This window comes from Cyprinus carpio, chromosome B13, assembly GCF_018340385.1.
Source record: "Cyprinus carpio isolate SPL01 chromosome B13, ASM1834038v1, whole genome shotgun sequence".
Classification (NCBI taxonomy): domain Eukaryota; kingdom Metazoa; phylum Chordata; class Actinopteri; order Cypriniformes; family Cyprinidae; genus Cyprinus; species Cyprinus carpio.
In genome coordinates this window covers 16,546,955-16,691,133 of record NC_056609.1, presented here as the reverse complement: position 1 = coordinate 16,691,133, position 144,179 = coordinate 16,546,955, and the positions used below count along the sequence as shown (strand labels likewise).

Below are 144,179 nucleotides of genomic sequence, written 5' to 3'. Positions count from 1 at the left end.
GGTGATCACAACAGTGAGAGTCAAGTTTTGTAGAGTATCCATTTGCTTAAATGCTGAAGAGCACTTCGAAAAGTCAACCGAAGATGAAGTTGTTGCCACAAGGCACATTATGTCCGTTAACTGACCACTCGCATAAAAATCCAGCAAGTGGCATTAAGCTCCAACAGGATTACATCTGAGCATTGTTCCCAGGTTTTATAGAGACAATTGGAACCTTAAACCCTTGTCAGAGGCACAATGGGACACAGTTATAGCCCTCTGTGAAATGGTGGCCAAGATGAAGTGTTGATGTGACAGAAGTAGGCAGAGCGCAACGGCTGTATCCCACTGAGGGAAAATTAAAACTATCACTTACATATCACAATCATGACTTTGCCAAGTATGGGGAGAATTACATCTTGGATAATGATTATTGCTGTATCAGTGACAGCAAACAAGAGCAGCAATTGAAATCCCAGGCCTGCAAAAAGTGTTACGTAAATGTTAACAAAACCTATATTGCTCTAGACTGCTGTCTGTTATGGTTTCATTTTCGTTGTCTCTTTCCTATTATTATTTTTCTAGTTACTAAAGTATTTTTATTATTTGTTTAGTTTATCAAGTGACCTGAGAGTGTCACATTCAAATACTAATTAATAATATTGAGATATGTCATCTGTGGATAGTGGTAGTTTGTTTAAACAGAATAAAACTTGTTGTTGCTTAACATAAATGGTTTAGAAACAGGCCTGGGTCTAGTATTTCTTCACTTTCTGACTGGCGTTCTCTTGCCGGTTTTGAACTAGAACCCAACGGGTTATTGCGAGTGAAACCAGCGGAGGTCAGGCCTCATAAATGCTTAACTACCTCGAAAGGGAAACTGCTTTGGCAAGTTGGGCTTGTGTTTATGTCTATGCGCATAGGGTTTCCTTAAGATTTTTTACTCTGCCCAGAGGGGGCACTTAAAACAGAGGCCTCGGGTGACACGGATAAGTAAAAAGTATCTTGACCTTTTATTTGACTTAACAAGAGCTTGACCTGGCCCAATCAGTTTAGGCTAACATCATGGCCCCAATCCTAAAGCCATTTGACTTCCCCACAGAAGAATCTTGCCTGCTTTAGCTCAACTGTCGCACTCATGTTTTTGAACAATTATAAGGGTAAGCCGCCCATGAACTGTTGAGCATCCCAGCTGAGAGATTGAACCCACCACAGAGCCATAATGTGTCCATTTCTCATTTTTATACAAACTGATATACATTATTTTTTATGCATAGATTAAAAATGATGTGTGGTCATCTATGGTATTTTCACGAGTTTGCCTTGCAGATAATAAAGCAAGAAGAATAGTATGCATATTTGGCGTGCTGTCTGAGGAGAGGGCTCTAATAAGAGACAATATGGAATTGTATATATGAATATAATTTTTTTTTTAATCATAATTTTTTATGAAGTGAGGGATTCTGTCATCGTTTGCTCACCTTCATGTTGTTTATACCCCCGTATGACTTTCAGATTTTTTCTTTAAGAAATTTTGGGATATGTCCCAAAAAAGATATCTTCTTTTGTGTTCCACAGAAGAAAGTAAGTCATAGAGGTTTGGAACAACATGAGGGTGAGTAAATGATTTTTGGATGAACTATCTCTTTAATGAGAGGATATTGTTGTGCGCAAGTAGATTTAGAGAAAATGAGATGAGGTTTTGCAGTGTCATTTTCATGTCAGAATCATTTATAAAACATGCTGTGAGGGAATTGCCTAAATGTTCAAGTTTATCAAGTTTAATTGCATGCCCTGACAGACTAAGCATATTTTTTCATTTACTGGCATTTACAGTCACTTTTTTTCCTTTTCTCTTCTACTTCAGTGGAAATGTTATATCCATTACACTAAAAAGCAAATAACACTTAAGGTGCACCACAAAGATGACGGCGGACAATTGAGGCAATTTTTCTGGACTTTAGCTGTAGATTCAAGCCAAGATTTTTGAGGGAAAGCAAAGGACAATGAGCGTGGTCACATGGTTTTGACTGTTGGGATGAGAAACTAATTGTGGCCATTTTGTGGTTTAGTGAGGAACCAAAGAATGTGACCACACGTTCGAATGCGCCATCCACTCGCACTCTGTCCACAAAATCTCTCTGTATGAATCAATGAGTTAGGTTTCCACAGAAGTGTGAATTATCCCTTTTGGTTCTTCAGCCCAACTTTGATTGAAGCCTGACAGAAAACCAGCACTTAATGTTCCTCAGAGCACGTTCCCCTCAGCAAAAAATGTAGTATTGTATCAAAAGGGGCAGTTCTTGTGCAGACCCTACTTGTCAACCACTCAGAAAGCATTTGTCTGTACGTCATTGTTACTTCTGTGGATTCAAAGACCATGTTTGTCCTTTGAATCATAGCAGATGCAATTCCTGATTTCTTTGTGGCAGATATGCTGGTTCTTGTTTATAATTAGAAGCTCAGAGTTCACAGTCAAAAACAGACAAGAAAAGAAGTCAGAGTCAGCATATTCTAGCATCCTACTTGTAAAGAAACCCAGAAACCAAACCATTTTCAAGTCCTACAAACAAAGATCAAAACTAAACAAGATCCATCTATCAAGAGCACTTTTTAACATGAGATTAATTTAACTGCTAACACTTATTAAGCACTTGAGAATGAGAGAGTGTTTCAAGGAGGGAGATTTCAGAGGCCGGGGAATGCAGGCACCTCACAGTGAGGCTCTTTAACAGGTACTCACATGATTTAAAGGGTTTACTGCGATTACGAGTGAGACAGGGCCTGAACAAATAAGTCAGGCTGATTGTCCTGAGATTACAATTTCCAAGTCCTCCCATGAAACCCAGAACAAAGGGGAGGCAGGAGAGCAAAGAGGCCCTCTGAATAAACAAGCCTTAAATTCTCACTGAATCTAAGCTGCGCCACATTTATGAACACTTCAAGCCCCAGTGCTCTCATCCGTGCCGTACGCACAGAGAGATTCCTGGTGGTGACCATAAAAACAGAGAAATGAGAGCAAAATGTTTATTTTACACTTAGCGGAGGCTTGTGTTTTCATGTTGCCTCTTTTGAAATGCAGACTGTGGGTTGGAGGGGTGGAAAGAGAGGGAGGGGGCTGCGGGAGGATGAAAGCTTTGTTGTGCTTGGGTTTAATGAGCTGGAAAATACAATTGCACTTTTCTGACTGTGAAAATTGCTTTGAGGGCATCATAAATTAGCTGCTGGGAGATACTTCAATTGACAATGCTTTGTGTGATTCCTGCACATGGCTCTCTATGTGTCAGGCGGCGCCTTCAGAGGGATTCAGCCGAAAGAACGCGAGGGGATCCGGGACCTCAGTGCTCGGACAGTCAACTGCTTTTGATCCCTTGAAGTCTTTCAGATGAGATTTTCCAAAGTGGTATACAGTGGAAGTCTTGTTAAACCTCATGTTGTGTTTATACGGAGGCCATGTTTGTTAAAATTATGTTCCAGCTGCATTCAACAAGTTGTATTTTTAGAGACAATTCAGCCAAAAATGGAAAATCTGTCATTGTTTACTCACCCTCATGTCGTTGTTTTTTCACAAGATATTTTGAACTGTTTTCTGTCCATATAGTGAAAACAGCATTTCTCAATATACCTTTTTTCAAAAGTCACACAAGTTTGGAATGATATAAGTGAGAGTAGATGATGACACATTTTTGTTGTTTGGGGTGCGCTGTCCCTTTAAGAGCAATTCTGCATTATACAAGCCTCCGAAAGATAGCGTTCCGAACAATGAAAGATGGAACCTCGCATAAAACCGAGGCTTGTGGTCGAATGTTCTCAGTCATGATCCATATACTTCCACACAGTACATTTCTGGGGCCTGGACCACAGCACAGTAGAGCCGTCCATCGCCTGCAGGCCTGCATATCTCTGCATTCTAATGCGTTGGTCCTGCTGGGTTTTTAACTTTTGCTCTGTGTAATTGATGGCTTCCACACTCCGGCTGAGTTCCTCGCCCCTCTCCCTGGCGATTGTTGGTATATTTCTGCGGTTTGAGCTCTCAGGTCTGTTATTGTTCTCCAAAATAGAAGTGCAAGAGGGGGCTGGGGGAGTTTGGAAGAAGTGCCCCCCTGATATTTAGTCAACTCCGAAGGGCACTTTTTATTCTGCCTTTGCAAGCTTGGCACATGCCTTCTGTTACTAAGTGGCTTTGCATTGAAAGACTCCACAGCTCCTATTCTTCAGCCCACTAGGTGCCCAGACTTACAGCTCTGGCAGCTGCTGGGCCCTCCAAAAGGCTCTATAGAGCACTCTCTGCAGGTGTGCTCTCCTGCCAGAGCAATTTCCAATCAAAGGCCCTTTTCAGCCCACTCAATGGGAAGCTGACTTCGTATGTGCCACTGCTCGAGAGTAGCATTCACAATGGACGCCTTCTCTAAACAACATTGCTCATATGGAGCACTGCCACTCTGCCTTTTTCTCTCCGGTTTTTCTGTCTGCGATCAGAGCCAGCGGCTGGCGCGGGTTGCTTTTTTCGGGATAGAAGACGGGCAGCTTTTCCCCCCTGCAATTATCAAACGAGTTGTTACACATTACTCATAAGGTGTGGCTCTCCCCTCCTCTCCCTCTCAAAGGCCTCCTCTGTTTTTCTGAAGAAACTGCTGGCAAGCTGAGACATCTATTCATTTGGCTACTTGAGTGTAATTGCCCAGCTCTTTGAAGCCTGTGAGAGGCGAGTGATTTCGCCCCTGCCCTTGGGCGACGGTGGCGACATCTCCGGCGACCTCTGCGAGCCCCTGCGGTCGGCGGAACACCTCCGCCAGGGCAGCCACCATACAGAGCAGGAATAATGCTGCCCAGGCTGCTCAATTTCTCCTCCTTTTCATCTCTCCCTTTGAAACTTTTATTAACAACAGCTTTCACACTCATATCAAGAGGCTTAAGTAGACAAGGGAGCTGGACTCCCCGATGCTGACGGCCGAAAGTCACCACTGCATGACTTTTCTTCACATCAGCGAGGTTTGGAGCGGGGGCCACATTGAGAAAACACAGACTTCTCAGTTCACACCAGTGTGCCTGCTCCCCCCTCTGCTTTCGTGTTTTGCGTGTCATCTGCGATGTCAACGAAAAGCAGTGTTAGTTGTTTTTGACATAAAGTATATCTCAATCATGTGTCTTCTCTCTGAACTTGTTTCATAAATTCTCTGTGTTTTCTTTTTCCTTTTTAGATCAAAGACAGCTGAGTTTGCGACTGCTTTATAATATCATCCATTGTATTAGACTGGTGCATGTCTTGGTATGACAAATAGCAGTGATAAAAAAGCAGTTGAGAAGCATCGCATGTGCCAAGAAAAAAAGGCTAGGATGGGACAGCCTTACCATAGACAGCCTGGAATGCTTTGAAACATCTGAGTGCCTGAACTAATTAAGTTTGGTAAGTAGATGTTATCAGTTCTGGTCTAATTTCACTAAGTACTTTCGGAGGGTTTTCTTGAATCAACTCCACTTCATGTTATTGCCTGCCTAGGGCTGTTTACTTTTCTCTTAATTACATTCAAAATTCGATAGGGTGAATTACTACTCTATTTACTAGTTACCTTAGAATTTTAGACACAGTTTATGGTGATGGAACGCAAATGGAATTGCATGCGCTTTAACTTGCGTTACAACATAACACAACTAACTGGAACAACAGAAATGGACAAAAAAAAAATGCAATAAAAGTTTTATCCATTCAACCAGTATGCATCTAATAGTCTATTCTGCTCAACATCCTAAATGACACAATTGTTTTTATTTTTTATTATTTAATTATTTTTGTTATTTTTTTGTAATAATCTATATTATTCAGTCTGAGTTACGGAAATGTATTTATTTTCTATTCACAATTATCTGTATTAAATATGATGTGGTGCCACGTTTCAGATTCCTTTCAAAGTCCTGCCAAAGTTATCACATTTTCCATTGCGCATGTTACATGTAGGATATTTTTTGTCTAATGTATTCTGTCTTTTAGGGGGGAAATATTAACTTCTGTGGGTACTTTTATATCACTCCAAGTTCTGTACTGTGAACCTTCAGAGCTTGTTATTCTCCACTCCATAGAAGTGATGACAAAGTTGGAGACCAGACCAGGTAGATACCAGACCAGATATGCAGACCAGACTTTCTCCACTGGGCCCTTTGAATGCTTCAGCATGTATGATGTCACCATCCAAACATACTTTGTCTTTCTATGCCTGTCTGAAAAAGGAAACAAATGAAATCTCTCCCACAGCCCAAAGCCAGGCATAATGTCATGCAAAAAATGTATCTATCATGTGGCGAACAGATCTGACCGTTTGACTAATTCAGCGTGGTTGTAAACAAGTTCTAAAAAAAAAGTTCTGCTTGTTTAAGCTGAGAAGGTGAAATACCTTCTTAGTGTGATATTTAAGATCTAAGTTTGCTGGCAGGGTGTACTTTACACCACTGCCTGAAGACATTGTGTCCTGTCTCATGCAGAGAAAGAGAGAAAAAAGAACACAGGGCTATTATGGGTTTGATCTGGCTCCACAAGTCTCTGATGATAGTCTCAGGAGGGTTAGAAGGTCAAGAGATGCTTTCATAGTAGCGTGGATAAAACTAAGCCCTGGGAGATGACAGATTGATGAGACTAAATGATATCGCTGACTTTGTGCAAAGTATTAAACAAAAATACTTGTAATGAAATACCAAGAGGCAAGATGTCTACATGTCGCCATGGGATGGACAGCAATAAAACCAAACAGGGTTATGAATATTGCATGCTACTTGTATTATTTGCTTTGATGTTTTTAAGAGAGACGCATTTCCTGTAGCCAAGTCAGCTGGTAACAATTTCAAGACATATTAAAGCAAGTCTTTGCCAAAGAACTTCCCTTTGGGATACTTCAGGAGGCTACGTAAACCAATAATGCAATTATAATCCAGTTTAGTAAGAATCACCAAGTTCTGCATTATTTATATGAGGCACAGTTTAAAAAGAGCCCAAGCTTCCCTGTTGACTTTTAGTAGCTTGTTTTATTTTAATACAGAACAGTAAACTACACATCTTCTCATTGCCAACTATGGGGTGCTAGACCGTCTTTTAGAAGAAACTTGATCTTTCATAATATTGTAGTTTGAATACAGAAAGAGAAGCACTAAAATGGATAAAGTAAACATCATTAAAGTAACTTTCTTTAATATTTAGCACATAACATGCATTATATTTATATATTTTTATAGCTTGGACCACTGGCGTCTGTTTAGTCAGAGAATGTGGGTCTTTGCCATGTAGAATGCAAAGGAATGTTTGCGGACAGTGAAAACTTGGGCAATATTCAGCATAAAATACAGTTTAGTGCAAACGTCTGTTATTTGGCTTCAGTTTCATCTGAGTGGGTATGTGAGAGCTGTAAAGCATAGTGTTCACATGGGGCATTCGTTATCTTAACAAGCACCATATTTGACCCTGGTTGTATGTTTTTCTCTGTATGTCATGTCCTATTACTGACTCAAATGGCCTTAATGTTTTTTGGTGCAGCCTTTGAAGAAACACCAGATAAGCAGAAGCAAGTTTTTGATTGTATGTGGGCCTACCGTTTCATCTTTTATCAGTTATTTCTTTCATTAGGCAGTGTCCTTTAATAACATTTTCATTAATCATCACAAATGTTATAAACACCCAGACATACACATTTGTTGTTGTTGTTGAAAAAAAGTCTTCTTCCCATTACACATTGAACTTTATCTACAGCTTGACCACTGAAAACCATGGCCAGTACTCTGTGCACCCTGTTAAATCATAGGAGCCTTCTTTGGCTATGTGCATTTCATTGTTTGCTTGCTTTATTTGTTACAGTATATAAGCACTCAATAAGTTTCCTTTTACTTCTGACACAAAACATAGAGACGAGCAAAACAATGGGGATGAAAATTGCACATGGAGAGTCTCAAGTGATAAGCTGCCTTGTTGGTCTGGTATTGTATGCGGTTTTTGCAGACATGTAATTAGGGTTTCTGAGGTCTGGAGCCAGACAATCCTGGAGACAATAGCTCTGAACAATGTGCACGCTGTACATGTGAACCCTGCCTCTCCCTGCCTTATAACACACAAGGATGTCCAGTTTAGTGTAATGACATACAATTAGAAATATATATTCTAGGTTAACCACTTGTTGTGACCACTGGCTGTTTAACCTAGCATATCTGTATCTAAAACCTATATTAATCTGCTCTAGGGACCCTTTGAAACCCTTATTGTTTTGTCTCTTAGCTTCTAATGTTATAGGGAGTAACTAGTAATTCAAAGTAGTGACGACACAAACCTACCTACATTTTGCAGTACCTTGACAATAGCTTTCCAAAACAGTGTAGCTTTACTGGTAACAAGTTACTTTTCCTAGCGTGACAAATGCAACATCTCTAACATTGTGTGAACTGAGGTAATATAGAAACACGGATGCTGAAAAAATAGTCAATCAGTATGGTTCAATAAAATTACCCAGTTCAGACAATAAATAAATGATTTATTGATTCATTTTAACCCCTGCTCAGATGAATCAGCAGCACGTTTTTTTTTCTAGCGATCTATAAAATAATATAATAATATTTATTACCATGATATAATATTATAGTCAAATGTTGATGTTTCGTAACTATGTATTAAACAATTTTAGTTTCATGAATGTGGAGTTTTATTTTTATTGGTGATGAGCTTTTTAGTATAAATTGATGGTCAACCTTTTTTGTAGTGTAGCTTACTACTTTTTTCTGAAGGATATCTTGACTGTAGTTTTAAGTGTTTTTTTTAAATTATGTAATAAAAATGAGAATTTATGAGACCGACGCACTATGAAAGCTGCTTCTCTGACACTATGAGTGCGCTTTTCATCGCAGTCAGATGATAACACTTAAGATGATCAGATGTACATGCCTTGGAACGGTCTTTTCAGCATGACTTTCTTCATAAGCACTGTGCAGAAATCTTGATATATTGGTGACCAATCAATTGATCTGCTAATATTAGTAATAATAAATTGTTTGTCAAAAAAAAGTATCTTAGCTTGCACTATACAGAACCTCATGATGCACATTTCCACCCATTCTCTTTTATGCCAAATCCTTTTAAAATGACCTTTATTTTGTTGTCATATCTCTGATCATGTTACATGCATTTTTAAAAACTTTCCATGCTGCACGTGAGGCGTCCTTTGTTCATCCTTGTCTCTGTCAACATCTTTTAGTGCTCCAAATGGATCTGACATAAGCGGCGAATCACTCAGATTATTGTAATATCATACTTGGGTTCCTGCACTGGAAAGAATGCCTTCATCACGTCTCTGTTTTTGAAGTGCAACTTTGTTTCTGAAACCCTGCAGCGTGCAAGGCCAAACTTCTCTCTAATCAGTAAAAGTAAAATACATATTCGGGAGACACCTACTCGGCCATAAACAACCCTGCTTCACATTAAGGGCTGTTGGTAAAAATGTCATTTTTTGAGTACTGTTTCTATTGCCTTTAAATCAATTGGTTTTGTCACATCCTTCAGGGCTCAGTTTTGGTGCAAAGCAGCCTGCTTCAATTAGTCTGATGGAACCCATGTGGCTGCTATCAGTGCTGCCATCTTCTCCCCACGGTCTCAGAGAAGACTGGCTCCTCTCCATAATAAGCAGAGAGCAAACACTCTCTCTAGCAGTCTGTAATATCACCCCACACCTCTGGACTACACCTCCAAGCTGACCCACATTAAAGCAAACCCAAAGGTTCAAAAGCAAAGGGCCTGGGTACTTCCTATGCAAAGCCCTGTAGATATGAATTACTATCTTTTCCTCAAATGGAATTAAATTTGGACCAGCATGCCTGAGAACTCTTCGAAGGTGATGAGCAGTGCAAGATAGGTCTGTGATCTTAAATATTAGCTTGTTTAGGGGTTAATCATAATATATAGAGGGGTAGGACTGATCCAATGTTTTAGGAGAAGCTGATTCTTATGAGAAGCTTGTGATGTTATCACAAATAATGTGATAGTGAAGAGGTTGGCTCAGTTTTGCTGAAATGAACGTACACTGTAAAAATGTTATTTTTTCTAAGTAAATAATATATTTTAATATATATAAATATATATATATATATATATATATATATATATATATATATATATAAAAATATAATTTAAGTTTTACAAGAAAATACTGTTTTATTCTTTCTATTTCAAAATATTATGATTAATTTAATGATATTTGCCATATCATTTAATTGTTAAATTTACCATCACTTTCTGAGTAAATATTGTTTCAACAAATTATGTGTAGTAATGAGTAAAAATCATATTTCATAGTAGATAAAAAGTAATATTCCCCACAATGATTTGGTCATATATGGTGTAGCATTAGGGAAAAAAACTCAACATTCTTTTCCTAAAAACCAGGTGTCCTTTGATGTTTTGCTGTCATTATTTTGCTAAATTAAAAATGTTAAAACTCTCGTAGTTACTTCTTAATGATCTCATAAATTTGTTTTAAGCCTAAATGTTTTTCTTTTCAATATGAAAATGCTTGTACATGCAGCTGTGGTCTCATTGTTTTCATGAAAACATGGTCTGATAGCAATTACCGTCTTATAAACTTGATTAAATTTTGTCACCCCACACCATAAACAAAACATAAAGTATTCCTTTAAGACACAGCTTTCCAAACATAATCATGCTACAATTAAGAGCATTTAAGTGAGGACCCACACTGACTCAGACTGTGATAAGGCTTGTTTGATTGGCATGCCTGGATACACAGAGACCATGTAGCCTGGGGCAGGAGAGTGAGACAGGCAGTGAGAGGCAGACGCTCAGTGAGAGCCTGACTGTATGGGTCACGGACGCTCCACTGGCCGTGCAATCCATTGATCTCCAGCCCCACTGCAGCCGTGGCACCAGTCCAATTAAAGTGTGAAACCTTGAGGGCGCAAACAGGAGTGCCGTTATGAGTGCCATCCATTGTAAATGGTAAATAAGAGCTCTTTTTTTTTTTTTTTTTTTGTATTTTGAATGGTTTTATGTGTCTGATATCTCTCAATTTAGATGCCATTAGATATTCGGATCTGAGGAACATTTAAAATGACGATATGGTCTTCATTTAGTATTCAGCAAATTGCCTCTTCAGTGAAATTTGCTTTTACAATTGAATGTTATTTTCTCAAAATTTTCAGAATACAGTGCGCTTTCTACGCAAACTTTAAAGGGTCTATCATAACGATTTGAGACGGCGCACACATTTCTTTCATAAGGATGAAAGACCAAAATTCATGAAATCTGATCTTTCTGTTGCAGGCACCATTTCATGCTGGAACAGCATGATCTCCACTATAATTCAGAGCCATTGGAATGGATGGGGCTTTGACACGCAAACAAAAAATCTCTCTAAAGTAAATGTTTCTGCTCAAAGCCAACTGTGATTTGGAATCCCATTATCAAAGCCAACTGTGCTCCGGAGCCTGGACAGCTTGGAGAATCATGTTGTGTTATGTACTCAGAGGAGTCCTCCTCTTCGCCGTCTTTACTCAACTGAGACAACTGCTGCTAATTCACAGTGGAAAAAAAAATGGACAATGATATATCCCACCTTATTCAGGCTTCGTTTCTAATCCAAATGCACTGGACAGAAAGTAATTTTCTGCTGGTGCTTTGGATCAAGTGTAAAGATTTTAGAATGCTGGACTGGCCAAGATCAAATTCAAACGTTCTTGACAGTTTATTTTTATATTAAGCTGTATCAGTAAATTTACTGCAAGTTTGATGTCAGTCTATCTCAATGATAAGCAGCCGTGCTGCCTACCTGGAGATTTCACATTGCAAAGACAACAGTGATTAGAATGTGTTAGAATTTGACAAAACAAAGACCAACATAACTTATTTGCTTTTTCTTATACTAAAGATAAGAAAACATTAAGATGGCCATATGTAAAACTACTCACTCATTTCATAATGTTCATATAACCAAGGGGGGAACATTTTAAACTGTCATACAACTTTCAGAAATAATGTTTTCAAAGCTTAATGTTAGGAAAACCTTTGCTAAAGTTAAATGTGTTAGATGTGGTTTCATTCACTAGGATCGAATAATTAGGGTGTCTTATGACTTCTAAGTACATTTTAAAGACATTTCTGTCCTTATCAAATTTTATTTACAGTTCATTATCATATTAATGTATTTACTCATAATAAGAATTGTCAAACTTCCCTGTAGTAAAATTTAAAGATCATTATACTAACAATTTATGAATAATGGTTTCATGCCAAGGTATTAAGAATGTTTATCCTGGTAAGGTTGAAAGAAAGTTCAGTTAATGTTACTGCTTGAACTTTTCCACAATGTTAGCCGAAGTTTGCCTTAGAGGACATTTGTTAGCTAGGACCACAAAAAATCTGTGAAACTATAGAAGATTTAATGATTGTTTGGTTAACATATTTGTTGTAAATCATTCAAGCACTTTGCAGAAGTCATTTAAGTAAAACGGCATGAATCTATGTCAAATATTGTTTGGGACATTAAAGGGTTAATTTATTCTGTCAGCTGTAGTAAGATTCTGTCATCCAACCTTTTATCTGTTGTTTAGCGTCTTACGCACCTATTTTAAAAACAAAGTTGTTGTTTTTTTCTGTAAAATGTTTGGACGAACCCACAAACACATGATTACGTTACGTTCTGCTCTTGCATTCTGTAAAAACTTGGTTTTGCATCAATGTGATGAATTAATCCAAACAATGTCCTAAACTCTGCAATGATTTTCTCCCATTTTTCCTCCCTGAAAAGTGCAGTTCCTCCCCTGCAACAAAAAGCTACTGTAATACTCAGTAGGGTTATCTGTCAGCCCCCTCTCTCCCCCATAAATGCAGTTCTGCGGCCTGACTGTCTTTAACCCAGCTGATAACACTTTAGCCTCCTCGTAAAGAATAGGTCTCTTTTAAGTGATCCATTAACGTCCTGTCCCCAAGAGTCTGCCTCAGTCTACTGAAACAAACCAGGAAACCTTGAAGGAAAACAGGATGACAGACAAGCTCCAAGATCAAAGACCCCCTTCGATTCCCTCCTCTCATTCCCCAGACATCTCCAGGCCTCCTCCCTAATGTTTTCAATTAGGGCCTCTGAGAATGTTTCAAATCGTAACGTTATCAATTAGTCAGCAATCCCTGTGTTTGGTTCTAATGGCTTCAAGTTAACAGTGAAGATTTAGTGCCTAAGAGAAAGATATCAGTACAGGAAAGAAAGGTTTTCATGTAGGGGAATTTACGACTGCTTTCCAGAGTTACATTCGCCACAGAGTTTTTTGGTCTGTAGTGTCCAATCCATTATGGCTCCTTTGGATAACCCATAATGATTTAAAATAGCGCTGTAATTTTGTCAGCGACAGGTCATAGACATTGTGTTTCTATAACTTCAGAAAACAATACATTAGCCTGTTGCTTTTTTGGAGAAATATATCAACTTGATTTATTTATTTATTTTGACTTCCACAAAAAGTACATTTGTCTGTTTGTCGTTTTAGCTTTTTGTATTCCAGAGTTAAAAGAATGGTTTGTCAAAAAATGAAAATTTGCTGAAATTGTACTCACTCTCACGCCATCCAAGATGTAGATGAGTTTGTTTCCCCGTCCGAACAGATTTGGAGAAATTCAGCATAAAATCACTTATTCACCAGTGGATCCTTTACAGTGAATGGGTGCATTCAAAATAAGTGTCCAAACAGCGGTTGATAACAATAATCCACATGACTCCAGTCATTCTATTCATATTTTGTGAAGTTAAAAGCTGTGTGTTTGTAATTAATAAATCCATCAAGACATTTTTAGCCTCCGTTGTTTCTGCCTAAAATATGCGAATTCTATCCATAATATTGATTTAAATTTTAAACATTTAGAAATGTCCAGCAATTTTTCATCTTTTAGTAAACTATTCCTTTAACCTAAAAATCTGCTTCATGTTGTAACTTCCAAATTATTATTTTGACTATTTTGCCTTGATTTTCATAAAGGCAAAAATATCATTTAATTTTAATAAATATTCACTGAATCAACTTAAATACATTAGGTTACACCAACAAAACTGAATTTAAGAGTTAGATGAGGTAGAAATGACTTTGTATGGTAACATTTGCAGTTTTGTCCTTGCAAATTCTGAGAAAATTTGGAAAATTTGAGAAAATTATCAAACAAAAAAAATGTGGGTTTTAATTATTTGTATATACAGTATCTAACTCAAGTAGACCCTTTAATTGAGAAAACTGGAGAAATTGAAATTTTTTTAATAATTTGAATTTACCATATTTGTGCAATAGTGCTAAAGTGTGATTTTTATCCAATTTTACATGTATCCTTGTCAGGTCGTATTAAATTTAAATTTCATCTTATATTAGATCAGTGTTTACATTGTATATTAACCCCAGTGGGCTTCAGGGGGTCCTGGTTTACCCGTTCATTCATTTCTGTATATTGCTCAGTGACGGCACTCTGGGCCTGGCTGCATTAGAGAGGTCAGGGGGCTCCAGCTGGCAGGCAGGGGCCACAGTGGGACCTGGAGACGGGTATTTCAGACGCCAGCATGGGGGAGACACTTTCACCTGACTGAGCGCTGGCCATGTGTTCAACCCCACGCTGACTCTGTCCTCACAGTTACGTTCTGTAAAAAGAACCGAGATGCACAGAGTGGCCATTCTGAATTATTGCTGTTGTTCACTGTAAAAGTGAAAAACTTTAACAGAAGCTATTTCTACCTGATCTGACCCATAAAAACAACTGGTGTAAGCCAGATTAAATAATAATTTTGTGATGAATGAAGCCAGTTAATTTAGATTTTACCACATGATGCTTTATTTGTTAGATGATAAATATTTTTATAGTTTTGTTTGAGTCGTTCTCCAACAAATTTAACGTGAGCCTTGTGTTTCAAAGTCATTTTAAGTTGCTCTGAACAATGTTATGTTAATTAGATGTGTTACAGGCCAAAGACTTGATAAAGTGCTCAATCACCATTTAGTTTAGACAAAGAGTAATTAATTAGATTTAGCAATTAATTAGACATCATTAATAGTACATTAATTCCTGACAACGTACCATTAAACAAATCACCTGTGTATCCTAACACACACTTTTTGTTTAACAAACATCCCACAGATTTCCTAGTGCACTTGAAAAGATCAGGAGTTTACATGTAAGCACAGGAGCAGCCAAAGGACAAAAAGGGATACACATAAAACTTGCTTTAATGTGTGTCATTTGATTCCTGGAAAACTCCAGTTAATCACCTATCAAGAAAATGATGAAAAATTGTGTTCTCAAATGTTGTGCATTTCTTCTAGCCAAAAAGACATAGTTTGAATATATCAGTAAGAGATTACAGCCACAGAGTACAATTCCCATTCCCCTATTTCAAGGACACGATGTGTGATAATTGTACCCACAGATCACTTCTTCTGCAGTGTCTGGGAATTATGGGTGGAGTATGACAGGAACTATCGCTTTTATTTCCTAAAAAGGTGGTGTTGTACAGTGTACTTACTGTCTTGAGAAAAGTAGGACACAATCAGTCATTTTTGCCATATATTATACTGCAATATTAATTCAAATGAATTATGAAACACCCTAACTTACTTATACTTTAATATACCGTGGGGCAAAGTATAATGAAAACATTTTCAGGTCCTTCAGATGTAAATGTGGTATGCAGCTTACTTTTATTATCTGATTTCATTAGATTGATTGCAATAGCAAAATGTATTTAACAAGCAGTTTCATATTCCATATCAATTAGGTACATGTCAGTTCTGAATTGAGTAATTACCTTAAAAAAACAAATTCTTCCCTCTTTAGCCGCCAAACGAGGAGTGCCCAGCCTGCCAGCTGTTATTCTCCTGCCAAAGTACAAAGAACCAAATGCTTAATGGGCCATTTTAGGCCTCCTGAAGTTGTATCTGTCATCCTCTTAAACAAAACATTATTTACGGAGTCTTTATGAGCTCATTTTAAAGTGATTTGTAGCATGCTTGTTTATGCATCCTATTCTGTACCTGAAAATATTACTTATTTAGTAAGAAAATATTACATATAAATTCGAGATAATACAGTTTGATGCAATATGCTACAATTTCATGTCAGAAAAAGTCCAACAGCTATAAAAATAACCAGTTTAATGGTTAGAGTGACTGTGAAGTGTCTGTGTTTCTGCTCCTCATTGCTTTTGCTCTTCCATGCGAGGTGTACTTTTATTTTAAGTTTTTAAAGATTCGCCGTCACTCTCCATGTGAAACAGCTGGTGGAGTGTTATGGCTCTGTGGCACAGGTTTGTGTCCCATTAGAGGTTATAGGGCTCTGTGACTGTGTAAAACCATAAAACAGGTCACAGCTGAATGTATGAGTGTCCATTTTCACATTAGAGTAAGAGTGAACACATGTCCCGTTGTGCTGCCGCGGAGTCGGGTTTCATTTTTGAGGGCCTCCAGTACGCAGCGATCGAGACTCGCTGTAGATGGCAGAACTACCGCTGACCTCAAAGGTTTAGCCTGGCCAGCTCTCATGACTGTTTATTAAAACTGCATGATTCACGCTCTGCCAAATAGCCTTTTTTCCTTGCTGAGAGAGTCTCGTTTATTATTATCAGGGCGGCCCAGTGTTGCTAAGGAGAGCAGGGGCTGATAGCCTGACATCAGCTTCTTCCAGCCTTACGGAGGTAATTGTTGTTTGACTTTTTCCAATACACAAGTGCATCACTTCACACGCAGATGTAACAGCTAATGTTCTAAGTGCTGGCACAATAATAATGTAATTCAAAACAGAAAAAAGTGGTTTTATGAAAAAATAGCATTTGCAGAGTGGAAAATGTGTTTAAATAAAAAAGTACAGATCACAGTAAATAGCTATTAAATGGATTTAAGCGTTACCATATGTTTATGCATGTGTTTGTGGCAGGGAAGGTGTGTTTGTGTGTGTGTGAGTGCGTCTGTGTGTTTGTGAACTACAATAAATGTATAATTAGGCATTTTAAAAGAGCCTAATTAAGGGGACGTTAAAATGCAGGGCACCCTGTAGGCATGGCTGTATTTTATTCATATACTGAGCTTTCAACAGTTACTGTCCAGCTTCACACCACCAGCCACATTATTGCCTTTATTTGGTCAGTTTACCCTCTTAAAAATTACTTAATGACTTTTTAATGCATTTATCACAAAGGTACATTGAAGTAGTGCTACCAGCTGTATGTTGAAGTGAGAAGTGTTCACCCCAAAATTTAGTCATTATTTATTCACCCTCGTGTCAATCCTCTTAAAAATAAAAGTTCTTTATTGGCATTGATGGTTCCATGAAGAAACTTGAAACTTTCCATTGCACAAAAGGTTTTTTATAATGAAAAAGGTTCTTCGGATGATTACAACATTCTTCATACTAAGATTTTTCTAAAAACTGGTTCTTTTTGGACCCCCAGATGGTTGTTCTATTGCATCATTACAAACCCCACTTTGGAACCTTTATTTTTAGGACTGTGCATTTCTTTCTTCTGCAGAACACAGAAGTGGTTCTGTAAGTAATGACAGAATGTTTCATTTTGGGTGAACTATCCCTTTAAGAGATACAGAGGTCCTGGATTTGATGACTGATGCAATGTCATCATTTACAGAAAAGGACCCAGAGAAGATGATGTGGAAAGCATATCATTAATCCATTGCTTTTGCAAAACATAAGTACTTTAATACAGCCATCACCGCCAATGCCAAAATGACTTCCATGAGTGGTTTGTGTCACGTTAACATTTGCAATAAAAATCTGCAAAGCAATCGTAAATCAAGTATCTGTCAGCAGATCAGCGGTCTCATGGTGAATATGAGGGTTGAAGTGTGGTTGAAAGTGCGCTGTCTGTGAGGGGGAAGCCACAGTCTGCCCATGACTGTGCCAAGCAGCTCCAGACACACACACTCATATGGCTTGTATCTGCTCTGGTGTAAAGCACTGGAGAAAGATAATAGCCACTGAAACTTTGTGGGGGCAGTGAGATGATGTTAAACCTCAAGTGTGATGAACTCTGGCCACTGTGATTAACCATGGATGCTGTTCAGAACAATTGGAATTACAGGCTCCATTCTCACTGAAGGAGGATAAAAGGCCTTCAGTCTGAATTATGTATATTGTTCTTTACTAACACCTAGTACATAAATTCATATATGATCTTAATGTAAATGTATATGTATTCCTGTAAATTGTAAATAGCATTAAAATAATGAATTTTCACTATCATTAATCCAGTCTTCAGTGTGACATGATCCCACAGAAAATATTGTAATATACTGTTTTCTTGTGCTTTTTTTTCTGATTATTTTCAGTTTTTTTTTTTTTTCAGAATTCTTTGATGAATAGGAAGTAAATCTTTTTGTGACATTTATAAATGTCTTTACTGTCACTTTTGATCAATTTAATTGAATAGAAATTTTAATAAATTTAAAAAAATAAAAAAACTTTTGCTCTAGCTTTACCAATCTAGCTTATAGTTGAAACTTGTCATTGTTTACTACAAATATGGTTGGATCTCATGATATATTGCTTATTTTTTTGTAAATTGATTTGAATAAAAGCACCTTCTAAATGAATAAATGCAAGTATATGTTAGATTAACAACAGGATCCACGAACACATGGACAGTACGACCAGTATGTCTCAGCAACTTCCCTCACTGCTTAAAGTCATATCGTATTTTGTTCTTAAGCAGCTTAATGTCCATTTAGTACACAAATGGGTACCAAGCTGTGTATTAGTGTTAGAGATGGCCTTTTCACTAAATAGGACTTTTGTGTTGTTTCTTTGACTGCAGTCTGAGCTGTTAAGTGACAAGAGAGATTATCTCAGTCCACAATAGAGCCAATCATTTTCCCCTAAGTATAGGGCCTAAACTCCCCAGAAAAGCATAAAGGCCCTCACATTTAAAGAGCCAGTAGAGGGAAGATCCCATTCATGACTTAATAGCCAAATGAAAGTTCCTAATTCAGCAGTTAGGACTGTGGCGAGAGCTCAGCCTCAACATGTCAGTGCTGGGCTCTGGGACTGAGCTGGCTTTGTTGGCCAGTAACAGTAATGGAGGGGGGTCCGAACGAGGACTCATAATAACTTCCCGTTGTACAACTCCAAGGCTTTTCCCACGTACGAGAAAGCCGGGGGACAATGCTCGCCACACTGTTCTCTCTGGTTCCTCTCTCTCCCCCGAGAAAAACAGGCTCCGAACGGCCCCCCTCACCCACCCGCCCCACTAAGTTTCGCTCCGAGCTCATCGCCGGGTCAAGGGAGCGTTTAGTTCCATGATGATGGAGCGTATAACAAGGCTCCATACAGTAGTCAGCTGATGGCTGTCATCACTGTTGGCTTGTGTGTGTCCCCGACTGTCCTCTCTTCCCTTAATTACCCATCCTCACTCTCACAGCGAGGTCCCCTCACAAATTACACCGTATTGTTGGAGGAAGATTGGCCTGTCATCACGGAGAAGGGGAGCATTTCAGCATTGCCATAATGGCCCCAATGCCCGGCAGCGGCTGTACATAGCAACGCTCAAAACCATCACCCCCCAACTGCCCTGCCTCGCCGGCCATTACCACTGGTGCCAGGTGACTCTGTGACCCAGACAGCTTTCTGCCATGTCAGCAATTCAAATGCATGGCGCCACAGTGTGGGGCTCGCTCCTCTTCTCAGACAATGGGCAGATTCGAGCTCCCCTAAAGATGAGTTAGGGCCTCTGATAATACAACTCCTCCACTTTCGCTTTTTTCCCACTGCTCCTGTGGAGCTCAAAGCAAATGAGATACAAAATAATATGTGGGCCTGTTGTCTTGCTTGAACTGATATCTGTCATTATAAACACAAATGGATGGAAATTACTTTGTTTTGAAAAGAAATGTCTCTAAAAGACATGTTGAGTTTTAGTTTACAACCATTAACACTGGTGTAAGATGTGTTGGGGAAGCTACTTTAAAACTTGTTTCAAAGATTCAAGCTAATCCTAGTCAATCTATAGTCAAGCTAAATTTGAAAAAAGTAGGTTTGTTAGCCACTATGAACTTTAAACAAACAAAAAGTTACCTACATTGAAGTAACTGAAAAAGGTTTTTTTTTTTTTTTTTTTAGAAATACTTCCAATAATTATAATTCTGTCCAATATTTTTTTATTTAATCAGAACCATATTCTGGCACAAAAGTCAAGAGTGGTTTTAAATGAATTAAGAATCTAAAAAAGGCAGTTATATTATAAAATACAACACCCTCACCGAGAAGAAAAACAAGCACAAGGATGCTGAATCATCATGTCCATTGCTTATATGAACCGCTTGAGCGAGTCGATTCACTAGAATGAATCGACTTCTTAATTTTATTTATGAGAGGACTGGTTAGGATGAACTGAATAAAGTCGTTGGAAAAAGTAGGTTGTTAGTGGGACTGTTTTGAAAACTGTCACTGTACTGAGAAATGTTGTTAAAGGGATAGTTCACCCAAAAAAGAAAATTCTGTCATTAATTACTCACCCTCATGTCGTTCAAAACCCGTAAGTCCTTCGCTTATCTTTAATACATTTTGGAGAGTACTAAGACGCATGTGTGCGCTTTCCCCCGAATGTTGACATCGCTGATTATGTTGATTACATTCAGGGGAAAGTGCACGTATGCATAACTCGGCGAGAAGAATTGTTGAATAAATTACATTATTTTTGTTTTCTTTGCTCACAAGACGTTTTCTCATAGCTTTGCAAAACTGAAGTTGAGCCACTGATGTCATATGTTTTACAAATGTCCTATGTTTCTGGTCCTGGGAACAGTTCAGTTGTGTTGTTGTCTATGCAGTGTCAGAGAGCTCTCAGATTTCATCAAAAATATCTTAATTTGTGTTCCGAAGATGAACGGAGGTCTTACAGGTTTGGAAAGACATGAGGGTGAGTAATTTATGACAGAATTTTCATAAATGGGGTAATTTTTCTGACCCCACAATCTGGTAGCGGACAGATCAAAAGATCAATCTGAATTACTTGAAAGGTAAATTGATGACATATATTGTTGGACATCGCAGGCAGGGATGTTTTAAGACTAAGGACATCTGCCATAAATCACGAGTGAAACTAACAGTAGACACAGTTAGAACAGACTCTAAGAGACTTTCTAAGAGAAAGTATTGCACAAGCTTCATTCATGACATGAGTGTCGTTTTCATGGGCAGATGTTATTCATTTATTTTATTCTGCTGCTTGGTCTTGGTCTGTGTCGTCAGTTAATCTTAGCTAGACACTCATCTTCTAGTAGCTGGGTGAAGGGCTGTCTTTTTTCGTAGTCAAGTTCATCCACTGCATGTTTTGGAATGAAAATCAAATGTGACTTTATTGCATAGATGCCATCACCCATTCATCATAATAACGTTTTATATTGTCGTCAGTCAGTCATGGAGGTCTGAGGGAATGGCTTGTAATTCTTGCACTTTTAAGATGCAGTTTAAACTATCTCATATGTATTTATTATATGCTGGAAAGGTTTCTAATTATGCTAATTACTGCTCATTGACTTAATTGAGAGGGTCTTTTCCTCTACCATAACCATTTTTTGGATGTGGAAGTTAATTTTGAAGATTGCAGTGAAAGAAACTAGAAGAATCACCAATTATAATGACTCTAGCACATGCATAATAAAGTTAACTGATGACAAGTCAAGACAACAAGCAATGAGCAGTCATCATTTTGAATCAAATAAAACCGAGAATATCTTTCATCTTTTAGCATGTTACCAACACCCCAGTTCGCAAATTGTCATTTGGTTAAAAAGCCATAGGCTACTACTAAGAGTTTCTACTTCTGCGTTCTGTTATTTTCTATTAATTTGTAATAATTTGGGAAGAGATAATATGCATAATATATTATATTGAAACCATGTTGAAACTGAATCATTGCACAACAAATTTTTCCACTGGCCCATAGCAAAAGCGATTAAAAGGTGTTGTTGCAATGAATTGAGATAGCCTTCCATCACATGAGGCGTATCTAGCAAATGGCAGTTGTGTATAAAAAACAAACACGTTGTAAATGATAATTGTATGGCCCCGAGGTCCGTGAGCCAAACATTACACCGATTTCCTCACTATTACCAGACAGTCTGCCAAATGAGTTATTTCTAATTACTCACATATGCCTAGCAAATGTGGAAATATACTGCGGCCTTGGCTGACACTGAAGACAGTACTTATCAATTTACCGCAGAACAAAGCATGCATATTTCCATTGCGTTCTTTAACTTGGTTGTAAAGAAAATATAACACCCAAATAGTTTGTGGATGACCATGACTGTAACCTCCCAGCATTTCTCTATGGAGTATATTTATAAGCACAATTGCTACCTCAAGCAACCAGCTCAAGGTTGGAAATACTTTTTGAGTTTCACGAGATCCTCTATAGTACTTATGACCAAACAAATATGACAAAACATTAAGTGTCAGCATTCCCTCAGCCCTGGCATTAAAAACAGTGTCTAAAATGGTGTGGCTACACGCTAGTCAGTGAAATAGTAGCTCCTCTACAGTACTAATGACCCAATAAAAATTACAAAATATTTTCAAAACAAAAGACTCTAGCAAGCATTTAGCTAAGCGGATCAGTGGATAAGTACAAGGTCTGTTCTAAGTAATGTAAACTGTCTGAAGAATAGGGGTCAACTCTATCACTAAATAAATAAATAATAAAAGAATCACATTTGGTATTTGTTACAATGGGAAACCTGGTGAAGACCACAGAGGCTAAACAACTCATCCAACATTGTGGCCGCATCCTTGAGAGAAGGCATATTTTGATCATTTCAGAGGTCTGAGAGCTGTTCACATGAATTTTGACAAACATGTGGGAAAAATGTAAAAGAATATCTCCCCCAGAAATGAAAATTGGTTGAAAATTTACTCACCCAAGATGTAGATGGATTTGGGGAAATTTAGCAACCGCATCACTTGTCCACAAATGGAAAAACGTCAGAATGAGAGTCCAAACAGCTGAAATAACATGAAATAACAATGATAAAAACATCACAATAATCCACAAGTACTCCACCCAACTCCAGTCCATCAATTAATGTCTTGTGTTTGTAATAAACAAATTAGTTTTAACTCTCATTCAGATGGCACCCATTTACTGCAGAGTGATGTAATGCTGAATTTCTCCAAATCTGATCTGATGAAAAACAAACTCCTCTACATCTTGGATGGTCTGAAGGTGAATACATTTTCATTTTTTGGGTAAACTGTTTCTTTAAGGGTTCGGAGTTTGGTTCTTTTAAGCAGGACTAACAGCTTTTCTGCATGTTTTTAAATCTCCTTTATGCTGTGAGAAAAAATTTAGTAATCACATAGGGTTAATTCAGGGAAATTGGGACACCATTGAGATGACCAGGAAAAATGGCCCAATTATCCTGAATGAACCTATTCAAGGACCCATTTGTTACTTTGTTGACAGTTTATCAGTCATCATATGCAGCATATCAACCTTCATTTCCATTAAATGTGTAACTAATCAGTTTAAGAAAAAGTGACCTTTATGTACAGGCCATGTGATTTAGACTACATCACATGGTATGTGTACTTTTTATGTGAAAATTACACATCAATTCAGTTGAAGAAACAGAAGGTTGTTCAAAAAGCATTAGCACAATCTGGCCCTTAGGATATATGTACACACATGCTGTATTTCATGCAACAGTCCACCATTTGCAGTGTTAATTAAAGAAGAATAAGCCTAATAATGCTGTTGAAACAAATCAAAGCATTTTGTTTTCAGTTTCAGTTATGCCATCCGTGGACCATGAACTCCACATGTGTAGAATTTGTGAAATGTTTACTGTGAAGGACCGTTGCAGTCCCTGAATAGATTCAAAAATGCATAACTGCTCCTTTGAGCCAAATTAATCCATATAAATATATCAATTTCAATATGGGACCACAGTCAAATAGTCGTTTTGGTGGTTTTCCCCCCATATAATTTAAATTGCTGCAAGCTGCAGCACTTGGAAAATGTTCGAGCCCACAATGCAGTTTTCTGTGCATAAATCACACCATAATACTGCCTTTAAATAGTTACAGACAGATAATTTATTCTTGGCACACACTGGACTCCATACCTATGCCAGTGTGAGTGTGTCACGCTTAGTTGCCAGCAGTCATTATTTGCTGACAGCTCACGAGTCACTTTACTCTTTATTGTTTCTTTTCATGATTTTAAAACACTAGTTTTACACCGCTCTCACGGTACGGTGATTATTCTCAAGCAAACACGGCAGGTGAAGATAGGATACTGTTAAATGTGGTTGGCTGTGACAAAATCACTACTGTTTTCTTTAACACTGAAATGTACTAACCAACCATGTTTCCACAGGACTGTGTGATGGCATTTCAGACCAGATGCAGATAGGGCAGAATCCAAACGAATTGCTCCATTCTCACCGGCAGCTCAACTTCATTTAATTCGTTTTTAGTAAGTATAAACATGCTACACCTAATTCGTCAGGTTTCCACTAATTGTGGCTATTTGTTTAAATGTTACCCTGTGTGATTTACGCAATGCTCAGGCTGGCTCAGAGTATTCTGATAATTACTTTAACATAACAAAAAATCAAAATCCAACTGCGATCTCCTGCCTGCGATTCACCAGAAATGGCCTTATCCAAACTGAGCTGGCACTCATTTTCTCCACAGTTTAAATGAAAGCACGCATGGTTTAGATTAAAGCATTGTGCCCCAGCTATTCACTAAGAGCCGAACGCTAATGAAAACCAACTCTGCTCTTTTATAATTCATTTGTACCATTAGCATATTAGCTTCAGCATAATGACAGGATGTCATTAAAGGATTTGGTCTATGACTAATGACAATATTTGTGCTCTGAAGTAGGTCAAACAAAGTAGCCAATTACTGTTCTTCCCATTACGATGATGAAAGCTAGAGATTAGCTATGCTTAGTTTTGGATAGATTGTTTACTAGTAAACGTAAGGGGTTTTCAAGTCCCTCTTCCAAACAGATTTAGCTAATTTAATGGTTTTTAAATCCATTTAATGATGATATTGTGACTTTGAAAAGGTACAGAACTCGATTTTCCACTTTAGAAAAAATAGTTTTGTAATTGTATGCACATAATTATTTCTTTCAGTGTATTTATAAGGCCATTATATGTACACACAATAAAATATATATAATAAAAAATGTAACATTTAAATCTGTCGTGACATTTGTTAAGATTTTCTAAAATTTTATGGATATTGTTTTTGGATACTGTTTTTCTTTATATCAGTTTCATCATGTGTCTCTTCAATCAGTCAATGCTTTGATCTGCCATATAAATGTTTAGTTCTTTTTCAAAATTAAAAAGTCCCCCCCCCCCCTTCAGGTTTCAGTATGAATATCTCATCATCAGTTGCAGTGCTTCACTTTTGAGCAAATTCTACCACCCGTTTTTGCAATAAATGTAGACGTACATGTCCTCTGGGTGGCAGCATGTTTAGAAAGTGGAGTCTCCCGAGCCTCCAAGCGAAAACTGACACACATGGATCCAATATAGGCAAACCTTCATACAGTAGAAGTAGACGACATGGAGCCATCCTTCGCTCAGAGGAGGAAGTTAGTGGTGTTCATGTCTGCTACTGGTTTTCATTTGCAGTCCCAAAACTTTTGAACGACTTCCAAACAACTTCCCCTTTCACAAACTCAAAGGTGTACCTCCAGCCAATGTGATTTGTAAAGATTTTCAGATTGCAACTGATGTCTGATTATTTAAAGATTATTTAAAGCTATTACTCTTTCATTTTGCCTTTCAGAATCGGCGACATTACTTGTTAGTCTGTCTTTCTTAAGTCTATGAGCATGTTCGACTCGTTAGCAGATTTTTACTTAACCTAAAACATTTAACACACTACAAAAATTACACATTTTTCTGAATATTTTCTATTGGATAATGTGCAATAAAAAATCTCTAAATTATACCAAACAATTAAATAGAATTATACAGCTATAATCCAACTTCACTGCAGCTATAAATTCATTAACATACATTTGCTGTAAACAGTAACATAAAGTGATTTGGTTAGGATTTATTTTTATAGAATTTATTTATAATTAAATTTATTTTAATAATACAACTGATTTTACAATCCTTTTTGAGAAGGCTTGGTGTGAGAATTGTAGCTTAAATACAACTTTAGCTACAAATTGTGTAGTCTAAAATCAGACCTGACCAGTAGGTAAAATAAAATCTTATTAATGAAGATATCAGTCAGAAAAGAATCAGAAAATATCTGTTGTAATTTGCTAAAAGATGAAAACACCATCAGCAGTAAATCAGTTAACGTGTTTAAATGCACCGTCATCCACTAGACTGAAAATGAGAGGTTTCTAAGTCATGAATTCTGAGTAATCAAACCCACTCAAATCTGGCATGAACTAAGTTCTTTAGAACTAGAGAGCATGAACCAGTAAATATCATTTTCTGCCACTTAGCCCTTAATGTACCCAAAGTATATTTAGCTTTGACAATTCAATACAACCTGTGGTTTCACAGATTTACAGTGACACGTCAAAATAGTCATCCGCATTAATTGGCGAGATGCTGAACAGAGGCAGATTTGGGTGACACATTGACTCCTAAAGTGAGGCGAGCAATTTTGCTAGGGTTACATCCATGAAGGAATGTAGGTAACATGCTTGTCTCAGTCCAATGCCACAGACTGCTCTTTGACCAACTAAAACAAATAGTGTTCAACTGCTAATGTGCAGCCAGAACAAATAAATCAATCAGCTTGTTTTCACTGTGCTTAGTCCACAGATTTAATGAAAATTAAAAATCGACTTTGCATATATTTGGTGCCGGCCAAGTTAAAAAAATTAGGGTTTACAGAATATGAAAAGGAATATTATCACTGTAAGTAATGTCAGTAATTTGAATATATCTCTGACACCTACAGCAACAAAAGGTGTATTATTGCCACACTGCATTTAATTCTGCTTTGTTTGAACATCTGCAATGATAGTAAAAACAATCACAGTGTTGTGTGCCGTATAAATGTATAGTTTAGGCATGTGCTGTAGTGCTCTATAGGCGACGGTGAACGCGGGCAGAGTTTCACACAGAACTCGTGTTTCTCAGTTAGCCGCAGTGACTGAGCAGCGCAGAGTTCTGGAACATTCCTGGAGAGACTCAAAGAAGAACATACACAGTGGGAGTTTGGACTGAGCCCAAGAAAAATAAATCCAGGTTTACATTTTATGAGTAAATGAGATCATATCTAGTCGGCCCTTGAAAGTTATGAGAAAAAAAATGCATGTCTGCTGCTGTTAAATCAAGATATTTCATTTAGATTTGATAACTCATCATGTCTACACAAGGCATATGGTTTGTGTGGGTGTTTGGGGTATAGAAATATGGCTTCAGTGATGTTGCTGACATCTGTGGTTGAGGGTTTCATGCAGTCGTGTTGATTAATAAATCAGCTCGTTCTTAGTAGTAAATTTGTTGCGTTAGGCACTTCTGAAGAGCTCTGTCTAAACACACACAAAGCATTTTCTAGAAGCATATTTAACTTTTGAATAAATACTGAATGTTTGTATGTTTTCAGCAAATGCTCTTCATTTATGGCAGAGGGGTCAAGAAAATACATTTGCATTGATTTTAATGGTTGGAAACCCAGTAGCTGTGACTTCTGCCCACAAACTGTTCAATACGGGTTTATGCGACAGTGAGTACATAAACATTTGAAACTTGGATTTACAGTGAGTCAAGTGTCTACATGTAAAGGTCAGCAATGGGTCTCATGTGTACTTTGCTATTTGACATTCGATGAAATGAAATTTCAGTGGGCATGATTAGCGGTTATCTTAATGAGGCACATTCATGTATTATTGATCATGAGATGCTGCCGATTTTTCAAGTTTTTGTTTACTAAGTCTCGTCTTTGATCTTTACACAACCACTCTAGCGCTTCTCTCTCCCGAAATGTTTCTATATACAAACCATGATTACCTTGGCAACAAGAGAAGGTGCTTGATCAAGCAGAGGTCCACATAACTGGCCCCAATAAATACTTTGTAGCACTTAATTTAGTTCCATGCCGTGGGCCATTAGCTCCTACAGTCCGTCATTCAGCAACTGTGCGGCTGATGGAGAGAAAAGGCGCAGCAGTGTCAATTTAATTAAATCCAGCTTGGCTGGGTGTGGCTGTTCATCAGCCGCATGTAGCACATTTCTGACAGGACCAGAAATTACTATTGATGCCCTTTTGCACAAAATGTTATTTTAAGTTATATGTGTATAAGTTACTGAGTTTATTCTGTTATTAAGATAAATTAGTGGACTGCCTGTGCTTAAGAACAGAAGACAAAACTTGGGAACCCTTGTATTAAATCAAAGTAAATAGACAATAATTAATTATTGTTTAAAATGCATTTATTTATGAACAATATTTTGAAATGCAAGATAATTTACACTCTTTGACAACAGAGGCATTTTAAGGGTCATTATATTAAGAAAACATTCTGCTTCACTCTTTCTTTTTAAAATAAAAAATAATTAAATCAAATGTAATACAGTGATCTGTAGAATAAGCAGAGTATGAATGACCTACAATATTAAAAAGTACATAACATTACATTGGGACTTGTGTTCTGGGTAAAGAAAATCAGTTTCAAAGATAAAGTAAACATTTAACCAGAATCAGCGTATTTGTGTAAAGAGATTATTTGCTCACTTCAGAAAGGTGATCACACACACAACAAAAATATTATTCTGATAAACAGATTTAGTGTAATAACGCTAAGGATTTATTGTTTTGACAATCATTAAGATAACGGATAACCCTCATGACCTTAAAATAACAACCCTCATAACCATAAAAACACTGCAGCAACTCATTTAAACTCTGCAAGAAAGTACCCCGCAAGAAATGACAGAAGCTAAAGACTTAGTAAAAAAGTAATCTGTTTAAAATACATTTATTTCAAACTAAGTATTAGTTCAAATCTATTAACATATTTACAGACATATCGCTTGAGACTTACTGATATAAAAGTTATAATTAAACTATTTGGGGTACTACTTGTGCACAATGCACATTTTTTAATATTAAGTAGAAAATGTGTTTTACTGTCATTGACAAGGATTTTATGATCTTTGAAAAATATCGGTCTTTAAATGCAAGATATTTAAAGTGTACCTGAAGCATACTTGTAATAGTTCTGATAGTTTAACACAATCAAATATAATTATGTCTTTAGTTTGACTTCGGCACTACTTCCGCACAATTAAAGTGCATTAAGTATAAAAATAGTTGTTCCAATTTAGCAGACATTAAGTATACCAGTTCAGTATACTAATATACAATTGCAATTTCAAATTAAAAGTCATATCCCATGAACTTGTCTAGTTCAATGTGATGTTTTGCAGCATGTTTCTTTACATGTGCCCTGAATATTTGGGATGGAAATTCTTTCTAAACAAATAATCCATTGTTTAAAATAGATTTGTTTAAAAAGGACATGACAGACATTCAGTCGATTTACACATTATCCTCTCAGATTCCTCCCAGGTACACTCATGTTTTGCTTCTATGCTATTTCCTGTGGTTTGTGCAGCATAAGTCTGTTTCATAAAGTTACCAAATAAGCAAACGTGTTCTCTTTAGTCATGGTTTGTGAGAGGAGCATATTGTCACAAAACAAATCTTCATTCATTTAGAACAACAATTAGACATCATAACACAGTCCACAAGACTATGTAATGAAGATAATGCTATAATTTGTATTCATTAACCATGCAGGTTTGATCGTTCTCTGTTTTAACCACTTGAGTATTATGGCTGTGAAACAAGCATCAAAGCACAGTATGGGGCCCCACAGGATTCGGCTGTATTAAAATCACAATCTGTCTAATTACAGGTATGCACAGTCACAGTGGTGAGAAAAGGAGAATGTTTTCTACAGAGATGCCTTGAAGGCTTTGTTTAATACACTGACTGGAATAAATTCCGCATGCGAGAAACTCAGGTGCCACATTTCCTGTGCTGAGAGCCTTTTGAAACAGCCTTCCAGGTGAGAGTGAGACCGTGACTCAAGATGTCTGCACTCGAGCTGTGAGTAAACATCATCTCGCTCTTGATCCTGCAATAAGCTCAATAATGAGGCCAAGCATTTGGCATTAAGATCACAGAGTGCTCGTCTGCCCTCAGTCTCATGCCGCACAGTCAGACGCTGTTTGCTGCAGCACAGATTTTTGACTCAGTTCTGTGGGAGATGAGAGCGTCTGCACGGGTGCTGTTAGTCACCGTGGGATAGCAATCGCTTTTACAAAGGGGCTTTCTGAACAAACATGATGCTGTGCGGCCTATCACGCAGCAATTTTTAGAATGTGAATCAACTCCAATTCAGGATTTCAGAGGCCTTTTAATGTGATTTATTGGCTGCAGTTGTTTGCCATGCCACTGAAGCATTACAAAAGTTTAATGTTACTATGCAAAAATAATCAATCAAATAATTTGTACAGTAAATGCATCACAAAATATATAATTTCCACTTTTAAAATGTTGAACCTGGTCATGAACTATTTTGCATTTCATCATAACATTCACACTGAGCTTCGTGTCTTGTTCCTGTTTTGTTATTCTTTAGACTAATTAGCAAATCAGCTAGCATACATTCACAGTCCATCTTCAGCAGCATGTGCTTTAAAAATAGTTACTTTTAGTCAGCTTTAACAGATAGTTTATAGTTTTTACATACACGTTATAGGCTACACAGATACGATGGATATCATTTGAAGAGCTCTTGTGGCGGTGCGCCGTGTAACCCCGTGACTGCAGGGTTGTGTTTTTATTTGATGCTTGGGAAAAGAGCACCACTTGGGTGGCTGGAGCCCTGGCAGAATCCTGAAGTCTAACTAACCTTTAATCCTTAATCCTCAACCCAAACCTGACCCGACTGCATTTATTCGCGTCTAGCTGTCGGATGTCCGTCTCAAACATCTTTAAAACCAAAACGTTAGGATTTTCGTGTTGAATAAAAATGCTACAGGTTTTACGTTATTCCTATTTCATTTTAATCGTGTCACTATTAAATCATTGTTACTTAATTAAATATTCGATACTGATCTTAATGTGTTTCCATATTTTTCATAAACGTTAAATATGAAACAAGGATAGCCTGCAATAGCCATAACTCTCGAACGGAGTCCAAATGCCGATTCAGTCATCTACACGCGCATCATTTATAATCTACGACAATATACTCTAGGTCCGATAACTGCGAATGATTATCTGTTTTCAATTGTACTGTACTTTCGACTTTATGTTGACAGGTAAGGAGTGTCTTGCTTCCTTTATCACGACAGAGATTACATAACATCAGTGTTCGGCATGAAGTGCAGAAAATACCAAATTATTTTAATCGGGTGATCTATAAACGCAGCGTTGCCCAATTTTGCATAGTGTTTATTTTAATGAAGGATTAATTGCCTATAGGCAAAAGCAAAGCAAAAGCAAATATATATATATATATATATATATATATATATATATATATATATATATATATATATATATATATATATATATATATATATATATATATATATATATGCGCACACACTAAAAAATCATACATCAGAATTCCTTGCACAAAGTTCAGCCCTAAAGTCAGTTTATTGCTGAACTTTGATCTTTACAGGTACAGTTATCATCAGCTTCATGTGAAACACCATTCATATTTCGTTGCGATTGTCACTGTATGAAGAACCACTATGATCAGGTGAGTTTTGTCCTTCACTGTTACATATGGATATTTAATTTTTTTTCCTCTAAGTTAAAAGCATGAGCTCCAACACTTATGTTTGTTTCCTATATTAAAGGTTTTCTGTTCTAGTCTGCCTGTCAGTGCTGCTGTTCAGCACTTCAGCCAAGCCATACAGGCCCAGGGTATGTTTTACTTTTAATATGGACACTCTTAATTTACAGCTAAATATTTTGACTATCTTAAGTTACAAAAGAAAAAAAAATAAACAATGGCTATAGTCGCTTTTAATTACAACTGTTTTTACAAGGTCTGCCCTGACCCTTCTTGCCATTTTGAGCAAGATGAAAAGGATGTAAAGAATTTAACATGAATTTTAATGAACTTTCTAATATAGAAATCTGTGATTTCTGAGTAAGCTGTACCCTTTCATCTTTTAATTGAATTATTTAAAAAGATTTTTCAAAAATAATCTAATGCTAATGTGTGACTTGTTGCTTTTACATATAAAAAAAAATTATCTACATTTAAAATGTTACTTTTAAATATGTCCTGCAGGACAAAGTGTTGGGCAAAGCAGTTCAGGACACTATAGAGTAAGTTTTGCCTTCTGCATGCTTTGAAAGATCTAAATAGGTCTGTATATAATAAATCTGTAAAAATATTTACAAATCATTGAAATGAGATGTTATCCTTTGTAGTTTTGATCACCCCAGTGGGAAGATGATCCTGGGAATGAAGGAGGTGGAGCCACCACAGGACATGGACATTACAGATTCTGACATCGATCCCAACATGTTGATCTGGAAAGCCGTAAAAGGAGAAATACAGCAGAAATATGACAGACCTGAAGAGGATAAAGATGCTCTCTACCACTCCTTTGACATAAAACATCCAGCTGATGCAAAACAGCCTGAAAACTACTTTCAGCCACTGGGACACGATCAGGTACGGATGCATGACAAACCAGAAGAAGATAGGGATGATCTATACCATGGCATGTTTGATGTAGCTGAAGAGCCAATGAGAGAAGAGAAGGATGTAATTGGAGGTAATGTCAGGCCCATCTACTCAAGCCCTGAAGAGGACAAAGACGACCTGTACCACGCAGATGTTAAAGGACATCAGTCTGACCAGCAGGCTCTGCCGATGAATATATTCCCCATTCGCCCAAAAAGGGTGCACACAGAGCCAGAGGTAGACCTGGATGGCCTTTATCATAAGCAATGATAAGATAAGTCATGTCACGTCATGTCTGAAAGGACTGTTATGCTGAATGTTTATTCATTATAGTTTTACTTAAATGCTCTCTTAAAATAAAATGTTTTAACATGATTTCTTTTTAATATAGCTAATACTGAACATAAGAATAAAACTCAAAATCAATATCCTGAGAAGACTGTGACCATAATTAAGCCATATTGATCACTTTTTCATTGAATCAGTTTGAAATAACCGAGTAAGTGAAATATATTTTAATAAAATTATTTAAAAGTAGAAAAGGTATTTATTAAGGCAAGGAGAAAAGAAAAACAAACATTTCACATTTCCATAGTCCTAACAAGAGAACATTCACAGAGCTCAATTAAGCTGCTGTTTATTCACAGAACAATGCACAACAAAATGAAAAGTGCAGGTGTGGATTGAGCTACACGTTGAACATGAAAAACAAAATTTGAACAGTTATATTTAAACTTTAAGATTAAATCTTTAAAGGTTAAACAGAGCTGACTTTCATTTCACAAAACTTTCATTAAAAAAATAAAAGAAAAGAAAAGTGTACTGTATTTTTCAAATTGTATTTTATTGTATGATTTTCTCTATTTATTAAAGAAATTTTCTTACTGCTTATTTTACAATATCACACTACAGAAAACATGAACAGAAAATTCTTTGAACTTTTTCAACAGTTATGAACAGTCATTTTGCAATCAAAATCTAAAAGGATGGCATTAAATTAATAACGTACATTTATTTATGCAATCTTTTTTTATATATAAAGCTTTTTTGTATGTGCTGTACCAAAAAGCCTTCTTTCAGCACTGTTCACCAGGCGGAATGACACCTTTCTTGATTATGAGATTTCCATACAGTGCAGTCTCCCTGTCAGACAGATTTACAGATCATCCTTAATTATTATATTTCTTAAATATAAATATAAAATAATTTAATTTAATAGTTAAACAGACCCATCATAGATCATAAATAGAAATGCTCACCCAGTTGCCACTACAGCAAATGACTTCTTGGCACGCTCATAAAATGCAAACCGTTCAACAAAACTGAAGTTACCCTGAAAGAAAAAAAGCATACTAAATTTTAAGACTGTTTGTTAATGTATAATATATCAATGTATATGAAATTTAAAGTACATTTTTATATTATTGAGGTAATATTTTATGTTCTGGACAAATGATTTGTATTCACTTTGAAAACCTAGTTTGGTCAAATATAACTTAAGCAGTGATGAATAGACCTCATCATATGAGTTATGACCCTTTATGTATATAATAGCTTACATCTGATCCTGCTTGTTTCAGGAGGTCAGAGTACTGCTCCCATACCAGCACTTTCAGACCCTTAAATTTGTCACTCTGCACAAGGTCCATGACAGCTGCCTGACAAATCAGACCTTATTTAGTGTCAGACACAATCTACAATTATGATAAGTTACATACATTAAAAAAACAGAGGTGAAATTTGTGGTTTAGCCATTTAAAAATAAAAGATGCCAGATATAAATGTTATTCCCACCGAATCATCATAGGTATCAAGAGGAAAAAGCTTCAGTATTGCCTTCAGAAGTTCTGGTATACCTACACCAAAAAGTAAAACCATATACCTGATTAAACAACTAAATGCACAGCAATCAGTGACAAAAATGTAAATTGCATATTAAGAATTATTTTGGGCTGAGTAGGCTAGATCTGGAACTATAATAACTTAGTTATCATTTCTTCTCTAAAACCATAAAGAAATTAACATGAGATTTCTTTTAAACAGTTTAAGAAATGTGCTTTTTTTTCTTCTTCTTTTAACTACGAAAGTGCATGTAATTATTTTTAACAGTTTTATTGTAGAAACAATACCTGCTATATTTTGTAAAAGTTTAGACGCTTGTAGGACACATACCATCCGCTCTTATCTCCACTGGACCACATTTACAAATAGATGAGGTTGGAAAATTTGCGTCTGCAAGAACTAAAAAAAAAGCGACACATGACAATCCATACATTAGAGTTCTTATAACTGTATTGCACTGATGTCTCGTCTGTGATCATACGACAAACAAGATCCACTCAAAGCTACAGACGGAACAAACATCAGCTTTCCAACATCAGCGGGAGTCGAATATGCGGATATGTGCTTTGGCTTAGCGATAATAAAAATTTGACATTTTTATGAGAGACAGCCTACAAAGTTTTTTGATTGACATTTTGATGATCGAAGTGAAAGCGCAAGTTGCGCGGTACTGAGTACGGACTTCCCGTTTTACTGCACGAACTGGGATTTATCCGTGGCGTTTTTACATCGTATCTAACCCTGTATAAACCAATCATATATATTTATCCTAATAGGTATATCGTCTTATATTCATCCAGATATCACATGCGTGACACAAGAACGCCAGGCGTGACGTTCGTAAGAAGGAACACTGTGATCTGATCTCATTAACGACTTACCTAGTTCATCTTCATGACCCATTTGCGCCAAAACATACAATAATTCAGGCGTAAGTATGGATGGGATTCCTTTTAGTACAACCATTTCAAACCAAGTGACAGAACACGAGTGAGTTTGTGGAGAATCATGTGACCCTATAATATATTTCAATTGGTAGAGCTACAGTACGTCTCTAACGCAACCTGCGTTTCGAATAGCCTACGTAATTTGCGTACCTCTTGGTTACTCATGACAGCAGCCTAGTTTTAACTATTTATTTAATATTTAAGCACGACTGGTTATTCATATAGGTCTAATGTTACTTTCCGTTTCAGAATGAGAAGGCATATTAATTTTCAGCATTGTCTTTTTGCATAAATTTACTTATTGTGTTATTTGAGTCATAACCTCTTACATTTTCAGAAACCCAGACTGCAAGTAGGCTATAGCCTAAATGTCAGATTATCAGAAAGCAAACAGAAATAGTTTAGAAATAGCGTGAGAGGTAACCGACATGCACTCGATATTTTTCTTTATAGTTATTTTTGCGTTTACATTTAAAATATAGGCCTAGGCTAAATAAATTATTAATTAGAAAACTATTACCAATTAAAAAAATACCAAATAACATCAGTGGCAGTGCTATAGAGTAGCATAATTGTAATATCCGTATAGATCTTAAAATAATGCAGATTAGCCTATATCAACAGGTGTTTTCAAAATCATTATTTCACATTATTACCATGCATGACTCGTCTCTGACGACCAAGCACTGGATTATAATTTTACGCACAATGTGAACCATTAGGCTAACTTGATATAAAACAAAAGGTAGTCTAAAATGTTGAGGAAAGATCCTTGTACTCAAGCCCATCGTTTGTGGTGTGACTGAAACACTTTAAACTGATTTTCAAAGATCCGCGCGCACAGGCCTTCTGCGCGTGAAATTGTACATTATTGCTCCTGACTATATATTCGACAAAGGTGTTAAATTCCCACAAGATCCAATGCTGCTAAATAAAGTATTCAGTGTCTAAGCAAACTGTAATGTCATTAAGAAAAATTAGAGATTTTTTCCCTCTATCTAGTTGGACATTTATTTGGAAAAAAAAGAAATTAGAAAGCTAATTGAAGTTAAACTCGATCGCGTCTAAATGAAGAACGACACCTAGACGTGCAGCTGCTACCGATGAAGAGGAACTGCTGGTGATGTGGTTGTAATTCAGGGAAATTTGCTCCAAAAGAGGTGTATGGAGGCTTTGCAGCTGCGAAATGTAGAGTGAAAGTGGAAAGATGGAAGACTGATGGAAGAAAAGACATTCGGAGGAGCCAAGACTGTCTGATCAGTTCAAAGCGCCTTTCTTTTACCGAGGAACCATGCTGCTCCCTCTTTGGTTCTGCTTTTTTAAATGAGTTTATCACGCTATGAGGAGCTGCCTCTGCCAAAATGTAACGTTTTGCCCCTTTTGTCTGCGCTGAGCGCCTCAATTCGGTCTACATTTATTATTTTGACCTTTCGTTAGCAGGGGATAGACTTCAAAGTGGAACCTCTCTTTTGCTGTCTTTAAGGAGACCTTTGTGTTGTTGCTATGTGTGGAGAGAAAGTTTTTTTCTCCTCTTTTAAAAGTTTTGTTCCGGGGGCTGAGAAGAAAGCTGGAGTTTGAGGGAATATTGAATGAAAATTAAAATCAATTAGGCTATGGACTTTTGAGTGCTTGGAAAGACGCCGTGCGAAAAAAAAGCAGAGATTTTCAAGTGAGAAAATGCTCTCAGTTGATGTGCAATTGAGATGAATAGCCTCTTCCTTTAATTACATTTGCTGTGGTCCTTCTGGACGCTGTACTACATAAAATAGTCAGCGTTTAATGCGTAAAAGTGGGTTGTAAGTTCTCTGGTGATCTTTAACCTGACAACTGATGAAAGTTATATGATTAAACGACATCACACTTATTCGTCTGTAACTAGAAAGTTTGTGCGGTTTAGTTTAAAAAAAACTGCGATAGATTTCATAACTTGCATTTAAGTTATTGAAAAACGGATACAAATAGCAAGTTATTAAAGTAACATTTAAAAAATAAATAAAAAAGAGCATATCAATAAACTGAAAATGCTAGTTATTCATAAATCATCGTTCCAATACATACACTGATATTTAAAAAAAAAAAAAAAGGATGTGATGACCTCGTTTCTAAGATCAAGGCTAGACTAGTTTAAAAAGTTTTTATGAATATGTTGATCCTGTCGCTGGTTATAAACAAACTTATTTAACTAAGACGCACGAAACCTGCATTGCGCTGTATTTATAAACACTAGCCTATAGTTCGCAGTGTCCTCCAAAACCCCATTTCGCACTATATCAGATGAAAACACTTAATGATATTACATTACACTGAAATCATTTTTGTCAAATAGGAAATATACCATTAAAAAGAATCACTACAAAAATACTACTACAGCGACTTTATTAAGGGGCTACCTTCACTGAAAAAGCCGCACGAGTGACTGAAAATACACCCACAGCGCCACCTAGAGTGTACAAAGTGGAATTGCGATGTCTTTCCCAATACATTTCAGTCAAATAATCGACATATCAACATACAAAGTCAAATCAGAGGGGTTTTTGCAAAACCTTCAACAGTGTTGTACAGTAATCACAAACAAATTAGAAAGGTTATGGCAATGCCATTTTCATTGTCTTAACTGCTAAAGTGTATGCTAGTACAAAGCATGACCGAGTGTTTAAATTACACACAGTTACTATACTGGATGCCTCTATTTATGGTGTATCAGCAAAGAAGGTTTCAAGGTGATAATACCAGACAATCAACAATATCCGGACATTAATTATAAATGGGTAATGTATAAACCAAGCTAAATATGAGCTCAATGAATTACATGTAGGTCTGTCAACACAAAAGTACAGATCCCAATGTTTATTTTTTCATGAACACTTGATAAGAAAATTAAGGCAAAGTATTTTAATAACAGCATTTGATCACAAACTAAACACCAGGGTTTCAAAATCACCATATTTTCCACTAGAATTTTACTTGTCCTGGAAAGCAGCCTTTCGCTTCTCGACAAAAGCAGTCATGCCCTCCTTTCTGTCCTCCTGAAAATTAGAACACAGCAAGTTCAAGAATGAAGTCATCTTTTTCTTCAACAAAAGGAAATGAATAAGTGGGGGAAAAAAGTGACGCACCGTTGCAAAGGTTGCATGGAACAATCTTTTCTCAAGTCGATTGCCCTCAGCTAAAGTCAGTTCAAATGCTGCAATTAAAGATCAAATAAAACTCAGTTTCTAAATGGCTGGACATGACTATATGTATTTTTAAATCCGATTTGGGTGCATGAACCTAATGTAAGTCATTCATGAAATATGAGCAGAATATATTTCAACAACAAAAGTATCAATGATATCTTTAATGAAAATCTTACCTGCGTTAACAGCTTCCTTTGCCATGGCTGAGACAAGTTTGGAATTGCCCGCTATTTTCTCTCCACATTTGATCGCTTCTGAAACCAGCTGATCCGCAGGAAACACTTTACTTACCAGACCTGCGAAAATGAATACATTAGTCCACTTCTTAAATTGAGAGAAGAGTAGTGCAAAAAAAAAAATTTTAAAGACGAACCAGACTGTTTTGCCTCCTGAGCTGAGATTCGGTCTCCTGTGAGAACCAACTCCATTGCAAGGGATTTTCCCACTGCCCTTGTAAGCCTCTGAGTGCCACCAGCACCTGAAGCCAAAGAAATCATGTCATTTTAGTTGCCTTTTTTATATTTTTTTATTGAGTATTCCCATTCATAATTATTCTTCATCAATTAATCAACATAACATAACAAAAAAAAAAAACTGAAGCATTATTGTACCAGGAATGGTCCCGAGCAGGATTTCTGGCTGTCCAAACTGTGCTTTCTCCCCAGCGTAGATTATGTCACACATCATGGCAAACTCACATCCTCCACCAAGCTGGACAGAAAAATACATTTATGTTTATGCTTGAAGCACTCAAAAGGGGGTCTTTCTAGTGAATGCATTTAAATATTTAACCCACCGCAAACCCATTGACAGCTGCAATAACAGGCTTTTTAACTGTTGATACCCTGTTCCAGTGTGCCAAGAAGTTTCCACCATAGCACTCTTGAAAAGTTCGATTCTGCATCTCTTTAATATCAGCTCCAGCTATGAAAGCAAGTGTCAATAAAACACAATCAATCCAAAACAGTTCTACATAACACACAACTCATTTCACAGACGGTTTCACACCTGCGAAGGCTTTTTCGCTTCCTGTGATGATAATTGCTCCCACTTCTCTGTCAGCCTCAAATGTATCAAGGGCTTTGCCCACCTCCATCATAAGCCCATCACAAAGAGCATTCAGAGCCTTGGGTCTGTTCAGTTGGATGAAGCCAACATTCTTCTTTTCACCCTTTTTGTCGACTAGTATGTACTGATACTGGCCACCTGCAACAGAGATGAAGGTGGGGGTCAAACTAACTCACAATGGATCCATGCAATTTTTAAATAACTTAAAACAGTATTGATTTAGCATATATATCACCTCATTAGAGTTCACAAGTTGTCATGGCTTTTAATTGTGGAAATATCTCTAGTATACGCACTATTGTTGTATCTATATTACTATTTTATTCTTAAATATGTTTCAACTGTAAACAATCGCACACAAATGTAACTGCGTCTACCATAAAGCTCAGTTTTTCCATTATGAAGTTGCAGATACTACTGTAGTACAACACATTCAGGAGTTACAGAACTAGCGCAGACAAATGACGCAAGCTTCCAGCCAAAACAAAACTCGAGAGCGACGCTGAAAAAGAAGCCGTTCATCTCACGGAGACATGATCTCTGTTACCTGAACTGCATTGCCTTGTTGCTGCTAACGCAGACGGCAGCAGTTTACTGTGTTTGAGAAGTAACCCTGTGGATCTGCAGAGCAGCGACATTGCTGTACGAGGTCAACGGTAACACTTGCGACGCTGGAGTCGCGCTGGTTGGCTGTCGATGGTTACGTCCCTGCGTAGTCGGGATGCCAGATACTGTACTAAAAATCCCTCTATATTTATTATTTGACCACTGGTTTTCTTCGTCTTTTGTTGGATTTTTTATTAATTAGCATTGAACCAAACACACCTGTACACGTCTTTTTAGAAATGTTTAAGGAGTTAATGGTTTTATATTTATTTTTTAATACTTTGATTAGACTTTTTTTAATTAAATGCTTAAACAAATTTACTAGTGCTGTCAAATGATTAATCGCGATTAATCGCATCCAAAAATAAAAGTTTTTGTTCTGTGTATATTTACTATGTATGTATACACACCCATGCATGTATATATTTAAGAAAAATATGGTACGTTTATATATTAAATATATTTATATATAATATAAGTTATATGAATATAAATATATACATCTAAATGCATGTAAATATTTTCAAATATATAAACTGTATGTGTGTGTATTTATATATACATAATAAATATACACAGTACACACAGATATATTATGTAAATAAAGACTTTTATTTTGGATGCGATTAATCATGTTTAATCATTTGACAGCCCTAAAATTTACATATAAATCAAGACATCCAAATCGACCATGTAAGACATTAGGGACGGGGTTACAAAACTTACATTAAGACACATCACAAAAAAAAAGAGAGACAGCAATTACAAATTATTTTAAAATAACTAACTTTTCAGCAAATATAATTGTATGCTTAGATTTTTTGTTTTCAGTGCATTTAAGAGAATCAATAAGCATTAGAAATTCAGCCATAAAAGCTTTAAAACATGGTTTCGAGTTACACATGTTACTTTTATGTATATGATATTTACCATATAAAATCAGAAGATACACCATAAAATGAACAGAAATAATTTTTGATTCATAATATATGAAGACATCTTTACACACTATATCTAAATTGTATCCAGATTTTTGTTGAAAATACCTAGATAGATCTGCCCAAAACATTTTTGAATAACAACAGTCAAAAAAACAAAAAACAAAAAAAAAACAAAGTGTAACAATTTTTCTGGTTGATCTGAACAAAATGAACTCTCATCAATATCCACACATTTTGCTAAAGTTTAATTACATAGATATACATTTTTAAATGTAATTCCCAAATCTTGTTAGAAATGCAAAAACGAAATGGGAGCAACCAAGCTTTTTTCCAAATAATATTTTCAAAGTAGGTTTTCACAAAAAAACTTCCCTCTAGGCTTGACAGACCTATTCTTACACACTTTGATTAGACAGCCTGCGTCTGCAACGCGGCGTGACGTCAGCTCCCATTCTCTATGTGCACACTATCCATCCTAAATTCTGTGATATTAATCATGTTCAATACTATTTAGGGCAGATAAAGTGGATAGTATGCACATTGGGACGCAGGGCTTGTTTTAACACTAGAATTATATAGAAAAGAATAGATGGCCGGATGTTTTGCGCGTATAGCTCCCTCTACTTTCGTGAATGAACTTCTCATTGTGACAAACGCACTGCCTTTTCTGTTTTTGTATTGCCAGTCAGGGACGGACTGGGAGTGAAAAACGGCCCTGGATTTTCTCCCAAACAGGCCCACCAAAACTACAAAGAGTCGCTACTATCTCACAATATTACAGCAATTCTGTCAAATAACATCACAAAGCCCATGGTGACCCTTCTGACAAAAACAATAGAAACCATCACATAAATTACAAACCATCAACTTTTAACCATTTAAACCATTAAATAATGGTATCATGTAGTGTTTTTTTTTTTTTTTTTGGGGGGGGGGGGGGCATATTACATTAGGATGTAATGGTTTAAACTAAAGCCACCAACAGAATGTGACCAATTAACAGTAGAGACCAACGGGCACCAATACGGTTTCCATTAAAACCAATACAATTTCATTATAACCAGTAAAACCATTACAAATTATGTGATGGTTTCTGGTCTTTTTTTTCAGTAGGAGATTGAAATAAATGTATTATTGTGTGAACTCAAATACTTGAAATCTATAGAAAAAGAACAGAATGCAAAATGTATAATATGAAAATAATAAGCATGAACCTAGAATCTAGAAACCTGAAACAACAGAATTCTTCTATTTGAGTGTTCACATGTCTCTCTCTCTCTCTGTGTGTGTGTGTATGTGTCATGTTAATCAGACTTATCACCTTACATTTTCTAACTCAACAAGCCTATCTCTCAAATGTAACCCATTGTAAAATCGCTGCTGTCTCTTTATGAATGAATGGCATATTCATGTCAGACTATGTGAAGTAATAAATAGCAGTGAATGTTCGGACTAGGGGTGTCCTGGGATTTTAATATAGTGCTCATAGGCTATATGCTCTATAGCAGGGATGGGCAACTTTGATAGTGACGAGGGCCAGCATTTTCACATCCACACACCTTTTACATCGTCTAACTCAATTTCCTTTTTATTGAAGGAAATTAAAGTATAATTATTGTAATTTGTTTTTAAAGATTTTAAAAATTATTATTGCCATATTATACAGACTTCAAAGACTGTAAGGATTGATTTATTGGCCAGCAAATCCTTTAGAGAAATACCGAGATTCATGGAGGTTACAAAATAACCAAATCTTGCCTTTATAAATGAAAACACAATGCATTCACATATTAACATGTTTATGTTTATCCAGATGACCAAACAGAATTAATCACCACAAGTGTACTTTTAGGTATTTTTAATGCACAATTTTATTCACACATACTTTTATTCACCCAAATTCTACTCTTTAGTTGTACCATACATATTGAAGTATTTTGGGATTCTGTATGACAAACATTTCATACCTTGGCAAATTATGAATTTATTGTATGTTTTTGATTCGTTTCTATGCTTCAATCACACATGAAGTGCATTACAGAAAAAATTACTTTGAAAAGTGCAACTCAAAATTAAAGTCTCTTGGTGTAAGTCATTAGTAAGAACACAATTTTAGATCCCAAACACCAATACCATATTTCAATAGGCACATTTCTGATCAATACCAAGTTTCAAAAGCACACTGAACCAACTCAGGTTTTAATTCATGAAAATAATTGTGCAACTACATCCAACATCACAAACTAACTCTAAGTAATGGGCCACTTTAGTAATATATAAACACATCTGAAATAGTCTCTTTAAATAAAAGAACTGACATATTAAGCTCTAAAAGCAAAGCTCTGAAAATCAAAAAAAAAAGGCAAAAGACACATACCATGCTACCTAGAGTCTAAAGAAATCAACTAAAATGTTGATGAACTGGAAACCAGTGAAAACTCAGACTAAATTTCACATACACCATACAAACACTCTCTTTAGTGTCAAGACATTATTGCAGTAGCAAAAAATAAAAATAAAAAAAATAAAAAAAAGAAGCATACAGAGGCCCTGTTTAGTATATTTACATCCAAAGTTCGAAGGCTTCAGAACAATGGTTTACAACCAGGACATTCATTTTTAACCCTCATAAATGTGAACCAGTTTGAAAGATTGTAAATTCTGAGTTACAAGACAAGAAAGAGGAATAAAGATGGAAGCATTAAACCTGGTATCAGTAATTGGGAATATTATCAGGATCATGGGGAGAAATGCATGTTTGTTAAAACTTCAATGAACTGTAGGTCACTTTGGATAACAGCGTCTGCCAAATACATTAACAAAATCTATTATTATACTAAGGTTTCTTAAAGCACAGCTTAGTCAACTTTAATCAATCAACTCTATTGACATTCTCTCCTTGTGTGTTCTTTCTTCACCTGTTATTTTTGTGAATACATATTCTCCCTCCCCATTTTTCAGTTATCCAGGTGTAATTTCACACACTCATTGTTCAGACACTAAATAAATAATGGTCAGTGTTTAAACGTTAAAACATCACCACACAGCATGAAGCTCACAACTCACAACAGATTTAGCAGTTAAATAGCAATACTGTTAAGTGGATCATATTGGTCCAGATGACCATGTTTCATTTGCTAAGCCTAAGCATGTAATATCAAAGTGCGTTTGCCACGACATGTCAGATGGGTGTGTGGTCAAGGACCATATTGCTTGTGCTGCCGTACCGATTCTGTCTCGATTAAACGATCTCTGCACGAGTTTGAGGCACAAACAACTGCAGAGAAAATCAGCCAAGTACAAAAAAAAAATGACCTACTTCACATTAAATGTTCAATACTTTATTTAGCTGGAGTTTTCTGTCAGGAGTACCTTCTCAACAGATTAAGGATCTTTAATATTGCACTCAATAAATATTCTGATTTCAATGTTGACCAGACGCTGATGTGGGCAAATGTCTTTGGCTGGTGTTAAGTACTCTCTGGCGTATAATAGCATTATTTCATTCAGTCAAATTCAGTCAAGTAGATCGACCAGTAAAGCAGACAAAACAGCAGTCCTTCAACTTCATTTTTTCACTGCCTCTGTTTCCATGTGTTCCAGGATACAGACTGACTACTAGAAGTATAGTTTTAGAAAAATATTACAATAGTGACCATAATCCTGAATATACAGTAATATTGACTAATGAGAAGCATTGCTGACTCTTTCACTACAGAACAGTGTACATTCATCCACACAATAGTTGATGTGACAGTAGTACTACATAAACACCATTCAAAATGTAAAGGTCAGTAAGTAAGTTTTTTTTTTGTTGTTGTTGTTGTTGTTGTTTTAAAGAAATTAATACCACTTAGTTTTCACAATAAAGTTATTTAATTTTGATAAAAATAAATGTTTCTTGAGCATCAAATCAGCATATCAGAATGATTTCTGAATGATCATGTGACACTGAAGACCAGAGTGAAAACTCAGCTTTGCCATCATAGGAATAAACTACATTTTAAAATAATTTTTTTTTTTTTTTTTTTTAAATAAATGCAGTCTTGATGAGAGACGCCTTTCGAAAACTTTTCTTTCAAAAATTCTTACCGACCTCAAACTTTTGAATGATAGTGAACACATTAATGCAAATCAAGAATTGTTTTTTGGATATTGTAATGTAATAAGTAGCAATAATAATCACTGCTATCATACTAATCCAATCCTACAAGTGGAAGTTGAGCAGAAGACAACCGAGTGGACAGCATTGTGGGTGTACAGGGCAGAGGATCTCAGCAAAATCACTGCTGAATACAGAAACATGCTGACCACTGACTATGTGTTTATATATTTAGAGGAGTGACATTAGGAGTATGAAGGAGGAGGAGAGAATAATAGATTTTTTTTTTTTAAAGATGCTCACTTTACACCCACAGCTAAGCTATTATGAAGCCTATCAGCGGAGGACAGTACATTCAAGAAACAATTCAGCCCTGTTATATCTGCTCCTTCAACTTTTACGAGGTGCTCATAATAAAGCGTAAACAGATAAGCAAATTTATTTTTTGCAAAATTGCTGCACTGAAGTCATTCCTCACAGAAAACAATGCAATTAAACATCTGTGTTGGTTTGGTTGCCAAGGATTTAACATTACGCTGTTGTAATTAAATACTGTGCTGGCTTGGAAGATAATGACTGGATGATCAAATTTCCAAAAATTAAAAACTTCCTCAACCTCAAATTAAATAACCCTCATGGTGACATTCTACAGAATTTCAGTGTAATATATTCTAGATCTACCAAAATGAGTAGCTGCAATGAACAGAGACAGGAAAGGTATGCTATTCAAATGTCTACCATACACCCCGCTACACAATTTGGAGATAAAATAACTTCTTCCTTCCAAAATATTTTAATTATTCAGATTAAATAACACAAATAAAACCCAGGTGGAACAGCAAATGTGGAATCTGAGCTCCTATATTCTAGCAGCCAAAGCATTTCAGAGTAACTCGTAATAATTTAAAGCAAATTTATCACCCGAGTGAAATGAAGTAAAATCAACTTTATCTGATATCCTGAGTTTTGGATCATTTCGAACCTACACTGCTAGACTACAAGCACAAGCACACTGGCAGTGTCTATGGAGAGCAGCTAAATCCCAGTGGCGTACTGTATGTTACTGCCACAGAGTGCATATCAAAGTGTGCGATCCCTGAAAAAGTATTGAAGTTAAACAAATAGGCTAAGCTACAATGTGAAGCAAAGATACTGGAAAACACACATCTGATATTGCAACCATTCACCAAACCTGTTATGATACAATACTCAGAAATCATTACAATGTGAGGTTAGAGGGCAAAAGAGAAGTGGAAATGCTGTTGGAAATGTTGTTGATGTCTTTGTGTGAGCTGCGGCAAACGCACAGGTGCAGATGTTCACCTGTGAGAAGTCCTTTCTGGCGCGTGCTCAGGTGTGCTTGGTTAGCCCAGCTTGGTGATCTGAAGACCCCCAACTATCCGGATCATATTAATGGCCGGCAAAGACTTTACTTTGTGATAAAAGTCAAACAGCTGGTGTCCATCCACAAAGATCCTAAAACGCTGGTGCTCACAATGGATCTCAATCTGTATAAATGGGGAAAGGACAGGAGAGAAAGAGCGAAATGAGATCAAATCAAAAGAATCTTTTGTCAGTCACTGAGACGCAGTGTGGACAGTGTGTTGAAAGGAAGTGCTTGTCTTACTTTGCATGACTGCTTATCTCAGCTCAACAGTGACCCATTTTTTGGTTCACCTTCAGCCCAGATTACAAACAATAAGCACTCATTATCTTCAAGCATCTTTACCCACTTTGGTCGTACAACTCTCCGCCATATGGAATAATTCAGTAACTGGCTATTATAAAAGGAATAAACAGTCATGCAAAAGCAGTCATACTTTCTGGATATATATATACAGTAGTCAACATCTGAAGTGGATCAAAACCTTTCATCAAAGACGTCCTAAAACCAAAATGCGTTCTTGTCTCAGGACAACTTTGATGAACTTTTTTGATCCAATTCAAATCTTGACTACTGTATATACATCTATCACCTTACGTGGATATTTCCTTCTGTCTGAAATGATACCTGCATATACACAACAGCGGTGTCAGTTAAATCTGACTGACTCAGTAATGAAGCGGCTGCCATCAGTTTTGCACACAACCCTGGAATCATGCTTCGTGCAGATTAGAGATCTCAGATTAGAGATGTCAGTGTTTCAGCTCATTACCCTAAAAGGCTGGTCTGGGATGAAGGGGAAGTAAGCTATGGGTGCCTCTTCCTCACTCCATTTACCGGAAACCCGTGCATTCCTCAGAAACTGCCTTTCAGTGAATCTTGCGCTGAGTTTAAGGGCCACATCAGTGAGCTCTTCATCATCGTTCTTCTCCTCATTGTGGCCACAGGTCAAACTGATGTCAAAGCTGTGCAGAAAACAAACTTTAAGCATGCAAACAGCCAATTTCTTGTGCAATGCACTGCCTAAAGTTCTTGGTCTTCTTTTTTTTAAAGATTTATTCATGTGTACTAATAGGTTTCGTATGTTATGTCATCATAACCATATGACTAAACATAAAAATATGACAAGTGTTGCATGAAGCATTACAAACTGTGTGCCGATATAGCAAACATTACAGAGAAATAGCATGCATCTACTTTACATAGTCATTTAGGCCTGCATTGAAATCCATTCTCGCACTGAGTGAGCATCACAGTGCATTCCTAATGGATCAGCAGTCTGTATAGAAAGGCTGAATTCCTGAGCTGAAATGACACATTAGTGCCACTTAACCATTGACATATCAGGACTGTAATGTGCATGCTTAATTAAAATGCTGCATAATTACAACTTAAAGACTAAGCCACCAATTTAACAAACTGCTCCATCCCCTTAGGCCAGGAATCAGTACTATACCCTCAAAAAAATGACCAGCACATTAATAAATTATTCTTGGAGAACAATACCGACAAAACACTTATCCTTAACACAATACAAGTCACTTTGGATAAAAGTGTCTCCTAAATGCATAAATATTAATTACGACAAAAAGCCTTTGGAGCTAGATTTAAAGAAACATTAAACAACTACACTACTGTTTAAAAGTTTGAGGTTAGAAAAAATATTTAAATAAATTAAATTATTATTCAGCAAGGATAAATTACATTAATCAAGTGATAGTAAAGCAGCTGTTTTGAACTTTCCATGCAGCACAACCGTTTTCAGCATAAGAAATTATTTCTGAAGGATCACGTGACGCTGAAGACTGGAGGTAATGGCTTTCGAAATTCAGCTCTTCCAACACAGGAATAAATTACACCTTAAAATAAATTCAAATAATAATAAAAAGAAGTTATTTTAAATTGAATATTTTTCTACAACATTTCTGCATACAACATTTTAGTGCATTTAGCTCAAATATATTCAGAATTGGTGAGCATACAAGACCTTACCTAACCCAAATTTTTGAACCGTAGTGTAATATCACATATTAGTGTTAAGTCTTTTCAGCCTTGCCCATTCTTAGACTCTAATATGGAACATGCCTGTTGGTGCTCCACTTCCTTACAATACCCAAATACTTAATTAATAAAACATACATAAATATTTCACCCTAGCCCAGCTCTGTGGAGAGTTGTGGAGAGAGCCCTGTTACTATTCTATATTTATAATAGAAATAAAGCAGCGACACGACTGCAACAACGTGAACGGTGACTGAGAATTATAGTAAATGTACCCCTAAAGTGTTCCTGGGTGTCTATATCTATACACATATGTATATATACAGTATACCCTGCCTATTCACTGGCTGGAACAACATAAGGTTAACGTGAACTAGTTGTGAATCAAAAGATTTACCACTGATTATTTAAATCAACATACTAAAATGTTACTTTTCCAAAGACACACCCAACACTCACAGTTTTTATATGCGTTTCCTTAACAGCTAATGCAAACACCCATCACCACTAAGCAGTGCACACACCCATGCAGTGCGTCTCAAGCAGATCTACAACCCAGTGCAATCTGAAACAAGAAGCTCTGTGTCTCAAAACATAGTGCTGCCTATCTAGGCAACATATAAGGTGCCCAAAAATGCTGTTTAAAGAAGCTTCAAGGTTTTGAGACAGAGCTTCTGGCTGATGTAACTCTTTGCAACTGCGAGAATGTGTACGGTCTTAAATTTATGCAATTTTAATATGAAAACATACCTGTCTGGCTCTGGATCAATGATGCCCATTATAATAATTTTCTTCCCAGGCTTCATCCCACCTCTGATCCGTCCACTGAAAGGAACTGTCTGGTATATCAGATGGGGAACAAAAACCATCAATGCAACAGAAACTATATCATAAGAGAACAACGATGCTTTTAAACATACTCTACCAGAACACGAGAGATGTCTTCTTTAACAGGGGAGATAAGCCCAGAATCTCCAAACGAGTTATTAAGGTGAAGATCATCTTCGGTATTCTTCAGACGAAAAAGAGAAGATTTACAATTTCAAGAAAGCCCTTAAATGTGAGAAATGCAATAAAACACGAGCGATGTAATGCAGATGCACATGCAAATACTAACAATAATACGACACGCCTTCTACATCTGCACTTCAGCTTCAAAGACAAGATTAAAAAAAAACAGGATGTGCACTAAATACATCAGAGATAAAAGAAAGCTTGAAGTATTTTCTATGTCCATTGCGGTCTTCCACGTCTGCGTTTCAACAAAATCATAATGATTTTGATTTTCAACTCTAGGTGTGAGAGATGAACGTGTCATCGCTCTGCATGTGATGCATACTGACTTCCACTGTGCTTCTTACTAAATAAATCTATTTCATTAACAATAATGGCTGATTGATGAAAAGCTAAAGCATTTAAGATTTCAAACGTTATTTGTGACTTACTATCGCGTCCTTTTCCATGCTCGCCACCGCCATCTTGAACAAAATACCATAGGATGCTTATCAAAGGCGGTCCAGGTCCAGCCCAGGGATCTGTCAGTGTCGTGTCAGACCGGACAGGGAGCTGCAAGGTGCCTGCGTTCAAGAAGAAAAGCGTAAACCAACTAGAAACCCTCGAAACGAATTAAGAAACAACTCTATTGTGTTGCTACGTGTTAAAGAAATATGCTGACGCGGATTATCGTACGGGTGGAGGTTAATCCAGCCTCCATATGAACCTAATCTGCTCACATCTCATTGGATCGGAACATATAATTAACAACAGAATAATACGTGGCTACAGTTCAACACTTTTTAGTATTAAAACAATGCAATTTTCTTTTCAGTACGGTCTAGGATATTGTGGCATTTTTTTTTTAAATGTTCTTTGTAATGACTCATATTTTGTTAATATTGCTTGAAAATTTGTTGTTAGGTAAATATATTCATTACTTTGCATTTTTTGCATTTATTTAATTCTGAGAGAAAGAATTTAACATTGCTTCAGTATGTTTCTTATCTTTAAAATGTGCGCGAGAGGGAGACCCCTGGTGGCGGTCGACGCGAATGGCACCCATAGACTGTACAGTGGCAGAAGTGATTTTGTGTTAAAGCAACACTATGTAACTTTTTCTGTGTTCAAAATTTGCAAAATGTATATAATGAGCGAGTACATAATAAATTCATCTACAAAACCGCCTTTTAGTCTTATCCCAAATCACTACATTTATAATAAGTGATTATTTTTGCACCATTGTAGCCTGTTCGAGTCGTCACCGCTGCGGAGTAACACATACCTGCGTGAATCGCCATAGACATAAACTTGGAGAAGTAGCTCCGGTTAGAATGTTCTTCCGCGGGATGCGTGCAGTTCTGTTTATTAACCGCTAGAGCGACAAAATTTACATAGTGTTGCTTTAAACTTTAAAGGCATTGTGAAAAGTACAAAGTGAACACTTCTTGAACATTTAATTTACCCTCGGTCCATCCAAGATGTAGATGAGTTGTTGGAGAAATTTAGCATTCCATAACTTGCTCACCAATAATATTGGCTACTCTGCAGTAAATGGGTGCCGTCAGAATCACAATAATTCACAAGGAATCCACACTATTCTAGTACTTCAATAAATGTCTTATGAAGTGGTTAGTGCCTAAAGTCAGAACATGGCTATTTTTGAATGTCCGTCAATGGAGAAAGATGCTTTTCAGAGGCAGGTGGTGTAGTTACAGCATCTACCAGCAGAGGCTATCAAGGTCCAACTAAAGCAGACAAACCCTGACCCTTGGGAACTGTGCAGTTTACCAAATAAATGAGAGCTCGAGGTTTTGGTCAGAGACTGGTTCTATGGTGTCTGAACCTAACATAAAATAAACTGGTGTTCCGTAACAGTTAAATAACTTATGAGGATTCCACTTCTCAACATTCATAAAAAAATAAATAATAATAATTTTTTTAATCTTCTATACAATTATTTTATATTTATTTCATTTCATTTCAGTGGTGTCTGAACCTAACATAAAATAAGTTGGTGTTCAGTTAAACAACTTATATGAGGATTCCACTTCCCCACATTCATTAATAATAATAATATAAATAATTTAAACCTTCTGAACTATTTTATTTTATTTTATTTTATTTTATTCTTTTTCTTTATGCAGGGTCACAGGGTGCTGGATTCTATCCAAGCATTTCAGTCTGTAGAGGGAAAGACCTTGGACGCATGTCATTTTATATGTGGTAAAAAATGTTTTATATTTATTTTATTAATATAATTTAATTTCATACATATTTTATTTTTGTTTATTTTATTTTGAGCAGGGTCATTACATCATGTGCTTTTAGAACTAATGAATATTTTTAACAAAGTGTGGACTTTTGGGTGACAGCAAAAGGCTGCATGCACTGTGACCTGCTCTGTCCAGAAGTGTATTTGAGCATGCAAATTTAATAAGTGTTTATTTAGCAGGGCCAGCCTGTAATTAGGTTAATGCTGCAGCCGCTCTGCACTGCTCTCCCACAGCTCCATTCTCCTCACCTGCTCAGGCGGAAAGCACCACAGACGGACCTGGCACTGCCCGCCATGCTCTGTTCATGCCCGCTTGGGCCTGCTGGACACCTCACCCACCTGCCACACATGATGCCAATGTTCCCTCTAACTGACATTAACTGTCACCTGCTAATATGACTAACTGTAGAAAATGCTGTTGGATGCCTCAAAGTGTTCCAGGAAATAAACATCCGGTGAACAGCTGTAATAAACTTAGAAATTAGGATGTCATATTCAAGATCTTTCTTTCAGTCTTCTTCGCCCATATCAATATATTGCAATCTGTTTCTTTTTTTTTCTGTCTCGCTCCTTTACTGAATATGGCTTATTGTGTGTTTTTGTGAATGTCAAGCTCCCACACACTTCCTCACACCCACTCTCTCCATGTAGCAGCTGTGTGTGGTCTGTTTCTTACTTCCTGTTCTGGCTCCTCACTCTGGGCCTTTCCCCTCAACACACGCACACACACGGACACAAATACAAGATCACATGAACTTATGTGCAGTCACATGTCTGCCAAAACACTGCAAACACATTCACAGCAGCACACAGTATAAAACTGCATGAAAAGCATCGATCTGAATGAAGTGCCTGATAGCGAATCCCCTGTGTTATGCAATAGGTTTAAAAATCCAGCAAGTTTGACAGTCTTGGCTCCATCCTTTAGGGCTCAGCGTCCTTCATAATAATTAACTCTCAGTGACCTTTGATACAAATGTAACCCGGCATAAGCTCACTGTTATATAAAACTTCTAAGCTCCTGTAGTCTATATGTGTCTATATGTCTGCTGCCTTTAAATCTTACATTAGCCACCATTATTTTCATTCGAAGTACTTGTTTGTGTTTCAGGTAGCCTAACTTTAAAAATATTTCTCATAAAATTTAATTGATTTTACTCATTTATTACATTTCACATTTATCAAGTCAAAAATATTATTATGGCTAAATCATGATGTATAATTTTATTGAATTTACAGAATTCTACATTGCTTTTTTACAGTATTCAATCAATAACAGACTGTATTCTGACAATAACAATTTAAATACTAATTCAGAATATAAAATACATATTAATAATATAAAAAATATAAAAAATAATAAATAAAATAAATAAATAACCTGGTTATTGCATGATTGGATGGTCTTTGCTTTGAAGGATCCCACAATGGGGAAATACCCTTGAGACTTTACATTTCAAAAAATGTATTTGGTATGATTGAGCAAGCACTGGGACTTAAAGGAGATAGTTTAGAATTCTCCCACTGCTTAGTCGCTGGAGCATAGTGATAACAATGCCAATGCTATAGCATGTTTTTGCCCAGCATACATACTGATAAAATGTAATGTACTGATGGGTGCTACAAAATACATATACAACAAGGGACGTTTGACTCTATTAAGTTTCACTCTTTTATTGACATTAATATCCTGAAGTAACCATTATGGTGATTACTGTTGCTTTTGGTAGGTAATGTAGATGCTGTATAAGTCTTTTCCAGCTAATGCATTTTAAATTATAACAAATTGGAAAAGTTTACTGGCTAACTCCAAGTCATTTGTTCAACTTTCAATCTATGCTTAATGCAACAGTATTTAAAAATGCAAAACATTTATCCTCTATGTATTTCAAAGGTTTGCTAGCATTATATTGTTAAATATTACTTTCAGCCTTACTTTCAGTCCTTACAATAGTTTTATAATGTTACAAAAGACCACAGTGTATTATTTAGTGTAAATTGGTCAAACAATTGCTCTCCTGTTTAATATGGAAACTGATATTTAATTTTATATTTTTTCTTGAATGTCAGATATTAAGTCAATGAGAATCTCTCCCGTGTTGAAATGCTTCCTATGATTTATGATCTATACCAGACAGATTCCACAGATAGATGAGTGTATGTGTATTTATATAGTAATAATAATGATGAATAGTAATCAAGTACAGTAACATGTAATATCTGTAACAGGGACACAGTAAATAAAGCATTACCATGTATTCTTCAGAGGAGGGGTAAAGATGCCTCTGTCGTGCACAATTCAAATTCCAGCCAGAGGGGGCAGCTATGGGCTGGTGTGTGTGTGTGTGTGTGTGCGTGTGTGTGTGTGTGTGTGTGTGTGTGTGTGTGTGTGTGTGTTACATAAACGTGCAACTGCTTGTGTGCCTGCTGAGCTGGGCTTGTGGTTGGCGGAGAGTAGGTGTGGCTTCTTTCCTCCATGGTCACAGCAGAACAAGATCATTCAGATATTTGCACAAAGCCAACCTGACAGAGAAGGGGGGGAGAGAGAGGGGAGAGCAAGGCTTTTGCAATCTCTCTCATTCTTCTTCTTTCTTCTCTCTCTTTCTCTCTCTGCCTCCACGGAAACAAGGAAGACTGTCTACTTCATGGCCTGTGAACTGAGCAGAATCAAATTAGAAATGCAGCTGCATGGGCAGTTTACTTTCTCCCTCTCATTCAATTTAAAGGGATAGTTCACTCAAAATAAATATTCTGTCATCAGTAACTAAACCGCATGTTGTTTTAGATGAATTTAGGGGAATGTCAAAAGCGTCACTGGGGCAGTACCTTACTAAGATGTACTTTTAAAGCACTAATATGTACTATTTAGGGATAAATAAGATACAAATATTAACTTTTATACCTTATTCCGTCCCAGTGATAGTGTTGTACTTTTTTTTTTAAGTGTATATTAAGCAGTTAAATATATTAATGCTGTTGGTGTTTACTTGGTATAACGGATAGATGATGGAGACCTGATTTCAAGGTTTGTCATGACACTGGCCAGATGCGTCCACTGTGCCATGAAAAAGAACAAAAAATCACTTTGGTGTATTTTTGTACATTGACTATTCTTGGCCTGGGACTATCGGAGCAAAAGAAGAGGCTTGAAGACCCCCCACCTTCTCAAAATTAAATATAAAATGCAATTATAATCATTAATGTGAAACTTAATGACTTTTTAAATCAGACATATTTGAGAATAAAACCGGATATTCAAGTGGAAAATGTTGAATGTAACTGAAAAGTGAGTGTTACTGGAATTGAGTCAAGTCAGAGGTTTAGTTAGAGGAATATACCTGTCTATGTAAACACTAATAAACTGATACTTACAATATGACTGCTGAAAAATCTAATCTGTCCAAAAAAATATATTATTTTATAAAAAGATTTTTTAAAAATTCTACTTTTTAGTATATAAAGACTTTGATGTGAACTCTGCCTGTCAGTCATGTAGAGTGTTTGGGTTTTCTGACATACCTGTAAGTGACTGAAGTTAATAAAACTGCAAACATTGCAGCACCTTCCAGTCATGCATTACAGTGAGCTGCAGTAAGGAAACACATTCTTTTTTTTTTCTTCAGTTTGACCCATTTCTTCATGTGGATAAAAGTGGGCCAACAAAGAACGTTGAAGGGAAAGGACGGATACTAACCACAGCAAATTAGTCAGCTTTATGACACAGGCCCCATAACGCTTACTGGAAACAATACAGTATGAGAAGGCAAATATTTCACCCGCTATCTGCACATGAAACATGAAACTTGTTAAGAAGCTTCACTATAAAGGGCCGGAAAATGAAAACAAGCCTTTTATGACAGCACAGGATTTAAGAGCTAAACTGAAATGTTAGAGAAAAACAACTGGAGTTGGTTTAGATAAAGGAAAGAAAAACATGATGGTCAGCATGAGTGATCCTACAGCTCAAACACTCTCATAAAAAGCAACATGATCCAGCACTGACCGCACATTCTCACTGACCTGAGATCAGTTTGGCCATGTTTTGTGCCGGCCATCCCCCTACACTTTACACAGACACTGCCACGTGCTAAAACTGTCCATGCAACACAGCTGTGCGGCCCCAATACTGGAAATAGACTCCTGCTACCAGCTCATGAGTCATAGGTGCAAAATGGAGGCAACTGTTGATGCGGAGAAATGTCCGCTGTTTCATGCAGGGCAGCTGGATGACTCAGAAATTAAACACCTTTACCTGTTTGTTTGTGGTAAAAGGCCTTTATGGAACAGTTCTCAAAAGAACCATTTTTTTCTTAGTTTGAAGAAATTTTAACAGTCCAAAGAACCTGTTTCCACTATAAAGAATCATTTTGTGCACTGGAAAGGTTTCATGGATGTTAAAGGTTCTTCATGGAACCACAGATCCTATAAAGAACCATCATTTTTAAGAGTGTATGCACTCACTATATAATCTTTAATAGTGGCATGCATTAGTGTGATGAAGAAAAACAAACACAGAGTGTAATTTTTATCCATTTATTGTATGATATAAAACTAGAAAAGTAAGACTGTTTCAAATTCATAGACACATGTCCATATTATATATATATATGTTTGCAAATTCATAGACACATATGTCCATATATATATATATATATATATATATATATATATATATATATATATATATATATATATATATATATATATATTCTACAGTCCACACCTTGATGCAAATACAGTGATCATCAGTTGATGGGTTATTTTTCTCAAAATGAATATGTTTGTAGGATTGCATAGAAAAAGGCACAGCTCCAAGCCCTGAAGATACAGCCTTTCTTAATGAGCAGAAAAAGGGTTTAGACCCTCCACCACATGTTGTCTTGCTTTCTCATACACACACACACACACACACATCCACACACTCAAACACACATATAATCCCAGTGGTCACTATCCTGAAACCACGTTAAACTTCCCCAAATGTGTGGTCTGAACCATGGGACAGTGAGATACCGTAAATAAACAACCAATGTCATCAGAAATCATGCTGCCTTTCTTTTTTTTACATTTGGCATTGAGGGTTATCAAAAAGATTTTCCCAGAAATAGGCTTTGGAAGATTGAAATTCTGAAGTTTGTAGAGAATAAAGTATTGCTTCACAAACCTTTCCCTTGCACACAATCTGAAATATGTAAAACATTAAATACTTATCATTAAATAGGGACAGGGAGTGTTGACCTAGACGACTAGCACAAACACCACCTCAAATTATAATACAAGAAACTAAACAGACACAAAATAATGCATTATTAAAACAAGACGAAAAATGGCTTCCACCCCAATTAATAAGCAGTGATACATTCCCATAAGCATAATACATTCCTATCTCATATTCTGTACAAATTACAATCTGAATGTTAGCTTAACATCAAAAATAAATATATTTACACAGGAAACAAAAATAAATAACAAAACAAAAATACTCCAAATCCAAAAAAAAATCCTATAATAAGTAATATTAATCATAGTTTTGATTCCTTAGATTTGTCCGCTCGGCTCTCATTCACTCATGTTTTCAATACTCAGACAATCTCTCTTTTGAGCTCTGGGTGGTAACAATCTAAATCATCACTTCTGTCTTAGGTCTCTGTGACAGGAAGTTCAAATCCCAGATTATTAATGGTCACACTTATATGATAAATAATATTTCATTTAAAAAATAAACGTTTTCTTCCCTCTCTGACATTGCACTCTACATTTTTCAATTTGATTCTTACCAGGAAGGCATATTATGCACAGTTTTTGTCAGTATGTATATGTAACATTATTATTGTAAGCTAGTTTAGTGCGACGAACGCCATGTGAAACAAATACAGCTGATATGATAAATGGTCCCTTTCCTTTTATGTCAGGTGCACATAAAATAATCCTTCCAAACCTAATCTGATCAACATCAGTGGTTTTTACCAAGTGTTTATACTGTGTTGTCTATTGCACATACATGCAGAATACTCTCCCATCAAACCTGTGCATAACTAAACTCCACCTAAATGTAATGCGATCATTTCTACTGGCCAAACGAAACTAAAACCCAGCAGGACAACAGAGAGAGAGTCTGGTTGGAACATGAACAGATACCATTAATAAAACTCAAACAAACAATGGTATAAATAAGATAAAATAAGACCAAACCATACAAAAAAATCATCTGACATCTGTACAATTATGAGCTGTAATCCTGCATGCATTTGTATGTTAACAGAAATGTACCGTTTTACTGGTGATAGATGTATATGAAAGAAATGTTTGGCAAACAGATGATGATGATGGAAATGGTAAAAAACAAACAAACAAAAAAACAAAAAACTGAATAGCAACCATAAACTTTCTTGCCCGGTACAGTTTTTTTTTTTTCCATTTTGCATGAACAGACATGCATAGACCTTCTTGTTGTGCATTAGTGGAGCATTAAAACTGAACCAGCCACTCACTGAGTGATGATATAAAGCCAAAACAAAGGCCAAAAAAGAGAAGTTACGACAGATAAAAAAATGAAATGGCTGAGAAAAGTTGACAGTTTGCTTATTACTGATCAGAAAAGCATTGATTGCATACATTATTTGTAGCGTAAAGGGGTTTTAGCATTGGCTTATCAAAGAAATGTATCTGTAAAACAATGTGCATCAGAAGAAATGTTCAGTTATTGCCAGCTGAGATGTAAACACATGGAATCTGAGCCGTTATGGCAGATCACAAGTAATTTGGTTGGTTGACTGTAAATATCTGACCACTACACACATCCATGTATAAATAATCTGGTAAAGCATATTTCATAAATGTGTATATTTCATAAATGCATATGTTTTACTAATTGAATGTTAAAGGGGTAGTTCACCTGAAATTAAAATCTTATCATCATTTACTAACTATATCATTCCAAACCTGTAACTTTATTTCTTCTGTGAAGCATGAAAAGCTTTTTTTTTTTTTTTTAAAAGTAAACAGGGTGCAAAACAACATTGGACCCCACTGACTTTCATTATATGGACAAAAAAATATCTTATGAAGGTTTGGAAAGACATGAGAGTTAGTAAATGGTGGACTATCCCTTAAATGAACGTTAAAATGGAAGCAGATAAAAAAAAAAAAGAATAAATGACCACATATTAACAGACTACTTTAAATATTACTAAAAAGCAATAAATCAGCTTTGAATAGGAAAAAAAATACGTTAACATAAAATTACCAAGTTGCTCTTATTGTGCTTTGTGAAACTGAAAGAAAAATATGAAAATAGGCTGCCGTTGCACATTCTTGCACCTGTATGCTGAGAAGGGGAAAGAGAGACGCTACTCCTCTAATAATCCATCTTGTTCGATTAGAAATGATGATGAGGAAATTGAGACAAGACAAACAAACAGGAATTTAGCAAGTGGTCATAAATGATGAAGGCACTCAGATCTGCCAGAAGCCAAAGTGTGTTCTGTAAGATTTCTTCATGTTCATTTTTGGGAAAGGCAAGCACAGTGCATGCACAGTGTTGAGAAGTAGTACTGGGCAACGTCACCATTAAAATGGACAATTTCCTTTGTTTTTAAAAACAAAAACACAAAACTGTACAAAAAGCCCCCAAACACTCACAAAGTGATTCTTCAGTTTTCGTTCTCAGTTTATATTTAAAAACTCTTTGATTGGTTTTGCATTTCTTCCCCAGTTCCCTTCCAAACCTGGTCATGATCCCACAAGCACCTCCATAATATGGTCCAGTTCGGTGAGGTCCATTTTGAAAGGCTGGTTTGAGCTGACAGCAGGAGCGCCACCGCTGTAGGGCGAAAGAGTCTTGAGGAGCTCGTCTGCAGTCACCAAGGGCGCCAGTTTCGAGGGGGCCGTGCCCGAGGACGAGGTGCAGGGGTCAAAGTCGTACATGGAGGTGTCAATGTCTGCAAAGAGGATGTCGTCCAGGGCCAGGTCTGTCAGAAAGCCCGAGGACGAGGCGGAGGGTGAGGTGCTCATGTCCAGGCTGTTAGGAGGAAGAGTCTCTGGCGCATTAGGGACTGCAGAGCGTTCCTCAGGCAGCGGGACCAGCCCTTCAAGCTTTGGGCTGCAAGGCTTACTGCAGTCTTTGGAGTCCAAGGCCCCTGAGTTTAAGCTGGGGGGACACAACGGCAGTTGGAGGGACACTGTAAGGGATGAAGGGGAGGTAGCACCAGGCGCTGATGTAGTTGTAGGTAAGGGTGAAGGACAGAGATCCTCAATCTCATCCAGGGCAGAAGAAAAGCTGTCTCTGGCCACAGATGAAGGGAGTCTGGGAAGAGTTGGCGGAAGAGGAGGAGCCAGCAGAGAGGGTGATGTGCAAAGCGTGACACTGTCCTCCTCTAAAAGCGAAGCTGGGGTGAGGCAGGCCTCCAAAGGCGCTGGGTTTGACAGCACTGGCGAAGGCGATGTAAGGACCGGAGAGGAGAGTGCCGGCGACTGGGACAGCGGTGGAGCTACCATGGACAACACGCTGAAAGCAGGCTGTGCCTCGCGGAAACCTTCATCCACAGGGTCGTCTGGAGGAGGGGAAGGGGGGAAGAAGAGCGGCCGCAGGTTGCCCTCCTGCTTCAGTTCATCCTGGATGCGCCTCAACATGTTGTTGATGAGCACACGCTTTTCCAAGCTGGGCTCGGTCAGGGCCCGGTGGTTGTACAGCTTCATCAAAGACATGTTGAAGATGGTCTGCCTCTGCAGGGTGTAGGAGACCTTCGAGAGCCCGTTGGCCATCGCTCCGGCCCCTGCCGCCAACGCTTTGCCTTCCAGCCCCTCTTCATCCTCATCTAGTTTCCGCTTTGTCCCTTTACCCAACATATATCTGCTTAGGACGTAAAGAGAGACAGAGAGAGAGTGTTAGCCATACAGCCACTCATTACCTTTATGACTAATTGTTGTTTTTCTCGCTTATGACTCAGCACTAGTTCCATATAAATCTCCTGATCTACAGAAAAATAACTAATGGTAAAAATACACTCATTTCTAGAAACTGAGATGTTAAGGGTGTGTAATTCTTTCTATGGTAAAATACTTTCTCCATGGCAGTTGAACATGCTGAGACAACAACAAGTTAGCCAATTTTAGGTTATGTGGCCTTCAAATGAAGTTCGAAATATCATATTTATGAGTTCTGAACACATGAATAAAGTTGTATTTAGGAGTGGGAGCCTAGAATTTCTAGATGAGTTGCTGAAATGTGATGTTGGAATGGGAGTGTTGTTATAAAACATGGCCTTCCAATATAGACAACATAATATATATAAAAGTAATAGTAAATCTTTTTAATAATTTTGTATTCAGATGGGTTTAATCACAATATAATTATTTTGTTTTGTTTAGGCTACTTTTGACTCCTACTTGAATGCGTGATGTCATAAAAACGAATGCCTGACTCAGAAGTACAAGTTTTCCAGGTGCATTTGATGGCAGCATTAAATCTGCTAAAAAGTATAAACACTGTGACACTATCAAAACATTGGTTTGTTTGTTTGAGAATTCTGACCGTAGCAGCATTGGCTCAACCAATGAGGTGAGTTTGGGGGCGTGGCTGGTGATTTATCTGACTAATAGCAGTTAGGGGGTGTGTTTGGATGCCACCAGCTCACAGAAACTGCACATTTCACTTTTAAAAAATAACACTGGCAAGAATAACAAAAAAACTTTTTTTAAATAGTTTTTTTTTTTTTTTTTTTAGGGGTTTCTGCCTTTGTTTGAAATCGTGGTGAAGAAGGTGACAGGAAAGTACAGAAAGCGCTAGGGGAAATAGCACCAGAACATCACTCAATCTTGGCTCGACATTTTGATGATTCACAAAGAAATAAAAGCTCTTGTAATAGGGTTTTATAAATGGCCATTTTCATAAAAACATGTTTGAAACTATATAACCAATAGATGAAAACAACAGTTGGTATGACCCAGTTGACCAAACAGACTTGGTTAAAAATACAAGAAATTGTTTCGATTAACAGATTGGTGGCTTGAAGCTTGGTTGCTATGACACTGGCCTGCAAGCTGTTGTCATATTAGCATTCGGTGCCGCCACTGGGTTGAGAGTCAGTACAGTCTCTGTGCATTCGTCACAAAGTGACCAAAATGCCTTGCGTTACAACTCTGCCAAACAAAAGGGTACAATATGGGAAGACACTCAGATGTACGCACAATGTTTACGCAATCACAGCATCTCGAACAGGACATTAACAACAACACTATCTAAGCACGAGAATTCACCCTTAAGTTACGGGGAAAGACGTGCTGCTGGAAATAACTGTACTGCATGAGCTTCTACTGCAGGAGCGTTTACAGGAATACAGCTCTGACTACTCCTTCCTGAGCCGTGCTGCAGCGAGGAGGGAGGCAAATGTGTGTCAGACTTTCACTAAGTACTCACGGTTAGAATGTGTCACACGAGCGCAAAGCCCTGATCACTCCCTGCTTAAACACATACTGGCTGCAGGAAGACAAGCTCAAGACAGCTGAGTGTTCACTGGAAAAGGGGGACAGAGAGGAGGAGTGAGTGTGACCTATGCTGAGCTTTGAATGTTAGGCAGCTGTGTTCTCATCTACTGTGCACTAGTTTCATGCTAAGAGATTTAAAACAGTTCACATGAGCCACCTTAACATTACAGTACACTAATTCACCATTGGTCTGCAAGGAGAGATGAAAAAGGGCTGGGGTTATGGAGACACCATTGACAGATGAACTGAAAAACTTACACTGGAACATTTCACTGTGCTTACAACTAAGCGTGACTCAAATGTGAAACTATTTTAGAAAAAGATCCTTTGATGAAAGGTTTCTGTCATGTATTGAAGTAGTAATCTACCATAATCTACTAGTTGCACTACATTAATGCATTTTATTAATTCTGTGATACTCTAGCATGTTTATAACAGCATTCACCACATCTTTTTAATAGTTTAATGCAACATACCTTAATGTTCAAAAGTTTGTGGTCGGTAAGATTATTTTTTTATGTTTTTGAAAGAAGTCACTCATACTCAACAAGAATGCATCATCATTAGAAATGAGATTATTACAAATCAAAATTACTGCTTTGTATTTAAATGTAATTTATTCCTGTGATGACAAAGCTAAATTGTCACATGATCCTTCAGAATAGGATCATGTGACAAGATGATCCAAAGAATTTCCCGATATGACTGAAGTCCTGACCTCATGTGTGTACATAATTTCAAACATTTAAAAAAAAAAAAAAAAAACTTCTTACATGTAAACCTTTTTAACAAGGAAAAAAATACTGACTGTCCCTTTAAGACAGTACAACCAATAACTATAGTGTTTTGCTGACTATGGTCCATAAGAGGACTTGGTGATGTCTGCAAGAAAGAAAGCGGTTTCCGAAGTTATTGAATTTTCATGAAATATAATGAAGATTGATATTTTTTCCTTTAGAACAAAGAGTGTCAATGAGTCGTTCACAAAAAGACTATGAATATGGATAAGGGAAGTAAAGATTATGACTTTAAGGTCAGAATGAGGGTTTTTTAATCAAGTAAAACATGTATGAGTGATTTAAAACAACAGATCAGTCTTCTCTCTAGCTCACATGGAAAGCACAGAGACAGGCAAGCAGGAGTGAGTGAGAGAGACAGAAAGAGAAGGAAGCCCATTTCTGAGGCCTTCCCTCATTAGCATAAAGTGAAGCCCGGTAGCAGTAGGCAGCATTGCAGTGTGCTTGAACCTAATACAGGCTGACAGCCTCACGTACCCTAGCCCTGCCTGCACACACACACACACTGCGCAGACGCAGACGCAGATCTGTCAGGCAGCTCTTCTCACTCAGGAAGTGCAAGTGGCTGGGCCTGTTGCCTTGCTGCCTGTTACCATGACGAACACAGTCAGCTGGGAATCCACCCAAAGAGTTGACGAAGTGAGCGAGAGAGAGAGAGAGAGAGAGAAAGAAAGAGAGAGAGAGAGAGAGAGAGAGAGAGAGAGGGAGGGAGTTTGGGGGAGAAGAGGAGCTGAGGAAAGTTAAAGAAAGAAATGTTTTTCTTCTTTCACTGCGCTGCTTCTGAGATGATGATTCTAAAACAACAAACGACTAGCTGGAGAGAAAAACAGGTTATGTCTGCCGGAGATGGATGTGCATTCCAAAGCATGGCGTTTACATGCTGAGCATGCAAATAATTCATAAGATGGAGGGTTTATGAACAAGTAAACAAGATTTACAATCATACGTAGTCCAGTTCAGTTAATTTAGTCGGGGTGGGTGGACAGGGGTGAATTATTGAGTTTAAAGAATATGTAGAGAGATATTTAAAACTATAAGCCATGAGATGATCACTAAAACAAGTTTGAAATGGAAAAATAACCCAATTGATAAATGAATAAAAGAACAGTGACATAGACATGAACAAAAATGATAGTCAAGATATTAAAATTACAATTGTAGCATCCATAAAAAAGTTGAGGATGCAATTTCAGGCTGTTTTTGAGGGGTTATTGGAAGGATGAGTAACAGAAAATGAGTCTAAAAATGACTCAAATAATAAAAGCTTCATCTTACACTAGGCAAAAAAAAGTCAAAGCAAATTTGTGTTCAGATCTGAGTGATTCAAAGAGGCAGATGTAAATGTAACTGTAAAAAAAAAACAAAAAAAAAAAAACAGGGAAAAATCATGCAGTACCACAAACTGTTTAGTCTCTCGTTGTGGTTATGAACTCACCCAGAGTGGCCCTAGAACTGTATGCCATTGTCTGAAGCTTTCAAGAAAAACTCTAGCAAATAAAGTTTCCCACAGTAATCCACACAGAGGAATGCCACAGCAGCTGAACACGTCCTTGTGACTCACGCTGAGGAGTGGATACGACTGTCTGCAGCACTCAAATGCCACTGCCGCCCCACCCTACACATTCCTTCTGATTGTGCCTCTGACTGCTTCTGCTTCGCTCCATCATTTTACTTTCATCTTCAGCGTGAAAGGTCAAAGTGTGTATCCTTCTGCTCCCTAGTTCAGAAGTCCACTGGCCAGGGAGTTTCTAGGCCAGTCCAGTTCCATTGTCAGAATCATTCCACTGCTCTGAAACATGCAACTAGAAATTCCCAGAAAGCATAATAAAAACTAGTACAGATTTGCCACTCACATGCACATCCCTAATTATTATTATCCACTTATTATTCAGTAATTATTTTTTATCTCATTTTAATTTGTTAATTCATATATATATATTTTTGTGTCTTTATTATATTCGTATTTATGTATGTATGTAGCTTTATTTATTCCACTAAGTACTTCTTTTTTTTCAGACAAGCACATATTTTATAACAGTTGTAGCTATAACAAATATGCACAATGTCATGCTATTTTGTGAGGCTGTTGATTAATACCAGGTTTTTTTTTTTAACTATTTAACTATTATTTTTTAATCTTGTGATCAAATAAAAGAATCATCAGTGTCTCAATGTTTAGAGGACTGAATGCCCTTGCTAGTGTCCAAATTTGTGTTCAAGACACAGTGATTCACATCATAGGGAACTAAGAACTATGATGAGACACAACCAAAGAGACAGACAACATGGGTGGGAAGATCTTCAACACTTCTTGATTCTCTTGGTTCTTTGACTCTATATGCTTGCTAGTTGCAACTTACCTTTACCAGAGTGACTGCACAACCTGTACACTGGATCCTGACCTGGATATATTAACTGTAGGGGGACAACAGAAAGAGCCAGAGAGGAGGAAAAAGAGGGGAATGTTGAGCTCTCCTCAGTAAGAAGTGCTGGGGCAGCACACACTGTTCCCTCACGCAAAGAGACATTCATAAACAGACAACCTGTCTCTTTGCTCCCTAATGCACCAGCGCTGAGCAATGACCCTGAGTGAAAACTCTCCAAGAAGAGGAAAAAACAAAGTGTCAAAAAATGTCTCTGGTGCAAGACAGGCTTTATAGAGTTTGACAAAATGGCTGGCAGAAGCCCACCTTTAAAGGATGCCTTCAGAAGCGCAACTTAGATCCCAGTTACAGCTCCATCCGGTAGCAAAGTGTCTGAGACACAGCACAGTGGAATTAACATAAAAAATAAGGCAGAGGACTTTCGGGAGGAGAGCTCTGACTGAGATGTCAGAGCAGAGTCTGGAAATATGTCAGGTCTGCTAAGCAGGCTGTACGTTCTGTTCCAATCCTACACACAACACATACGGCACATGAGGGACCGGCTGTGATGCCGGAGCTTCTGCTCTGGGTGTACTGGTGGAGAAGGAGTGAGAGAATGCAGCAGAAAGGATGGCGTGAGCAGGCGAACAAGTGCTGCGGAGAGGATGGAGCACAGAGCACAGAGTTTTCAGTGATATTATGATCCTGTAACAGGATCTGCACGTTTCCATGCCTGTGCTTCAGAGCTCCCCTCCCCCTTCACCTCCACACAGTGCTATTTCAGATCCGGAGGGTACTGATTCCCACAAACACACACATACACACTCACTCACTCACTCACGCTGTCTGTAGCTCTCAAACACCTGCAGAAATAAATGCACGAATGTAGACAAAGTCACATGCATGTTGCGAAACACTGAGATTTACTACTGCAAATGGGTGCATCCGATATAACGGACATAAACACACATAAAGGACAACACCAGTCATGAGGCAGATGATGCTACTGGTTGATGCTATTTTGCCCATAGGGATTTTTAAAAAAGTATTTGTTTAAGAGTTTTAAGCAATGAACCAAAACAACCAGCTATGAGATGAATCACAACATTACAAACTTTGGTTTAAAGGCTAAAAATATGTGAAAATAAAACTATATATCACAAATTAAATATCAATCAATAAACCTATCTAACTATCTAAATAAATACAGCAATCTATCTATCTATCTATCTATCTATCTATCTATCTATCTATCTATCTATCTATCTATCTATCTATCTATCTATCTATCGCCAATTGCTTTTTAATGGCCCTTGGAAATAAGGGGAGGGGCATTCTCCTTCTAAAGAACTGATTGGACAAAAATTTAGTTTATTTTCACCAAAAGAGAAAGACTGCACATTTTAAACAAAAGTCATTTTTGCCAACAATTAGGAGTAAGAACTATCTTTCATAAAACTTTAATTGTGCTTAACTGGGGTCTTCAGTGACGATGATGATAGGAGAGGGGAGAAACTGAGAAACTCTCAGTTCTGTAGTATTATTGTACAGAATCATTTCCAGCATGTTTCACCATCCGCTCCACCTGGGCTCTGTACTTGCTGTAATTTGTTGCAGTGCAAAGACAGAGTGTCATTTATACGGGAACTCCTGATGAAGGCTCAATGACACTGAACAAACAAGCAAAACAGTAAGAAAGTGAGACTTACAGAAACAGGGAAAGAGGCAAGAGAGATAGAGAGAAGGCTGTGGGAGAAAGGATAGATGGAGAGAGAGATGTGTGAGACGGTAAACATAGAGCGATTGAGACAGACAGATGGAGAAGGCCCAGACGCCACATTCTCACACAGCACCAAGTGAAAGCTGCAGGGGTCAGACAACCATCTGACATCTTAAAAACGAACAAAATAACATGTCTGTAAAACTGTTGCATGCTGAATCTGTACTGTAACTCACCCGTGCCTGCTGTACAGTCTTTACTATACCATAACATCTTACACTAAAGACAGTCAACTAAAAGTGCACAGATATGCATCTGTTGCTTTACTGCAATTTTTTAAAACATGATCTCACTTGTACTGGCCAAAACTGAAATGTAATAAAAGAAAACATCAGTAACTAGGCAAGCAAGTCTGCACTGTGTAGCCATGTAACATTTTAGAGCTGTCTGTCTTTACTTTCAGAGTGTCTAAGAGAGCTGATGAAAACTCATTCTGCAACTAATGCTCTTCAAATTAGCAGATAAGATGTCCGTTTGTCACAGCTTTTTTGGGCCACTGTGAGTCATAACTAGTAACGATATGTAAAAAGAGTGAGTAATGGCTTATATAATTCTCCTTTAAGAATGAATTTAAAAGAATTCTCTTAACAAAGCTGAATTTATTTGTCGAAAATACAGTAAAACAGTAATATTGTGAAACATAATTACAATTTAAAACAACTGCTTCTGCTTTCTATTTCAATATTTTTTATGATTTATTCCTGTAATGCAAAAGTGAATTTTCAGCAGCCATTACTCCAGGCTTCAGTGTCACATGATGATTATTCAAATATGCTGATTTTGCGCTCAAAAAACTATTTTTCTAATTATCAGTGCGGTGTTAAAACACTCTGTAATGGAGTAATTCTAACAAACTCTGAAACAGTAATTTCACACTAAACTCATTCCCTAAAAAAAATCCACTCTTTCTGGAGTAACTTAAGTTGTGCTGTAATATAAGTTAAACAAAAAAATGGGGAGTGCAATATAAGAGAGGAAAGATTCAAACTTCCCTTAAACTTCTCCTAAACATCACACTCCTGTTAAAAAACAGCTAAATAGTAGCTGAGAGAGGAACGCAATTCAAACCGGTTTGACCAGAGGGGCAGAAGTCTTGGAGCACTATGTGAAAGTGTAAGATAGGCACGCACACTCACTCACACACAGTTACACACCCCATTTAAAAGAAAATAAAACTAAACAAGCAACAGGTGATGGAAATGAAACTATTAAACAATAATTATTAGTCTTCCTTCTTTTGCATTACTAGTCCTCCTCTTTTCACTAATTAGGTACAGTATCATAGAGACTAGACTGTGAGACAGGCTTTTTTTTACTGAAAGTAATAGTATATAACTCAAAATGATCTAATTCACAAGACTAACAAATAAGCCTAACTTTGCAACATAAACCCTACAGGAAAAACATGAGTGGCCCATCAACATGTACTGGTACAGAACAACTGTCTGATGTCCACTATTCAAAAAGTTAGTGAGGTGATTTCTGGACACTGAATGCACCCACTTTCTGACATTTACAAATTAATGAGGGACAAAACCTCATTTTTCTTCTGTGACTGTGTTGCAGGAAGGAAGTGCACATTTAAAGATGACACGGAGAGTACAACATGTAAATGTCACAGAGTCAGTCTTTTTTGTTTAAAGGAAATAAGACAGCAACACCACGCTCAGACTGACGAAAACAGGGGTTGTAATCTACTTTGCTTAATGTGAACCGTGCATTCACTACAAATCCAACTGGACCTTGATCCTCTGAATTTACTGAGTGTGTGCGTGCATGTGAGTTATTCGGACTTTGAATGCCAGTGTGTCTGACAAGGATAGCAACTGCAAAATAACTTCTGCTGTGAGTCGCCACAGATTTCACTAACTTTTTTACAGTAAAGATAATGAATAAACAGTTTAAGTGATGAAAACAACAAAGTATCTTCACTACACTGTTATAAACTTACTGCTGCAGGTTGTGACTTAAGTTTTTATTTTTATAAAATTAAACTCAAGTTTAACTCAGCTGTTCCTGCAGTGTGATTTAAAGTGATTTTTCAAAAAACAGTGAAGAAAGATATTGCTCACACACTACTGAGACATAAAGACAGTCCCTCACAATCCCCCCACTGCCATTTTCCAGTATGTGAATTTGTTCCATGACGACCAAATAGGCCTAAATTTATTTATCGTAATCAGAAGCCAAAAATAAAACCATCTACTGTGTCAAAGTCATTTAATTCCTATTCATCATCTAATCAAAACCATGTCTCATTCAACCGTGAAGTGAACATTCAACTTTGTACAAAGTGAGGCTGTAAAAATCATCATAATGTTATAAGAACATCTTATTTTCATTCATTTAACATGTTACAATCATTTCAGAGTTTCGATTTCATCAGCAGTTAAATTCAACGTGGTTGCAAAGTGCAATAAATATGCTGTCACTTTGATTTTAGTTTAAAAAAAAATCAGTCAAAAAAAAAAAATTAAACTTTTTTATTTGAATGAGTTGAAATTGTTTACAGATACAGTAAAGCCCAACATCATGCTCTTATCTAAAATTTTAAAAACATCCGATTTTAGTGTAAAGTGTCCGTCTGGTTTTGGATCTCTGTCCCAGAGCCGAGCGCTTCAGTCAATCGGATCAGTATCTTTAATATCAGTATAGAGCGCAACCATAAAAACATTTAGAAATATCAATTTGACTCAACTGGCGACTCGGTTCGGCTACAGAGCGGGTCTGCCTTGGGTTGCGACATGCCTGTGAACTTTCCGAAGATCGCACCGACCGCCAGACAACAATGCAAGAATACACGTATGACTGTTGCCTCTGCTATGTGCAACATCAGTGACGCCGCGGCGTTTCCACGCCACTTACATGATCTCAGTTATTTATGAATAAGCTCCGCGCTTACCTCGTCTACTTCAAGTGGAGGAATAAACTGAAGCATCGGGATGGATCTTTGTTTTATTGTTGACAGTCGGCACCGAGAAAACTCTCGCAGCTGATGAGGAAGGTCGGCAGTGAGTTTGTGGAGAGAGAAAAGGACAGCAGACTATCCGCGAGCACGGAGTCCGTCACTATGACCGACACATACGCCTTCCAATGCGAGTGACGTCGAGAGAGACTTGTGCTCGACTACACAGAGCCTGGCCTCGGAAAAGTCCAACCCCCTACACACGCAAGCACAGCCTCCACACGTCCACCCACTAACTCTCGGGCTGTGTCTCAAATACTATCCCGCTGCCTACCTAGACAGCGTCACGGGCGCGTCGCGAGACACTTGCGCGAGTTGAACTGACGCCGAACGCGTCTGTGACGAAGTAGGAAGCTCAATAGGTTTCGAGACATGACCCTATTCTATATGTACTATAGCATATAGAAATGGGACTGACAAAAGTTTTTGTAGTCGACATGTCTTGTTTCATCTGAACCTAATAGCGCCTGAAGCTCTTAAAAATTAAACAGGTTTTGCTCGGTTAATGGAGCTGCTTAGTCTGCAGAAAATGTGAACTGACATCTTCAGCAGGTCAAACTCAATTTCATAAAGGCTAAACAGTTTTAATTTATTTTATTCTAAGGGGTTTGCAATTTTGCAAAAATGTGTGACTGTTTAAACCCCATATTTGTGTACTTTTATCAGTTTTCTTATAATAAACATTAAATAAACGTAAAAAATAAAAAACTACAGAGGTATGCGTAATAGGGATGCACTTTTAGCCTAAATTAAGCTGTCGGTCAGTACAGGCGAGCAAGTGAAGGAAAATATTTGTTTGATCGTTTTTAGTTAAGTAACAGGGTTGAAGGTTGAGCATGAGGAATGCAGTCAACATGAGTCTGTGTTAACATTGAGAAAATGGAATGTAATTATTTACTGCCATGCTGTAAAAAGTGTTCAAATCATGTTATTATTATTATTATTATTTTTTTAAATGTTATAGTTTTTGTAATGGGGGGGGGGGGTTCATGCTTTAAAAGGGTTGTGCACAAAATGTTGTACATCACTAAATATTGCATATTTTTAAATATTTTTTATCATTAAATGTTTATCAAAAATGTTTTTAATGCATACATAAAACAAATAAATCTGATTTTTTTAATGCTTTTAAACCATATGATACCAAGGTGTACTGTCATACACAGGCTGTAAAATGATGTTCTTGAGAGCATGTAATGAAAAAGGTTTTGTTTGTGTAGAGTGAGCATATTAGAGAGCAATATGCATGCTTGACTTATAGTTCCCAACAGCTGTATACTGTATGACCTTACTGATGATCCTATAGGGGCCTCAAGCTATCGAACTGCCACCACATGGCAAGGACAAGCACTGCATTGCTCATAATCTGCTTCATGTATCCCTCTAAATTAATATGCTGTATAATAACAATTAAACATAAGACAGTTAAATCAAACAATACAATTCAAATGTATAATAAACAGCTCACAAATTTGTTGCCAACATCAAGCATATCTGCTGGCAAAAAGGCATCCTTTAAAACGGTCTAAAGGACTGCTCTGCCAGATATAAATACATATCATTTTAAACTGGACACAAGATGACATATGAGATCATAAAAGTAGCACACTTCTTTTAATGCATCATCCCGGAATAAAATGCTTCACTGTCTGCCCTTATTTTTAGACTTGATCCCCTGTATTTATGTGGCAATTAAGCATTATTTCCAAAGTAAATATACAATTCAAAACACATAAATAAACTTTACTCTCTACACAACAGAACCAACTAACACTAAATCACACTGCATTGCTGAAGTGTGCAAACTTTGTCACCACTGCAATAACACAGGGCACATTTCCATACAGCATACACCGTTCATGTACCATCGCCAGTGTATTTGGCAACGAGCCATTACGGCTGGCACAATGCTCACCTATTTTAAGTCAGCAGTGTGCTTAGGTTTAGGATGTTGCCTGCTCAAATGTTAGAGAAAGTCTTGCATATTACACAAACAAAAAACAACAGTGAATTGCACAAAACATACTAACTTTAAGCCACATACACATCTCACACATCTCTAGAGCTATATGGCTCTCAAATTTCCCACATTAAAACAGCACTGGAGTGAACGTGAGACAAAAAGCAGGGGTGTGAATCCATGTTCCTGTGTCTATCTCCGTGTTGTTATAAATGAGGAGGAGAGAGCTGAGCAGAAGGGTGGTTCTAAATAAAGATTTCAGGTCAAAAACAGGAAATGGCTCAGTGAGCAGTCGAGGTAGGACGGAGTAGTGCTGGCCGCTGGGCGGCATCTACAACATCCCCTTTGTTCCCCTCACACTACAAGCAAGGAAATGCAGCCCGTCCCATTTCTATCTCTCTACCCCCATCTCCCTGTGTCTCTCTTCCTCCCCTTCCTTTCTCTCTCCCTCTGGACCTCTCCTGCCTTTCTTTACGAAGCCTGTCTTATACGTTGTGACAGTGTATGATCATTTGTTGTGGGAACCTCCCAACAACTGCCTCTTCAGCACGAGCGTTGAACATGGCACGAACAGTGTGGGCATCCATTCAAAAACATATGAGTCATTACTGAATAATGAGCAACTGTTTTACTTCCTGAGCTAATCCTACTATGATCATTTCTTATTTAAAGGGATAGTTAACCCAAAAATTTAAGGTTAATCACCATTTACTCACCCTCATGTTGTTCCAAACCTGTATGAATTTCTTTCTTCTGTTGGAAAAAAAAAAAACCACACAAAAGAAGATATTTGGAAGAATGTGTGTAACAGTTGCTGGTAGCCACTAACTTACATAGAATAGAAAAAACTATGGAAGTCAGTGGCTACCAGCAACTAAAAGGTTATTGACGTTCTTCAAAAATATCTTCTTTTGTGTTTAACAGAAGAAAGAAACTCATTTTGGAACAACTTAATTGAGAGTTTAGACAGGATTTGTATTTTTTTTGGTGAACTATCCCATTTAAGTTGAGAAACAAACAAAAAAACAAAACTCTTAGTAAAGTTTTTATTACATACAGTCCCAAAAATAAAGATTCCAAAAGGGGGGTTTCAGAAGAACCATTTTTTCCCAAAAAACTTTGTGAACAGTGAAACAAATTAATATGATTTTTTTTTTTGTGTGTGTGTTTGTTTGTTTTGTGCGCAATAGAAATGTTCCATGGATATTAAAAGTTCTTTATGGAACCAAACATGAAAATATAGAACATTTATTTTTAAGTGTGTACTGTACACATACATACAGACAAACAGATAGATATATAGATAGATATTTATCAAAGTACAGTTCACCCAAAGTAAAAACTCTGTCATCATTTACTCAGCTTCATGTCATTCTTACCTTTATGAATTTCTTCTGTGGAACAAAAAATATTTTTTGAAGAATGGTTTTGTCCATATAATGAAGGTCAGTGGGGTTCAAAACAACCTGGACAAAAAATCCCTTTAAAATATCTTCTTTATGGTTCCACAGAAGAATGGTTTGGAACATCATGAGGGTGAGTAAGTACTGTCAGAATTTTAATTTATGGGTGAACTGTCCCTTTAATTGAAAAGCCTCAGAACAACAGGTCATGTATGACAGAGGTAAAATGTGAAGCCCTCCAATCCATGATATGATGACAGATATTTGGTGTTGATATCACCAAAAGTGGTGTGAAATCAAGCTGCTCTATTACACATAGTCATGCAAACAAAAGAGCTGCTTGATTGCAGTGCTGTAAATTACAAGCCTCTTCAGGGTCCCAGTGACACAGACACACAGGGTTCTGGTGCCAGCAGAAACGGTCTGACTAAACTCCTGCTAAACCCTCCCCTCCACACCACAGTCCACTCCACTCCTCCTCTATACTCCGTTGAGTACACTTGGCACGTCTGTCTCCCTCATTGTCTAATTTGGCTCATTATCATGCAGACACACTTCAGCAGGGGGTGCTCCCTCATCTTAACGTCATAACTGATTGCGGCCATACCTGTTTAAATCAGTGGCCTGAAAGAACCCCATATGGAAAAAAATATATATATATTATATTAAAAAGTATAAATTACATTTTCCTTACAGCAACCTACATTTAGGCTTTATTAAAAATTATTTATTTTTATTCAAATGTGTTATGTTCACATGTAACAAAGTTACAAACAAAACAAATATAAAACAAATATAGTTTTTCTTCAAACATGGCATATGTTAAATGTATTTTCTAGGATGGATTTGTTTTTGGTGTATTTTTGTATATTATGAAAAATATGTAAATTTATATTTTAAAATAATGTTGTTTTTTACATATAGAATTGTAGATATACACTACTATTCAAAGGTTTGGGGTTGATAAGATTTTATTTATGTTTTTGAAACAAATATTTTATGCTCACCAAGGCTACATTTATTTGATAAAAATACAGTAAAAGCAGTTATATTGTGAAATAAATATTATAATAAATATTATAATTTAATATTATAATTTAATAATTAAAAAAAAAAATTTAAGAATTGTTTAAAATGCAAGTTCCTATGAACTTACAGTCAAAGCTGAATTTTTAGTCATTACTCTATTCTTCAGTGTCGCATGATCCTTCAGAAATCATTCTAATATGTTGATTTGCTGAAGAAACATTTTGTATGATTATCAAAGATGAAAACAGTTGTGCTGCTTAACATTTTTCAGAATTTTTTGATGAACAGGAAGTTCAAAAGTACCGCATTTATTTGAAACAGAAACCCTTTGTAACATGACTTTACTGTTACTTTTGATCATGCAACCTTGTTAAACAAAATAATTAATTTCTTTCAAGTGCTACAATAGGATTACAGGTATGGTACATCTTAAAGTATTGTTTTGGGAGTCTTCTACAATAGGATTACAGGTATGCAAGGTCAAAAATTTCTCAGAATATGCATTTAATATAACATCATTTTCCAGCGATTCTCAAACGATTCGTTCAAAGCAGTTCAAAGATTCAGTCTCCCTAAAACCCTCCTTTCCATGAGCCTACTCTGCACTGATTGGTCAGATGGCCCAGTCTGTTGTGATTGGTCTACTGCGTACAGCGCGTGTCGGAAACGATACACCCATTACTATAGTTCCTTATTTTGAACACTCGATAGAAAATATAAACATCATTATCTATCATACTTGTGATTCATTGTACAAATAAACAACAAACAAACAAATCACTCAACAACAATCAAATAGCAAACACTCAGTTAAACCCCCCTAGAACACCACTATATTTTTAACTCCCTAACCTCCCTAAGATTAGAGAAGCAGTCGTCAGTAAAATTATGTTTTTGTGGACGGGGTCAAGTTGTTCGCTGCCAGCCAACGTAGAACATAGGTGGGAATTATGCAAATGTGTTACTGCAAATGTGCAGTCACGGAAGTGGGTTTAGGCTGTAGAGTATCGATTCTTTATTTTGGGAGACAATAACTTTAATTTATCTTGCACCTTCAGCTTTACAACTTTGCTGATCATCTACATTACATACTGCATGAAAGGCAATATTGGAAATGGCATAATATGGGCACTTTAAAAAAAATTCAAGTTTCTGTGCAATTACATAAGTTTCGCATATCTTTTCTTGTCTCATGACTCATGAGTATGAGCATGTTAAAACACGTTTCAATAGCACTGGGGTTGAAAAAAAGTACTATTCATTGCTCTATATAAAATAAAAAAAGTCAGAGTCCATCTAAACTGTCTGTTTTACTGATTCAATTACTTATCATGACTCAAAATAAAGAAAGTAAAAAGTTCTGTGTGTGACATTGCTCATACTATAAAATATATATTTTAAAATATATCCAAGTAAAGATTGCTGTTTATTACCATGCAGTGGTATATTGAATATATATATATATATATATATATATATATATATATATATATATATATATATATGTATTTTAAATCAAGCTTCAATATATTTAGTTTTAGCTATTTAAAAATGCTCTATTTATTTTGAAATATTTGGCAAAAAAGGCTGTTAAAATGGATGGTTTCTCTGCTTGCAGAAAAAAATCATCCTGAAAAATATTTTCTTGACTATATTGCCCAGCCATAGCGGCCAGGGAAGGTCAGAAGTCAAAGCCAGTCTGAAATCTGATTCCCTTTTGTTCTTCATTTATTTATTATTCACAGTGGTTGGCCCGTGCCTGAGGTGCACCACGTGCCAGGCTGTCAGACAAGCATGACATGAATCTCCTCTATGCGAATCCAGCTGCCCACTTTCCCTATGGCCAAGGTTATTGCATTTCCCTCCTGTGCCGCCTCCACATCAGAATCAGACACTCACGACCCAACTCCTCTTACTGCATACATGTGCAGAGCAATGCTACAAACCCTGAGTCATGCAACATTTCAGAAAGAGAAACCTGGAGGGAAAACTGAGAGATATGAGAATGTGTGTGCATAACACGCTTGCCTTGCAGGAAGTGGGCAGGTAAAGAAGAGAGGACAAGATAAAGAGCGGAAACACAAAGAACTCGGATATTTAATTATAGGGATCATCTTAACAGGAGCAAGTGCGGGAATTTACAAGCAAGCCTGCTAGCAATGCTGTGATAACAGTTATTTTAAAATAAACAGAAAATGTGATAGCTGCATAACAATCATAATCTCAATAGCAAGGAAACGCAAGACACATGAAAAAGGGTTATTGTAAGTCATCCATCATTGCTCTCCCTAAGGTGCTGTGTATTAAGCAAAGAACAACAGGCCATGGTATGAGGCGTGCTGTGCTTTAAGAAAAAAAAAATGGAAAAAACACTGAACTTTGTGTACACACTTGTGTTTAATCCCATTTCCATGGTGATTATGCAGAACAATATTGATATAACACAGCGTTTTCCAACCCTCCTCCAGACATTAGAAGGTTTGCATGTCTCACATGAACATACGCTCACATAAATACACTTACACACCCCGGCTGGAGCAAAACCAACGCAGTGATGGTTGTGGTTTTGGAAGTGGACTCCATATATGACAGGACACCATACATCATGCTGTTTTTCTCTTTCATTCTGTGACTCTCCTGGCTGGGGCTGGAGAACTTCAAAACGCTCAAGATGTGTTTATTGGGAGCCAAATTTTTGAGTGGACACAAAGACCCAGAACGAGCGGAAAGGTCCTACATTAATGGCATGAAGTTTTGGCACAGAACATATTCAATAAAATCCGGCAGGAAAAGGAAGATATTTCTTTAAAGGTTGGTGCCACGACTAAAAGGAAATTCTCTGTGGGAGGATAAACAGATAATTATTCAATGTGAATATGAAGGAAAAGGGTCAGTGACACAACACTAATTTTTTTTTTTTTGTCTGCAACTATTAATTTATTAAAAATTCTGTAACTCATGCAATTAATTGAATTACTATAATTTTCATTTGAATAAATAAAAATAAATTTTGACACATTTTTTGGGAGGCATAAGGTCTAAAATGCCATTGGGATACAACTCTGCTATTATAATGAAGTGGAAAAGGGTCCCACTTTATACTACGTTGCCATAACTACTATGTACTTAAAAAAAAAAAGTACAATGTGCTTATTGTCTTCATATTATATTGCAAAACACTTTTGCTGCTACTGAGGTGGGATATGGGGCAGGTTTAGTATGTTTTTTTAAGGGTGGGTTAAAGTGTAAGAAATGGATCAACAGTGTAATAATAAATGTAATAATAGAGATTAATTAATTACAGATGTAATTACATTGAGATTTCCAGACCACATCAAATACTACATTTCATATCATTACATTTAAACTTTTCTTAGTCCACATGACAAGTGCATTTCTATTTTTCAATGTTGTTGTACACACTCATATTTGTCACTGGCATGTTCTCTGAGTGTGTCTGTGAGTGTGTCCACTGGCTCCATCAAAACTTTATCACGTGTGCTTGTGAGTAATTTGCCATAATGTCTGTAAATAAGTGTTTGAATGAAAAGATAATTACATGGGCGAGCACGAAAACTAAGCAAGTCTTTCTGGTGTGTGTCTGTGCACTTAATGCCCAATGAATTATTGCATTCCTAATATGCTATTCATAGACTCACAACTAATGTAACAATACCAAACCCATGTTGAGAGAGACGGTAATTGCAGAAAACAGGTATGTTTCTACAGTGGTCACACTTGACGGCAAACATTCTCCTATCATGACTTGCCTTTTTTCTCCGGCTGACTAATTCAATAAACATTCCAGCGTTGGACATTGCACTGTCTGCAAACTTTGAAACTGTTTTCTCTAAACATTGGATATTTGTCTTTCTCACATCAAGCAGTTGTCTGATAGGGTACAGTTGTTTGATCAGTGGTACGGACGGGATGAATTTATTAAGATTAGTCACAGATGAAGATGGTCTGAATCATAAAAAAACATGTTTTCACCAACATGGCTTCAAACTAAAAGACATGACAGAAGAAGAAGCAGAAGAAGAAGAAGAAGAAGCGAAAAACAGCAGGTTTCAAATGAAAAAGCTCAAATTTCTTGATGAAAAACAACTCCTAGCAAAAAGCAATCATTTTGGTATTTAGGGCTTCTGCATGCACCACCTCCGTATTCAACATGTCTCTTTGTGGAGCTCCTAAAGAATGTCTTAAATCCCAATTTCCATGTTCTTCTTTTTTTCCCCTATTTAATTTTGGTATTTTGTGGTCCACTGCTTTAGTTATTTTAGTTCTGTTTACTTGCTGAAAACACTACAGCATTTGTTGCCGTGTCTGCTCCCTCTGAAATGGCCTGTTGAAGAGAATGAAGCCACAGATGTCACTAAGAACATCAAACACAGAAAAATTAAAAGGCACCAGAGTGCTGAGGATTGTGGGTAATGAAATGATTGGACGACCCTGGACTGAAGCCACTGCTGAGATGTCACTTGGGATAAGAGCTACACCAACAATCACTGATCACAGTGCGATTTTTTCATACCGATATCAAAATTAGCCAAATTCAGAATTTGATGACCCAATTTATGTCATGTAAAACAGAAAAACGAGACAATAATTACATATTTGCAGTCCAGACTCCCTTGAGTCAGGCCATTTATGGGTACATTGTTCAGCCTGGTCAGTGTGGTTGTTCGAGGAGCACAGTGGAGTGATCTTTGTGGTGGGTCTGTTTACAATGGATGGAGGAAGACCCCTATGGAGAGAGTTTGCTGCTCCAATAACTAAGGTCCAGACTCACAACTCTACAACACAAACACAACATTAAGGTCACTATGAATCTCGTGCTGAACATTTTAGAATGTGAATGTGCACTCGTTCAGTGAAGTCTGTGAAGTTGAACAAAGACTAACTTAGTGTCAGGACAATTCTTTATGCAAAATGAAAAATACTGCCATGGCTTTATATCATTTAAGATAAGGATACACCCGAAAGATGTAAGTTATGCACAAAGTAAAACAGGTCTCAAATGCATTAAGCATGTTTTTTTATTCTAAAAATTGTCAATCAATGAACAGTTGAATTTTTTCTTTCTTTCTTTTTTTTTTTGTAAAATTTTTGCCTTTATTGTGAGGGGGGGGGGGTCTCGGGAAAGAGCCGGGACCCGAACTCAGGACGCCCGAAGCACAACAGTGCTATACGCCAGTGCGCTCGCTGCCCACGAGGCTATTGGCACCTGAAATCGAGAATTCTGACATTAAAATAGAACATGTTGTTTGTAGGAATGTTCTTTTAAAATAACACCAGTGTCTAATGGTAACATCCAAAACTGTAAAATAACTGTATAAACTAATTTAAACAATTTAAACTCAGTTGTACAAAATAATAAAATTCACATTTTAATAAATAATAATCATTTATTTAACAAATGATGAACAAATACTAAAGATATTGTGTAATAATATTACAATTTAACAATATTTTTCTATTTTAATATATTCTGAAATGTAATTTATTTCTGTGATGGCAAAGTAGAATTCTCAGCATCCATTACTACATAGGTTAATATGTTGATTTGGTGCTAATGAAACTATTTTTCTTATTATTGTCAGTGTTGAAAACAGTTGCTGCTATATATTTTTGTGGAAACCATCATACATTTTTTTAAGTATTCTTTAATGAATAAGCACATCAAAAGAGAATTAATATATAATAACAGCAAATGTAACATAAGTTTTTACTGTCACTTTCAATCAATTTTGTGCATCCTTGATCAATTATTGTATTATGTATTTTCATTCCAAAAAATAAAATAATATAAATACAATTCTTCCTGTCACTATCCATGGTATATCCATGCCTGTAACTCTCTACATCTTATTCCCTTTTTGTGTGACTACATTTCCCAGGATCCTCTTCAACACAAAGCCATCTGAACTAATTTGCTTCAGCAGTCACTTTTTCTTTGTACTAATTGCACTCACTTACACAGTGATTACCTGACCTTCATAAGAGCACTAATGCCTCCTTCGGTTAATATCAGCCCCCTTTTCCCTCTCTTTTTCCCTCTCCTGGTTCACACTTACACACTTAAACACACACACATATTAGGCTGCTGTATCTGTCTATGTGCCTCAGGGCTTCTCCGGCAGAGTGAAAGAGAAAAGCTTTGGCCATCACAGCTGTTCCCAATGCTTTAGTCCTCATTGCTCAGCAACAGAGAACAAAACAAAAGCACATCCCTCCCCTTCAGCCCTTTCCATCTCCTCCCATCCTCTCCAGCACCACTACCACATTACAAACCGTTCACTCTGCCCCTGCTCTCTCTCATACACACACACACTTCTGTCCACATACCCTCACCCCTCCCACCATCCTCACACACAAACACCAAGTCCTTTGTCCACATTCACTTGGCAAAATATATATTCTGCACTTACAGTGATTAGGAGTCTAGCCAGAACAGTAGTATGAACAGCAGACAACTCGTGTTCTGCTGAAACAAATCAATAAGTAAACAAATCAAACTAAAGCTCCATACCAACTTGTCATTTTGTTGTTGTTGTTTTGTTTTACTTGCCGAGGAATTTATTAAGGTAAACACACTGTCACAAGTCTAATCTGTCACCATAAATATTCAGACAGTCTGAATATTTGAGGCTAAAAGAAAATAATCTTTTACACAGACTATGTCCCAACAATGGCAGCAAAATCACATATATTCAGCAAATGCGTATAGGCCCAGGCTAAATGTAAACATTGGGAGCAGTGAGACAAGACATTATTATAACTGGCATGGTAAATATAACATTGGATCGAAACATTGAAAGCATGTTAAATGCTTCTTGCCCAGTCTAAGGCAGACATATTGCTAGTCACAAGATACGGTGAGAGGGAGGCCAGACACAACTAAGCAGGGGGCCAATATTAGTATAATAAATGTAAATCAAATTTTTGATATTGACTGATACCAATATATCATGTATCCATAGCAGGGTGTTTGATATTGAAAAAAAAGAATATATAAAAAAAGACATTCCAATCTTGAAATATCTAATGATTAAAAAAAGAAAGGAAAACACAATAGAAATAATACGCCAGTAGGTGGCACCAAGTCACAGCTGTAATGAGTGAGTCACTGAGTCATTCATTCAAATAATTTGTTCAAATGGCTAATTCATTCAGGAAAGAAGCAAGTGATGTGGTGTGGTGTGTCTGAAATCACATAATGCACTACATCACAGTATGTAGTACAGTACATTTGTATTTTAAATTATTTTGCGACCGATAAAAAGTATGTTCTATAAAATATGAATGTGGATGAAATACAGACATACTACATCCGCCATGCTGTTACTGTCATGTGACCTACCAGTGTCAGTTGTGTCACTTTACTGCCATTCACAAATCATCTCAGACGAGATAGTAATGAGACCACTGAATGCGAAATTCAGAATCCCGCCGGGGTAGTAGTAGGTCATCCGTGTACTCTTTGCCTTCATTTTTCGAATACTATCATTTTGGATATACTACTCTGTTTTTATCTTATTGTATAGTAGGGAATCTTTTGATTTTGGACACAGCAGCTATCTTTATGAATGGTTTATTGAATCACTGACTCACCCAATTAGTTCAAAAAACATTCAAAAGTTCTGTTTTCAAATGTAAAACAGAGTGAAAACAAGACAATAATGACACTATTGTGTCTAAAATGTAAGTTAATTAATATGAACTTATTGTTTATTAAACTGTTGTCAATCAATATTACATTTATAATCACAAAGACTTATGGGGAAAAAGCAGCACTCTTACTCCTGTGATATTGTTTATCATATGATATACACACAAAAAACAAGAACTTATTCAGGATAGTTTTATGCCCCAGTATGTAAAATTTTGGGTGTATTTTTTTGTTTTGTTTTGTGCATAGTGATTGAAAACACAATAACAATACGCTCACATGTATTGCATATTATATACATGATATTGCACACCCCTAATCCATGCAATACAATTTTTGGTTAATTACCAGGTTTAGATTAGTCTTTGAATCCCAGATTTTAAATGTAATCGTTGACTTTTGAACCCCAATGCAGGTTTGTAAAAAGACAAAGACTGACATAAAGAGGGTGGTGGTGTCTCTTTATGCACGATAAACTTAAGCAAGTTGCTTTCTATCTCTTCCAAACTTTATGTTGTACACTATGAGAAGGATTAAAGAGAAATACAATAGGTGTCTCCTAACAGCGCTTTAAGTTTCCCAACAGCCAGCTGACAATAAGGAGGAGCAGTGCCTGTCAAACACCAGGTCACAACACTGACAACCCACCCAATCACCACGAGCAGGAGGGCGTGGATCTCATATGGCACACAGTGCCCACAGCCTATTCTCACACCCAGCCATGATTTTGACCCTGACATGCTAGGTGAAGGAGTCGGATTAGATATCGAGCATCTGTTTGATGAAACGGTGAAGGCGTCTGAATGGCGTGCCTCGCTCTGAGACAGCTGCTGTGCTATTAGAGCTTCTGTAGATGCTCCAATGGTTAACACGCCTCAACAGTGAACACAAGAGAATAACAAAAATATAAAAATATGCTTCTCTCAAAGGGATCTCTTAACAACCTTCACTTTATCAGAAGTATTCAACCATTTTCAAACTTTGGGACCTAAGTTGATGTTACATACTGTACACACTGCATGTTAAACTTTACCTATAGTATATGAAAAAAAAATGCCACATCAATGTATTTATACTTTCTTGTGATGCTTACATATACTTAAACATCACAATTTAAATGTTTTTAATATATAAAAAGTTTGTGTGTGTGTGTGTGTGACGAAACATTTTGCTGAACTTTAATCTTTACTTGAAATGAAAATAGAAAAAAAAATCAATTAAATTTTGATTGATTTTTTTTAAATGAAAATTCACTTTTGACTTTTGTATTATTTTTTACTTTAAAACAATAAGTTCAATTAAAATTAAAAATGTTAAATAATCACTGTTCCAGAGCAGTTTTACAGACAACAGAAAAAATAAAAAAAATTATACTCCCAAAAATTTAATAAATACAAATTTTTCACAAATATTAGAGACCAAATACTTGGAAGTCTACCTGTTGAAGATCCTTAGACTATAACTTTTGACTTTTTTTTTTTTTATCAAAACGTATCAGTGCTGTTTTAAAAACTTTCAATACACTTCATCAACTTTAAAAAATAGGGTGTCAGGCCATCAGAACGTTTTGAAAGACCACTGCTTAAAAGAGTGAACTTGCTTCAACACGTCAGCTCCAATGTTTCTATGTTAACTAAGACGCCTTTTTGTACAAGATAGTTATTTTACAGCTACTGGCAGAGGGAGAAGAGAAATTGGCTCAGAGTGGTGTAATAATAGACAGTTTTATAATAAGAGTCGAGTCGACTTTGCTCCATTCCACAGACATAATGAGGAGGCTGGACGAGAGGGCCAGGCATGTGAGAATGCACCCTTTATTCCTGCAGCTCAGAGCCTCTCTAAAGCCTCTGTTGTGCGGGCTTGGCATACATTTATGACACAGGGCACCAAACCAGTGCCGGTTCTGCGTCTTTGACTACAACATGGGGCTCAGATGTTAACACATGGTGCACACTGTGCAATGAGCCCACAGCAGTTAATCAGCTGATAATTACCCTACTGGTGTAAACACAATCATGACCACAGGCACCAGAGTGACTGTGGAATGACAAGAGGTTTATTAAGTACTCTGATAAGGTACCAAGCATGTAAAGTAATGACACCTTGTGAAAACATGGTATAAATTGAAACTAAAGTTGCACATCAAGACATATCTGGTGTTGGTCGCAGAAAATAATAAGAGGTTGAGGTTTGATCTTTCTTACTGTACTCAGTGTCCTGCTGCCTGTCTGTTAAGATCCCAGAGACAGACACACCCCCGGATTCTCCTCATCTATTATTCAATAATACCAACAATTCACAGCACAATCAGACTAGAGAAGAGACCATTTGAAAAGCAACAACAACGCCATGTCTCTGACACACAAAGAGATCAGGCAGGATGCAGGACTTTAATGTCTATGTAGGCTATACCTGCTTCTTTGCATAATGAAATGAACCAAACATAATAGATCAAGAAACACAATACTGTAAGAATGGTTTCAAGTAAGTAATCTCTGGCAGGGCAAAACCAAAAATTAAATTCATCCTGGATGATACTGTCCCCTTAAATTGTATTTAAATGAAAATTCTGTCAGCATTCTGTCACTCATATTTACAGATAAGAATGTATGCTATGTGTAATTGCAATAAGTACAGGAACTTTCAAAAAAGCAACATTGAAAAATCACCCACTATATTCTATACATAGTTCAAAAGATTGGGGTCACAAATTTTTTTTTTTTTTTTTTTTTTTTTACATTTTACTCACCAAGTCTGCAATTATTTGACTGAACAAACTGTAAGAACAGTAATATTGTGAAACACAATTTAATACAGTAGAATATATATTTTATAAAATTGTACAATTTAAAATAGCTGTTCTCTATAGTCAAATGTATTCAGCAGCCATTATTTCAGCTTCATGTGTTCCTTCAGAAATCATTTTAATATGCTGATTTGCTGATCGAGAAATATTTTTAATTATTACCTTTTCTAAAAATAGTTTCATGATTTTGTGGAAACTGTGATTAATTTTTTTCAGGATTGGATGGAAAACTGAAATCTTTTTTAAGAGTATAAATGACTTTTGATCAATTTAAAGGTGACATATTATGACCCTTTTTACATTATGTAATATAAGTCTCTGGTGTCCCCAGAATGTGTCTGTAAAGTTTCAGCTCAAAATACCCCACAGACCATTTATTATATCATTTTGAAAATGCCTATTTGAGTGGAAGCAGAAACACACTGTTTTTCGTGCCTGTCTCTTTAAATGCAAATGAGCTGCTGCTCCCCGCCCCCTTTTCCAGAATAGAGCTGCATCATTACAGTAGTGATGGGAAGTTCGTATCATTTTACTGACTTGGACCTTTGAGTCTCGTTCAGCAAAAAGAACTAATCTTTTTTCGAGTCATTTCGTTCATTAGTTCATTTTAGCAAAATATATATAGAACTAAAATGTTACGTGCTACTTCCCTAACACATCTACTACTTATGCAAACGTTGATTACACTACAAACAATAAAAAACTATAATGCTATAACTATAAGAAACAGAAAAAATAATTAATTGTTTACCTGGGTCTTTAGTCTATGATTAGCTCACCTCACCTCTTATATCTGACAAGTCTTCGGGTTGGAGTCGTTATTTCCTCACGTTACAACACCATAAACTTAACCAAAGCAGTCAGAGCCGGTAAGAGAATTGATTAGTTCATCTCTCGAGTCTTCAGGTTTGAGTCGTTCGCTCTTTTGTCACGTGACGTGACAGCATTGGATAGAGAAATTAGTTGATTTACAACCTTCCTTACAAACGGGTGCATAGTTATTATTATTATTATTATTTACTCTTACAGTTACATGATGCGTTTCTGGTCTCAAATTGTAGCTTTTTATTCCTAACAGTTTATAAATGTGTGAATTTCTGTCATGATGGTTCTTTTCCACAACACTGAATGTACTAAACCAACTAAAGAGTTAGTTATTATATTATTATTAAGTCTTTTTCCCTCAGACTGCATAGGTGTAGCTTATGAGGCTGTCACGTGGTGAACGAACGACTCAAACCCGAAGACTCGAAACATGTGAACTAATTCAGTGAAGAACCTATAGGATGTTGCGCATTAGCGACTCAACGAATCACTCACCGAGACGACTCGTTCTTCCCGAGTCACATTAAAGATTTGTTCAAAATGAACGAATCGTTCAAGAACTACCCAACACTACATTACAGCTCGGACCTGCTAAAAACATCTGTTTTAGTTCTGATTTTCATGTTTATCGCGCTGAAATCCTGCGTTACAAACATATTAGTTTAAGCTTCTGATATAGGGTTTTCTGAGTACACACATCTGATGCACAAAGACAGAAAGCGGCTGTCAAAGCATGTGAGTACTAAACTAAGTTCTCATTCACTATTATTTACAGCAATATACAGTAATAACAGAGGTTGGCAGATATGGGTTTTTCACTGGCCAATGCCGGTGCCGATATTTAAAAAATCTATTTGTGGTGGTTAGTTTTGATATAGTGACGAGCCGTCAATACTAACACAATGTTTAGGAAACACTGGACAATGCTATAAATCAAATGGCCATAGTAATAACAAAAATAAAAGATATCACACATATTACACAGCCTGCTGCTCATAACTGCTTAAGAGTGTGCTGACCACAAGCGATGACATCGTGGAGGATATTGTCGGACCTTCACACACATTTCATGAGGAAGGTTAACTTGCATGTTATAATCAGCCCAGTAGTTTCGTCTGAATTGAATGTTTTTCTACTTTCACATGCAAATGACTTGTTACACTTATGAATATGATAACTTTCCAGCATTAATTCGGGTAAAACTTTACGCTTTTGAAACGGGCTGTTTTACTCTGCCATTAGCTGAAGCTGTGTGTGAACAAGTCGCTGCAGCAGAGTGTGAGCTGCTCCATCTTTCACGCAGCCTCAAAGGGAGTTCCGAAACAACGTTTAGCTGCCCACTGATGCGCCTGCCTATAAAATCGGCCTAATTTGCAGCACAATCGGCCGATGCCGATTAATTAAAAAATGCCAAAAATCGGCTGATTAATCGTCCGTCTGGCCAATCAGTCGGTCGACCTCTAGTAAATAAATCAATAATTCCACAGCTCTGTTGTCTCCTCTGAGGCTGGGACACTAAATAGTGTTCTGTGCGGCCAAAGACAGAACACTTAGTATGTTTTGCTCAAACTTTCATCATGGCATTAGAGCTGGTACACCGTTGTTGCTTGCGAAATCAAAATGACGGTGCTGTGGGAATAAATTTACAGATTAAGGGGCAGTTATATTATAATAAGATCCCTTTGCCACGTCACCAAGGGAGCAAAATCAGACACGCTCATTTTTTCAGATGCTTGCAGAAAAAGGCTTACCAAAACAATGTTACTGGGTTAACCTATTTCACATTTCCTTGGTTGGTAGATGCACCGGGTACCTGATTATAGCACTTAAAACCCAGAAAAGTCAGATTTTCATGATATGTCACCTTTATTGCATCCTTGCTGAATATATCCAAAAAAAAAGTACTGACCCGAAACTTCTGAACAGTATTGCAACTGAGTTATTATTCACTGACACATTCATTACAGTTCATGAGAGAAATAGCAATAATTAATTATTTTTATTAATAATTCAGCTAATCCAGTTCATAGATTTTTTTCACAAATCACAATGATTTTATCACCCAAAACTACATGATTTTAGAAGATTTAGAATATGGCACACAAGTCATGGACTTGGACTGCTTTAATTATTCCTTTTTTTTTTTTTAACTATGGACTATATAGACGGTGCAACCAGCACATTTTTATTTTTAATGTTCAAAGAAGAAATAAAGAATGACTTTGGTAAGTAAATGATGACAGAATGTTTATTTCAGGGTGAACTGTCCCTTTAAGACATGTTCACTGCAGGTCAGAGAGATCTTGTATGTCCAGCAGAAGATGTGTGCTTTAGTGCTTAGTCATCAGAATTCCCCTGTTTTCTGCAATACACACAGGAGCGTATCAAAGCAACCCTCAGGGGGAAAGCATACCACACCACAATATTACTCAATATTAAATACTACTAATTACGACTATATTTATTTTTCCTTACAATTTCAGAGCTATGTTCTAAATGAGCTTATGATGACAACACACATTTACTGCAAAAGACTGACAAGTGTACAAACATACTGTATGAAACCATTCACACACTCAAACTCCTAGTCTCTGTCCAACATAAAGAGGTGCCTACAGACAATGTATTAATGTATTCAGAAATGTTTATTGATTTGCCATTTTCCACCCACAATATTCAAACATCTCATGACAACCAAAATATTTTACACAAGAAGAGAGGGAAAATTATTCTCATGCACAACTTATGCATGCAGCACAAATGTTTCCCATGAGGAGGGAAGATAGGCTGCATTGAAAATATGCCAGATAAACAGACACCGAAAAAGAGCAAGAGAGACTGAGATTCTATATCAGGGGTTTTCCTGCATTTTTTGCAAGTGATTTTATGGAACTGAATAATATCTGATGCAATCTGTGTTTTTATGTGAGAACCACTTAATGTGGTTGCTAACTGAACCACAGTATGTATGACTGAATAACATAAAGCAGATTACTTGTGTGAACCACTGAACTGAACTTTATACTTTAAAACGTTATGAAAGAAATCAGAAAAATGTCAACATGGAATGAGGAAGTTTGTTGTATTTTTGGCATTTGCTTTCAAAGTTTAGATAATCAGGATCCATTAATTATCACAAATGCCAGAGTTAAACAACTGAATAGCTATGGTAAATTTGTAAGGGGAAGTACACTGTCAAAAAAAAAAAAAAAAAAAAAAAAAAACACATCCACAGTTTGAATATTTTAGCTAGCTCAATATAAATAAGGCAGGAGTACAAAATTTGGTGTCAAATATAAAAGGTCCTAGATCAATACAACTATAAAAAAGGTTAAATATTAACTGACTGCAAGTAATCAAAAAGCAACAATGTACATAAACTACCTCCAAAAAACATTCTGACCAGAAAATCCATTCGCAACATATCTATTGAAAGTCTAAAAAATAAAAATAATCACAGAAATATTCAATATTTCCATGTCAGGCTAGATGAATATACTTTGTGTCATATTAAATCCACAAGGGCAGAACAGTGAATTTTGAGCATTTATAAAGTGGAGCATGAATTTAGGATTGGAGAGCATGTGAGGCTTCATGCATTGTCACGGTGTGTGCAGATTGCTTAGCATGTTTTGCTCAGCCATGAAGAATCCCCTCTGAGCTATGCTTTTCTGAGGCCCCTCTCCGGCTCGTTCTCTCAGGCCTCCTTCTTCTTTAAAGGTGGGTGCATGAAATATTAATGCTGCAGTACAACTGGCTGCAGGAGAGAGGCCTCTCTCTCGATATGTGTGTGTGTGTGTGTGTGTCAGAGAGACAGCTGGCTTACTCTGGCATTGCTGCTGTTCCAGAGACACCCGATCTCTACAAAGCTCCCGACCTGCTGGGGCCTTCGCTGCCACTGCTACTGCAGATCGTTTGAGAGTAAATACTTGAGAACACTGACTCAATATCAGCAATTAAATTAAAAATATTGCAATATTACAATTAAAAGCAGCAGTTCTCATGTGCTACTTGTATGTGTCACTATTTGCATATTCTTTCAAATGGCTAAAAGCCTAAACAAGTATAAATGACTGGATCTTTCTTGACTTATTCAAAGAAAATTGCTGCAATAAACTTGAACAGAGCCACTTTTATCAGCAGTCTGACTTTGAGGATGAGGGGATCAACCACATTTCTCAACCCTGGCTCATTTTCTTCTAAATGAACGACTGGTTCTTGCACATTTTGCAACACTTTCAAAGTGAAATGTCCGGTAAGTGGTGCTAAAACCACGTTAAGTTTTGTCTGAAACAGATGAACTTGAATCTGGCAGTGTTTTATTACGTTGGTTGTTGTACGTATTACGCCAGTTTGGAAATGAAATATATGAATTGTGCTCAAAGGTTAATTCCCCATCACATTTGAAAATAACACACCTATATTTACCCCAAACTTAAGCAATAGTGTTAAAGGTACTGTATGTAGGATTGACACTGAGTGGTTGAACTAGGTATTGCAGTCCAAATTTAAAATATTGGAGAGGGTTTTTTCACTCGGCCCCTCCTCCTCAGACTTGATGCATAGGCAGCTTGCCAGATTGACGACACCAACAGAAGCGCACTTGACAATGAATGAAATGAAATACGCTGTGTTTTCCGCCAACTGGCAACCCGGGGTGGCAAAATACAATTGGGTAAACTGGCAGTGGGCGGGTTTCACAAACCAAAACAGAGACCGAGATTCCGGACCGGAACGCACATTTTCAAAGGAGAATAACTGACTGTAGCATTGTTTTTCAGATAAACAATTATGTTAATTTAGCATGTTTCTTAAATATCTGCAAACATATTATGGTATTTTTATGCTTTAGTAGAGTCAAAAACTAACATACAGCACCTTTAACAAAATCAAACATGACACCATACATCTGTTGAAGCTAGCTTGAATTAAATAATGAATTTGTGAAGGTATGAAATTTATTTATCTAGATTTTTCTTGTGCTATGAAAGTTGTTTTTGGAATCTTACAAACAAAATGTCTGTTTCCAATGCGCTTTTTTTTTTTAGCCAAAAAGAAAATGCAAAAAAAACAATGCAAAAAAAACATGAAAAACACCATGAAAAACTCAAACAAAACAAACTAATCCTGATCAAAGTGTGATGACATTAACAGTTTATAACATATTATAGCAATACAAAACAGCAATACATGAAAATGCAGGCCACAGGTTGTAAAGTTCTTAAGGGGAGTTTTGACACATCTCTCTAGAGGTTTAGCATTCAAATCCCCAGGTCGTCAGCGCGCTTGACGCTTCAGAGTTCAATACAGTGAATGTGCTTCCTGCACATTATAAAGAAAAGCAGGTCACTGCCCCAGGCACTGGCAGTTCATTTATACAGAATTCAATGCAAATGCATTTGAGCAATTCAGTAACACTGGACTCTTAATTTATAGCACATTATAGATTGTCAGAAAATGTAACTATGCCTATATTATGGATTTAAGTCTTCCATGAGAAGTCTACTAAAGACACAGGCTGGGCCTAAGCACATGTTACAAGAGTACAAAACAGACTATGGAATTAAGACTTGCTCCTAACTGGTAAATGTCATATCCATGCAGGACACTGTCATTATCCATGCAGGCTACACACTGCAGCTAAATACAGTTGTAACTTCTCTTCTGAGTGCTTAATCCCACTCTGTAAACACAGAGTTTGGTTATTTATGGGAGTGACAACTGTATTCAACAACCAAAGTCACTTTTGCATCCTTTTAAAGTTTAAAAATATAGCAAAATAATGCCTAAAAAAAAAACCAAAAAACAAAACAACAAATTTATTCATATCTCTTTAGAGTAAAATACTGTGTAAAAATTCAACTTTAAATTTTGACAACAATCATATTATTAGAACGTAACAGGCTGGCTGGAGAGTGTATTAATTGGTCAACAGTGACCTCTAATGAGGTGACGAGTCTGAACTCTGAGCTCTCTGACCCAACAGAGCACTGTACACAGCACACACCCTAATCTGGATTATCAACTAAACTAGATGTGTCTCTAATCCGGCATTGCCAAACTCTTGCCTTAACCACTTGATTTCAGATAGGCGGGAAACTCAAACCAGTGGGGCTTCCTTATCGGTATGTCCCGTTTGACCCATGCTGATGTCTACATGTTCACTTCGAGGCATCCTCTACTTAGATTTATATTACCTAACTAGAAAATAAATGTTTGAGAAATGGACAAGGCAGTTATTTCAGACTACTGCAGGTCAAGGTTCATACATGTAACATATTCTTTTTTTTTTTTTTTTTGCAGTGTAATAATAATATAAGAATAATATAATATAATAAGAAGGTCAACTTTTTAAAATCGGCGTGCAATAAAATTATTTTCTTAATGCATGTTAATATTACTGTAAATGATTCATTCATGCATATGTTATTTTTCAATCTTGTGAAACAACAGACTTTTCTCTGGGTAACCTATGCACTATGCAGTACTTCTCCAATCATTAAGTACACTTAAACCCAGTCCACATCTCAAGGTCCAATCAACAACCAGTGAACTGAACCAAGTCCTTGCCCTACATTTTTTTTCTTTTTTTTTCAATAACCCATTAAACTCGAATATATGTCACAATATGAAAAAAAAAAAAGTTATTTTAAATTCACTGCTGCCATTTCATCACAACTTTAAATGACTTTTCATTAAATTACTTTCTGGTAGTAATCGATTGAGGTGCATTTTACGCAATCAAATTTTTTCTTTGGCACAGATTTCAATCATGTTCATGCTGGTCAAGTGAATTCACTACACTGACCAACAGAAACCTGCTTAGTCTAAAGTTTACATTTTTTTCTGAAATTTTGCTAAAATTTCAGTAATGCATTTTTCAGTTACCTGAAAGTTGTTTGAAAACCCTTCTAAAACACATATCTATACAGAAGCCTATTTATCAGAAAAACTCTGAAAACACTGATAAACGAAGATAAAAACAAAGAAAACTCTTTGTCAGAAAACTCGTTTATTGATACTAATCTAGCATGGCTACTGTGCAAAAAAAATAAAAAATAAAAATAAAAAATCTGTACGCCATACGGGAGATCACTGTCAAGTCAACGGACTCAGAAAACAGTTATATAATAAAACCAAATCACACACAAAAAAAAAAAAAACGTATTGCTTACTCGAGTCGATTACAGAAAACTATCAACACGCAGCAATCATAAGTATGTCGTGTGGCTTACTTTCGTTCGAAACATTAACTATTTTGCATCCAGAAGACGCCAGTGGTGGGCTGTGTTTACAGATATTCCAAGTTTGTAGACGTACGTACTGTATGCAAACAGGTCACTGCTGGGGTCACTACACGCTTGCAGGAGCGACCCACATCAAAACTGACCTGTCAAAACACAGGACTTCATGCTGATAGTTCAGTAGGAACGTCCACTCACCCTTCTGAAGGACTTGCACGATCCGGTTAAATGAGTGTAAATCTCAGCGGATTTATTCTCGAATGCGTTTACATTGCATCAGTGCATTCTGCATGCCTTGCTAGTCGACATGAATTCACATGGCACTTTTCACATTCACAAATAAGCGCCCCGTGCCTCATCAGCCTGAGAAAAGAGTAAACAGTTGCACATATGAGAGTCAGACTTCAAAGTGTCCCTTAAAAGTGGGAGGCAAGTTGCCTTCGGTGACTCTCCTCATAGTCGCAGTTGCAAGACATTGGATTTGAATGATAGGTTGTTCTGTGAGACGAGGCGGAGTCCCAGTTCATGCGCCCCGCCCCCTTTGGTAGAATCAGCCAACCAAAATGCAGAACAGGCTGCTGTTCGTCATGTTATTTAAAGAACCTAACAGACTAGTAATGTGGTGTTTACAGCACGATGAAAAACCATTTCAAATCGACAAATTATACACGAGAAACATATCTACACTTTAAAATGTATATTTAAAATATATAATCCTTATATATTTTGCTATGGGTCGCTGTAGTATCTACTTGAAGTGTCAGTGGTAAGTTTCAGATTGCCAGGTTTGAGTTCATCAAGTGGCGGAACTGAGAAAAGGCAGCATGCTCTGGCAAGATGCCCACCGACAGCTTGGCTCAATCTTTTTTCTTACAAGTTCAATCTCCACTGCATAACAGGAAATGGAGTGTTCAAAAAGCCTGCCACTGCGGAAAATAGGCATTAACTAAAAAGAAAAAAGCAGGGAAAGTGGGAAAGATGTTTTCTCTCACATGCTTGCTCTTCGGTGAATTCACCAGCAAAGGATAAATACTGAAGTTTACTCTAATGTTTGACTAAATGGGACAAAGGGCCAAGAAAGTCTACATACATTGTGTGTGTGTGTGTGTGTGTGTGTGTGTGTGTGTGTGTGTGTGTGTGTGTGTGTGTGTGTGTGTGTGTGTGTGTGTGTGTGTATTAATCTTAGAGCGAGAGAGAGAGAGAGACAGCTGATGGTGCGTGGTTTGATGGAATAAGTGAAAACAGTCATTAATCTTGGAGTCTGACATTTGATTTCAGGTGTTCAGGGTAAAGCTTGCTGTCCTGACAGACTGGTCATTATCTGCTTACCATAACCTCCCTATTAGATTGTAGGTCTCTTAAAAATAACAATATTTATGACAATATAACGTGTATAATGTAAGTGTAATGTTGTCATAATTCTTATTAAGAGAAGTGACTTCATAAACCCCCATTATGAAGCAAATCACCATTAATTATTAACATTACTTTTACAGGAATAAAAGGCTGAAGAACAAAAATAACATATTTTTGCAGTGCTTGGACATAATATTACAAGATTTTGTGCTGATATGTCGAATAAGCAATGATCAGTAGCTAGTGCCTGAGGATTTACAATCACACCCAGTATTTCTCAAACAGAGAAAGGACTTTACAAGACAAAATAATGCCATCTGGTGGTTGGAGAAAGTTATGGCAGTCTCAGACAAATTCTGCTTCTCTCTTTCTAATTTAAAGTTGCCTGTCTGTTCACTTCTGGTTTTAAACACATTAGACAACAAAAAAGCACAGTAGACTATAGATGTTGCTTATAATGTACAGATTACTGTACTAATGAGTAAACAAAATATATGTTTAGAAGCAGGTTTACTTTAAACATACCAAAATTACATATATAGAAGCCATATTTTGGAATGGAAGTCAAATTTGAACCAATTGTTCTACAAAGTAATCCATCAAATACATTTAAGGTAAATCTGGCACAGATATTAGATTTGTAACTACATTAGGAGGGGGTCATATGGAGAGAGCTCATCTTTCTTAAGCATGACAACAGCTGCAGGATGTGGTTAGATTTTACATAAGGTCAGACATTTGTTTACTGTCTATCTCATAGTATTACTTTTACAATGATTTTAACAATAACATACCTTTAACGCAATCTCCTTCTTAAGATTCTTTTCAGTGTACCAGAAGATATTTTGGAACTATCTGGGGTCTAAAATGTTCATTATATTCTTGTTTTGTCCAAGCTTCCTCACAGTGGGGTTCAGTGTATTATAGTAACGACTGGAGAGCACAGTCAGCTTCCTGCTCCTGGTTTGGCAGCTGTGAAATTTTATTTTTGGAACAGAATAGTTGAGGTTCAGTGGAAAGCAACAACAGACAGATAAAAAGAACTGAGATTTTCACTTCTTAGATTATTTAACTTGGGGCAAAATGTAGGTGAAAGTCTAAAATTATGGGTTATATCATTTGAATATTGCATTAAAATCCAGAAATGGAAGAAAATGATAACCCTCAGAAAATATGTTGCAAATGCTGAAAAACTGCAAATGTTAATAATAATAATAAATCCAAAATTGCTTTTAAAATGACAAACAACAATAACATAAAGCAATAATAATGTGGTCATTCAATAAAAATAATAATTTTGTGTCCTTCATGAATATATGTGAATAATGAAAGCTAACACTGTGCCTTATTTTATAAATATATTATTATAAATGACAATAGATATATAAATATAAATACAAACAATATAATACAATATAATATTATAGACATATATTTTATTTTTCTCTTTAGTACAGTAATCTATATATATAGACTTGCCATTGTTCATAAAACATGAACATAGATAGATAGATAGATAGATAGATAGATAGATAGATAGATAGATAGATAGATAGATAGATAGATAGATAGATAGATATGGCACAATTAAATTTACTAACACACAAAATAGAATATATAGAACATATTAAATCACCCAATAATAATAATAATAATAATATGCATGGATATCAGCAACCCTTTGCCTTGTTGCATCATTTCATCTTGGTCCAGGAGTGCGCATGTCCTGGCTCCTCATCTTTAAAAGACCCCTCGTCATTGGTAGATGCAGCACATGTCTGTAAGTGCCGGCTGGTTTTTACAAGCGCTCTCCAGTCCGCTCTATTCCAAGCGCGCACGCGGCTGATGACAAAAGCCTGTTACCGCTTTTAAACGTTGTGGAAAGATTGAGCGTGCAGAGAAAAACATGGAGGAGAAGAAGAGCGAAATAAATGGACACGCCGGGCACAAAAGCCGGTTACCAGCGGTCTCGATAAAATCAGAAAATAACAGCTTTAAAGACCGGTTAATGGTCTTCTTCAAAAGAAACCTTCTAGTGATTTTGACTGTGTCCGGGGTTCTGGTGGGCGTTGGGCTCGGGATGATGGTCCGGAACATGAACCTAACCCGAGCGCAGATGACTTACTTCGCCTTCCCGGGAGAGATGCTGCTGAGGATGCTCAAGATGATCATCCTTCCTTTAGTGGTTTGCAGTTTGATCTCTGGCGCTGCGAGTCTGGACACGCGCTCGCTGGGGAAGCTCGGAGGGATCGCCGTGTCTTACTTTCTGGTGACCACTCTGATCGCTTCATCCATCGGGGTAGCTCTCGCCTTCATCATCAAACCCGGCGTGGGAGCAGGAGCGCTGAACACCAACAACTTAGGGCTGGAAGGCGTGAGCTCCAACAAAGAGACAGCGGATTCGTTTTTAGACCTTGCAAGGTATTATTTGGTATAATGGAAATGAGAACAATAATAACAATAGCCTATCTTTCAGTGTGAGAAAAGCAGCAGTCCACTATATGGCAGGGCTTAATCCGCGCCTGCAAGTACCCGGCATGATTAGCTGTGTGTGTGCAACACTCACGAATGCAGAAGAGCGCAGATCATGTGACAAGTTCATTCTTTACATCCTCTTTTCTTTTTTAGGCATTTAAATGACAAGTTGATTTGCATTTACTTATTACCAGAGAAAGGAAAAAAATTGCTGGAAAAATGCTCTTATTTCTTACAAGAGAAAGTTTTATCCCACACAGTGTGAATTCAGAAAAAGTGGAGCAAACAGGCTATGATAAGCTTATAAACTTACTAATAAATTAATAACTGTCAACAAAAAATATTTTGTTTAATTAATTAGTCTGTTTAAACTTGTCAGTGTATAGTGTGACACTTTATAAAACTGTATAAAAATGATTTTAATCATTAATTATAATATATTATTAGTTATCCTGGCATACATCATGTCATACAACAAGTTAGAAGCCAGGATATTTTATAACGGACCAATTGTTGCTGTGTTATAGGACAGAAACTAAGCTATATATGTGTTACTTTCCTGATGGTGGCTGGTTTTACATGAGTTCAGATGCAAACGCCGTGCCATCTGAAATTTTCTTCTAAAATTAGTATTTTTCTCAGGCTCCTATATGTTTATGTTTATTTATTTCAAAGAACATTTTCATTGCCATTCAAGCGAAATGACTGAACCTACACACAGGAGCCTGAGAAAAATGCTTAATTTATGAGAAAATTTCAAACGGCACTTTTGCATCTGAACCCTTCAAATAGTCTTAATAATCTTTAGCTGCTTCAAAACAGACTACCATCTGGTGGGACTGTGTTCGACCTAGACCTGGATCAAACTGGTTAGGGCTGGTAGACCATCATGGACAAGTAACAAACAAGCACCAAATTTGCAAAAAAAAAAAAATATATATATTTTTTCTATCTATTTTTTCCATCAGCAAATGTAAATTTGAAAATTTGATTGCATGAACCTGAAGAAAATACATTTCTTTTTGCCTCATAGTTCACAGGGTTACTAGATTAATCCTCTTTTTAACACAGGTCATATGACGAATAAGAACTCAACTCAGTTTAGTTTAAAATAATCCATTCTGTAGCCCAAGTGAATGATTTGGGATATGGATTTGCAGATACAAATATTGATTTGTACGGATCAATGCAAAACTTCCTTTATGGGTCACTCATGCTGCAAACTGGTGGGAATTTAGCAAAGAAACATCAGTGGTGTCCATCTGGGATGATAAGAGCTGGTTTTTACACGTCTGCATCACTGGTTTATCTTTCTTGCTTGTTTTTCCTTTTCAGAAACCTGTTTCCATCCAACCTGGTGGCCGCAGCTTTCCGCTCAGTAAGTTACTTTTTTCCTCCAGCTGTCACTAAAACACCCACACTCATACAAACAGCAGATATGTTCAGAATTAATATTTGTAGACCATTTCCTCCATGTAAACAACTCCTTCATCTCTAATTTTGAGAGTCACAAAATGGAGTAACCATTTTTGTCCCTGCTCAATAAATACCTCCCATCCCCTCTCACCACTAAGCAACCAGGCAGTTACTATAGCAAGCTGATTCCATTCCTTGGTGCCTGGCAACCTGGCTTGGTTCACTGAGTTGTACCACACAGGCAACTGCTCAACAGTGAGCACGCTCTGCTCAAAGAGAGGTCAGGAGGTTCGGTGGCCAGGGTGGGAGATAACATCTCTGTGCCTAGACCAGAGCATGTGGACAACCCCATTGACACAAACCGAATGGGCACCCAGTTATCAATTTGTAAAAAAAGATGTTTTTGCAAAGGCCAAAGTTGATTTAGAAAGAGAAACAGGGTCATTAGGTGCAGATGGGATGTTTCTTTATCCAGTGGGATTTCCATCGACATTTACCTGGATGGAGGCCAGAAAGGCTTTAAAGAGAAGAGACAGAGATTAGCAGGATTAATACAGAAATGCCTGGGAATGATTTTAATTTTGCTATCACTGCAACATCAGATTATACAAACACTGTAAATTAATCTTAGTTAGTTAAAGATGCATTATATATAGATACAGCATTTAGAGCCATTTCATACAAATACATTTTTGCATTCTACTGAGCCAATTTTTAGTATGTAAAAACAAGTTTTTCTATGAAAACATGCCATCAATCTTGCAGTTTTTTACTACGCCAAAAGAAGATAATTTTTTTTAAAAGTGCTGTCAAACGATTAATCGCGATTAATCGCATCCAAAATAAAAGTTTTTGTTTACATAATATATGTGTATACTGTGTATATTTATTATGCATATATAAATACACACACATACAGCATATATTTAGAAAATATTTATGTGTATTTACATGCATATATTTATATTCAGAAAATTTATATATATAAATATATTTAATATATAAATGTAACATATTTTTCTTAAATGTATACATGCATGTGTGTGTATTCATATATACTTAATAAATATACACAGTACACAAATACTATGTAAACAAAAACTTTTATTTTGGACGGGATTAATATATATATATATTTTTTACCATTTATTTCTATTTCTTACCTCACCTATTCCATTTCTACTTTTGAGACAGTAAGGATTCACAAAATCTAAACTGAGTACTCCAGCTCATAATTGGAGCTTCTGAGGAACAGGGGTTCTGAATAGTAGGGTTGTGGGGGATCACTGTCATTGTCTCTGTGTATACCAGCCTCAAAGTCCTCTTCAGCTAAACTTTAAATGCTGCTTTTGTGAGTATTTTGGCACTAGAAACCGGCTCAGTGCAGAGAAATAATCAAATGCATCACAGTTCATGAAGCTGCACACTGGAATGGATAGAAATGGGTCAGAATAGCTCTGTGATAAGCACTGCATGCAGCTCATGATGTTGTCCTTCTCTGTCTCTTACTTTTGTCACAGTATGTCACTGATTACAAGACAATTCTTGTTGGAAATGGAACAAATGGAACCCTCAACTACCAGAAGGTACACAGTCTCTTCATTGTCTAATAATATATTATTATTATTTTATAATAATATAAATGATATGTAATTATGTGTTATTTAGTATTAGGTCCTTCCTTTTCCTATGTTAAGAATGCACCGTCAAATACACAATTGTCAACACACACATCATGCCACTTGTTGAAATGTCAGTGTAACCCAGTAATTTTGTGCTTCTTAAAAAAATCAAACTCAAGTCCAATTGGGGCCTCTTGGCTGGTTTTACGTCCGACCACTCAGTAGTGTTGGCTCTTTGGCAGCCTTGAATGAGCTTTCTGTTTGTTCGCACAGGGCCAGGTTTGACGCAGCTGGTTTTGCTGCTCCTGTCCCACTGAGCAGTGTTGGCAATTAATTTTCAGAGAAAGTTGCTAAAGGAAGGTCGATTTGTTGCTAAAGGTTGCTAAATGATGTTGTGATGTCATTGCGTGATGATGTCATTGCGTAATCATGACGCAAAAATGCAACATCAAATCTCAGCAAAAAACATATTTTATATATGTTAATTTAGATTTGTTTGCCAAATAATATACATAATATAATATTAATATATAAATAACTGTATTTTTAAATACATTTAATTTTCGAACACTTACACATTTTTGAATGATTAGAACTGAAGTTTTTTAAATTATTTTTATAGCTAGCAAACTAGTAATAGCCTACTACACATACTCAACAATTATGCTTTAAGCAGTGTATTAGTAGTTTGTATGCTACACTCTAAGAAAAGTCTGTAAAATTAGGGCACAGTCTACTATGTTAATATTAAAGAATTTTCCGTATTGGTTTTTTACCTGCATTTTAAATTACACATTGTATTTTCGGGTTACAATGGATAATGGATAATGTCATGGAAAATTACTAGTATCTTTTCCATTTTTCCATCTTTTCCAACAGTCGCAGGGACAAGCTACTAACAAAGTGTATCATAAATGAACAATTATTAATTTACTATTATTATTATTAATTGATCAATTGCAAATACAGCTAACTCAATTTACAATCAGTTAAATCCAGTCCCACAAGCATGCAGATCGCCACAGGATATGAAAGTTTATGTCCTATCACTCGCAATTTACATTATAAAAACTGCTCGGTTTAAAACAACCCAATTTGGGTTCTTTTGGCAACCCAGCGCTGGGAAAAAAAGGGACGAACCCAACGCTGGGTTATTTTAACCCAACAAGTAGGGTTATTATGTTTAACCCAGCATGCTGGGTTGCTTTTTTATGGTTTAAAATTACTACATTGCTAGGCTAAAATTAACCCAAATCGAGCTAGGCATTAAACCCTCAAATCTTGTTCATTTTAAAATCACTTTTACACACAAATAATAACTATCAAAAGTTAAATATTTATTAAAAACAAGAAAAACAGTCAAAAAGTAACATGCATGCAAGAAGAAACGCAAAAAAGTATGGCATTAACAGCTACAGAAATGAAGCAGTGAACATTTGTTGAATATAACTTTTAAGATCAAATTTGACTTTTTTGGTAAATTTTATATATTGTATAAAAATATACAAAAACACTATTATACAATAATTGTACAATTAATTAATAGTTAAGTTCTTTACAAACTATTCTGGCATGACAGTACACAAATAAACCACAACATTAGCACTGATATTATAACATTTAACAGACGCATGCGTGTGTGAAAGAATGTGAGCATGTGTATGAATGACAGAATGTAACCAAACTGCAATAACCAGCACCACTGGGTTATGATCAAGACCAATTTTCAACTCAAAATTGGGTTAAAACAACCCAACATCCTTACCAAATGTTCTCAACCCAGCATTTGGGTTGGAAAAGTAACCCAGCATTTTTTAGAGTGTAATATGTTTAAATCTATTCTGTCAATGTTTCCTTTTAATTTCAGTCCTAATTATGCAAAAATTAAAAAGTTAACATATTGCATCTAAACTACACTATGTACTGCTGTATGTGATTAGTCTTTATATAAATGAATGGGTCTTCATTACATCCTAGCTCAGCTAAAATGTCTCATATCTGCATGGGCAAATATGTGGGCAATCCCTCAGAACGCTTGAGGTCCATAATTGCATAAGTAGGGCTTACAGATCAGCCAGTACTGTGTGCCAAGTGATGAGCCATGCCTGGATGTGCGATAAAGCCCAGAACAAGAGCAGGATTCAGTTGAATGGTAGCTCAGTCCCATCAGATCTTCATCACCCCACTGCCACCACCACTGAGGGAAAGTCAGACTGAGAGCCAAGCTTCATCATGTTGCGTCTTTTGAAAGTCTCTTGTCCATGCACAATCATATCCAATTCAGTGACAGGGAATATGAGTAGGAACAATAGTTAATATAGGTTAATTAGCAAAATCAGCATTCATCAGAGCACATTAATGTCAAATTTTGTTGCTTAAAACGATGTCAGCTTCTAATTTAGTTTGCTGTTGCATTGTTCACCTTTGACCAACTGCTGCCACGAAAACTGAATGGCAGTATCATAATATTTGATTGTCCACTTATGTAAGCCAAAGACAAACATGTTCTGGTGGTTTTCAGGTTCCCTATGGAACAGATGCAGATGGAATGAATATTCTGGGCCTTGTTCTCTTTGCTATGGTTTTTGGAGTTGCTTTGAGAAAGCTTGGTGCAGAAGGAGAAGAGCTCATTCGCTTTTTCAATGCATTCAATGAAGCCACCATGGTACTGGTGTCCTGGATCATGTGGTAAGTAAAGACCTTTGATCAAATCTATCTATCTATCTATCTATCTATCTATCTATCTATCTATCTATCTATCTATATCATATTTAGCTCTGAAAACACAAAAATGTAAAACTTTTATATATCATAAAACCTAAGTTGTACCATGCACATCATGTATGATACATTCTGTTGTTTTGTCCTTCAGGTATGTGCCTTTTGGCATCATGTTCTTGGTTGGCAGTAAGATTGTGGAGATGGAAGATGTGGTTCTGCTGGTCACTAGTCTGGGGAAGTACATTTTTGCCTCTATTCTGGGCCACGTCATCCATGGTGGCATCGTCTTACCTCTCATCTATTTTGGGTTCACTCGTGCAAACCCCTTCAGTTTCCTGTCTGGCCTCATTACACCTTTCACCACTGCCTTTGCTACCTGCTCCAGGTACTTTGTTATATTTCTTATATTTCTGTAGTACTATAAGCAAGTTAATTTGGCTTCCAGAATGTGGCTAAAAAGCTTTGTTTCGTTTTTTCCTGGAATCACTATATTCCTGCTAAATCTTAAGTAGTGTTGCTGATATGCAAAAACCTTGATTTGTTAATCAGGTTGACAAAGTAAGATTCTTGAACGTCTTTTCCATAATTTGATGGTTTATTTGCAGTCTCAACACTTTTGGACTAGTTGAAAGCAGTGTTGTTATTGTTTAATAAAACTAAAACTATTACAAAATGTTTTACATTTAAAACCTTAAATGAAAAATTAGAAATGTTGTCTAACTGAAATAAGTTTAAGCTGAAGTACGAAAATTGGTAAAACTGTAATAAAATATATATTAAAACTTAATAGAAATCCAAAAATAAAAAAATCTGAATAAAAACTAATAAGAATCACAAAAGCAAATAGCAAAATCACTATATATAGAAATATAGAAATAAAAGCTACATCAAAAAATTGATAGATATTATTATAGTATATAAATAAAACAAAAATATCTCTGATTGGGCCTGATGTCATTAAAATTTAGTTATAATGTTTTTTGTTTTTTTTTTCACCCGTAGAATAGCTATGACCATTATTACATCTAATTTCCAGGTACACACTTATACCCTGTGTGTTTTTTTATGCCTGTGCAGCTCAGCGACACTGCCTACCATGATGAAGTGTGTGGAGGAGAACAACGGTGTCGACAAACGAATCAGTCGCTTCATTTTACCGATTGGAGCCACTGTCAACATGGACGGAGCAGCCATTTTCCAGTGCGTTGCGGCTGTGTTTATTGCCCAGCTCAACAATGTTGAGCTCAACGCAGGCCAGATCTTCACAATCCTGTGAGTGTACATCGCTATGAGGCCTTTCTTCAATCAGCAGGAGTATTGATAGTAACCCTGAAACATTCTTGTATCTATACTGCTTACATGCAACATGCTCTATATCTAAACAAGGCAGGGATGTTAAGCTTGATCTAAATTTACAAGCAACACACACTCACTCTCTGGAGCCTATCCCAGTGTGCAAGGTTACGCTTGAGTGTGAAGCAAGCAACATAGAGCTGAGGCTCTGATGGAGGTTTGGCTGATGATAAATGAGCTATCCCCATTCTGTCTGTTAGAAAACATGGCACTTAACTCCAGCGAATTTGTTTCTGTAATAAGTGAACCGTTAATCACTTAGGAAACAGCATCTGCTAAATGACCGCTTATTTGCTTATTCAAAGGGTGACAGCCACTGCCTCCAGTGTGGGAGCAGCAGGTATTCCAGCTGGAGGGATCATCACCATTGCTATCATTCTGGAGGCCATAGGTCTGCCCACCCATGACCTGTCACTCATGTTGGCTGTGGACTGGATTGTGTAAGACAGCTTCTTCCATTAATATTCAATATCAATAAATTGATATATGATATACTGATTAATTGCATATATCTTAAATAATCTAATTTATCAATATTAGCTGAGTGTTGTGTTTTTGAGTTGCCATATCAGTGTCAAATTTACTGGACAGGAAGAAAATGTAAAAAATGTTTCTTGAGCAGCAAATCAGCATATTAGAATGATTTCTGAAGGATCCTGTGACACTTAAGACTGGAGGAATGACTGCTGAATATTTATCTTTGTCATCACAGGAATAAATTATATTTTACAATATATTAAAATAGTAGGAAAACTGTAATAATATTTTAAAACATTACTGTTTTTACTTTTGATTAAATAAATACATCCTTGGTAAGTATAAGAGACTTAAATAACAAACTTTAAAAAATCTTACTGAACCCAAACTTTTGAACATTGGTGTATTTACATGTAATAATATAGTAAATAAATATAATATTTTTATTTATACATACTTACAAAAAAAATATACATATCATTCTGATATCTTTGCTGACTATTTTTGTGTAAAGAATCGTAAGAACCTTCTAAAGCTTCTTATCAGAATCAAAAATATTAAACTTATATGCATACAGTATATACATACAGTTTTGAACTCTTAAGTAATCTGTTGTGTTGACAAACTGTGTCTGATGTGTGATCAGAGACCGAACCACTACTGTTGTGAATGTGGAGGGGGATGCACTCGGTGCTGGCATTCTTCACCACATCAATGAGCAAGAGATGAAGAAACGAAGAGAACGGGAACAGCATCAAGAGGAGCAGGAACTGCAGGAGGTGAAGGTGGAGGTGGTGGCTAATGTCAAAGCAGAAGAGGAGACCTCCCCTCTCGTCACACACCAGAACCAAGCAGACAGTTCCTCACATGAAACACTCGATAAGGACGGTGTGGAGTCTGTGCTGTAAAGTGCTGACTGTGGTCTCTTCTCTTTCTTCTTCGCTCTTTCTCTATCTCACTCCTTTAAAAACCACTATAGACATGATGTTGCCACCAGTGTGAAGTTTACGTCAAGCATAAAGTTTATTCAGATCTGTGACTGGAACACTAATGGTCAGTTTGCTCTTTTACATTTAGTACTTGACAGGACAGGTTCTGTTATGATAATCTTATCCAGTTGTGCCAAAATGATTTCATATTGTCATTTTTGTGTTTGGGAACATGACCCAGATTGTGTGCAAAGTCTAAAAGGGAATATTTCCACTCTATGAGCAGATATCTGGGAAAGAGATGGATAGTAATGAAAATCATTCACAGACTGACCTCTTGCTCTGTTTGTTTGCTATATTTTAACTGACTGTGTGAAACATTAGCTATTTTGCAGATAGACCGGAAAGTATTTGCTGTAAATATTTGTGTCCCTAATGGCAAATCCTGTTGCATTGTGGTATTGTCCAGTGATTTATAGGAAACTATATCAAAACTGTGCATGTGTGCTTGTGAAATACTCTCGGGAATTCTAGCAGATTCTGAGCTTGTGCTTTATGGTTTTAGTACTTTCAAATCTGATGAACATTAGGTTTCAAGTGAACATCAAGCTCACCCTGCGTCCCCGATGTGCATACTATCCACCCTATCTGCCCTAAATAGTACTGAAAATGACTAATATCACATAGAATTTAGGATGGATAGTATGCACACTGGGACAAGAGTCAGAGATTGAGACAAAACTTAGGGTCACAGGTGATATTCAACCTGATGATGATGAGAGACACACTGGAGGTCAAATATTTCCTGATAGACCTCCATTCTTTACATAAAAATACATGCTGTGGACCCAAGAATCTCACCCATGGTATCTCGTGACACCTAGTGGTCGATGGAATCATAAACATTGACTTTGTCTCGATTTTTAATTTTTTGTACATTCTATGTCCAACTTTTAAGTTTGGCCATTAGTTAAGAAGTAAACGATTTTAAAACGACAATTTGATAAGTATGAATGAGTTTAATTTATTCTAATTGTTTAGCCTTTTGTACCGCTTAGAAAATTATTTTTCGAAATGTGTTGCTATGAAAAGATTCAGATGTTAAAGGGTTTACATGAACTCTAAAAGCTGTTAATTAGTACTTGATTCGTGCGTTTTATATGCATTTTCTCCTAGTATTTTTTCACTCTCTTTTAACTGTGTGTTATCTTGTTACCGACGTGTCTGTCTCTGCTTACCATTAAATCAAAGTCTCTGATTTACATGCAGTTTGACGTTTTTTATACAGTTGCATTGTTAGGAGAATCTAATCTTAGATCTACATTGAATACATACTCCATTTGTTTGAGAGGGATAATTATTTTTGGTTACTAATAATGTAACTGTTTCCTGTGTGGATACAAAGAGATTGTCCTCCAGGGGGCGCTTAGGGGGCAAACACGTCGCTTTTTTCCTCACAGGAGACTTTTGAACACTAACGTGTGATCTGTGATCAACATATGCAATCTTTAATATAGCCTAATTACAAGGATTTATAGCGAATACGTAAACTGAAATCACTCACAGCAATTCATATAATGTTCTTTTTAAATCCTCATTCTATAATCACAAACAACTGTAATTGGTCGTTTATGACCAGCGCTGAGAAATGTAACAGACAAGGCGTGATTTCAGCAGCGGTTACATGACTGAATAATGACCATGAAAAATAAAATATAATAACAGTCTCTGTCAATGTTTCCTCTAATAACTGGTAATGTAAGTCACATTATCAATCGCATGCGTATTAAATGAACCTTGAGTCGGTGTGACTGAACTTTGGCTCGCGCAGTTTCATGTGCTATTGGCTGGAAGCGACAGTCTTGCGCTGCTTGACCCGCCTCTGTCTGTGTGATGAACCGTTTCCTCCACCGCTTGGATTCCACAACAGCAGCGGTTTATTATTTCATATCTCTAAACTATAAACTATAGCTCGTGGAGCTGCCGAGGGATTTTCCTTAGTCCAAACCGGTACGTACATACAGTTTAAGATCAATTATGCAGGGTGTTCAGCTATGAAAGCCAAGTGAAAGTGATGTCGGCAGAGATGTGAAGCTGCTGTATGATGATTAATATTCTTCCTGGTTGATACATAATAGCTTCGCGACACTTTGTGTGCTGCCGCTTGCTGTGAAATGCATTTCATCTGTCGTTTCATTGCTGATGCATATGTAACTCAAGAATAATTTTACTTAGTTTATACTAAGCAAACCATTTTCCGTAGAAAGTTATTCACTAATTCGGCTAGCTTTCCCAGGCCACGCATTCTCAGTGTGCACGTTTTCATTCTTGTTCTTATTTTAGCATACCCTTGTGTTGAATTTAAGCTTTCCTTGTATTATTAAATCCTTCAACTGTTAAATGAACCGCTTATATGGGAGACACACTTGTTTCCTCTATTAGCCTTCCTTTGTGTAGTTGCATAGTGTTTTAATTACAGAATCACTGAGAACCTTAGTATAATGGTTGCAGGCTGTGGCTTGCAAAACAAGCAGATTATATTTTTATTGAGAATTGTACGTTGTGTTTTATGTTTGAATTGATTTAACAGTGTTCCCAGTGTTTCTCAGAGGAAATGTGTAATGCATACACTGTGCCTTTTTTAGGCATGTGTTTGATGACCAGGTTGTCATGGTAACTGTCCATCAAGCCCATATCAAAGACTATAGAATAAAAGGACTTTGCCTATATGACCTTCTATAGGAGTTGCACTGTTTGAATTGATCTAGGGTTATTGTAGCCCAAGGATCAGTCTCAGAACTACCTGGCTGGCTTTTATGTCCACAAATAACATATTGATAGAATTTGTTTTGCTTCCTTGCTCTACAATACAAAGTAACCAAATTCATACATGTAGCCCTGCAAACTGTCAGCAATTATGAGAACCGTGTCAGCAAGGGTCATATTAAAATTAAAAGGAACTGCGTGAGGGTTCAGTGGTGAAGACACATGATTGTCTTTGATTGCAGGCAGGCTATGATTTAAATGCCCCCACGTGATCACCTCTCATGACATGCCATTTTCTGTCGGTTGCCAAGGAAACCAGGCGCATCAGCCAATCAAAGAACAGATACAGTCTAGTATTCCACAGAGAAATAGTACAAGAAACTGCTTTGTCTGCATGCTGTTGCATTTATCAGCGTTCATCTGACACATAATCATATAAGTCTAGATATATTTCGCCACTGTAGAGTATTATTACATTTAATTACTAAATTTTTCATTAAATTTAATTAATTTGTTGTTATGTTTTTAACTAATTAATTTATTTTTGACTTTTTATTTAAACATTTTCATAGATAAAATCTGTTAGTAGTAGTAGTACTTTTGTAGTTAGGGTTGGACAAATAGCATTCATGAATTTCAGGCAAGCCTGAACATGTAGCCTTAATGAGATTGCTTATCCAGATCAGAAGTTACTCTGTTCGAGTAAACAAGCCCTGCATCATGTTAGACCACACTTATCAAGCGTCTTGTGTGGCGATTCAAGCCGTGTTTAATACACAGTGTGGTTATGACCTTTTAGCTGTCACTCTGGCCAAATGAGGAACCACAGAATTTGGATGTGTTGCTATGGCTCTCGGAGTTGACAAGGCCTTATCAGACACCTCACAAATGGAGAACACGAGCTATGGGAGGTGGAAGACCAGGATCCCGGAGGTCATTCGCAGCGGTCAAACTAGACCCCTCAGTCACAGAGCTGTTGAGAGGACAAGGCCTACAAATGTCCAGGAGGCCAAGGATTCATACAAAGAGAGGAGTGGCAGCAAAAAGACAGTCACTATGGCACCTGTTTCCAGGTATATGCCAGACAAAAGCCTCTATATCATGAGAAAACCACTGCTCTCCACACAATGGCAGGTGCCCATCCTGAAGAACTCATCTACACATGAAGACTCAGAGAGGGTAAGAATCTAATGAAACAAGTCTTAGTGAGCTGTAGAGGATTTTTTTTACTGAATTTCCAAATTTGTACTGAATTTTGCATCTAAGATAGTTGCCAAATGTTTGTAAAAAATAATTTAAAACCATCCAGTTAGAGGTTTGACTGTTGGACATCAGTTGGACATCAGTTAATCATTCAGAGGTGTTACTGAGCCACAACTGACTCCCTAACTGAACCATGAGTCCTTTTTTGGTTATGTCTGATTCGAAATGAATTCAAAGATTCTCGAGCCTATTCATCAAAAATCTTGAAATAAAAATATGTCAAGGTTTCTATAAAAATAGTAAGCAACAGTCTTTTCAACACTGATAATAATAAGAAATGTTTTTTGAGCACCAAATCGTCATATTAGAATGATTTCCGAAGGACCATATGTCACTGAAGACTGGAAATATATCTCACAGGAATACATTTTAAAATATTCTAAAATAAAAAAAGAGTTATTTCAATTTACATTGACGTTTAGTCAATAACTGTATATTTAATCAAATAAATGCAGCCTTGGTGAGCATAACACAACAACAAAAACTTGTCAACCCCAAACTTTTAATTATAGGAGCCAATGGCTCCCTGGTCATGTTTTAGTCTGCATCCCATGATTTCCTATTAACCATTACCTCTTTTTGTCTATTTTCCCGCAGATCAATTACAAAGTTGACTCCCCTAAAGAAAAGGACAAACGTCTGCCTAAACAGTCATTCAGAACTATCCCAGAAGATTCTCCATTTTATAAATCCTCCCCACCGTTATCCAGAGAAGACCTGGATGCCTCCATGAGCGTATCAGACCTCAGACTGTGGTCATGTGAAGAGGATCCTATTTTTAACTCTTCAGCTGCCAAACGCAGTCTGTCCAGTCCCCTTTCAGCTTCTTTGAGCCTCACAGCACCTCCAGTGCAATCCAGTCCTAAAAGCACTTCTTATTCATCCAATCATACATCTCATTTCACAAGAAAGGTACAAACAAGACCAGGTGAGATGATGGACAGAGGAAGAGATTCTCTTCTTAAGACAGGATCTTACAGTAAGAACCATCAACATGGGTTCAAACACATGTCGCCTTATCAGGCCAACTACTGGGACTGTGCCATCCCCAACTCTATGCCACCCTCTCCAAACCACAAATCCTCCAGCTGGGATCCTGAAAAGGAGTACCAGGAGCTCCTGGACTACACATACCCTCTGAGACCCAACATGGCTGGTACATTGGGTTCATCAGACATTGATCTTCTCTTGCGAACTGATCCATTGTTGCAAGACTCAGGCATTGAGTTGGACAAATCTTCAACTCTGTCCTGTTTAGACCTTTCCTATACAGGGACTCGACAGGAACGGTGTATCCCAGGAACAGCTCAAAGGTCAACTGAGTTTTGTGCTCTAAACAAATCACATTCTAAGTCCTTAGATGGCATCATGTCCAGTAGCCTGTACTCTTCACTAGACCAAGCTGGCTTGTCAGTTGAGAGTCTGGACTGCGATGGGAAGCCAGGGGGCCATTATCGTAAATTTGGCATCTTCTCGACATTCATACCTGTCCCCACTTTCATTAGTTCAACACACATCCTTCCTCGTCCTGATTCGCAGGAAGAGTTGGACGAAGAGTTCCTTCGCCTACCAGAAAGGCTACAAGAACTTCAGGTGCTTTCACAGCAGCTGAGGGACATTAGTAACCAGATGAGCCAACCAGTCATCACCAGCTGGGAATCCCTGGAGAGCGAGATCACTTCAGTCCGATCACCAACGGCTCAAGTGGGAAAGCAGGAACCACTGGTGGAAGAAGGGGGCGATGAAGCGAAAGGGGGATCAGTTTCTCTCACACATGAGGATCATTTAGAGAAAGCAAAAGAGCCTGGTTCCACAATCCAAATGATTAACCAAGAAATGAATAGGAGGAACCTGAGGGAGGTGGAAGCTGTTATGGATCAGCTGAGCAGACTGTCAATGTCAGAGCTTCAGAGGACAATACAAACAGACCAGAACGAAAATGAGACCAAGGAGTCACTAATGCAGCACATACAGGTGAGTAGATGTTTCTGTTGTGATCGTGAAGTCATGAGATGGCTGAGAATTAATGAGAAATGTTGTATCGTGTATCGTTAATAGGCATTTTGCTCGAACCTAAAAAAGCTGATTCAGTGGCTGCACAAGGTGGTAGAGAAAGTAGAAGTTCTTTCTCCTAACATTGTTGACATTAAGATCATCAAAACCACCATATTTTTTATTGAAAGAAGGTAAGATGTTCATTCAATAATAAAGTTTTGGGTCGGTAAGATCATTATTATTAAATTTATTGAAAGAAGGTAATATGTTTGTTCATTAAGGATGCCTTAAATGTATCAAAAAAAGTGACCAGGTGCTACAAATTTATTTTTCAAATAAATTCTGTTCTTCTGAACTTTCAGTTCACAAAAGTATCCAGAATAAATCTATCTCACTTTCCAAAAATAAGCAGCACAACTGTTTTCAACATTGATAGTAAAATAAACTTTTTTTTTGAACAGCAAATCATCATATTAGAATGATTTCCGAGGGATCATGTGATACTGAAGACAGGAGTAATGACTTGAAAATTTAGCTTTGACATTAAAATAATTAACAGTTAATTTAAATTGTAATAATATTAAACAGTATTACTGTTTTACTGTATTTTGGATAAATAATGCAGCTTTTTTCTAACATTTCTAAATGGTAGTGCATATGCATCTTATGTAACAGTAAGAAGTGTAAAAAATTTATTACAAAAGAAGTTCATTCAAAAAGCACATAACTGTACCACATGATATTTTTCAGAGTTTTCAGGAAGATGTTCAGGCTCATAAGCCCCTCACAGAAGATGTTCTGCAGACCGGAGAGATGCTTTTGCATTGCATGAATTCAGCCTCTCCATGTGAGTCTTACTACCTTCATCAAACTATAATGCAATAAGAAAATATCATTTAAAAAAAGCTCTCTACCATTCTGCTGCTGTACTGAACCTTGAATTGGCATGACTACTTCGAATGGAAAGGAAAAGCTGCATTTTCTTACTGAAGACTCAGTAGTGACTCTACAGCTATGAAGTGGGGAAATTAAATGTTTAATTAGAGTAAACATTATGTCTTTTTATCTTCCAAAGCACTGTAATGCACTCTTTGTTTCTCGATCAGTTGGTACACTTCTACAAGTATACTGCTTCTCAGTTTTAGACATGTTGTGCTGCGTAACCCAATACTCAGAGTTACATCGGACAGAAACAGGAAACGCTCTGCTTGGAGAATGCAGCCGTGCATGTTTAACTTAGAGAGCCCTGCTGTTGCCTAGCTAGCATACTTCATTTCAGAATTCACATCAAGCATTGTTTTTGTCAACACATTAGTCTCTAGCTGTCCTCATAATGCTGCTAATATTTTTTTCCTGATTCCTCAGTTCTGAAAGACACACTGGTGCTGATAGAGAGGCAGTCTCACACACTTAAAACTCATTCAGAGAATCTTTTCAAATCAGCCATGGAATCCATCAACTACCCCACATACCACGAATCATATGAAAAATCATCTAAAATAACAAATAATACCATATAGCCCCATAACATCATCACATCATTTAAAGCTCTCGAAATGGATGACTGAATTGTAATCATTGTGATATAAAGTTCACTGTTCACGTGTAACTTCTATGTGTCACCTTGATTGTAGTCTCTTTTGATTATTAAAAATGCTGCATTATCAAATAGTTTCTCACTCTTTCTCCACAGAAGCCGTTTCTGAGAATTATTAGGAATCTGGGAAGGCTCAGTCTTCACAACAAGGATCAAAAACGCTTCTTACTTGACTCATATGTCACCATTATCTTTGTTTTACACGCTTAACACGTTTACTGTATCCAGAAGTGGTGTTATGTGCTGTTTTCACAAGCCTGAGTTATCTGTCACAACATATGTGATGAACTTTTCACTTTTAATTTTCACACACAAGCTTATGATTGTCCTTTCTTTTAATTCAAAAATGTCCTGTGATGGCTTAATTTAGTAATACTGTTTGACTGAAGAGGTGCACAGACATTGTGCCAGTCGTGATTGTGATCTCAGGTTATTACCCTATTAAGATTTAATGGAGAGCAGTCCAGCCTCCATTAGCATCCCTGCAGCTTTATTTTCCCTTCTGAGTAACCTGTGCCTCACAAAGATATACTATATTTTTTGACTGATAATAAGTATCATTAATATGTGGACATACTGAAAATATGAATAATCTGTTTGGTGAACATTCATACGTTTAAACTTTAAAAAAATATTTTTGATTAATTGTGTAACAGCAACAGTTCACACATTTTTTTTAATTGTCATCATTTACTCGCCCTCATGTCATTCTTCCACTGCACATTAAAAAAAAAGATATTTTGAGAAATCCACACAATGAAAGTCAATTTGCTCCAAACAATGAAAGTGTGGACAAATGTTGATTAGTTATCAGCATAGTTAGAAATAACTTTCTTTGGAAGAAAGAAAGCCTGGAGTGAGTAAATGATGACACAATTTTAAATTTGGGGTGAACTACTTCTTTAAAGGGAGAAAACAATGTCAGTGTGTTAACATCAAATGAATGAAATGCAATAATAATAATTGTGAAGCATAATGCGTTTTGTGGATTCAGCTGAATGAATTTGACAGCAAACTAAAAACCTCAAAGTTTTAAAAAACTTCTACCGCAGAGATCATGGATTGAAGTGCAACTGTTTTTACATTGACCAAATTTTTTTTTTTTTAACAATAAACATTCTCCTTTTTGATAGTTTTCTTGTTATTTTGGTTAATAGGTTAAAATCTACATTTCTGTGCAAGTTTTGATATGGACACTTTATTAAATGCAAAATTACTTAATTCCATTTCCGTCATGACAACTCTCGGAGGGATTGGCATGGTAATGCACATGACAATGTTAATGTATTTGGTCTTGGCGGAACAGATCTGCTACACTGCTGCTGCAGAGCAAGTACCGAGACTTGCAACTGCCAATACATCCACAACATGTTGCTGTGAGCATGTAAGAAATATTGCTGCTGCAAATATAACACATGAAACAACCCCCATATAACATACACGAATCACCTCATAGCATATCTATATAGGTGGAGCTGGGGAAGGTGGAGGGTTTCTGAAGCAAGCTGCACTGCTAAGGCAAGCACTAGTCATATATTTGAATGTTGAGCAGCAAGCTCATTGGCTACCGATACAGGAGAAAACCAATCAGCTGTGCCATGTGATAATGATGTCATTAGGTCAGATTACGTTAGACCTATCGGACTGCGCCATCTAGAGTTTCATGCCAGAACTCTGTATTTATGCATAATGTACTCAAGGATTAACATTCATACAAACAGAATCACACACAGTATTAAAATAGGTCTTTAATTTACTCAGGCCTTTAGAAAGTCTTCTAAAATTGCATTAGAAGATTTAATGATTTTAATTAAAAAGTAAATCAGTTATTTCAGAGGGTGGATGGTATCAAGATCTCTGTTATTCTACAAGATCCATGAACCAGTATTATTAACTAAAGCTAAAACTAAATCTGTTTTTGTTTATTAAAAAATATTAAACATAATATAGATTCAAAACTTAAACTGCTGATGATACACGGGCAACTTTTTTTAAGCAGTTTTGCTTGGCCACTTTTCCATTGAGAATGGGTAACAAATTCCTCTCTGGATACTTGATCAGTCGCGGACCCTGTGTCTCACCTGGTTGCCCACTGACGGCAACATTGCCCAAAGTTCATCAGTCCAACTTCACTTTCACAAATAAAATGGAAATTAAATTAAGCTTAATAAACATTTTAAATACAATAAAATTGACAAAAGCACTTAAAATTTACACTAAAATTAATACTAGAAATAAAAAAGTTACTTCAAAATATTAATAAATACTGTATTAGTATGTAAATACTAAAATATGACTTAACTGCTTTTGGGGTGCTTTAATCCTACATATACTACATGTCCCATCTGGGATATGTGAAACATCCATCTAAAACTGCACAAAATGATAAACTAGACATGAACGGTTTCCGAGTTCATTCAAAAAATGAATTCATTTGCCTTTATTATGAAAAAGAGAACATAGTGTTTGAGTCACATATGCAATTGTGAGATTGTTGCTTTCAATGTATTCCGCAGGTAAATGGCCAATATCGAGCGATTGTATATTAATGGAACAATATATTTGCATATAAATGTTGAATAAATAAAACAAGTGGTTTCTACATGTCGCACCAAGAATCGCAGACATACTGATATTGTACAGTATGGTCGTACAATATTTATTTATATTTTTGTTAACTTGTTACACATTGCGCAACAAAACGACAAGAGTCTGCAGCCACAACTTAAATGCAACAGAAGGTAAAACTACTCGAATCATGTATGTAACTCTACAGAGCTGTCAATTCAGATCTTACATATATATACATAGTGTATATGTACATATATTTTACTAAACAGATGTAGGACTGTGAACCACCGCTGCCCGGTTGATCTCAACAGACTGGAAAAAACAATCCGTGGGGACAGAAAGCTACACATGCAAATATAAACAGTAAAATAATCAACAAGTAAGAACAAAGTAAGAAAAGAAAAGGACAGAAAAAGAAAATGTCATTGAATTTTGACCACAGACCAGCCCTGCAGTAGGAATGCAGTGAGATAAATACACACATTATTCTTAGAAACCTGCACACAGAGGATTTAAAATCGTTGAGTGAAAATGAAATCCATCCTTTTTTTGGAGTGGGGTTGGTTAAAAGCAGACCCTGACAGATGGCAGGGGTGAAGGGGACTGACCGTTACCAAATCTCAGACCTCTCATCAGTTTTAGTTTGTGAAAAGTAAGGGGAGGGGGGGTAGCAGATTTTTGAATGTTTTTGGTAGTGCGGATACATACAGTACAACTTGGGTAACTTAAATTGTTGCCTGTTTCACACTCTCTTTTATTCTTTCTATTCTCCATATTCACTCATTGCTCCATAACAAATGATCTATTCCCCTTTCTTTCTCCTATTGTGGGGGCTCTTGCTCCAAGATCCAGGGGCCGAGGTGAGGGGGGTCGTGGGGGGCCTCAGCAGCAGCCTCCAGATGCAGGCTTCACTGGAGTGCTCTGGATCTTCACGTTAGACTTCTCAGCGCCTCCAGCTGTGGCTCCGGGGCCCATTCTCTTCTTGATCTCAGCAGCCATGGTCATGAAGGCCTGCTCCACATTGGTGGCGTTCTTAGCGCTAGTTTCCAAGAAAGGAATACTAAGGGAATCAGCAAATTCCTAGAGATAAACCAAGAGTTCTTTCCGTTAGAACACTGGAAAAGTGAACAATTGCAAATTTTATGTACACAAAGGCTTTGCTCCAAAACCTAGTGAGCTGCCTATATATGCAGAAATTTAAAGCAGTGTTGTCAACCACAACTAAAACTATTATAAAAAAAAAAAAATATCGTTCACTGAAATAAAAACTTGCATGAAAAAAAAGAGAGGTTGCTTTGGCAACTAACTGAAATAAAATAAAGTACTAAAATGAGTAAAACTGAAAAACTAATGTACTGAAATATATAAGGTAAGATTTCAAATTTTTACTAAAGTGTGCATTCTATATTTTTATGTTTATTGCAGCATTAAGTCATTAGCGCTATATCTACTGAAATCAAAAGTATCATATGCACTTCATCACTACCCATGTATAACATTCCAAATCAGTCTAATAGCAAGGCAGCTCATTAGGTTTTGAAATGGATGCATAATAATAGTGGAATAAGTTAAATAATACGAAGCAATAGTACCTTTGCCGTTGTGTAGTCCACCACTTTCTTTGTCGTCAGGTCACACTTGTTGCCAACCAATAACTTGTTAACATTTTCACTGGCGTAGCGGTCAATCTCCTGTAGCCACTGTTTAACATTATTGAAGGACTCCTGAGGGCATACATTTTTTTTAAAACAAATACAGTAGAGGAGAACCCTTTATTTTAAGGTATCTTCACAGGTGTTTATAGTGAAATTATGACCCTTGCTTAAGGTTTAAATGAGCTCACCTGATCTGTAACATCATAGACTACAATAATGCCATGTGCTCCTCTGTAGTAACTGGATGTGATTGTGCGAAACCTCTCCTGCCCTGCTGTATCCCACTGTAAGGAAGAAGGAATAATGAGACACCTGAATCAAATGCAAAAATAGGCTCTGAAAAATACTATTTTTATACTACTTCAACAGTAGGGCTGAGTACTGACAGATTCCACAAATAAACTCGATCCTCTTAACTAATGCTGTAAGCTAGGCCTATACAGGAAACCCCTAAATAGTACATTAAAGGATAAAATGAACAACACTTTTGTGATAAAACTGACAATTTGAAAGCCGAGACTTGGTTTCTTATCAGAAGTAACAACCTTTTGTGATTATTTGATCAAACAGTTTTTAGTCTAGTTCTGCTCACGCATATCCATTTAAGAATTTATATCCATTTATCAAAATGAAATTTAAGTACGTACTCAATATTGTTATGTTAACCAAGCCCTATTGAAAAGTAGCAGCCAAAGGTTCATCTCTGACATAATTTACATCAAAAGATCAAGTTAATTCTTCATGATGAGCATTGACATAACTCTGCTCTCTCTGATGATGTCTCTAAACATCTCTAAAACCATACCATCGAAACACCAAGTGTTCACTTTTCTTCGATTTCATGCTTGTATATTCATTTAATCTTATACACAAACATTCATTTCATTACACGGCAGAAAGGAACTTACGATTTGAAGTTTGATGGTCTTTCCGTCTAGTTCTATAGTTCTTATTTTAAAGTCCACACCGATAGTGCTAATGTAGCTTTCTGTGTATGTGTCATCCTGAAAGAAGCAAAACAGCAGGTGGATTTGATGTTTCAGTAGTCAAAACTCTCTCCACAGCGCTTTGAATTAAAATATAAATTCCATATAAATGTGATATAACTCTTTTAGTATGCACATTTATTTTGTACACAAATAAAGACAGCTGTTTATTTAACCTCTGCAAAGATTATGTCTCCGTGACAGCAAATGCAGGAAAACATATAGTCTACTCACTGCAAATCGGAGAAGAAGGCAAGACTTTCCAACACCAGAGTCACCAATCAAGAGCAGCTTGAATAAATAGTCACTGTATGAAGAGAAAGAGTAACAAAACATCAGACAGTCAATATTTGTCTTCCAATTTTTGACAGTACAATTGTGTGAAATACACGTTACTGTACAAAAGTTTGAGATTGGCAATACTTTTGAAAAAAGTCTGGCCGAGGCTGCATTTATTTGATTAAAAATACATGAAACAGTACCGTGAAATAATATTAGAATTTAAAAGCTTTAGATTTTATTGTTTTAAAATGCAACTTATTCCTGCGATGAAGCAGCTGAATTTTCAGCAAGTAATACTCTAGTCTTCAGCATTCACATGATTTGCTGATTTGGTGTAGAAACATTTCTTCTTATTAACAATGTTAAAAACACTTGCACAGCTTAATATTTAGATATATCTTGTAGAAACCAAGATGAATTAATATTAACGTATGAACTATTTTTTTTTTTCAGGATTCTTGGACAAATAGAAGTCTTTACTGTCACTTTTTTTTAATGCATTTAGCAGACGCTTTTATCCAAAGCGACTTACAGTGCATTCAGGCTACACTTGTTTTTTTTTTTTACCAATATACTACTTTTGATCGATTTGATGCATCCTTGCTGAATAAAAAAATTTAATTTCTCATTAATCTCAAAACACCCAAGCCTGAACCTAACTGTTGATTTCTTTCACTGTGTATTATACATTGTTTATTTTCTAGATGTACATTAGAAATGTCAATAAAATCCCCCTGCAACATGTGAAATAGATCAGACCCTTGCTTTCCAGCACTGTAAGACCATTTTCTGATGTAACTCAGTTAAACATGGGATAAATCGGTCACTGGTCCACTTTTGCATGCAGAAAATCAAATGTTTGTTTAACAGAAACAATGCACTTGAGGACCTCTGAGGTCGGGTGCAAGCTGATTAAGCATTCCACAGAGAGGGAATTTTACCCGTTGTGCTAAATCCTCTGTCCCTATTCAACATGCCCTAGTAAGAAAAGACCATAGGAAGGAAATCTGGTGGATCGGCCTGGTCAAGACCAGCTTATTGACTCAGCAGAACGGTTCGTTTTCATCTCCATCCTGCTCACTAAACTGAATTCAAGTCATGCTCTCCTTGTTAGGCTGAATGCAACAAACGCTTCTGTGTAGAGACCTGCTACACACACAAAAAAAAAAAACTGCATGTAAAGACCCTCTGTTTATACACTGGTTTCTGATTTCTATCAAACAGAATAGGAAGGTGTAGTATAAGTGTCTTAAGCAAGTATGTCTTGTTTAAACATGCAGATCTTAAGTTCTGCATTATATCTTAAACGGATGTTAAAAACTTGTGTCATGAATTCTGACTTGCAGTCTTTTTTAAAAAAAACAAATCACTATTCATGCTCTTTCAGGAAGCCACAAATGTATGCGCATTATTAGTACTAAACCTTTGATATACAAATCATGCGAAGAACCGAAAGAGAAAAACAGCTATCATTGTAATAACCCCTAACTATTAAAAAAACCCAAAACACACTTTACCCTTATTCTGACCATGTAAAATACAAGCAACAGCTGATACGAATTCCATTAAGTAACAGAGTTGCTTAACACTCAGTCCAGTCATAGTTGTAATGAACCGTGTAGCTTGTCATTCGGCATGTGACCTACACATGACTAGCACACAGTATAGGAAGGGATGGGCACTTCAGTTCCTTGAGACGTACTTGACATCTGCACATTCAGATATTTAGACAGGACTGTAGAAACCTCTCAATTCAGTGCCAATGGACACAGGAAACATGGCAACAAATGCCTGAAGATTATGTAAATAAATACTGATAAGGAAATAAAGATAGCACAAATCCGACTGGTGTTGTGGAAATCTGGCTATTATGCGTGTTATCTTGCTAAACCATCTTTTATTTCTAAGAAGCAGACAGAAAAACCCTGACTTTAACGCATACATTTAAGTTTAGTGGCCAAGTGAACAGTAATTATACACCTGTGATTAAAAATTTAGCGTTAAACAACAAGGCACGTGACTATATTTCTGTGTGCAGCAAAGCCAGGTGATAAAACACGTGTAAAAAGATCACACATTACTCTATAATCTTTAAAAGCTGTTTTAGCACATAAATGACCGCGACTGACTGATTACTCGCTAACGTTAGTTGTTTGAAAGACCCCCTTCCTGATACTGACATCCTTTTTTTTTTAACTAGTTAGCTACTTAAACATATTAAGGGGTCAGCAACAGGTTACCAAACCACGTTAACGATACAGTTATTTATCTTAACTTACTTCACCAGCTCGTCAAGCTGTTTACAAAGTAAGTTTAGTGAAAAGCTATCGGAAGACGTTAGTTTACATCAGCTGGCTTTCATATTAATTTCTAATGACGCCTGGCAGATAACACGTGTTTTAATAGAATTAGATGAAAATATTAACATATACTAAGTGTTAAAGGTGTGGTGTGACTAACTAATGAGCTCTACTTGACATAAATGTAACGCGGATGGATATTAAAACCGGCGGAGGTCCGCTATACAACAACAACAGCCGCTTAATCACAAAAACACTTCTTTAAAGAAAGATGACGTTAGGTGATAAAAATGCTGGTCTTTAAAATCAAGTTGTTTTCCGGCTTTGACTAAGTGAGATGGGTCACATACAGTGATATTAGTTGCTGGTAGGATTAAACACACGGCTAGTCATCATCGCCTCTGCCTGTCAAAAGTAGCCACAGGTAAATTATGAGCTCTGTAACGACAAACAAGCCGGTTAATAACTCAACCACTTACTATTCGGGATTCATCGTGGACTGGACACTGTGAAAACCGTTTGTCTTCTTACAAAACAACTCCGCGGCGTGAAGGCAGACTAGAAACAATAACCTTTCCCCCGATTAAAAAGTAACTAGCTGGCTAGCTACTGCCGCAAAGGCTAGTCGGTTGAAACCCAAAATGGCTGACTCTTCAACCAGGAAATAGGAACTCCTTAAACAGATTGCGTAGGCAATGTCGTCATCATGACCTGTGCGGAAGTTGTAGTCTTATTCAGAGATCATCTGACCTGGCCGAACGGAAAACGTCTGTAGAAAGAACTACAATACCCACATCTGTTGATTAAACGTTCACGATGAGTTCATAGTGAATTGAATCGTTCACGCTGAGAACTGCCGCAATCCTGCCCCCTATCATGAGGGGTAAGATATTACGTCATTTGTGAAACGTGGCATTGGCTGATGTGAGTGTGAGTCACTGATCAATACGTGTCAAAAAAAAAAAGAAGACCGTGACCCAACAGATAATTTTTTTTATTGATTATGAAAATAACGAACAAAGGGGTTTTCACACAAAGAAATTAAAGGTTAACACAAATGTTAAAAGTACTGACGTTTTATGACCAACCACATACTTAATGACTAGAAATTAAACATTTATGGATTTCTGTTGGTTAATGACTAGCTCCTCCACCGAACTCAACCCTTGGCTCCAGAATGTGTGTGGAAACTCCACGGAAGAAGCAGCTCCGACCTCTCCCTGGGAAAAGACCACAGTTCAATTAGGCTGACAGAAACTTGAATCAGCTGCAATTAAGGGTGTGAGCTGCTAAAATTAATGTTTTTAATAAAAAATAAAAAATTACACACAATAAAAAAACCTTTAAAACGTGTAAGTTCAAACAGCATACAAGCAATATTTATTATACTGAGGTCAGGAAATACAGTGTTTACCTTCATATTCAAAGAAATAAGCCCAATTTCAAAGCATTTATCGCCACCTATTCTCCGCTGTATGTCAGCAAGCACTGCGCGACAGGCTTCATTAGGAGACGAGCCTTGAAAGCAGACAAAAGATGAGAGAAATGTGAGCCAGATCTAATTTACTACAACACCAACACTTTTCTAAAGGTTTAATGAGATTTTCATTGACCGCCTTCACTTTACATCACCACTAAGGTCAAAAACACAAACGTCCCGATACCCAGATCCTCGTAGAATTTAACATGAAATACTACTGTGTAGAAAATGTGTTTGATTAATCCAGATTACACCTTCACACTTTGATACATGTGGACATTATCCTATATATTATTACTCAAATAAATAATACACAACTGAATATTTATCCAAGGTGATACTTTATACCAAATCAGTATTACATACTTGTCTCATCAGCTGCACAACATGAAAGCTTGGGCAGTAGCACATGATTTTGTCTCCATCACCTGTAGCTGTGGAGAGAAGGGATTATATACAGCAGGTATATTCTCCAAGTGTAAAGTGTCTCCAAAGGATCTGTATACTGCATGTTTAATAGTACTGTGATATTTATTGAGAAATAATGCATTTGTACAAGGACAAGCTCAGATGAAATGTAAAATAAATAAATTACCTGCTGCGGCACCCACCTGAAAATACAGAAAACAAGGTTGTAAAGAAACTCGTCATACTTGTACAAATTAATAATTTGATAGTACAGAAATAGGATACGAGCTGAATGATTAAAGCCCTGCAAAGCTTATTAAATAACCTATAAAGCTGCATAACTTACTGTATGATCAGCGTATAGCCCACAGCCTGGAAGAGGAGAATCTCCCACCCGCCCTGGTGACTTGAAGGGAGCTCCTGATGTGGAAACTCCTGCACAATGTGTGTACATTAAAGCACATACAAATGTTTGTTGTAAAATAACAGAATTTATACATAAATACTTGGCAAATGTCAATTCTGTATTATCAGACTCATATCGATATTGTATCATGTTTGCATGGTTAAATATGAACATGTACTACATCAGAACAATATTTTTCTGAAATAAAGCTTATTTCAGAGAATAGGAAATGCAAACATTTTCACCCTTACCTACTGTTATATTGCCACTTAGATCAAGAGCTATAAGACCTGAGAAAGTAAACAAGATTAAACCCATCACAAGATGCATAATCAGAAAATTGTGTGCTAAATGTTACTGTTATATTTTAATACATTAGGCTATACTTGGTTGAAAAAATATTTTGTCTGCCAGATTCACAACCACCACAACCTAGCTGAGTCATCTTAACTTAAAAAATGGGTTTGGTGCAGATATGATTTACTCATCGAGAAAGCGTTCACATTATATTAATCTCTTACCTATTGTATCATGCCCACCTCTAACAGGTTTATTTTTTTCGAGGTATTCTTTGGAATATGTATATAAAAAAAACACAGAAAAATGTCATTAAAATCAATTAGCAAACATGTGTTCTTTCTAGGGATTGAAATAATAATGTGGAAGAAACATCAACTGCAAGTATAATAAACTGTGTGTGTGTGTGTGTGTGTGTGTGTGTGTGTGTGTATGTGTGTGTGTGTGTGTGAGAGATGTGTGTGTGTGTGTCTGAATGAATACCCGGTAAGCAGTAGCTGAATGGTCGGAAAGCATATTGGCATTGGGTTCAGATGTAAAACCCAATTCCTGAGCAAATGCTTCTGCTCCTTCTCCAACAAGCAAGCTGTGAGGACTCTTCTCCATTACTTTGCGAGCTACACGACATGGCTGTGCAATTCTAGCAATGAAAACACAAGCATACAAGATGGTTCAGGGCCAGGTGGCATGAAAATAAATATTTTTTTCCCAAACAGTGCATGACAAATGAAAGCATTGTACCCTGGAGGCATTTGGTTATGTTATGTAAGAAATTCCAATGGGTAAAATAATTAAGGCTTTTTTTTTTTTTACCCTCGAAGTGCGGCCACTGCCCCAAATCTTCCTGGCACACCTTCCATAATTGCAGCATCACATTCAACCACTCCCTTTAAATTTGGATATCCCCCTCTGCCAACAATGTGCCGTCCCGTGTCTCCATCATCTTCAACCTCTAAGAAAATATACCTCTTACTATGAAGCAGAAAGACATAGATGCACTGTTGTTGTCTATAAAAGAAAGATACCATAATACAGAAAAATACTTACTTACTATGTATGACACACTTATAAATAAATACATTTCAACACTTCCAATAAACCTTTTAATGAAACAAAGTCTGCTTACTTTAACAAACATAGTCTTGTGATTAATATGAAAAAGGGAACTGCTAAGGTAGTAAGAATAGTTAGTATTTTGTTTTTATAAGCCACTTGAAAACCAGTTGTTAAACGTCCATATCCCTCATTTATTAACAATACCTGCATTTTTCGACCACCTTTAAATAGTAAAATTTCACGTAGTTGACTGATGAAGAGTTGATTTATATGTACCCGCCATTGCTGTTTCTACAACATCTGTGGCATTTTGTCCAGCTAGCAGCATACATCTCATTCTCTCCACTGCAGGACGAGAGAAAGACCACGTCCCCACAGCTGCCATTTGACCTCAGTGCGTTAAAACACACGTATTTATGGACGGGAAGCGTTCATTTCCCTCTTTTTTTAAGATCTAAAGCGTAAGCCCGAAGATTGTCAAACACAATTTCACAATAAAAGTCAGGGCGTTTATTGAAAGTGACCAGATTTTTAATGGACATGGGTGAGAGACCTAATAAACACATAATATTGCATTTTTAATATTTCTTTGGAAGTTGTATATACATAAAAGTGGTCTGGCTTATCAATTTTTTTTCCATACATGATTAAACAATATTACAATGTTTTGAATAAATGTATAAGCAAGGTAAAGAGCGAAATTGTAATATTATTCCTAAACATTTTATTAAGTGAAGCAGCAGCTTTTTACTACACTCTAGCACTTTTTTATTTTTACATTTACTTATTTTATTTTTTATTTTTTGCAAACAAATAGTGATATCCTCTTTTTAACTTCTGTTTTTCAATGTAACGATTTTTGTGTGTGTGTGTGTGTGCTGTTTAAACTAATATCTATGAATATAAAATAGTGCAAACAAGGGACGTGAACCCATAATGCACCGGAAACGCATTATTAAAGTCGGCGGAAGTTGTTGTGAAATCTCATGTTTTGCGCGCTCCCTGCGCTTCTGGAACTATTCTGCACGAAGCCATTGCCAGTCTGAGCGATTCTGCGAATTAACGGTTTGTTTAGACGTTTTTTCATATACAGTCCATTAAACTATTTCGGCAGAGAGAGCTGTTATATATGTAGCATGAACTGTTTGAGTTTGTAACGAATAGATGAGCTCCACAAACGAGCCCCGTGAACCACGCTGGGCTTCATTCTGCGCCGAAGGCTTCTCTCTGAGACCTGATCATTTGTCAGCCCTGGCGTCACTTTCTGTTGAATGTGAATTGTCATTTTAAGCTGCGTTGTTTATGTGATATAACATTGATTTGAACTTTCGTAGAGCCACACTGCAGTGCAAATAGCATCAACATGTCCCTCTAACGTTACCCTACTCTCGCTGTGTACATTATTCACACGTTTTATATGTTCTGTAAATTAATATTCCCTGTGAACTTAAAGTAATGACCCTGTGCAGTCTTCATTTTACAACCGAACCATTAAATTATGTCCCCACCTTTTAGATATGCACATATTTATTTGTATACAACGCACGCAAGTTTCTCAGAAGACCTAGTGCTACTCTGTTGTGTGAAAGTGTGTTTGTTAGATTGGTTTGTGTTCTTTTTCACCACAGTTCTTTTAAAGCTATTGGAGTCTTCAAGCTAGTCCTGAAATCACTACTTAGTTGCTTTGCTTCATAACCTGTCGATATGGAGCAGAACAACAGCCTCACTCCTTTCCCTCCAGGGCTGGCATCTCCGCAGGTGAGTGCTGCAGTGCTGAGTAAGCATAAATACACTGGAATACACTACACTGCTTTTAAAGTCTGCACAGATTTTGAAGTGTTAGGCATCATACACTCGGCAAGAAATGCGGAGAATAACTAGGGAACCATACAGTACGCCAGGGGTTTTCAAACGGAAACCCAAATATTAATGTCCTGGTGCAAGGGATGCCCATTGTAGAAAATTAAATGTAATCTAAATAGTTTTTGTATAAAGCACCGCATTATACTATGCAAAGTTCATATTGTTAATATATTTATCTGTTAGTATAGTATTGAACACATACATTTAAAATAAATTAAAATTAAATATGTGCAGAAGACATGTAGTATATTAAATTAATTTGAATTAAATATATGTAGAAGACCTGTAGTATATTCCAGCCTTTACATAATACAGATATTTAAATCAAAACTCTTTGAGTGCATCAGCACATAAAGTTAACAGTCTCCTCGCATCTATTCAAAGGGAGCCATGACGCCTGTCCTGCCCATTTTCAGTCCCATGATGCCGTACGGCACGGGTCTTACACCACAACCGGTGCAGAACACCAACAGCTTGTCCCTTCTGGAGGAGCAGCAGCGACAGCAGCAGCAGCAGCAACAACAACAAGCAGCAGCCTCACAACAGCAGAGTGGGATGGTGGGAGGTTCAGGCCAGACACCCCAGCTCTACCACTCACAGGTCTCCACCACAACGGCACTGCCAGGCAACACGCCACTTTATACCACACCACTCACCCCTATGACCCCCATCACCCCCGCCACACCGGCCTCGGAGAGCTCTGGCATCGTCCCCCAGTTACAGTGAGTTCTTTAGCAGTCATCACCACACAATCCTGGCAAAAACATTGTTGACTGGCTTTCAGATGAGAAAAAGTGTAACAGTGAGCTGTTAAACATATCTGAGATGATCATATCATGAGTGCACTTTATGCTGTAGTCTGCAGTCTACAATTTCTATGTATTATGTGCAAGAAAAATAAAGTATATAACACTTTATTTTTAGAATATTGTGTCTACTGTAAACTTGGGGTGCAAACTTGACTTGAAGACGATAGCACTTCGAGCCAGAAATGCTGAATATAATCCAAAGGTAAGACTAGTTTTAATTAGTTAAAATAAGCTTAGACTGTCTGATTTTATTTCCCTTTTTTTTGTATTTTTTGACCTTTTGAAAAGATTACAGTTCAAGTAGATCACAAATAGATGTTTTCTGAACAATAACATTTTATGCATCTTTTTTGGCAAAAACCTCCATTTTGATTGAGCACGAATATTCATCAATAACACTTTCAGCGTTTTGCTGCTGTCATCATGAGAATACGAGAACCCAGAACAACAGCGCTCATCTTCAGCTCAGGGAAGATGGTGTGCACAGGAGCCAAGAGGTACGAATCTGTGCCATCTGTGGACTTGCTGTCATTTTCTTCCTCCCACACAAACAGCAGTGTGTGAGTTTGCCTTTTTGTGTGTGTGCACCCACTTCTGCAGTGAGGAACAGTCCCGATTGGCAGCCAGAAAGTATGCCAGAGTGGTGCAGAAGTTGGGTTTTCCTGCCAAATTCTTAGACTTCAAAATTCAGAACATGGTCGGCAGCTGCGACGTCAAGTTTCCCATCCGATTAGAGGGCCTGGTGCTTACACACCAGCAGTTTAGCAGGTTTGTCTTGGTTTATTTATTATCAATATTGTCTATATACCACATCCCAAACTAAATTGAGTACTTTTGTGTGCCTTATTTGTTCTGAATAAATGTTTGTACCACTTGGGTTATGTTAATTGAGTGTGTATTTTACTATTCTACTAATGTATTTGCAATCCCCTGATCTTTCAATTCAAGTGTGAGCAGCATTCTGACTGTGAGATGGAAAAACTACAACACTAATATGCTGCTAATGCTTTTTCACCAGCTATGAACCTGAGCTATTTCCAGGATTAATCTACAGAATGATCAAACCCAGAATCGTCCTTTTAATATTTGTTTCAGGAAAAGTTGTACTTACAGGTGAGATTATTGTTGTATTTAAAATGGTAAAACGGTACCATGCAGTTCTAGCATGATATTGTGTGTCATTACTGAAGTTGCATAAGGAAAATTTCTTTTATTTCCAGGTGCAAAGGTTAGAGGAGAAATTTATGAAGCATTTGAGAATATATACCCTATCCTGAAAGGATTCAGGAAGACTACGTAATCTTCTGTTATCGCCGGTGAATTACTTCCTGAGCCCACCGGTATGTCTGGGGTGACCTACGCAGTTTTATTTACTTTTGTAAGCCTGTAAATATGAAGGACATATTTTCTTCACTCAGAAAGTCAATAGATTCGAGAGTTAAAAATGCTTTTATTTTTTCCCTTTTAAATGTTTTTCACCTGCTATTTGGTTTTCAAAATACTGTTTTAACTATGTCCGAACATTTTAATGTTTTGAATTCTTTTATGGTTTTATGATGTTAAAATGTTAATTTCATACTTTTACACATTCCCTTTATTAGCAGGTTTTATGTATTGCGTTACTGATTGTCTGTCAGTGAGAGGAATCAGTCTGTAGCAAGCAGTGGCCATGTTGATCAGTGCAAGGGAACTCTTTTGTTTGGAGAAGTGCATTTAGGTTATTTTCCAACAAAGCTTCGGAAACAAGTTTGCGGATCATCGTTTGTTGAAGTCATCATGTGGATTTGGCCTTTTAAGTTACGGTTTTCAAATGAGATTGGTTGACAGATCTAACGATTTAATTGCCATTTCATTGTATGACTGTAGGTCTCCCAATAGCCCCATGTAAAGCACTGACATCTTAATTTAATACTACCATCTATGTAACTAATTTACTTTGCTACACTGAATGCAAATAAATGTTTGCCAACTTCAGTCTATCACTGCATTGTAAAGTATTACTTCCATGTATGTTGTCTTTTTTTTTTTTTTTTTTCTTTAAGATTACATCTTACTTTAGTAATGTTATGATGACAGTTTTTACAACAGATAGGACTTTTAAGTGAGGAGAATCAGTGTTAGTGTGTGTGTAAGATTATTTTGGATTTCATACCAGATCTACACTAATTAAACCATAAATAATTGTATTCTAACAAGGCAGGAAATGGTGTTAAGAGGTTGACTTTAGAAATGACAGGCTTTATTTAAAACTGATATTTTAATGTTTATATATTACCATTTGATCTAGGGTTAATATATATATATATATTTTTTTTAATGTTTTGAAACTAGTATCTCGACAAGGCTGCATTTGTTTAATCAAATTTACAATAAAACAGTAATTCTGTGAAATATCATTTAAAATAACTTTTCTATTCCAATATATTTAAAGATGTAATTTATTCCTGTGATGGCAACAGTGAATTTTCAGCAGCCGTTACTCCAGTCTTCAGTGTCACATGATCCTTCAGAATCAATGTTGAAAGCACTTGTACTGCTTAATATTTCTATGGAAACCATGATACATTAATGTAGATTTGATTCTTATGAGGGAAAAGTTTAAAAGAAAAGCATTTAGTTGAATCTTCTGCAACGGTGTAAAAGTCTTTACTGTCACTTTTGATCAATTTAATGCATCCTTGATAAATCAAAAAATAAATATTACTTTGTCTGAATTGCCTAAATGTTTGGTAATACTTCTTTTGAAGACCTCTTTTAGGGAAAGAAGTGGTGTATATCAGTGCCTTAAAATAACCAATGCCTTTATCGTTTACATTTCTTTAATATTATAAATGTGGTTTTTCATGCATAATAGTCTGGATTATAGTTCATTTGACTAGACCAATTCTACACTGCTTGATCTCCTGAAAAGTCTTGTTTCCAGATGAACTCAGCAGAATATTTGGTGCCTTGGTCACAGCTGTCAGCACAGGTGTAGATGGCCACTGTCCCCCAGTCTATGCTGGCATCTGTCGTATCCACTTTGAGGTGATTAAGTAACTGAGGCATGATCTGAAATAGACAGTGACACCTTAAACAGTGCAATGCATTCATCTAATGCCATTCGTAACTGACTCTGGGGTCAGTACGATTTTTTTAAAATGTCATATATCATTACCAAGGATGCATTTACATACAGTAATATCTAATATTGTGAAATATTACAATTTAAAAATAGTTTCCTATTTTAATATATTTTATGCATGTGATGGAAAATTCAGCTCTATACTCCAGTAGTGACACGTGATCCTTCAGAAGTCATTCTTATATGCTGATTTGCTGCTTAAGAAACATTTCTTATTATTAATGTTGAAAACAGTTGTGTAGCCCAATGTTTTCTTTTTTCTTTTTTTTTTTCAGAAATCTTTTGTAAGATTGTCTTCTGATCAATTCAACGCATCCTTGTTCTTTCAAAACAAATCTCACTGACCCTAAATTTTGAACAGTAGTGCATGCATGAGTCAAGATCACTATGTGCTCTTCATATTTAGCATATACTTAACGTTACCTGAAATTCAAACAGACGTTTTGCACCACATGGACATTCTGGAACATCCTCCTCACGTGGCACATGTTCAGCTGACACCCAAAGAGGAGATCCTTCTTTGCAATACCGCAAAACCTTAAAAATACATATACAAATCAGTAATCACACAGCTGTTGAACCACACAACACACAAAAGCCATGGCCTGCGTTTGCTCTTCAGGCCATGACTTTGTAACTGACCTGTTGTGGTTCATTAGCAATGCGCTTCTTGAACTTCTGAAACACTTTAGAGTCTTGTGTTTCATGAAGGGCCATACTTTCTAGTTCACTGTCCTCCAAACCTGAGAGCGTATATTAACACTGTAAATTATTACTCTTAGAAAAGATGTGGAAATATCAGGCTGCCAAATCTGATCTGATAGGTGTACCGTTATTTAAGCATGCCATGCTCTCCTGATCCAGACTGTGGGCTTCGTGGAGTTCCTCATCTTTAGCTGGAAGCTCTTCCGGGTCTGTAACAAGCTCCCACTCAGGAAACAGAAATGAACTGGGCTCCTCAGAGCTTTGAGAAGCTGTGGATTCAGATATGAAGACAACATGCAAATAGATTAAATGTAACAGATCTTAACTGAAATAATACATAACATGTCCTGCATTTACTTACACTCAATGTTGCATTCTTTCTTGTGTCGGTGTTTCCAGTCTATGGTCTGATGCTCTTTACAGCAGTATGTGACAGAGTGACATCGAGAGCAGGCTTTCTGTCCCAGACAACCACACAGCCTGCACAGTTTGAGCCCAGAGTCCAGTACCTGATGCTCATTCACAAGCTGCTCTGGCTTCTCTTCAGGAGGAGGATCAAAGGGGTAAAAGTCGTTTTTCCTTGGCAGCTGGCATCTATACACTGGGAATAGTACAGAATACTGTGACTTTATGCCTGTTATAGAGAAGCTTATATTATGAGCCACGATTAAAACGACTTTATTCTGTGGAAAATAAAAGTAGATCTTCTGAAGAATGCTGATAACCAAACCAGTTTCGGTTCTTATTCACTTCCATTGTGCTTACCAACATTCTTTAAAATATCTATTTTCATGTTCCACTGAAAAAAGTTAAAGGGGTTTGGAACATGACGAGCGTGTTTCTGAGGTGAATAATCACTTTGATAAAACGTTGAATAAATTAGATAAATATATAATTAAAATATTAATATATAAAAACATTAGTAGGCTCTGTCCAAAATATGATGGATTATAAATTACCTTTAAAACACGTGTTATCATTTCGCGTATAGCAGGCTGGTGTCTTGCAGCAGAACACAAACAGTGTTCTGTGAAAAGATCGATCATATTCCGTTATTGGCGCGTAGACCTGCAGGAGAAACACTGTTGGAAGTTTACATTTCTCACACTGTAACTCAGACACGGTTGGCAAATCCGCTTGGCTCAACCACGCAGGTCTCCCTCCGACTTTACTTGGAAACTGGTTACTAAGAAGCTGCCATGATTCTGCCTCCTCTAAGAAGCCCAACACGACCTCACGGTTTGTTTTGGATTCTTTCACTGTATTCGCAGCCATCTGTCAAACTCTCTTGTGCATGTAAAGCTATAGATTTCGGAATCATGTGCGTATGTCTGTTCATCTGAAACTGAGGCTCGGGGGAAACAAGATCCGCGACAAGCGTTCCACACGAAAATAAGAAGCCAGAGCAATAAAACACACATAATCTAGATAAAACTCCCTAATATTATATAAATTAACACTATTACCAGTTTATAATAATATTTACTATTAGAGTAAAAAGCATTTTTAAAGTATATAGAAATATTTTGTTCTTGGGGGAATTTAAACCTGTTTCAGCATTTGTCCAATAGATGGTGTAAAAATTCCACACTCCACTTTGGGGGGATTGGGCCCTTTGGTCCCATAAGTTTATGTGTGTGTGTGTGTGTATATATATATATATATATATATATATATATATATATATATATATATATATATATATATATATAAAATACACACACATTTAAGTCATAAGCTTGGAATTATTACGCCATCTCTCTCTCTCTCTCTCTCTCTCTCTCTGTGTGTGTGTGTGTGTGTGTGTGTCTATACATACAGAGGAGAACGAGGTCACGATATTTTATATTGACAGAAACAAAGACTATAGAATACCCAGAAAGTTGCAAATACGTAACTTAACTACTTGAAGAATTTAAAGAGATTTATGATATTGCCAAATTAAAAAAAATTAATTAAATTTATGCATTTAGCAGACGCTTTTATCCAAAGCGACTTACAGTGCATTCAGACTATATATATACATATATGTGTGTGTGTGTGTGTGTGTGTGTATGTAAATATTGTTCAAAGGACACAAATGTATATGCACTTTAACCATTTTGCATTTCAAGGACACCATCACTGATAACAAATAAAAATGCTGACGCGTGTTGAGTTGAGTTTATCAGTAATGACAACAGGTCTGCTGAACTTCAGTTCACGGATGAATGCAGTTCACAGTGGATGATGTCATGGGCTCTGTCTCAAATCCCGGTCAGTAGTCTACCTTGTGTACGGCCGAAAAAGCTGAGCGCGCCTCAAAACGCTATCGAATAGGCTGTGGAGCAGTCATTGAGACACAGCCGCGGTGTTTGGGAGTAAAGTGCTCACTCAGATCAGTTTTAGAGAGGGGCGGAGGAGGGCTCGCCTCATGAGGGTATAACGGCAGTGTACGTGTGGGCTTTGTATTTATTTTTGCTTCAGAGTTGCTTTGTTTTATATCCAGACAAAGCAAACACTTCTTGATTTGAAATATAGCTTTTAGCGGACTTTTTTCTTTGTAAAGTAACGTTAAATGGACGCCGCGGTGAAATGGGAGGCTGGTGCTCCTCTTTCTCGTTCACGAGTGAGATGAATCTCTGAAACCGCTGGACGGTCCGTGTCTTCGGCGATGCCTCCGCAGGGAGGTGGAGAATACAAGCCCGCTCCAGGTACGGTAGTGCCGCCGGTTCCCCCGCGGAGATTCCGGAGCAGAGATTTATCATCCGCGGTGAAGAGCCGCTTCGGGGCGGCCGCGGAGCGCAGGGTGAAGTGCGTGCTGGTTGGTGATGGTGCGGTGGGTAAAACTAGTCTCATCGTGAGCTACACCACCAATGGATATCCCACCGAGTATGTTCCGACAGCGTTTGACAACTTTGCAGGTAAAAATCACCCCAGTTTAATTCAACTAAACTGCAATAAATAAATAAATAAATAAATAATAAATATATTTTAAAAACTTAAACGCATTTATAATTAAACCGTAAAACTAAATTGTAATAAAATAAAGAAATACATAAAACATAAAAAAAAACATAAAACTACCTGTTTTCTATCTGTTAGAAAATCCAGTTTAAGCGTTTTGGATCATGGTAACATTAGCTTATTGTTCTAAACGGGTCATTAGCTGGTCCAAACTGCTGGTAGACCATCTTTAGACCATATAAACCTCATCTGCAATACTGATTAGTATTAGTACTGATTAGGAATTAATAACCAGCTTGCACCAGTTAATGACTAGCTTTTACTAAAAACCACTCCAAAACACATATGAGTTAAGTAGGATTTATATATATATATATGTGTGTGTGTGTGCGGTCAAACGATTTATCGCATCCAAAATAAACGTTTTTGTTGTACGGTGTATTTTTATTATGTATATATAAAGACACACACATACATAATAAAATAAAAAAAAACTTACATATATATATAAAAAATAAACGTAACAAAATCATATATAAATATATTTAATATATAAACGTAACATATTTTTCTTAAATACACATGTACATGTGTGTGTATTAATATATACATAATAAATATACACAGTACACACATATATTATGATATATATATAATTTTATGATAAAGAATGATCCAGTCATTGCAGTTTGCCAGTGACCTAATTTAATTCATCACATGACCACATGATTGTTTACTGTCTGTTGTTTTTGTGATGAGTTCTTGTAAGGCCAGCAAGTTCACCAACCCATTTCAGTCTCATTTGTCACAGTCCATGTGTCTTAATAATGTGCACTGGAAAGGAATAAAAAAAAATGTCAAATTGATTCTCTTCTCCTCTGCAGCGGTTGTAGCTGTCGATGGCAAGCCTGTGAAACTCCAGCTTTGTGACACAGCGGGTCAGGTCAGTTCAATAAACCCACTCAGCACCAGCAGACCCAAACAAACCACCTCACACAAACACATTCAAGGCAGTGCAAGTTCATCGTGTCACTGTATAAGGATGACATATTATTTGCACAAACACACGCTGGTCGAAGCCCTCGTCTCTTAACTGTAAACAGACCCCCAAGTCATGTCCTAATTAGTCATATGCTCTGTAAGATAATAGAAAGTGATTCAGTGTTGTTCCGCTTACTCATGATAAGAGTTTCTAGTAAAGTTCAGCTGAAGTTTGCAGTCCAGGCATCATAAGGAAGTATATGCTTCATCCTATGGGAGCATGCTATTATAGGTCAGTCAGTGTTTCTTCCTTTGTGGGAGGGGAGAAACCAGCTCTAGGGGATCACAAATGGGAAGCAGTCTAATTGTGATGAATTGGGCTTGATCTGAGGGAAAGGGAGACCTACTTTCAGCCGGGGTACAGCTGGGGTTAGTCACTGGAAATGTGAGATCACTGTGTTTTCGATGAGTTTAGCAAGCTAAGAGGAGACAGTGAAGGGAGGAAAGCCAAGAGAGATTTGGATCAGTCCTGTTTAGGCCAGTGGAAATGGAGGAAGGGAGAGAAGGAGAGAGAAACGGATAAGAGAGTAAGAGAGTAGATTGATTGGAGAGTTATAGAAATGTTTTAGTTTATATATATATAAATTTGTTCATGCTCAATTCCTTTATTTTTACATTTATTTGTCATCATCTAGCACTGACTTAAAGTTAATCTTTAAAAAAATAGTAATTTAATATCATGACTATTAAATGTAATTCGAATTGAATATCTGTTTTTTGTATATTATAATGTTATGATGCCTAAATTCATTTGTAACAACACACTTGCATATAAATTATAAAATGGGATTGTTTGTCATGGTTTAGAATGTGTCCAGTTGACTAATGTGAGAAGAAAGCAGTTTTGGCGAATCAACAGAAAACAAGCTGGAGACTCATAAGGAAGAGTAAAACAGATGGAATGCACTAGTAATGAGCAGCAGATCTCACATTTGTGTTCTAGACTTTATCTCTCGTGCCGCTGACATCACATCGCGTTCTCATATTTCAGAAACACAGAATCATAAGCATGACCTGGAAGTTGCTAGTTTAGAAGATTAAAGTGTCGTTACTGTAAGATAGGGCTACTTATTGGTGTTTGAAAGCTGTTTTTAAAAATATTAATTTTACACTACTGTTATAAGTTTGGTTCAGTAAGATTTTTTTATATTAAACATTAAACTGATCAAATAAATGCTGTTATATTAAATAATATAATTATATAAAACATTAAAAAAATGTAGAAAGATTTCCACAGAAAAATTAAGCAGCATAATTGTTTTCAACATTAATAATAACAAGAAATATTTCTTGAGCACAAAACAATAAAACAATAAATATTAAAAAAGAATAAAAAAAAAAAAAATACTTTAAAAATGCAATCTGAAACTTCAGCTTTGTCATCACAGCAATAAATTACAATTTAAAATATATTCAAATAGAAAACAGTTGTTTTAAATTATAATAATATTTCACAATATTACAGTTTTTGCTGTATTTTTGGTCATAAAGGCATCCTTGGTGAGCATAAGATAAAAATAAATCTTACCAACCCCAAACTTTTTAATGGTAATGCATGCTTTTGCAATTTTTTGTTTACAAAAATTGAATAAAAACAGCTAAAAGAAAAATATGAATACACACACATACTGCACAACTTCACAAAATTACAAACAGTCATTCTGACATACATAGTAAGTCTGTATCATAATTGTTAAGGAATCTAACAATTAACAGTATACATACATGCCCTTTAATGAACTACTTTTAATAATCCAAAACAACAAGTGTTAGTTTCTCCAAGATGTTTACCTCTACTGAAGCTTTTTTTACTCTGGGCAGGATGAGTTTGACAAGCTCCGGCCGCTGTGCTACACCAATGCTGACGTCTTCTTGCTCTGCTTCAGTGTGGTAAGTCCCTCCTCTTTCCAGAACGTGAGGGAGAAGTGGGTGCCTGAGATCTGCCGGCACTGCCCAAGGGCGCCGATACTGTTGGTGGGCACCCAGGCTGACCTACGGCAAGATGTCAAAGTGCTCATCCAACTGGCCCAGTACAAGGAGCGGCCGGTGGACCCCCAGGAGGCCTGCATGTGTGCTGAGGAAGTACAGGCCGTCTCGTACATGGAGTGCTCAGCGCTCACTCAGAAGAACCTGAAGGAGGTGTTTGACACGGCTATAGTGGCCAGCATCCAGTACTCGGACAGCCGGCAGCAGAAAAGGCTGAAGAAGCGGACGCCCGATAAAATGAGGAAGCTCTCTGAGTCCTGGTGGAAGAAATACTGCTGTTTGGTGTAGACGTGAGAATATGATTGCATACAGTTGATATGAATGCGGTTAGACTGGAACTGGCTTTTTTGGATAGAAATGGACACAGATCCATCTGCTTTATGAGACTGTGTTAGTGGATTAACTGGAGCACACGTGGCCGTGAAATTAATCGGACATTTTAGAAAAGATCGGCCAGCTTTTGTGATGAAATGGAAAGATTCATAGAGACTCAAAGTTGTCCGCTACATTTTAGGATCTGCTCTTCATTTGGAAAGTCCCAAGTTAACTTCAAATACTCATGTGAAGAATTCAGGGCGAGAGTCATCTGTTTTTTTTCTTTTACCTTATCTCTTGTTGAAGAGGGTTTCAAGTGGACTTAAGATCTAGTTTCAAGATCTAGTTTAGACTGCCAGAACTTTCCTTCTTCATTTAGACACTGTGAAAAGCAACCTGGTCGGTCTCAGCATATTGTTGGTGTTTTAACACTTCTTTTGCTTATAGAATGGGATTACTTGCCTTTGTTATTCCCTCGTCTTGGAGGATTATTGATCCAGAGTGGGTTCAGTCTGATATACTCAAGTGCTCCTTCATGTATGTGTCAAAGCATTAAGTGTGATGTAGAGTACAAGCAGATGTTTGGACACACTATCAACTTGACATCACTGACATTTGCCTTGTTGTCCCGTGAGGGTGAGTGATTGTCCATTTTAGAGACAGCAGGACGCTGGCACATCTCTCCAGGCTGTCTTGTTAACATTTGGAGTTAAGTCCAGATCCAAACATGCTGTGAGGTCAGGGTCTTTGAGAGTAAGTAAGTACACTTAGTAGGCCAGTTGGATTGTATATCTGGTCATTGAACCTGGAGCTTCATCAAAAACAGAGTGTTTTAAGTGAAGCATTTCAGTGCTGTCAGGAGGAATCTGAGTGTGTCAGACGTTATTGGGTGTTTATAGGAATATACACTAATGTTCATAAGTTTGGGGTTGGTAAGATTTTTTTTGCTTGTTTGTTAAAGAAGTCTCTTTTGCTCACCAACATTGCTTTTAATAAATACAGTAAAAAAAATAAATACAGTAATATTGTAAAATATTATTACACTTTAAAAGTATCTGTTTTCTTATTTAATATATTTTCAAATATTATTTATTCCTGTGATGACAAAGCTGAATTTTCAGCAGCCATTACTCCAGTCTTCATTGTCACATCATCCTTCATAAATCATTCTAATATGCTGATTTGGTGCTCAATAAACATTTCCTATTATTATCAATGTTGAAAACAGTTGTGCTGCTTAATATATTTGTAGAAAATGTGAAAAGAACACCATTTGAATTAGAAATCTTTTTTTTTTTTTTTTACATACAATAAATATCTTTACTGTCCCTTTAATGAATCTTTTCTGAATAAAGGGTATTAATTGCTTTAAAAAATCGTACTAACCCCAAACATTTGAACATTAGTATGTGTTGCACATTTTCAAAGAAGGAAAAACTTTTTCAGTCTACAGTTTTCAACCAGAAATTATTATGGTTGACATTGCTTTTCAATTTCTGTTAGAACAAGACAATACATTTTTTTTGTGCATGAAACTTCTACATTAAATTTTAGATTCTTTATGCCTTTGCAATTTATGGCACTATTTATAGGTGAAATTTGTACATTCCTGCACCACTAGTGACATCAAATGAAATTGCAATCTTTTTGTTATGAGATGGACATAATATCAATCAGGGCTGTGAGTTTGGGGGGGGGGTGGTATCTGTATGCTCAAATAATAACAAATGGGGAGAGGTTTTAGATTTTTTCCCAATTATGTTATTTTAAATTATATACTTATGAATTCAATTCAGTTAATTCAGTTATTTCAAAAACTGGGGATGTTAGTGGTGCAGACATGACACGTTAAACAAACATTCTCACAAAAAAAGCTTTAAAAAAAAGAAGCAATTTTTCCATATTTGCTTGAATGCATTTGGCAGACAGTTTTATCCAAAGCAACTTGCATTGCATTTACGTCATGCATTCCCTAGGAATCAAACCCATGACCTTGATGTTGCTGGTCACTGCTCTACTGTTTAAACTACTATTCTACATTTGTTTCCCCTAAAGGATGATGTCAACCACATCATGCTTTGATAAGCATTGCAGTCCTATATTAAATTAATCCTATATAAAATACATGGTGTGTTGCTCCAGGGCAAACTGCACATATTATCAGGCTTCCACATCAGATGAACTGGAAAAGTCACCTGCTGCTATGCAAAATGTGAATGAGCATAAGCTGAATGACATGGTAAGGAAAAGTTAATGTTTCACTGCATAAGCTGGGGTTGGTGTGCAAGTATCACTAACGTCACTAGTGGCAAACATTTTTCTTTTATGAGCACAGAATGAACTAAGAATGAAATCAAGATGAGTTTTATGTTTGCCACTTGTAATGTTAGACCGTGCCAGAATGTGGCGAGGCATTGAGAAAGAAGTTAGTGGCTCTGAGCAAGTGATTACAGTGTTGAAAACTGCAAGTGTTGAAGGTGGCATAGTAAGAGATGAAACTCAAACCAAACAATTATATTGATTTTAAAGAGATGAATTAAAAATTCTGTAATGATTTACTCCCCTTCATGTTATTTCAAACCCGTGTGGAGCACAAAAGAAGATATTTTGAAGAATGTCTCAGTTGTTTTGGACTTTTAGTCTATGAAGAAAAGCGGTTGAAACATTCTTCGAAATGTCTTTTCTTTGTGTTCCACAGATAAAAGGCCCACACATATGGAAAGACATCAAGGTGAGTAAATGATGACAGAAATTTTGCCTTTTTTTGGTGAACCACACTCAAGAAAAGATGTTTAAAAGGGGGATATTGTAACAGTACATTGTATTTAATGTTTTATCAAGAAGTATTTTTGTGATGTTTCATATATTGTAAATCTCAGAATTGCATATGCTGCAAAAACAGGCCTTAAGTTCAGACTGACCAAAGCATATGAGCGCTACAGTGCTGTGTACTTTCACAGGGCAGGATCAGTAACTGAGAGGTTTTTGACAAGTCGCCAAACTATCACTTCAAACACGCAGTGTGTTTATTCACTGCTTTGATTTGCACGTGAGTTGCATTGCAGTGTTGTATATTTTCTGTGAGTGAGCTCACTGCTGCCGCGTCCCACCAGACGGAACTGTTCAGGATCTGGTGGTCATTCAGACAAAGCTGACATGCAATAACAGAGACCTCCCTGTAGATTGTTATCTTTCTCAGAATAAATATACTTTTTGTCTACTTATTGTCTGTGTGTATGTTCTTATACTGTTTTGTTCATTTTCTTGAGATATGTTATGAAAGGCCATCAGTGAAGGGGATAATTTCATTATCTCAGTGCCTTTTATAGTTAATACTTGGTAAACACTGTGTTGCCTGCAGGAATAATGAGGCTGTCTGTTCATAGCAGGTTATATACAGTTCACTGTCTGGGTTTTGATGTTGTTTTATCATTGCAGTTGAGAAAATTCAGCAATTTTCTAATATTTTTTGTTTTAATAAATGCTTAAATGTTAGCTTAAATTATATTTCGTAATGTGACTTTATATCTAATATGATGATGTCATAATTTGTATCTCACAATAGCAATCTTATATCTGAAAATGTGACTTTACATCTTTAAAATATGACTATGCATCTCAAAAATCTCTATTTCTCACAATGTGATTTCATAAATCGCAATAGTAACTTTGTTTCTCGTAACTGTGACTTTATATCTCACAATTACAACTTTATACCTCAAAATAATACTTTATATCTCACAGTGTGACTTTATATCTCATTATGTGACTTTATATCTCACAGTTGCAACTTTATGCCTCAAAATATTACTTTATATCTCACAATACGACTATATTTTGCAATGCGACTTTATACATTGCAATGGCAATTTAGTTTTTTTCTAACGATGACTTTATATCTCACAATGTGACTATATCTTGATTTCAGTATGACTATATCTCATAATGTGACTTACCGTAATACATCACAATGTTACTTTTATACATTGAAATTGCAGTTTTGTTTCTGGTAACTGATTTTATATCTAACCATGTGGTTATATCTCAGAAATCTGACTTTATATCTCAAAATGACTTTATATCTCATAATGTTACTTTATATCTGAAAATGCTTTTACTTCTCATAATGTGACTATATCTCACAATTTTAATATGGCTATATCTCATAATGTGCCTTAATACATCACAATGTGACTTTTATACATTGCAATTTTGTTACTGTTAAATGACTTTATATCTAACCATGTGACTATATTTTAGAAATGTGACTTTATATCTTAAAATGATTTCATATCTCATAATGTGACTTATTTCTCAAAATGACTTTCTGTCTCATAATGTGACTTTATATCTCAAAATGACTTTACATCTCATAATGTGACTTTCTATCTCAAAATGACTTTCTATCTCATAATTTGACTTTATATCTCAAAATGACTTTACATCTCATAATGTGACTTTATATCTCAAAATGATTTCATATCTCATAATGTGACTTAATCTCAAAATGATTTCTATCTCATAATGTGACTTTAATATGACTCAAAATGTGACTTTATATCTCAAAATGATTTCATATCTCATAATGTGACTTAATATCTCAAAATGACTTTCTATCTCATAATGTGACTTTATATCTCAAAATGATTTCATATCTCATAATGTGACTTTCTATCTCAAAATGACTTTCTATCTCATAATTTGACTTTATATCTCAAAATGACTTTACATCTCATAATGTGACTTTATATCTCAAAATGATTTCATATCTCATAATGTGACTTAATATCTCAAAATGACTTTCTATCTCATAATGTGACTTAATAACTCAAAATGACTTTCTATCTCATAATGTGACTTTATATCTCAAAATGATTTCATATCTTATAATGTGACTTTATATCTCAAAATGACTTTCTATCTCATAATGTGACTTTATATCTCAAAATGACTTTCTATCTCATAATGTGACTTTATATCTCAAAATGACTTTCTATCTCTTCTATCTATTTTTTTATCTTGTGATGTAACTTTTATCTTCAGATTTGATTTTATATAAATGATTAAACAGTCACTTGTTAATCAGGAAATCCTGGAGATCCTAATGTATATTAAAGGCTTTATGTAAATAGACGAGACTTTAGCTGCAGGTGTTGAAATGACTAATGTATGCAGAAAAGCTATGGTTGCTCTGTGATGTCTTTGTCAGTTTAGTTGCATTATTGCCAAAGGGTTGTTTTATCTGGCATTTAATCACATTTCCATAAGCAGCACAAAACAATTAAAGTGGCGTCTGGGTTCATTAGCTCCATTGAGCTGCTTTTTTAAACAGATGACTTGCTCTCTCTGAGCCCTAGACGCCTTAACTGCTAACAATGACATATTTGGGCCACTTTTATCCAGTTGCTTCATATTGCATGTTTCTGTGTGGCAGAGGAACAAAGAAAAACTTCAATTTGCAGCCCCCTCAACCAAAAGATCTCATGCTACAAATAGCTTTTAACATTTGGGCCAGAATGAATCAAACATGACAGACTGTACTGATAGTTTGAATAGTTTCCTCTGGAGTTCCATACAGCTTCCTACGCAGGGTCCAATGATGGACGCTATTCAAGATTCTGGCAATGCTATGATGGAACATTTGACTTCATCACAGCTGTGATGGCATAACTGAAATATGAATTTTACAAGGAAAAGCTAAGTTCTTATAAAGCTGTTGATCTGAAGCCTATCCTTTGAATTTATAAGTGAGATATATTTACAGCTGATCATCAGTATATTGTGTTTTGGATGCCGGTCTTCTTTTTATTCAGTAAGCTTCTTAAATAGTTTTTTTTAGCAGTTATTCAGCCAGCAAGATCAGCAAAAAAGCAGCCTGGGAAATTCATGCAAGTCTACACTACTGGTCTGAGTGTTTCCGCAAATAAATAAATATATAAGTAAATAAATCTAACATTTGTTAACATTTATTAGCTGCATTAGTCAACATAAACACTGAAAAATAAAGTATTTATAAGTCTTAATGTTAATTCCAATATTGACTAATACATTATTAAAACCAAAAGTTGTGTCCAATTAATATTATTGGTAACACTTTATGATATGGTTCCATTTTTTAACATTAATTAACCACATTAGTTAACATGAAATAACATTTAATTATCTTAGTTAATATCTTACTTAAAGGGTTAGTTCACCCAAATATGAAAATTCTGTCATTAATAACTCACCCTTGTGTCGTTTCAAACCTGTAAGACCTTTGTTCATCTTCAGAACACAAATTAAGATGTCACAAATTAAGAACCACTGATGTCACATGGATTATTTTACAGATCACCTTGCTAAGTTTCTGGACTTGGGAACATTTCAGTTGCATTGCTGTCTATGCAGGGTCAGACAGCTCCACATTCCATCGAAAAAAATCTTAATTTGCTTTCTGAAGATGAAAGAAGGCCTTAAGGGTTTGAAACGACATGAGGGTGAGTAATTTATGACAGAATTTTTATATTTAGGTGAACTAACCTAACTTATGGCACTTTATTGTATACAGTAGTGTTACCATATTATTTAATGACCCTGAGCTAAAATTAACTATAAACAGTAT

At 36.6% G+C, this 144,179-nt stretch overlaps 12 protein-coding genes across 18 annotated transcripts; 5 read left to right on the top strand and 7 right to left on the bottom strand.

Annotated features, from left to right (window-relative positions):
* Positions 1-31,701: 31,701 nt before the first annotated feature.
* Positions 31,702-33,137, top strand: si:ch211-217g15.3 (uncharacterized protein LOC368914 homolog). The gene is made up of 4 exons (XM_042736913.1): positions 31,702-31,769; positions 31,870-31,936; positions 32,310-32,347; positions 32,453-33,137. Exons 1-4 carry the CDS (start codon positions 31,762-31,764, stop codon positions 32,979-32,981), a joined length of 642 nt encoding a protein of 213 aa, XP_042592847.1. The 5' UTR covers positions 31,702-31,761; the 3' UTR covers positions 32,982-33,137.
* A 101-nt stretch (positions 33,138-33,238) lies between these two features.
* fuom (fucose mutarotase) lies at positions 33,239-35,654 on the bottom strand. Its single transcript, XM_042736914.1, has 6 exons — positions 35,435-35,654; positions 34,884-34,952; positions 34,506-34,573; positions 34,271-34,369; positions 33,971-34,044; positions 33,239-33,854 (listed from the first exon to the last, which is right to left on the bottom strand). The coding sequence occupies exons 1-6, from the start codon at positions 35,517-35,519 to the stop codon at positions 33,788-33,790; spliced, it is 462 nt and encodes a 153-aa protein (XP_042592848.1). The 5' UTR covers positions 35,520-35,654; the 3' UTR covers positions 33,239-33,787.
* Positions 35,655-37,859: 2,205 nt separating this feature from the next.
* echs1 (enoyl CoA hydratase, short chain, 1, mitochondrial) lies at positions 37,860-40,448 on the bottom strand. The gene is made up of 8 exons (XM_042736912.1): positions 40,292-40,448; positions 39,685-39,882; positions 39,473-39,600; positions 39,288-39,387; positions 39,050-39,154; positions 38,853-38,972; positions 38,617-38,684; positions 37,860-38,526 (listed from the first exon to the last, which is right to left on the bottom strand). Exons 1-8 carry the CDS (start codon positions 40,380-40,382, stop codon positions 38,461-38,463), a joined length of 876 nt encoding a protein of 291 aa, XP_042592846.1. The 5' UTR covers positions 40,383-40,448; the 3' UTR covers positions 37,860-38,460.
* Positions 40,449-43,144: 2,696 nt separating this feature from the next.
* lgalslb (lectin, galactoside-binding-like b) lies at positions 43,145-50,603 on the bottom strand. The gene is made up of 6 exons (XM_019114263.2): positions 50,454-50,603; positions 50,224-50,355; positions 49,704-49,790; positions 49,529-49,617; positions 47,550-47,742; positions 43,145-46,901 (listed from the first exon to the last, which is right to left on the bottom strand). The coding sequence occupies exons 2-6, from the start codon at positions 50,254-50,256 to the stop codon at positions 46,758-46,760; spliced, it is 546 nt and encodes a 181-aa protein (XP_018969808.1). The 5' UTR covers positions 50,257-50,355; positions 50,454-50,603; the 3' UTR covers positions 43,145-46,757.
* A 7,940-nt stretch (positions 50,604-58,543) lies between these two features.
* On the bottom strand, positions 58,544-93,843 carry sertad2b (SERTA domain containing 2b). Of its 4 annotated transcripts, none has more exons than XM_042736911.1 (2): positions 93,574-93,843; positions 58,544-60,900 (listed from the first exon to the last, which is right to left on the bottom strand). In XM_042736911.1, exon 2 carries the CDS (start codon positions 60,891-60,893, stop codon positions 59,778-59,780), a length of 1,116 nt encoding a protein of 371 aa, XP_042592845.1. In that variant the 5' UTR covers positions 60,894-60,900; positions 93,574-93,843; the 3' UTR covers positions 58,544-59,777. The 4 variants fall into 4 exon arrangements, with proteins under 4 accessions (XP_042592845.1, XP_042592843.1, XP_042592841.1 ...); XM_042736909.1 differs by having other exon boundaries at positions 58,544-60,897; XM_042736907.1 differs by lacking the exon at positions 93,574-93,843 and adding an exon at positions 70,374-70,769.
* Positions 93,844-96,486: 2,643 nt separating this feature from the next.
* slc1a4 (solute carrier family 1 member 4) lies at positions 96,487-106,986 on the top strand. The gene is made up of 8 exons (XM_042736906.1): positions 96,487-97,152; positions 98,542-98,584; positions 100,143-100,208; positions 102,766-102,932; positions 103,117-103,350; positions 104,043-104,237; positions 104,624-104,758; positions 105,442-106,986. Exons 1-8 carry the CDS (start codon positions 96,638-96,640, stop codon positions 105,701-105,703), a joined length of 1,617 nt encoding a protein of 538 aa, XP_042592840.1. The 5' UTR covers positions 96,487-96,637; the 3' UTR covers positions 105,704-106,986.
* A 534-nt stretch (positions 106,987-107,520) lies between these two features.
* cep68 (centrosomal protein 68) lies at positions 107,521-113,268 on the top strand. The gene is made up of 6 exons (XM_042736123.1): positions 107,521-107,734; positions 109,290-109,669; positions 110,351-111,727; positions 111,812-111,939; positions 112,501-112,595; positions 113,114-113,268. The coding sequence occupies exons 2-6, from the start codon at positions 109,337-109,339 to the stop codon at positions 113,266-113,268; spliced, it is 2,088 nt and encodes a 695-aa protein (XP_042592057.1). The 5' UTR covers positions 107,521-107,734; positions 109,290-109,336.
* Positions 113,269-115,749: 2,481 nt separating this feature from the next.
* Positions 115,750-121,797, bottom strand: rab1ab (RAB1A, member RAS oncogene family b). The gene is made up of 6 exons (XM_042736905.1): positions 121,619-121,797; positions 118,792-118,864; positions 118,480-118,575; positions 117,760-117,855; positions 117,509-117,640; positions 115,750-116,996 (listed from the first exon to the last, which is right to left on the bottom strand). Exons 1-6 carry the CDS (start codon positions 121,630-121,632, stop codon positions 116,799-116,801), a joined length of 609 nt encoding a protein of 202 aa, XP_042592839.1. The 5' UTR covers positions 121,633-121,797; the 3' UTR covers positions 115,750-116,798.
* Positions 121,798-122,112: 315 nt separating this feature from the next.
* Positions 122,113-125,281, bottom strand: zgc:153169 (uncharacterized protein LOC767799 homolog). Of its 4 annotated transcripts, none has more exons than XM_042736902.1 (10): positions 125,063-125,281; positions 124,544-124,682; positions 124,214-124,370; positions 123,955-124,003; positions 123,685-123,723; positions 123,374-123,462; positions 123,215-123,230; positions 122,986-123,053; positions 122,554-122,658; positions 122,113-122,359 (listed from the first exon to the last, which is right to left on the bottom strand). In XM_042736902.1, the coding sequence occupies exons 1-10, from the start codon at positions 125,169-125,171 to the stop codon at positions 122,249-122,251; spliced, it is 882 nt and encodes a 293-aa protein (XP_042592836.1). In that variant the 5' UTR covers positions 125,172-125,281; the 3' UTR covers positions 122,113-122,248. The 4 variants fall into 4 exon arrangements, with proteins under 4 accessions (XP_042592836.1, XP_042592835.1, XP_042592837.1 ...); XM_042736901.1 differs by having other exon boundaries at positions 124,544-124,738; positions 125,063-125,280; XM_042736903.1 differs by having other exon boundaries at positions 124,544-124,702; positions 125,063-125,280.
* A 413-nt stretch (positions 125,282-125,694) lies between these two features.
* LOC109083159 (TATA box binding protein) lies at positions 125,695-129,437 on the top strand. The gene is made up of 8 exons (XM_042736899.1): positions 125,695-125,851; positions 126,415-126,544; positions 127,034-127,370; positions 127,572-127,660; positions 127,864-127,955; positions 128,059-128,226; positions 128,477-128,571; positions 128,679-129,437. Exons 2-8 carry the CDS (start codon positions 126,491-126,493, stop codon positions 128,756-128,758), a joined length of 915 nt encoding a protein of 304 aa, XP_042592833.1. The 5' UTR covers positions 125,695-125,851; positions 126,415-126,490; the 3' UTR covers positions 128,759-129,437.
* Positions 129,438-130,088: 651 nt separating this feature from the next.
* pdcd2 (programmed cell death 2) lies at positions 130,089-132,645 on the bottom strand. The gene is made up of 6 exons (XM_019097988.2): positions 132,247-132,645; positions 131,649-131,888; positions 131,413-131,556; positions 131,225-131,325; positions 131,006-131,119; positions 130,089-130,509 (listed from the first exon to the last, which is right to left on the bottom strand). Exons 1-6 carry the CDS (start codon positions 132,560-132,562, stop codon positions 130,345-130,347), a joined length of 1,080 nt encoding a protein of 359 aa, XP_018953533.1. The 5' UTR covers positions 132,563-132,645; the 3' UTR covers positions 130,089-130,344.
* Positions 132,646-133,512: 867 nt separating this feature from the next.
* On the top strand, positions 133,513-138,603 carry rhoua (ras homolog family member Ua). Its single transcript, XM_019097987.2, has 3 exons — positions 133,513-134,190; positions 135,118-135,176; positions 137,096-138,603. Exons 1-3 carry the CDS (start codon positions 133,941-133,943, stop codon positions 137,546-137,548), a joined length of 762 nt encoding a protein of 253 aa, XP_018953532.1. The 5' UTR covers positions 133,513-133,940; the 3' UTR covers positions 137,549-138,603.
* The last annotated feature ends 5,576 nt before the right edge of the window (positions 138,604-144,179 follow it).

Bases quoted from the DNA above. Each gene is read 5' to 3' on its own strand.
- si:ch211-217g15.3 (XM_042736913.1), top strand. The intron at 31,937-32,309 runs GTATGTTTTACT...TATGTCCTGCAG, and splicing joins CCAAGCCATACAGGCCCAGG to GACAAAGTGTTGGGCAAAGC. The intron at 32,348-32,452 runs GTAAGTTTTGCC...TATCCTTTGTAG, and splicing joins GCAGTTCAGGACACTATAGA to TTTTGATCACCCCAGTGGGA.
- fuom (XM_042736914.1), bottom strand. From the start codon at position 35,519: ATGGTTGTACTAAAAGGAATCCCATCCATACTTACGCCTGAATTATTG. The intron at 34,370-34,505 runs GTGGGAATAACA...CTGATTTGTCAG, and splicing joins TTGATACCTATGATGATTCG to GCAGCTGTCATGGACCTTGT. The intron at 34,045-34,270 runs GTAAGCTATTAT...TTTTTCTTTCAG, and splicing joins TGAAACAAGCAGGATCAGAT to GGTAACTTCAGTTTTGTTGA.
- echs1 (XM_042736912.1), bottom strand. From the start codon at position 40,382: ATGTCGCTGCTCTGCAGATCCACAGGGTTACTTCTCAAACACAGTAAA. The intron at 39,601-39,684 runs GTGTGAAACCGT...TTGCTTTCATAG, and splicing joins AAGCGAAAAAGCCTTCGCAG to CTGGAGCTGATATTAAAGAG. The intron at 38,527-38,616 runs GTGCGTCACTTT...TCTAATTTTCAG, and splicing joins TCCATGCAACCTTTGCAACG to GAGGACAGAAAGGAGGGCAT.
- lgalslb (XM_019114263.2), bottom strand. From the start codon at position 50,256: ATGGCGGTGGCGAGCATGGAAAAGGACGCGATA. The intron at 47,743-49,528 runs GTATGTTTTCAT...TTTTCTGCACAG, and splicing joins ATTGATCCAGAGCCAGACAG to CTTTGACATCAGTTTGACCT. The intron at 46,902-47,549 runs GTAATGAGCTGA...CCATTTATACAG, and splicing joins TCCCAGACCAGCCTTTTAGG to ATTGAGATCCATTGTGAGCA.
- sertad2b (XM_042736911.1), bottom strand. From the start codon at position 60,893: ATGTTGGGTAAAGGGACAAAGCGGAAACTAGATGAGGATGAAGAGGGG.
- slc1a4 (XM_042736906.1), top strand. From the start codon at position 96,638: ATGGAGGAGAAGAAGAGCGAAATAAATGGACACGCCGGGCACAAAAGC. The intron at 98,585-100,142 runs GTAAGTTACTTT...CTTTTGTCACAG, and splicing joins TGGCCGCAGCTTTCCGCTCA to TATGTCACTGATTACAAGAC. The intron at 103,351-104,042 runs GTACTTTGTTAT...ATGCCTGTGCAG, and splicing joins GCCTTTGCTACCTGCTCCAG to CTCAGCGACACTGCCTACCA.
- cep68 (XM_042736123.1), top strand. From the start codon at position 109,337: ATGGCTCTCGGAGTTGACAAGGCCTTATCAGACACCTCACAAATGGAG. The intron at 109,670-110,350 runs GTAAGAATCTAA...ATTTTCCCGCAG, and splicing joins CACATGAAGACTCAGAGAGG to ATCAATTACAAAGTTGACTC. The intron at 112,596-113,113 runs GTGAGTCTTACT...CTGATTCCTCAG, and splicing joins CATGAATTCAGCCTCTCCAT to TTCTGAAAGACACACTGGTG.
- rab1ab (XM_042736905.1), bottom strand. The intron at 118,576-118,791 runs GTGAGTAGACTA...TGCTTCTTTCAG, and splicing joins GCCTTCTTCTCCGATTTGCA to GATGACACATACACAGAAAG. The intron at 117,641-117,759 runs GTGAGCTCATTT...GTATGCCCTCAG, and splicing joins TCTATGATGTTACAGATCAG to GAGTCCTTCAATAATGTTAA.
- zgc:153169 (XM_042736901.1), bottom strand. From the start codon at position 125,118: ATGTATGCTGCTAGCTGGACAAAATGCCACAGATGTTGTAGAAACAGC. The intron at 124,739-125,062 runs GTACATATAAAT...TTTCTTTTATAG, and splicing joins TGTAGAAACAGCAATGGCGG to ACAACAACAGTGCATCTATG. The intron at 124,004-124,213 runs GTATTCATTCAG...ACATATTCCAAA, and splicing joins ATTCAGCTACTGCTTACCGG to GAATACCTCGAAAAAAATAA.
- LOC109083159 (XM_042736899.1), top strand. From the start codon at position 126,491: ATGGAGCAGAACAACAGCCTCACTCCTTTCCCTCCAGGGCTGGCATCT. The intron at 127,371-127,571 runs AGTGAGTTCTTT...CACTTTATTTTT, and splicing joins TGGCATCGTCCCCCAGTTAC to AGAATATTGTGTCTACTGTA. The intron at 128,227-128,476 runs GTTTGTCTTGGT...CTTTTTCACCAG, and splicing joins ACACACCAGCAGTTTAGCAG to CTATGAACCTGAGCTATTTC.
- pdcd2 (XM_019097988.2), bottom strand. From the start codon at position 132,562: ATGGCTGCGAATACAGTGAAAGAATCCAAAACAAACCGTGAGGTCGTG. The intron at 131,557-131,648 runs GTAAGTAAATGC...CTGAATCCACAG, and splicing joins GAAAGAATGCAACATTGAGT to CTTCTCAAAGCTCTGAGGAG. The intron at 130,510-131,005 runs GTAACGTTAAGT...TGTCTATTTCAG, and splicing joins AACGTCTGTTTGAATTTCAG to ATCATGCCTCAGTTACTTAA.
- rhoua (XM_019097987.2), top strand. From the start codon at position 133,941: ATGCCTCCGCAGGGAGGTGGAGAATACAAGCCCGCTCCAGGTACGGTA. The intron at 134,191-135,117 runs GTAAAAATCACC...TCTCCTCTGCAG, and splicing joins AGCGTTTGACAACTTTGCAG to CGGTTGTAGCTGTCGATGGC. The intron at 135,177-137,095 runs GTCAGTTCAATA...TACTCTGGGCAG, and splicing joins TTTGTGACACAGCGGGTCAG to GATGAGTTTGACAAGCTCCG.